At 40.7% G+C, this 125414-nt stretch overlaps 3 protein-coding genes, 2 long non-coding RNA genes and 1 pseudogene across 6 annotated transcripts; 4 read left to right on the top strand and 2 right to left on the bottom strand.

Moving 5' to 3' along the window:
• Window positions 1–15495: 15495 nt before the first annotated feature.
• Window positions 15496–24509, top strand: LOC122650061 (BTB/POZ domain-containing protein FBL11-like). 2 transcript variants are annotated; one of them, XR_006331370.1, is made up of 7 exons: window positions 15496–15764; window positions 15874–15924; window positions 16503–16623; window positions 17586–17727; window positions 17858–17911; window positions 23696–23784; window positions 23858–23994. XR_006331370.1 is itself a non-coding variant. In XM_043843358.1 (7 exons), the coding sequence occupies exons 1-7, from the start codon at window positions 15502–15504 to the stop codon at window positions 24057–24059; spliced, it is 918 nt and encodes a 305-aa protein (XP_043699293.1). In that variant the 5' UTR covers window positions 15496–15501; the 3' UTR covers window positions 24060–24509. The 2 variants fall into 2 exon arrangements, 1 of the variants encoding a protein (XP_043699293.1); XM_043843358.1 differs by having other exon boundaries at window positions 17858–17907; window positions 23858–24509.
• Window positions 24510–50177: 25668 nt separating this feature from the next.
• On the top strand, window positions 50178–60767 carry LOC122652722 (protein NCA1). The gene is made up of 7 exons (XM_043846546.1): window positions 50178–50482; window positions 50596–50827; window positions 51495–51640; window positions 57504–57591; window positions 57712–57858; window positions 60211–60360; window positions 60446–60767. The coding sequence occupies exons 1-7, from the start codon at window positions 50190–50192 to the stop codon at window positions 60509–60511; spliced, it is 1122 nt and encodes a 373-aa protein (XP_043702481.1). The 5' UTR covers window positions 50178–50189; the 3' UTR covers window positions 60512–60767.
• A 10757-nt stretch (window positions 60768–71524) lies between these two features.
• On the top strand, window positions 71525–86999 carry LOC122650567 (annotated as a pseudogene).
• A 2362-nt stretch (window positions 87000–89361) lies between these two features.
• On the bottom strand, window positions 89362–92939 carry LOC122649905. The gene is made up of 2 exons (XR_006331341.1): window positions 92884–92939; window positions 89362–89701 (listed from the first exon to the last, which is right to left on the bottom strand). It is a non-coding gene; the product is annotated as an uncharacterized LOC122649905 (long non-coding RNA).
• A 2341-nt stretch (window positions 92940–95280) lies between these two features.
• LOC122650568 (serine carboxypeptidase-like 35) lies at window positions 95281–97804 on the bottom strand. The gene is made up of 4 exons (XM_043843971.1): window positions 97790–97804; window positions 97334–97714; window positions 96959–97234; window positions 95281–95526 (listed from the first exon to the last, which is right to left on the bottom strand). The coding sequence occupies exons 1-4, from the start codon at window positions 97802–97804 to the stop codon at window positions 95281–95283; spliced, it is 918 nt and encodes a 305-aa protein (XP_043699906.1).
• A 967-nt stretch (window positions 97805–98771) lies between these two features.
• On the top strand, window positions 98772–121244 carry LOC122649906. The gene is made up of 5 exons (XR_006331342.1): window positions 98772–98865; window positions 102689–102691; window positions 111175–111180; window positions 111376–111379; window positions 121233–121244. It is a non-coding gene; the product is annotated as an uncharacterized LOC122649906 (long non-coding RNA).
• The last annotated feature ends 4170 nt before the right edge of the window (window positions 121245–125414 follow it).

The following is a 125414-nucleotide window of genomic DNA, read 5'->3' on the forward strand; positions in this document are numbered from 1 at the left end:
CAAACCAAACCTTATAAACATTACCCCACGTTAATATCTCAATTCTTCATGATAAACCATAGCTCTTAGATCAAAATCATGACCATAAAAATAAAATAAAATAACATAGTCTAAAAAATACAATGTCATCTCATGATAAGTCCTCTATCAAGAAAATATTATTACATTAGTAACATGGTCGAAAATGGCTATTAACAGCCCCAGTACTTAATTAAATCACCTCATAACCACATGTAAATAACAAAATGCAACAATACTCACATAAGTACTTTACAATCGAACTGACACATCTTGCCATAACTTGATTTTCCGACCAGAGACAATAATAAAATAACATTAAAACAAGACTCTTGGTGCAGCGTATTATAGATTTAAGCGGAGTTAATTCAATGAACACTACACATACAAGATATTTCATAATTTTATGTTTGTGAAAAAGTGATCTAAGATTTACTTTCAATAGGTTTTGACTCCATCCTCATATCTTCTTGATACTATGCCCTTATGGGCTATATTAAAACACTTTGGTCTTGGACTTAAGTTTTTATTTGGGCTTGGGATTTGGCATTTAAAACAAATCTTCTATTAAGTTGTAAGCCCATTTAACTTTGGGTTTTGAATCCTTAAAGGATGCAATCATACTAGCACTAATGCATCGGATCCCATCAAAATACAACAGTTACGCGTGCATGGACTTATAGTGTTGTGGGTTTTATAATTTCCATCATTGTTCTAATGAAACCTAATCTTGAAGCCCAATAAATGGATAGACCATAAACTAATTATGTAATTGAAATAAGAAATCATTTTGTTTTGGTTTAATTTTTTAAAATGTTTTTGAAATCTATTTATTACCTATTTGACACCCTCGTGATGATTAAAAACATCATGAAAACATCAATTTAATTGATATTTTCTTTGAATTTATATGTTATATATATTATTTATGATAAAGTGTAAATTTTTTTGGAAATATATTGAAATAAAATGGGATTTTTTTTATATAGCAATCCAAGTCTAAAGATTTTCATAATTTAAGTGATTATGCTTCCACTTAATTAGTGAACTAGTTGCTAAAATTGTGAAATAGTCACTGACTCTTTTGGATTGATTGCAATTTTAATGAAATATGCCCTATGGTGAGAAATGTACTCTTATCACCACAGGGGAGTCTTCATCTTGGTTTGTCTCGATTGATGGTGTAAGAAAGATGTTTTAGGCTTTGCAGCTTTGGAAATTTTATCTTGCCACTATAAGTGATGGAATTTTCAAAGTGTTGTATTGTTTATATATTTAACCTTACTTGAGAAGAAACCTATAGCATATTGACATCACTTGCCACCACATGTGTGATCTAAATGAAGCGGGATCTTTCCACAATGTTGTTGTTTTCTATTGTTATAAAAATTCGATTGGGATAAATTTGATTAATAGCCCAGTTAATCAGGGTTAATTAAGTGTAAATATTTGGAATATGATATGCCTTTTGTTCATGTATATCGAATATCTTGGTGAACATTTGTGATTATGTTTACCGGTTATGAGTCATGACTTCCCAATTGTTTTCCATCAAAACCTTGAATGGTTCCAATTTTTTGAGGAATGGAATGAATCTCATATGAGATTAGACTTTGTTCTTAGAGTTGATGAGTCTCCCAACCTAATGGTTGGTAGCTCTGCTAAAGTTAAGACTCGTTATAAAAAATTGGGAAAAGTCTAATCACTTATGTTTAATGATCATGCAACTCACTATATATACAAACATTAAAGAAAAATCATCATTTCAACTACCAATGCTAAGACATTTCTTACGATAGTGAGCATGAAGTTCACTGTTCATTATAAGGCTAAGAAAGACATTTACATGGAGAAGTTTACATCTACTCGTTATGATGGTATGAATGGAGTTCGTGATCATATTATGAATATGGTTAAGAGATCGTTGCCAAGTCGCGTAGCCCCTTCACTAGTGCAGGGGCCAATAATAAGGTGCACAAGGGCATCAACATAAATGGAATTTTTTATTTCACGGGGTGGAATGATAAATTCGTACACTCCTGTGTCTGGGCGCAAGATCCACGCGACCATGCAACGTTTTCCCCCCATGAATAATCAACTATGCTAACAAGCTTAATGAAATTGAGGTGAAAATACAAAATACTTTTCCTGTATGGCAAATCATGCAGTCACTTTTGTCTCGGTTTGGTTCCCTTAAGACCTCCTATAATGCACAAAAGTTAGAATAAGAATTGGAAGAGATGACCTCTATAGTTGAGCAAGAAGAGAAGATGATATGAAAGAGAAAAAAAAAAAGGGTTATTTCCAAATGCCCCCCAGAAAATGGCCAAACTTACAGTTGTCCCCTTGAACTTTCACTAATTTCACGTGCACCCCTGCTTTCCAAACTAAGTACCACTATAGTCCCTCCTGTTAGACAAAGATGTTATAACATAACGGATCCCAGTATTTTAACTTTGATGGACAATTCTGCCCTTGGATAGGGTAAAATGACCAAAATGACCTTACTTAAAAAAAAAAAAAAAAAAACCTGCAACTCATCTTCCCCAAATCGTTAGGGTTTGGGTAAGATGAGTTCTTGAATCAGAAATCAAGAATGGAAGTCCCTTCCCTATATAAATTCAATCTAAAGTGCGCATCAATGAATAGAGTTGTTTTTGCCAAATCAACCCTTCTATTGATCCAAATGCTCGTCTCCTTCTCCACATTCGATAACCTCTGAATCTGAGAGCAGAAGCCCTCTCTTGCCTTCTGCTAATCAAACCCAGCAAATCATCAATCAAACAATTCTCTCACAGAGAAAGAGAGAATGAGAGAATAGGAAAAAAATAGAAGCTCACCCTGGCATGTTTGGTATCGATTCCGAAATCGTCGAGGGCATCATGGAGGAAAAATTTGAGGTCATTGTTGAGGTTTTTGCATCGACAGATGAGACGAGTGGGAGAATATGATGAAGGATTCGAATGGAAGGTACCGAACCTTCTTCGATTTTCCTTTATTGTCTTTATTTTTATGCTGTTAGAAACGTTTGAAGAATTTTGTAATTAGGCGCTTTTGGTCCTTTCAATGCATGGATTACTGGAACTGGGTGTTCAACTTTGACTTGTGTTGTGTGTGAAAACCTCCGTCGTCCGGTTCACCCACGGATGAGCCTGCAAAAAGATGAGTGAGCGCAAGAGAGCCGGTGTGGCTCTGGCCTAGGAATCTCCGACGCTCAAGTCATGTCTCCAGTGCAACAGCGTAACAGCTTAGTAAAAGTGAGATTTGGAATTGTGCTCCATACCTGGGTATTTATAGAGTGTGGATGAGGTGAGGCAGTTGCGAGAGTCCTAGTATGGTAGGAGTTCTTCTTTTAGAAGGTTCTTTCGCGTAGAGCGGAGTGGAGAGTCATTTTCGGGGTCGGACTCTCGTTAAGGTAAGAGTCCATACTTGGCGTGACTTCGTATCGCGTTGGGATTGTGGCTTGATCCTTATCCCATGATTCTTGGGATGTGGTGACGTGGCTCCGCGATTCTCGACGGGCAGTTATGAGGACTTTGGTGGAGGGCTCGGCCTAGGAGGTAAAGGCCAGTGAGGTCGGCATGGGAGGTCGACCTCAGCAGTCACCTCGGCCTAGGCCGTCCTGTGTATGCTCAGCCGAAGTTTTAAGGTTGACTTGGATGATGTGTCGTGGGCTTGGCCAAGTGCTCAGCCCAACCATACGACCTGACGGAGATCAGGTCGGCCCATTTTCCAATTCAGCTCTGTTCGATTCTTGGGGTGACCTCGGCTCGACCACGTGGCAGCTTCTGACTGGTGAGGTGATTTTGTACTTTATCACAGGCCCCCCACTCATTAGGGTCGGCTCGGCACTGGTGAGTGAAGTTTCTTGGTCTGTTCGTCTAAAACCTCCTTGCGACCGAATCGAGCTCCCTTTGTCGGTGATTTGATATTATACGGTTTGACAATTGGGGCATCAGTGCCACGTCAGTAGGAGTCATTATGGCAGGCTCGAAATTCGAATCGTCCCTTGATCTGGACCGTTGATTCTCGCTGGAATCTCCTCGACCGTTGGATCAGTTCAGCCCAAGAGTTATAATTAGGCGACTCCTCCCTGTTCATTCTTCACTGCTTCAAGTTATTGACCGCTCAGCTAGCTCCGCTTTCTCAGCTCTCCAGTGCTCGACGCTTTCTAGTTCATGCTTAGCTCGTCTCGAGCTCTTCTTCAACCAGTAAGTCTTCTCTGCCCAGTATGTTAGTTAGTAATAGTCATGTGGGTGAGGTGTTCGACGGGGCGACAGAGGGCGTGAGTCCGAGCCGAGAGCTCCCCGCTCGTTCTCCCATGATACACCTGTTGGGCTCGACCTCGGACGAGCCCGCTGTAGCGGAGCCACGTCAAGCCAACATCGTCGAGCTTCCCTTACCCATGGAGTCCGGCCTTGAGGCCCAACCGATCCCTAAAGATCGAGCTGAGGGCTCGGGTTCGTCTTTGACAGATGACAAGGAGTCAGACGAGGGAGGTTCTTCCCGAGGTGGGGTTGGTTCAGTCAGCTCATCTGCTGACGCTCCTGAGCCTGAAGAGGGGAGTGTTGGCACCGTCCCGAGCACAATTATTGACGCCGACCTCCATCGCCTCAGGGCGACCTATGCCATCTCCGAGGACATCAAACTCTGAGCTCCTTATCCTGGAGAGATGGCCTGCTTCATTCGGCCCGACGAGGTGGCCTTATACGAGATCTCGTTCAAATACGCCTTTAGACTTCCCGTGCTGGGCCTGGTGGATCAGATCTTGGACCACTTCCACCTCTCTCCAGGTCAGCTGGTGCCAAACTCATGGCTGGTCTTGTACGGCTTCCACGTCCTCTTCTACGAAATGGGCCGAGCTGCTAGCGTGGCCCTCTTCTCTTAGCTCTACTTTCTGAAGAGGTCGTCGGAGAAGGGGTGGTACTATTTCACCCGTCGAACTGGGAAGAGTGCGGCCCGGAGCGGCCACAAGTTTCTGGTCGGGACGTCAAGCTTTAACAAACACTGGAAGCCTCGGTTTTTCTTCGCTTCCATCCCAAACTGCCCTTTTCGAACCAAGTGGAAGGACATCCATTTGAACTACATCAATAGGACTCTGCCTCTGAATGAGAACGAGCTGACATCGCTCGATCTGATTCGTCAGCACCCGGCTTTCGATGTCCTCCAGCTTCAGGAAGAAGGGTTTCTCCAGAGGTGGAACCTAACTCCAGGTAGGGTATCTGAGCTGAGCCGGTTTTTGTCCCCCGAGCTGACCCATTTACTTGGTCTTTTCTTTTTTTTTCTTTTTGGTATGTTTCTGACGTTCTGTCTTTCTTGCAGTGGTTGGCCACATTCCCCCCTATGGATTCAACTCGGCTTAGGGTCAAGACCATTGCGGACAGAAGGAGGAAGAACGTCGAGAAAAAATCTCGGGGCGAGTCTTCCAAGGCACCGAAGGGTAAGGCGATGCTGCCGAGCCCAGCCGACACCGTGGTCGGCCTCGAGGCAGAGAAGGATAGGGTCCCGCTGAGCCCCTCCCGAAGAGGGAAAGGTCGAAAGGGCAAACTGAGCCCGCCGAGGGACATCAAACACCAGAAGCTCTCGATCAACCTGACGGGTGGTGGTCCTCCACCTGTGGCCTCACCGACCAACATCTCCCGATACGTCTTGGGGAGGGCCTCGGCTAGTAATGTTCTAGTTTGGCCGAGCTGGCGGCTCTTCCCCGGGGATTCGGCTCTGACGCGGCCGCTCATGCCAAGGAGTGGCTTGATACAAGTCGGCTCCCCAAGGACAAGGAAATGCTCGAGAAGTTGTCTGATCCTGAGCTCCTCTCCTCCCTGTTCTAGGACTTCAACATGGTAAGCTTTCTGCTCGGTTCTTGTGAATGGATCCGACCTATGGAGTCCGATCTGACATTTGGTCGAATGTTTTCTGGCAGCAAGGAGGTTGCAGCCAAGGACCCTGCTGCCGAGGACCTTACCGCCAAGGATTCCCTCCATACCGCCGAGCTCTAGGCTCCCCTTTTTTCCTCTTTGATGTATATGTCCCCCTGCGCGGGGTTTTGAACAAATTTTTTTCTTTTTCTCTCCATTTTTTTTTTTTTTGTTAATGTACAGGGCCGAGCTGCCCAATTTTTGTAACCTTGCCGAGATGTCAGCCTTTAATGAATAGAACGTTCTTTTCCAAATTTGCCTAAGTGTTTGAGCTCGGCAGTTGTTTGCTTTCCTTTCTTTGTGAATTTGTTTTGAATGTTGAGATTGAACTGCCGGGTTGGATACCCTTTGAGTGGCTACTCTATCGAGCCAACGCTATGGTTGAGCCCAATGCCTTAAAAATTTTGCTTTACCTTTGGTATTCATTAAGCTCGGCCAAGTCTATGTGGACCGGTCTTATGATTTTGTTGCCAGCCTATGAGGGTCAGTCTTTGAGGTCGGCCAGGTCTATGAGGACCGGTCTTATGACTTGGTTGCCGAGCTATGAGGGTCGATCTTGGAGGTCGACCAGGTCTAGTAGGACTTATCTTACGACTTGATTGCCGAGCTATGAGGGTCGATCTTTGAGGTCGGCCAGGTCTATGAGGACCGATCTTATGACTTGAATGCCAAGCTATGAGGGTCAGTCTTGGAGGTCAGCCAGGTCTATGAGGATCGGTTTTATGACTTGGTTGCCGAGCTATGAGGGTCGATCTTCGTGGTCGGCTAGGTCTATGAGGACCGATCTTATGACTTGATTGTTGAGCTATGAGGGTCGATCTTCGAGGTCGGCCAGCTCTATGAGTACCGGTCATATGACTTGGTTGCCGACCTATGAGGGTCAGTCTTGGAGGTCAGCCAGGTCTATGAGGACCGATCTTATGACTTGCTTATCGAGCTATGAGGGTCGATCTTCGAGGTCAGCCAGGTCTATGAGGACCGATCTTATAACTTGGTTGCCGAGCTATGAGGGTCGGTCTTGGAGGTTGGCCAGGTCTATGAGGACCGATCTTACGACTTGGTTATCGAGCTATGAGGGTCGGTCTTCGAGGTTGGCCAGGTCTATGAGGACCGGCCTTACGACTTGATTGGCGAGCTATGAGGGTCGGTCTTCGAGGTCGGTCAGGTCTATGAGGATCGATCTTATGACTTGGTTGCCGACCTATGAGGGTCGGTCTTGGAGGTCTGCCAGGTCTATGAGGACTGGTCTTACAACTTGGTTGCTGAGCTATGAGGGTCTGTCTTTGAGGTCGGCCAAGTCTATGAGGACCGATCTGACGACTTGATTGCTGAGCTATAAGGGTCGGTCTTCGAGGTTGGCTAGGTCTATGAGGACCAGTCTTATGACTTGGTTGCCGAGCTATGAGGGTCGATCTTGGAGGTCGGCCAGGTCTATGAGGACCGGTCTTACGACTTAATTTTAGAGCTTGAAAATAAGCCAAGTGAAGGAGAAAGACTTTGTTTTATTGAATCAAACATCGGGGCCAAAGCTAAATACAAATATGCTCGTCATAGACCATGCTGAGCAGAATACTTAAGGAAATTACTGAAAAAATTTCTTTAAATTTTCTGAGTTCCAAGGTCTTGGTACCTTCCTGCCCCCCGGAGTTTGCAAGCGATATGTCCCTAGGTGAATCTGCTCGGAGACTATGTACAGGCCTTCCCAATTTGGTGCTAACTTTCCTTGCTGTCTTGGCTGGGAAGCACTGAGCTTTCTGAGGACGAGGTCTCCTTGGTTGAAGTGTCGCTCCTTCACCCTTGAGTCATAGTACTTTGCCATCCTCTGTTGGTATGTTGTGTTCCGGAGTAGGGCATTTTCTCGAACTTCGTCGAGGAAGTTAAGGTTGGCTCTCAGCCCATCTTCATAGGTCTTCTCATCAAAATTAAGCACTCGGTATGACGATGCCATGACCTCGACCGGGGTGGGGGCCTCGGTCCGGTATGCTAGCCGAAAAGGGCTCTCCCTGGTTGGTGTTCTTACAGTCATCCTATATGCCCATAGGACACTTGGGAGCTCTTCCACCCATCTTCCTTTGGCTTCATCCAACCTTCTCTTGATGCCGGTGAGTAGTGTTCGGTTGGAAACTTCTACTTGTCCATTTTCTTGTGGATGAGTTATTGAGACTGGTCGGAAGTCAATATAGAAGTGCTTGCAGAACTCTTGGAAGGCAGGGTTGTTGAATTGTGCGCCATTATCTGTGATGAGTACTTTTGGTAGTCCGAACTGGTAGATGACCTTATCTCGGAAGAATTTCTCCATGCTCTTCTCGGTGATGGTGGCCAAGGGCTCGGCCTCAACCTATTTAGTAAAGTAGTCGATTGCGACGTCCATGTATTTTTAATTTTCGGAAGCCGGGGTGAAGTCTCCAAGTATATCCATCCCCCACAATGTAAAAGGAATTGGACTCAGCATAGAGGTCAGCTTGGTTGCAAGTCAGCTCGGTACTGGTGCGAAGAGCTGACACTTCTCGCACGTCTTCATGTACTTTATGGCCTCTTCTTGCATTTTTGGCCAGTAGAAACCTTGTCGTAATATCTTGTATGCTAGGGCTCGGCCACCCATGTGGCTCCTGCATATTCCTTCGTGTACCTCGGCCAGGGCGTACTCAGCGCCCTTCGGCCCGAGGCATCGGAGAAGGGGCGCTGAGATGGCTTTCTTATAAAGCACTCCGTCGATCAAAGTGTACTTGGCAGCTCGGATTTTGACTTTTCTTGCTTCTTCCCGACTCTCCAGGAGTTGGTCATTCTCCAAGTAGTTTACAATGGGATCCATCCAGGTCAGCCTCGGCCAACCTAGACAGGGTGTCAGCCACGACATTCTCTTTCCTCGGTACTCGTGTCATTTCAAAGTGCTCGAGCTTGGAAATCATCTGCCGTGCGTGACTTAGGCTATCATTCTTTCATCTTTTGCCTTATAGTCTTCGTTGACTTGGTTGACCACAAGTTGCGAGTCTCCTCATACCCTCAATTGTTTGATTCCTACAACCTTGCTCACTCGGAGCTCGGCTAGGAGGGCTTCGTACTCAGCCTCATTGTTTGAGGCTCGGAACTTGAATCTTAGGGCGTATTGTATGCAAAAGCCCTCGAGGCTGACCAAGATCAGCCTGGCCCTACTCCCACCTGGGTTGCTCAAGCCGTCAACGTTCATGGTCCAGGTCGGGTCGATTTCAGCTTCTGTATTGGCTTCTTCTGCTGTCTTCTCTTCCTCGACCCGAAGGTCGGGCATCCGGTGATGAAGTCGGCAAGTGCTTGCCCTTTTATCGCGATCCTCGGACGATAGCTTATATCATACTCACTCAGCACGACCGCCCAGGTGATCAGTCGACCTGACACGTCGGGCTTGTGCAATATTTTCTTGAGAGGCTAGTCGGTCAGCACAACGATCGGATGAGCTTGAAAGTATGGCCTTAGCTTTCTCGCGATCGTAACAAGAGCGAATGCTACCTTCTCGAACCTGGAGTATCTCGTCTCAGCGTTGATAAGAACATGGCTGATGTAGTATATAGGCTTTTGGGCTCGGCCCTCTTCCCTAACCAACACCGCGCTGACCGCCACCGGAGTAGCGGCTAAGTAAACTTAAAGCTCTTCTTTTGGCTCGGGTCAGCCGAGAAGAGGCGGGTTCTCCAAGTATTTCTTCAGTTCTTCAAAAGCTTATTGACATTTGTCCTACCATATGAAGTCGTTCGGGTTCCAGATGTTCTTGAGGGCCTTGATGAACGGCAGGCACTTATCGCCCGACCTCGACATGAATCGTGCCAACGCCGCCACTCGCCCATTTAACCTTTGTACTTCTCGGATCGTCTTTGGAGGGCTCATCTCTTGGATGACCTTGATTTTTGCCGGATTGGCTTCGATGCCTCTGACGGAGACCATGAAGTCGAGGAACTTTCCTGAGGTCACACCGAATGCACACTTGGCTGGGTTCAGTTTCATTTGGTTCTTCCTTAGCATGTCGAAGGCCTCTTCCAGGTTGGCCAGGTGGTGCTCAGCCTTTAAGCTCTTCACTAACATGTCATCCACGTAGACTTCCATGTTTCTTTTGATCTGCTCGTGGAATATATAGTTCACCAGCCGTTGATATGTTGCTCTGGCGTTCTTCAATCCGAACGGCATAACCTTGTAGCAAAAATTTTCTTGGTCAGTTCAAAATGTCGTGTACGACTCGTCCTCCTCATGCATCATGATTTGGTTGTAGCCGGAGTACGTGTCCATGAAGCTCAGCATTTCGTGCCCCGTCGTGGCGTCAATCAAGAGATCAATCCGAGGTAGCGGGTACTCGTCCTTTGGGCAGGCCTTATTGAGGTCGGTGTAGTCGACGCACATCCTCCATTTCCCATTTGGCTTGGGAACCATAACGACGTTCGCTAGCCAAGTTAGAAAATTTTCTTCTCGGATGAATCCTGATCGGCATAGCTTCTCTACTTCTTCCATGATGTTGGCTTGGCGATCAAGGGCATAGTTCCTTCTCTTCTATTGAACCGACTTTCGGCTCGGATCTATGTGTAGTTGATGCTCGACTATATGCCGAGGTATACCAGGCATGTCAGCGACCGACCAGGCAAAGACGTCAGCATTTGCCTTCAAGAAGTTTTCAAACAGATTCCTTTATTCCTCGTTCAACAATGACCTGAGTTGTACTGTCTTCGTCGGATCTTCATCGCTGAGGGAGAATGAGGTGAGGTCTTCTACAGGTCTTCCGCACCTTTCTGTGAGCTCATCCCGCTGGTCTTCTGGGAGGTGTTCGACGCACATCGCCATTCCTCGGACATTGCCTTTATTTTGCTTGACGAATGTGGCGTAACACTCCCGAGCTTTCTTTTGATCACCTCGGATTGCTCCAATGCCATTCTCTGTAGGGAACTTCATCTTCAAGTGTGTCGGCGAGATGATGGCTTGGAGAGCGGTCAATGATGGGCGACCGAGTATGGCGTTGAAGGCCACCACCGACCGCGCTATCATGAATTTGACTTGGATCGTCCCTTGACATGGAGCTTGTCCGAACGTGACCAGTAGGTCGATTGAGCCCTTGATGGTGGTGGCGGCTCCCGAGAACCCATGAAGTGAGGTGCCCTTCGGCTTGAGCGCTTCATCACCGAAGCCAAATTATCGGTACGCGTCTATAGACATAAGGTCCACGGATGCGCCTGTGTCGACCAATACGCGATGAACGGGTCTCTTTGCAATTTTCACCTGCACCACCAAAGCATCATCGTGAGGTAAATATATACCTTCCAGGTCGGCCTCGATGAAGGAGATCATCGCCTCAGACTTTGGCCTTTTGCCTGGCATCTCGGTGACTCCGACGAACCGCGCATTTGCCTTGGCCTTCCGAGTGGATTCTTGTCCGAGCCCTCGCAGGATATTATATATGGGGGTTCCCTTGTCACTGCTCGGCCCGGATCCGTCATCTTTCTTCTTATCTAGGGCTTTATCTTTGTCATGCTCGGCCCACCTATTTTCGGGCCTTGGCTCGGCTCTCCTTTGATCTCGATCTTCAGGTCGCCGACCCCCACTTCTTCTCGACCTACTTTGACATATCGCTTCAGGTGCCCCACTTTTATCAGCTCTTCAATTTCTCTTTTCAGTTGATAACAATTTTCGGTGTCGTGACCGGTGTCCTTGTGGAAATGACAATACTTATTGGGATTCCGAGATGACCCGACTTGCATCGGTCAGGGTCGGCGGATGTACCCGCCGTCCTATATTTGCATCAAAATCTCCTTGCGTGAGGTATTCAGTGGGGTGTAATCGGGGCTCCGAGCTCGGTCTGATCTCTCGGCTAGACGATCCGTCTTGGGCCGCTTTTCCTCTTTGCGGTCATCAGTCGTCGGCCTTTTCTTCTCGGCTCGGCCTTAGTTTCCCTTCCAGGCTTGGAGCACCTCGGCCATATTTACAAACTCATTGCACCTCTCCAAGAGCTCGGTTTCTGGCCAGCTTTTGGGCCAAGTCCTTGATGAGGTCCATGTCAGCGAGCCCGTTGCTCATCGCAGTATGGGCCGTGGCCTCATCCAAATCCTTGATGTTTAAGGATTCTTTGTTGAAACGTGAGACGAACGCTTGGATCGACTCATCAGATTGTTGCTTCACACTGAGGAGGTTGACCGTCATCTTCTTGTGTTTCATACTACTCTGGAAGCACGTAACGAAGGCTCGACAGAGCTGAACGAAGCCTGTTATGGAGTTCAGTGACAACCAGGAGAACCATGAGGTCACCGCGCCCTTGAGGGATGCAGGGAAAGCCCGACAAGAGATAATCTCGGTTCCCCCGTACATGGTCATCATCGCATTGAAGTAGTTGATATGATCCGTCGGGTCAGTCGTCCCATCATACCAGTCAAAGGGAGGTGGCTTGAACCAGGCCGGTAGTGGCGTGGTCATGATCTTGGGAGGATAAGGGTGTCGTCCGACCAGGGAATAGGCATCCGGGATCATTTTTTCTTTAATCCCTCCACCTGCTCGGCCAAGTCTCGTAACCGCTTTTCCAGCTTAGTTTCAAGTGCTCGGCCATTCGGCTCGTCCACCTGATGCAAATTATCCCGTTCATTTGGCCGAGGTCGGCCATTTTGCCCTTCAGCTCGGGATCGGTTCACTTGGTCGTCCCGTTGAGGTCGGCCATTCTGGTCGGCCTGGTCAGCATCACCCCTCCTTATTCTTCTTTCCATCTGGAAATTGGACCCACGGGGGATTCTCGGCTGTTCTTCTCGAAGAGGCGGTAGGCTTTGGGGCCGGGGGGCTACCTCCTGCTGTTCTCTGTGTGCCCTCGGCTGTCCGTCCTCTCCAAGCCTGCCCAAAAATACCGATCTCCTCGCTACCGATGCCGCTGGTTCGATCTCTTACCCGGTCTTTGGGCTCCGACGATGCTCCTGCTCACTCTGCAGAGGGCTCCTATTGGGATGCGGAGGAGGAGTTTTCTGACGAGGCGGATGTGATGATGCGGCTCGGCTCGACTCGGGCTGATGCCGGCCACCATTCTGCGGCAAGTTTCCCTCTACGTGGACCGGGGCTGGAGGGGGCGCGATCAGTGGTTGACCCATCAGCCCACCTCGGGCCATCTGGGTCATGAAAGTATGCAGCATCTCATTGGTGTGGAGCATCTGCAGTTGCAAATCCATAACTCGTCGATTATTCGTCGGGGCTTTCAGATCCAAATTATTCGGTAAGGGTGGCGACAGTGGTAGGCTCAGCCCATTCAAGTTTGGCTCGACCTATGTTCGATCAGCCTCTGCTGTGTCTAGCACACTTCCACCATTCCCATCCTCCGACAGGGGAGCTGGATTGGCCGTGGTGCTCGTGTTGGGCTGCATACCCCCTGCCCGAGGGGGTCTTTCGGTTGCGCCTTGCCGTGATGCCTCAGTGGGCGACGAACGTCTCGCTAGTCTATCAGGTTGCGGCTCATCCCCACTGGAGGCGGAGCCATGCTGTCCTGATCTTGTTTGCACCATTGTTGCTGCTCTCGAAGTTGGTAGAACGACGATGACCTGCTGATGTCGTTCCCACAGACGGTGCCAAATCTGTTGCTTGTGAAAACCTCCGTCGTCCGGTTGGCCCATGGATGAGCTTGCAAAGGCGAGTGAGCGTAAGAGAGCCGGTGTGGCTCCAGCCTAGGAATCTATGACGCTCAAGTCAGGTCTCCAGTGCAACAGCGTAACAGCTTAGTAAAAGTGAGATCTGGAATTGTGCTCCCTACCTAGGTATTTATAGAGTGCAAATGAGGTGAGGCGGTTGGGAGAGTCCTAGTATCGTAGGAGTTCTTCTTTTGGAAGGCTCTCTCGCGTAGAGTGGAGTAAAGAGTCATTTTTGGGGTCGGACTCTCGTTAAGGTAAGAGTCCATACTTGGCGTGACTTCGTATCGCGTTGGGATTGTGGCTCGATCCTTATCCCGTGATTCTTGGGATGTGCTGACGTAGCTCCGCGATTCTTGGCGGGCAGTTATGAGGACTTTGGTGGAGGGCTCGGCCTAGGAGGTAAAGGCCAGTGAGGTCGGCATGGGAGGTCGACCTTGGCCGGAGTTTTAAGGTTGACTTGGATGATGTGTCGTGGGCTTGGCCGAGTGCTCGGCCCAACCATGCGACCTGACGGAGATCGGGTCGGCCCATTTTCCAATTCAGCTCGGTTCGGTTCTTGGGGTGACCTCGGCTCGGCCACGTGGCAGCTTTTGACTGGTGAGGTGATTTTGTGCTTTATCAACTTGCATTGTCTTTTGATTGTTGTTGGAGTCATTTAACTGATTTCGTTTCTAGAGATGGGAGTAAAACCGAGTTGCTTCAACTACTGTTAGGCTAATATCGATTTCTTTCTTGGACTTTTGTTTCATAATTTCATCTATGTTGGTATATTCCCTTATGAATTTATAAATTCCCATAGTGGTGTCATTTAGTCTCTGTGATCAATCCATGTTTGGAACCTGTGGATCTTTGGCCCCCTGAAACACTGAATACTGAATTGCACTGAGTGCTCAACCCAAAGATGGGTTTTATTTATAATTGCTTCAGTTTCGGTCGAGATAAATTGGACATGGTCAAGAACTTGGTCACATCATTCCCCGTGATTTCGTTACCCTGCTGCAACATCTTGAGGAGACCAACTACCACCACTCTCTTGCCACTCCCATGATTTCTAATTCAAGAACTCATCTTCCCCAAACCCTAAACGATTTGGGGAAGATGAGTTGCAGGGTTTTTTTTTTTTTCCAGGTAAGGTCATTTTACCTTATCTAGGGGCAGAATGGTCCATCAAAGTTCAAAAACTAGGATCCATTATGTTATAACGTCTCTGTCTAACGGCAAGGACTATAGTGGTACTTAGTTTGGAAAGTAAGGGTGCATGTGGAATTAGTGAAAGTTCAGGGGGGCAACTGTGTTTGGCCATTTTTAGGGGAGCATTTGGAAATAACCCAAAAAAAAAAAGAACTTTGCTCATTTTGTTGCCCATCATGGAAATAAAGGAAACTAGAGAGGTGAGAATTTGGTAACAAGCATGGAAAATTTGGGTGGCCAATCCACAACCCAAACCTACTCAACATCTAAACATGAGGAGTAGAGGTTTTAAGGGAAGGTGTAACCTCTATAGGAAGGTGGGACATTAGCTCTACTATGTCTTGAATCAAATCTAATAGATGTTTTCTTTTATTCTTGGTGGTATAATACTATGCAACAATTCGTATTATGCATTCTTTGTGGATTTTCCCTGATTCTTGGTGGTATAGTGCTGGTGCGATCATTCATAATATGAATTATTTGATGGATTTTATAAAGTTGATTTAGACACTACTCCTTCCAAAATTGCTTGTACATTTTCTGTTGTAAACGTGGTTTTTTTGGGGGGGGGGGTAATTGTGAATATAGTTACCAGTTTTAAACATATTTTGGATGGAAATTCTTCTATGTTGTGGTGTAACCATTTAAAAAATGAGGAGATATTATTATTTTTTCTTTTTTTAAAAAATAAAAAAACACTACTTGGTCGCGTGACCCTTGCATCAGCAGGGCCAACGAGAGAGGAAATGACGAGATGTCCTTAACAGTACCTCATGTTACATTCAAACTTGATTCTTGTTCTCTCATTACGCAATAGTTCGAAGAGGTGGTGTGAAGCTTGGGCGTCACAATTGAGATCTTCCATGGCTTCTACTTCAATCGACGATTTGGTGGTTATCGAATTGAGGGATCCTCTGTCGACCCAACCGGAGGTTCGGCAGAAGGAGATTTTCATTTCAACCACAGAGGTCCATTTTTGGAATCTCCCGTTGATCCTCAGCAGCCAAATCGTCAAAGTTCAAGCAAATCGTAACAGGTAGATTCTTCGTCGGTTTGTTTGTTTGTTTGTTTTTTTTTTTTGTGGGTATAATTCGTATCGATTTGTTGCATTAATCTGTATTCATTTCTTCACATGACGAATGCAGGCTTATTCAGGAATCGTCCTACTTCCGAGGCTTACTCGGTGGAAGCTTTAGGTAAGTTACTGAGCTTTCTGACTATCAATTGTCTTCTTCTCCTGTACAATTGTGATTGCCCGTGAAATTTATGTTCTTCATGAAATTTCAGTTTTCATTGACATAAGCTAGTTTCTCCTTCCTTCGATAATTAAGTCAGTAAGCTGAACACTATCTTGGTCGAAGCAGTTGCAACTTCAATGGTTCATAGAATTAGGATTGTGTCTACTGATTTATTGACGCAGTTCCACCCTCCCCCTCCTCTTGCGGGAAGAGATATCTTCATGGCACTAAATTGAAATTAAGCTACAAAAACTGTTGCGCTGGAAACATAATTACCTTGTCTGAGGACCAAAAATGTCAATCACATGCCAATAGCTAGTTGGAATTAGACCTTGTGCTACTGGTTAAGATGCTCACCACTCGGGCATGATGCTTAGTGTGACTAGAGCTTCATTATGTTACAACGGCGACTAAGTTTAATATTTCAGTTTGTTCATTTTCACTTAATGCTGTGAGTTTTTACTTATTCTATATACTTGTGCTGTCTGTACTGACACTGAATATCATACTTTATGTTAATGTTTTTGTTCCTGTAGGGAATCATGTCTAGACCGTATTTCAGTTAATTGGAACCCGGAAACCGTAATCAATGTTCTGAAGTTTATGTATGGCTGTCAGCTGGACCTTACATCCAAGAATTTTGTTCGACTATTGGAGGTAAGGTGTAGATCTTTCTCATGCTCCAGTCATTACCCCATCAGTAGTTGTCACGGTGTCTAGGAGACCCAAGGCGGTAGAGGGGGCCTGGATGTCAAGGCAAGACCAACAAGGTGCCTAGGTGGCACCTTAACAACTATGATGTCCCCATCTTGCTTCAAACCTTGTTATTCCTTCAAATCTTGTACATCAAATCTTGACATCTTTTTTTATTGTAAAATGGGCACCATTTATTTGAAGGAAATGGCATTTTAGTCATTTAATATTTTAGATTCCAGCACTGGCGTTGACATTAGCAATATCTTTTCCTTACGTTTTCATTAAGGAAATACGTGATGAATCCAAGGCATGATCATCTCCACTAAATTTTATTTAGATCACCACTGACGTATCACATGGAAAACTCTATTCTTGGACTACCTCTTAGATGTGCGTAACCCAAAAATTTGGCTTATTTGTACTTAATTATATGTTGCATGACAAAAGCTTAAATGACCATGAAAGAATAAGTATATTTGCCAAAGTGGATATATGTGGTGGTTAGCAATTGGTCTAGTATTTAGGGCTGAGTGGCTGACCCAACGCTTAAGCCAGGAATCTACTTAATGGCCAACAGTATTAAGTCAGTTGACTCTGGATTTGCTATTGAAGTAGGGTTAATGGTTCATTGACAATTACGGATGAATCTCCTCTCATCATACTCCTTCATTTTCCCCTCTCCTCTAAGTTTTCTCCTTCCAATTTGGGTAGATGAGACCCTGCTCATTACATATACAAATGATACTTATTTGTGGTTTTTCATGACGCAACCAAGACTTCCTCTGCTTTGCCTTTCTTTGTAATATGAAAATTTAAATTCTCATCCATGAATACTAACAAAAAACTTACATTTTATATTCTTAAGAGTGCTTGGGAAATTGTGCATGCACTATGCGCCTAAAATATTTTTTGAATTTTTCCAGGGTGCATTATTTTTCGGGGTGGAGTCACTTTTACTGGAATGCAAGACATGGTTCTCCAAGACAACCTCTACCAGGGGTCCTCAATCACTGCAAATAACATTGGATGCCATTGTTGAAATTTGGAACTTTGGATTAGAGAATGGTGAGGTCTTCTGTGAATCCAGAGAATGGTAGAAATGATACTGTTAGAAAAATTTTGCTACTTCTAGTTTATGGTATAACATCAACACCAAGGCATTCAATCTGATAGCAGGTATTGAAATATGATGCAGCCGTTGGTTTTACTGCAGAAATATGCACGGACTATTTGGCAAAAAACTTTGTGGGTACCTTACTTTTATTTAAGCAGCCATCAAACTTCAATTTTATATATGTGGATTCTGAGTTCGTTAGTGTTTTTTGTAAGAAAACATATAATGAAAAGACCAAATAGATGTATACTTCACTTGCAATATTTCTGGTTTGGTTGCTCTAGCATTCTAAAACCATTGGAAAATGTGTGTTGTGATATAACTAGAATGTGAAATGTTATTTGTTTTTTTGGCATTATGTTTGATTCTTACTCTTGTCCTTTCTAATTCTTTAGTATTGGTTGTTTAGTTATGGTGTCCTGGTTTAAGAGAAATGTAAAATACAATTCAATAATGCATTTGTTGACATGGAAGCAAAATCCACGAGTAGAAAACATTGCACTTCTGAGAGATAGGAAAGGTTGAAGAGCTTTTATTACTCGTCTCTCTCCCCACCCCCCACCCCCCACCCCCGCGAAAAAAAGAGAAACAAAGAAATAACTGCCATACCTTGTGGTGCAAGTCTTGGATTATTATTTATAGTCCATAACCTATTATCATAATTGATTATTCATAAATAGGTCATAAATATGAATATAAACTATACCAAAGAGAGCATGTTAACTCTGTGAACATAAATTAGTTTCTAAGATAAAATGCACTTCCCATTCTTTACACCCTATCAATGGCTCTTCCCTTGAGGGCTGGTTCATTGTAATATTTGTGATGTAAGAATTAAGTTCTTTAAGAAAACAGCCAAGGTCAGTCTGAACTAGTGTAGAAGTGTAAAGCGAGATAATAACTAATTGTGGGTATTGTCTTAAAAGCAATTGAAGAGATTTGATAATTGATATTCAAAGAGAGACTTATGTAGAAAACACCCTGGTCAGTGAATTAGGTTAAGAATAAAGTGTGAATTATATAAACCACATTGACGGTTGGACTCGAGTATACAGTCTACTTATCAAATGGGGATAGACTATATGGTGGCTCGGTTCTGTTGAGTGGTGGTTGAGGTTTCAGTGACAAAGATCTTCCAATCATGAAGAAGGAGAAATCCATGTATTTTATTGACCTTGGTTTATGGTAAGATATGGTGGGCTGGGGTTTCAAGATTGGTGATGTTTGATGGATTGAACTGAAATTGGATAATGGAAAGGCAAAAGAACAACAAGGTCATGTATATGGTGGGGGTGGGGGGAATGATGACGGAAATCTGAATAATAACATAAAAAAAGAGGAGCCAAGGAAAATCACACTTAGGGTTTAAAGAATACACATATGATGTAGAAGCATGTCCAGTTGCAAACTATGATAATTCATTTTGGAAAGTTCATATTCAAGTCAAGGATAGTTGTATATGCAGGAGAGGGTGTGAAACTTATGCATAGTTATCAAGGCGGGAAGGCGACCATGGCATTGGAGAGGGTCTAAAATCAAGGCGACACCAACAAGGCGGCAAGGCACCCAAGGAGCCCGGACGCCTAGGCATCACCTTGGCGATGCCTTGATAACTATGATATTCTATATTGTATTATTCATAATATTATAATATATAATATATAAAAGCCTTCCGTTTATTCTATATTGTATAATATTATAATATATATATATATATATATATATATATATTATATAATAAGATACTGTATGTATATATATATATATATATATATTATATAATATATTTATATATAAATTATATAATAAAATATATGCTAAGAGAAAGAGTGGGAGTTAGGGTGGCGCTAGAGAAAGAGAGAGAGAGACTTTGTTCTAATTTTACCATTTTACCATTTTACCCTTACTTAAGTAGCAATTCTGCCCATGTTCATTAATGGTACCCACATAAAAAAAATTAACAGTTTATGGTGATAAATCATAAACAACTCTTGAGCTGTTTATGAATATATGCTTATATTGATTTATTTAATGAGAAATAGGGGTCGTAAATTATACCAAACACATCTATTTATATTTATGTGTCATATAAATATAAATTTAAACTATACCAAAAGGTATCTTTCCAGCAAAATCAAGATCTTTTTATTGTTTTTTATTCAAAGGGTAAAACTTTTGTCAACGACCTGCTTTGATAGGCCTATCAAGGTGGCCCAAATATCTGACATATGACAGATCTATGGGGCCCAAATTTTGTAGACAAGTAGACCCCAAGGTCCCCTGCTCACATGTAAAATTTCACCCCAAGCAGAATTCTCGAAGTGGAATATTTGGTGGTTGAAAATTCAGGACTATGGGATTGTGCATTGTAGTGTCCGGAATAATGTACATGTTCCATAGGCTTGCATGATATACATGGTGCATGCAAATACATGTGAGGATATTTGATTGAATTAGGCTTTGAAACTTGAGTTGTGGCTAATCCAGACCATTTACCATTTGTCCAATGGTCAGAATTGCTCCATAATCATTCCTTGTGGCACAATGAAGATGGGTCGCTTTGGTAAGCTTACCAAAGCTGGGCTGTTCAAATAGCTTTTCTGTTATTCAAAAAAAAAAAGAAGTATTGTTCAGATGATATAAGAGAACACAAAACTGTCGACCTGCCAGATCCATCCATATAATTTTCCTTCGTCCATTCCTGGCCATACCAATTTGGGCAAATCCTCGTAACTGTTTTCGGTCCCCACCTTTGAGTTAGATATACAAGTCTATGGTGTAAGGTCTCAATCCTCCCAGGAAAAGACCAAAATTTTCTCATTCTCTATAGTCGATAGGCTGAACAAGTACCTATCCCCGCGGTACAATGTGAGCTACATTCTATTATCCAATACCATCTTGTTGTCTAGATCAGTACTTTTATCATGAACTGAAGATTTAGACTACTCTACCAAGACAAGTGTCAGTTGAGAATTTACAGGTTGAAATTCAACTAGTGCTACCTCAGTACAGGTTTGCTTGCTGTACCTATCAAGATTTGGAGTTAATACCTATTTGCCATACTACATGATTGGAGATCTGGGAAGTCCTTGCCCCACACCATTTAACATTTGGATCAACATAGTCATCTTTCATGTTGCCTAGATATACACATACAGATTTAGAGCTTTATTGGGAAAGCTATGTGCAATTTGCTAACAGGGTGCCCATTTCTGGTGGGATTTCTATTTAGGAAGCTTAATATGATTAGGAATTTATGCATTAAAAAAAAAAGGATTAGTTATTTTATTTGGACTCTCTCTGTAATGTAGGACATGGTTGAAGGTTCGAACAGTCCCAAAACAGGATCTGGAATCAAAGGAATTGGTTCAGTTCAATGGGTTAAGGCTGGGATGGTTTAATAGGTTAGGATCTAGGACAGGGTTAGGTACTTAGGTTTAGTATTAGGGAAGGGGTCAGGAATATCAAGAAGGTCAAGGGATTGAATCAAATCAGATCTGCAGCAGGTGTACTCTCTGATGAGTTCAATAGATAGGCCAAAAACTGGGTTTTGAAGGAATTTTGGGAGAAATTCTGTAGCAGACAATCTGCTGGGCAGAATGGGTTGAAACAAAGATCAAGTGGGGGCCTTTGAGGGGGGAAGGTGTGCTCAGAAGATTGAAGAAAAGTAATGTCTGGATTTGACAGGGGGTTGAGGGAAAAAAATTAGAAGGTTAAGCTCAAAAATAGAAAGTAACCTTAGAAAAGTAGGTTGGGCAGCAGCAGAGCAGCTCAGTTGAAGTGATGAGGCTTATAATGGCTTGAGAGCTTGAAGGGGATGAAGAACAGCTGAAATCAACCTCCTGGGCTTCCGACCGCAAGGAGTCAACTGGATCATGCACCAGTTCCTTTCTCTATGTATCAAACACCAAGGAAAACCTCAACAGAAGCAAACATGCGTAAAATCAGTAGTTAAGAATCAAAATCATGGCCTAGTATAGCCTCGTGGGTTGCTTTTATAGATTGCAATGAAAGAGAATGGCAAGGAGTCAAAATTAGAAAGTCTCAAATTAGAAACTTCCAACCTTGACTCCTTACTTGGGTTACAAGACACTACCAGCCCAAATAAATTGTGGCTGATCACTGATGTGAGACTGACTATTCTAATGACAACTTAAGTAAATAAAAGACTCAACTAAACTATGGGACACCGCTTTAATTATACCAGCTGAACCAACCGGTTCACTGGTTCATTAAAAAACTCAACAAAGACAACATAGGCAACCCAATAGAACCGTGGGCTGCTACTGGGCAGCAGCCCTCTCAAAATCTTGGCTGCTGCTGGGCAGCTTGTTCTTCTTCCTCTTCTTCCTTGAATACACCCTTGGTTCTGCATCACTCTCTCAGTATTTTCCTTTGTTTGGGAAAGGGGTTGGATTTGTAATTGGAGTTGTATTAAGAGTCATGATTTATTTTGGAATTAAGTTTAGAGTTTTGAATTGTTTTTCATTGTCAGGAGTAATTTGACAGTAAGTTATATGGGAAAGGGCCTATAGTCAACACAGTTTTTTGTTATTTGAATGGAGGTTTCCTGGTTCCTGTGTGTTACCTGTTTTTCTTGGCTGCAATAAAACTTTTATGTGATGTATTACTTTCTTTGTTGTCCCCCCTCCCTTTTCCTTGGGAAGTTCTTTCTCATTCTTGAAATACTTGTCCCCCTCCTTTTCTTAGGAATTTCTTTCTCATTCTTGAAATAATTGTGGCATTGTTGATCCTTCCTGAAATATTTTCCATCGGCCTTGTCAACACCAAATTTGGATTTACTTTTAACCCTAATGATTATTGCACAAAATAGTAAGCTCCTACTAGATTTGATAGGGTAGTGAACTTGTGATTATTTTCTTGGCTCCAGTACCCACAAAAAAGAGTTGTTAAATCATTCCATGTTTGACATTTCAAGAAGTCTTTACACCTGTTAAGTCTAACACAATAGCTGGCTAAAGTTTCTCTGAGTTTATTCCCACTCTCTTTTTCCTTCTTATTATTGTTGTTGTTGTTATTAATATTTTTATAATTATTGTTGGATGGGAGTATTGGTCATATCTAGGTCTCAAAGGTTGCATGCCGGGGACTATTGATTTTCTATCCCATCTTCATGAGCATGGTACTAAATCTCGTTTCGTTTCGGTGTTTCGGTCTGACCGAAATTTCCGAGATACCGATGTCGAAATTTCGTCGAAATATGGTATTTTTCTGTGGGTGTAAAATGCCAAAATGACCGAGATTTCCGAAATTTTCGAAACGAGATTACCGAAATTACCGAGATTTCCGAAACGAGATGACCGAAATTTCCGAAATATTCGAAATATTGCACGTGACTTTTTCAATATCTCGCGATATATCGTGAGTCCACGATATTTCGTGAGATATATTTCGTCGATATCTCACGAGATATCGTCGAAATATGGTATTTTTCCATTTCGGATTGGTATCGTATCTCGGACAGCTCGAGATATACGAAATTTGGCGAAATATCGCCGAAATTTCGCGAGATTTTGAACTATGTGCATGAGTCCATGTGAAGTGTGATGTTGTTTTGTAAATGAGAAATTACCTTGTACAGTTCAACACATTCTGGTGGTGAAAAAAACTGCTATGCGGATAAGAAATATACGTTTTAAGCCATCATTACCCATGTCAAGCTAGAATTTTAGCTTTATGCCTTTATGTATGGATTTAGTAGCTTCTGGATGTATAATTATCATGCCACTTTTATATTACTAGTCATGTCACTTTTTATTTATTATTTATATCTCTGTTTTTAGAAATCTATGCATAATCATGTGTGGTTAAACCGTTAAATATATCCAATTGCTTTCAGTCTCTCTTTTCTACCCTGACCATAGTGGAAGCTCATACGGGTTGTTTTTACTCCTCCAGATGTGGGCAATGTCATGTAGCTCCTTTTCTGATGTTCCGTATGACTTATTAAGTTCTTGTGTGGAACATCCTCATCTGACCGTGGACAGGTTGTTTCTTATCACTGACAGTACACTGATTCATTTATGTATGTGGAATTATAATTTACTTACAATCTTGCAGTGAGAGGCATTTGTGTGAAGCACTTCTGGTTTGGCTAGCTAGTAATGAAGAATCATGCAAACATCCTGACAACACCGAAAGGGACTATATTAGCATCCTGAGAAAGGTAATAAGGATTAAGTTTTATGTTGAACAGACTATAGAAGAGTTTCTCTTGATTTACAATGTGGAAGTTTGCTTAACCATTCCATTCGTCTCTTAGGAGTAAATCATGAGATCATATCAAGAAAAGAAACAGATATGGAAGGAGAATACAGGATCTTTGAACTTCTCTTCCATGTTAAGTATTCCTCAGAGAACATGGTCATTGAGAGGGTGAGACTGAGGGTTCCATATTCAGCTATGGCCAACACGCTATTTAGAGGGTTACCTCACACTTTTCTATTTATATTCAGATTGGGAAAATGTGATCAGATCCAGCATTCCTAGGGAGCAGGTTCAGGTGTCTTGGTCCCTTGGAGCTAATGTTTAAGCTCAATTATGTCAATTGATTGGAACTGAAACCCTTGTTGCTAAAACCAAAAATAAGAGACAGGTTTGGAGGGTGATCTCTTTTATCGGTTCACCCAATCGAGCCTTTATTAATATGCACACTGTTGCATATTTGTGTACAAAAATACCCTTATAATGGTGGGTATAAAATACAGCAGCAAATATATAAAATATACAACAGAAAAGACTAAATTACCCCTCTTCGTTATACTCCCCCTCAAACTGATGCTGGTTAGGCAGCATTAGTTTGTCTACAAGATAATGATGCCAAGCAGAGACAGCTTTTGTGAAAATATCAGCAATCTGATGAACAGAAGCTATGTAGGGAAGAGAAATGAGGCCACTAAGATATTTTTTACAGATGAAGCGACAATCAACCTCATATATTTGATGCACTTATCAAACACAGGATTGGAAGCAATACAAACAGTGCTAGTATTATCTGCACAGAGGGGTATCGGCTCTGAAAAATAAACATGTCATTAAATAAACCACGAAGCCAAACAATTTCATTACAAACCAAGGACATTGAGTGATATTCAGGCTCAGCAAAATACTTAGAATGTCTAGGTTGCTTCTTACACTTCCAAGAGATGAGTGAATCACCAAGACGTACACTCCATCCTGAAGTAGGACATTGAGTGTTTGGACAACCAGTCCAATCAGCGTCTGCTTAAGCACATAGTTGAAGTGATGAGGAATTAGAGAAGAATAAACCCTGCTTTGGTGTACCTTGAAAATAGTGAATAATCTGATGAACAATAGTAAAGTGCAACTGGCAAGGAGAAGATACAAACTGGTTCACAATGTGGACATCACAAGTAATGCCAGGGCGAGTCATAGTACGATAAATTACACTGCCCAAAAGTTGTTGATATATAGTAGGATCAGAAAGTTGGTCTCTAGCTTATTTTAAACACTTTACATTGACTTCAATAGGAGTATGCACCTTCTTATCATCAGTCAAATTAGCCAATTTATTAGGTCTTGAGTGTATTTGTGTTGGTTAATAAAATAGCCACAATTGGAGTAGTGAATCTACAGGCTGAGAAAATATGTGAGGGGACCCAAATCCTTCATTTTGAAGGACGTACTCAGAAAAACCTTTAGTGTAGTAATTGCTTCAGGATCATCTCTGGTGATAAGAATATCATCCACATATAATAATTAAAGTGCCACACCCTTGGGAGAAGATTGAATAAGTAAATGAATAATCATGATAACTTCAAACCAAGCTCTAGGAGCCTGTTTCAAGCTGTACTGAAATTTCTTCAATTTACACAGCATGGAGTGATCATTTGAAAAATCAAGAGGAGACCACATGTAAATAGTCTCTTTCAGATGACCATGTAATGTAGTCCTAGATAGGTAGGAGACCTACTAGGAGCTAGACAACCAGGACCTGTTGAGCTGTTGGTTCGATGGGGGCAGAATTGAGGTTTTAGGTCTTTTAGGGTTCGGGTTAGGGTAATGGGGATGTATCTTATATGGTAAAGCTAGGCAGGTGTAGGGGAGTCTAATGAACTAGGTTTTATAAGTTTTGGTTGGTTAGAAGTAGGTTACATGGATCTGGGTAGCAACTAGGGTTAGGGTTTTGAAAGGTGGAAGATATGGAATCTAGGGTTTATAATAACAGGAAATCAGGTGGTTGAATGGGATTAATAGTTAGGTCAAGTGTGGGTAGGATGGAGGGGAATATATGCTGAAAGTTACAACTAAATTAGATGGTTAAATCTGGAGTTATGGAGGTTTCCTAGTAAAGATAGGAGAGAGGGGTAAAAGTGTAGTTTCAGACAATCAGATGGGTGGATGGTACTAATATTTGGATTGAGTCTCTCTTAGGGTTTGAAGAAAATTCGATCAAAATTTTAGCAGGTTCTCAGGGTTAGATTTGGCTGGGCAGAATTCTCCCGAAACTCACCTTGCATGTGACCTTCTAGAAGGGAAGAAGAATAGTTGCAGGTTTTAGGATTAGGAGAAGAAGGATAATGGCTAACAATATCAACTACTTACTTGGAGTTGTAGGTCTTCAATGGCAGTAGCTTGAAGACAAGTAACAGGTCCTCCCGATATACAAGATGCAAGGAGTCAACTGGAGATCCACCAGTCCCTTCACCTTGATATGACTCACAAGGCAACAATCAATAGAACAGAGCAGCAGCTATGGCAGCAAGCAAAAGTTTTTCATTAATCAAATTCGTGTTCAATACTTTGCCCCCTTACAACCTTATATAAAAGACTCAAAATTAGACTCCTACACTAAAAAGGAAAGGCCTAACCCAATCCTTAACCTATTAGGTAACTTAAACTGACTAGGAAACTGAAATAGACTCAAAATAGAGTCCTAATCCAAGCCAACTAAACAATTAAAAGACAAACTACTAAACTCACTTAAATTGGACAACTGGTTCAAACCAGCTTTGGACCGGTTCAATTTAAAACATGAAAATAAAACTAAGTATAAGACTAAAACATCTAATCCCGTATGCAACCTAATTACCCATAGTTTAGGCCCATAAAAGTGGCCTATTACATAGAAAACCCATGGGATCAAAGGCCACATATATATATACAAGCAATGAAGTGATGAGCTCCTTCTATATTTCATTAGCAAAAGTGAAACCATCTTTATACTTATAGACCACATCAATATTACGATCATAGTTAACAAACACTGATAGAAATGGCCTTGGGACAGCTGCAGTAGTCATCATAGGTTTCATGCACGCTTCATTTATATATTTCCATGCGTCCACCACTCTTCTATTATATTCATCATATACCTCTTGTTCTGACACATCGTATTGCTTCATGTAGCACTCCACAGCTGAACAAACATGCCCTCTCTCTTGCTCAAACTTCAAAATAATATTCAAATTTATGCTAGCTTGTGTTACATTAATTACATTTTTGGTCAAGTATATATCTATATATGCAGCTTAATAGATACATCTTCTATCCAATATATATATATAGATATACTAGTAAACTCACCCGTGCAAATGCACGTGTGAGTATGCGCACTTACATGTGAAAATTGCAATTAAAAATGAACAAATACTTGATTCCACAATGATCTAATATATATATTGAACAAACAATGGAGGAAAGGGAGTTGATAAGATATTAGTCTCAATAGGAGAGGTATGAGTCTCGACAGGGAGAGGTAAACTATAAGTTAGTTTTCCTAATAGTATTACAATCCTTAATTTTGCATCATTATCTTTATTGCTGCAATGGCCCAGCAAGGCTCACCCAAAATGTGGAAACCAACAAACCTTGCCTATGGCCCCATGCACACTGTATAACTTTGGTCTCCATTTTATCTGATTCTCTATGATAAGTGGACTAATACACACCATGGTTTCTTGGTATTTAAAGTTCATCATCTCTTTGCTTCTTCTTCCTATTTCTCACATTACTTTGCCAGAACAATCCCACATTCCAACAGATATTTGATAGTTTATAGGAGTTCGATGAACAATCCAATTGTTGGGTTGAAGTGGAAATGCCTTTTGATAAACACATGCAAATGCACGTGTAGGCATTTATTAGGTGGCAGAGAATAAATTGGCAAGAATCTCAGTGGGTGTATGGAAGTGAAGGTTGGTGGTAAGGGGCGACGGAGAGTTTGAAAATGTAGTTGTCAACATCTACACACTAATGAGAGGACCTACACTTTGTCATGAACTTTGGTTAAACACGTTTCTTGTGATTAATTTTTTAAAAATTTAAATAAATTATTTATAAATTCTACCCATATGTTCGAAAAGGTTGACTTAACTGTTTGGTAACCTTTGTTATAAGCATAGAAAAGGTAGAGTAATTCTTGAGAAATGAGAATAAAGGTGACACCAGATGTGGCCCTATACAATAAACAAAATATTGCAAGAATAACATCAATAATTATTTGAGCTTTTTGCAGGTGATGCTCACCTGCTTTGATGTTGAGTTGGGCCTATTTAAGCCAAAACCCACCATTTTCCTCTCTCCCAAGCTTTTGTAAATAAAAGATAACTCACTGTCTATAATGTGTTTTTTTTTTGGTAAAGTGCTCACTGTCTATAATGGTTCATAGAAAGAAGTATGAAAGGAAAAGAGGGGGTGGGAAGAGATGTATGAGAGGGAGAGAGGAATGGGGGAGGGATGAGGGAAAAACCATGAGAGAGAGGGATAGAAGAGGGACGAAAGGGGAGATTTGTGTAAATTCTCCATCCATCCTTGGGGCAATCTTGGAATGTTCTCATTAGTCTAGGTATATGTCACGATCTTTGTTTCATCTCATGTAACAATAGTAGTAATTGGAGGGCTTCAACTCGGCTTAGAACCTTAGAACCTATCTCTGGTATTACCATCAAGGCCTGTCTAAAACTTCTTGAGCTTATTCTTCAAATGAGTATTCTAGCAATTCTTGATGTCATTGTCTATTATTTGAAGAAGGTAAGAAAGCTTGGTCAACCCATCTGCGCACCTAAATCATCTGCGCACCTAAATCAGATCTCTAGTAATATAATATGGTAAAAATACAATCAATCCTTGAGAATACACAATATCAATAGTTCATCCACTCAAAGAATATAAAAAGCTAAAAACAAACATTTTATGATTATAGTATTATTATATTATAAAGACAAAACAGGAAAAGAATATTATCAATGAGATTTAGGAATCTAGAGAAATATGCATTTGTGGCTTTAAAATTTACTTCAAGACATTTGAACCACTAATATTATCCCAAATTCCAAGCTAGAGAATGAAATTTTACTAAAACTCCAAGCTAGACAAAGAGCTTTTATTATCCCAAACTCCAAACTCTTTCTCTATTGAAATCTAATATAAGAGAGAAGGGGGTGCCAAAATACAGACAATTTTTATCAATCTCAAATGACTACAGAATATTGAAATAAAGCACGTAAGTATCTCTGATAATTCTTTTGACATTTATTTACCAAAACATTATTTGAATTAAAAAACTTCTTTAATAAAAATTCAAAATTACTCTTGCACCTCATTTATTTAGAATTATGAGAGAGAATGGAGGGGTCATGGGAGATAGAGTTGGGGAGGGGAGAAATGTGAGAGGGCGAGGGGGAAAAGTGGAGATTTTTAGATGAGAAGGAAGACTTTGAGATGAGAAAGGTGAGATTTTGTGTCCTAATAAATAAGAAAAGAAAGACAAAAATCATAGGATCTAATCATTCAATATAATTATGAGAGAGAATGGAGGGGACATGAGAGAGGAGTTGGGGAGGGGACAAACTTAAGAGGGAGAAGAGCGGTGATTTTGAGACGGGAAGGAAGATTTTGTTTCCTAACAAATAGGATAAGGAGGAAAAGCGTAGATGGGAAAGGAGGGAGAGAAAGATGGGGAGATTATGTTTCCTACTAAATAGGATAAGAGGGAGGTAAAACGTGGATAGAAACTTTACCAAACAAAAAAGCGTGGATAGAAGGGGGGGAGAGAGAAATTTAATGGGAGATTTTGTTTCCTAATAAATATGATAAGGAGATAAATAGTAGGATTTACTCATCCAATATAATTATGAGAGAGAGAGATTAGTGGAATTAAAAAGGCCAAGAAAAACGTGGTTATGGGATTGAATGAAGGCATACCCAATTGGATGACGATTATAGGGAGAAGATCTTGTAATTCTGGAGCAGAAGAAATTCATATATTAGCCAGTCAAAAAAGAAAAATACAATGAAAACAAAAATAAAAGCAAATTAATGAAAGAAAAATAATTGAGACTACAACCAGCAAAGGCATCAGCAAAACGATGAAAATCCTTCTGTTACAATAATTTCACTTGGAAAGGGAACAAAATGAACAACATCCAATAACGGTTTCTTGTAAATCAGTACATATCTCCAATGAAATGCAGCGATTAGGTGGTTATGATGGGCCAGGTCTCCAAGTTCACAAAGGAGAAGTAGAGAAAGATGAATAAGATAGAAGAGTAAGAGAGGAGTATTTCTAGGAGAGAGGGGAGGGAGGGAATTGTCATTTAGCAAAAGGGGACTATCATGGGTGAGCCAGAGAGGAAAGAGATAAGGTTGAAGTGAGAGGGAGATTAAGTTTGAAGAGCAATGGGATTTTTATCCAAGAGAGGAGGAGTATTTCTAGGAGAGAAGGGAGGGAGGTGTCGTTTGGCTAAGAGCCATAAGCTTTTGAGCAAGAGGAGATGGGAAAGAGAGAGGAGGGGGGCCGATGGTTAAAAGAGATAAGGTGGAGAGAAATATTTGCATTTTTTTCATAAAACATTCCTAATTTCTCTGAAGAGATGTTGCGTATGAGAGGGATATTGTGAAGATACGGAGTGCAAGAATGCCTTTTTAATTTTTTTAAATCATTCCTATTTTCTCTCAAGAGAGGTTGCGTATGAGAGAAATAGTGGGAAGAGACGGAGTGTGTAAGAATGCATCTGTTCGTGGGAAAGAGGGATGGAAAGGGGACTAAGGGGTATTTTGGGCATTGGAAAGGGGACTCAGGGGTATTTTGGGCTTTGTAAAAATTGGACAAAAAAATTAGAGTACGTACTTTTATAGGATATATATATATATATATATATATATCCCAACTCTAGACTTATTTCTAAAGAAATAAGCCCATTTCGGTGATAAACCTGCATCACCATGAAAAAAGACATTTTTGACATCCATCTGTAAAATATCACTGACTTATGACAGAAAGAGCTAAGACTACTTGAGCAATTGTCATCTTATCAACCGGAAAAAAGGTCTCTGACTCTCAGAATAGTCAATACCATATTCTTGTTTATCTCCTTAAGTGACCAGGTGAGATTTTATAGCGATCAATAGAATCGTCGGAAATAAGTTTCACAGTTTACACCCAATGATAATCGATGACAGGAGTGTTTAGAGGAGTAGGCAGAAGGTCCCAAGTAATTCAAGAAGGCCTGCAGTTTTGCCAACAAGGAATACCACAGGCCTGCTAGTAACCGTCGTAAGATTTAGGAATTGAAACAGGATCGAGAGAGGCAAGAAGAGAAGTAACATGATCTAATGGAGCAAACAAAGCAAATGATGCAGAAGAACAAGAGATGCAAGCAAATCAGTAGAAATGGTAATAGAAAATCCATACCAATTAGGAGCAAGAATCGAGATCTTGGTTTCATACCTGGTTTCAGTCAGGCCTGAAACCGAAACGTGCATGATCTTGTTTCGAGGTTTCGACATTGGGTTTCAACTTTCGACCTTGGGCCTTCTTGGGTTGAAACCCAGGATCGAAACTTGGGTTTCGACCCTGGGTTTCATTTCAGCCAGGCCCAAAACCGAGACAACTTGGAGATTTCGGTCAGTTTCAAACGTGATTTAGTTCCATGGTTAGGAGGTTTTTAGAAACCCCATTCTGGAGTAGAATTAGAAACAAGAGGATCAGCAGATAAGTCAGCAGATGAGGAAACATTATGATTAACAGAAGTAGCAAGATGAAGTAAAGAGAGAGAAGCGAAGGAGGAAGAAATAACCTCAGGAGAAGGGGTTAATGATAATGTAGAAGCTGAATCAGGAAACGGAGGCAAGGGTTGGGAAGTTTCAGTTGGAGTCATTGTCTTTCTCCGACGTTGATACACAAGAACTAGTGCAGAAGAAGAAGAGATGTTAAAATAAGGACGAAGTGAGAATGCAGAAATAGGAGATTTCATAATATGATTGTAATGGAAATATGCTTCCGGAAAACAACATGACATGAAATGCGATGCAACGAAGTGATGGAGCAAAACAAAGAAAGCCTTTGTGTGTAGAATATCTCTCAAAAACACATGTAGCAGATTGAGTGGAAAGTTTAGTGCATTCATGAGGAGGTAAGTGAACAAAACACAAACAACCTGATACCTGAAGCAAAGAGAAATCAGGAGAGGAAACAAACAGACAATGATAGGAGCATGGAACTAATTCGCGGTTTCACAGGTTTCCGAGACGAGTTGACCAGGTACTTAAAAAAATGCATGGTTTTGACTGGTTTCGACCGAGATGTTGGTAATTTCGCAATTTTCGACACTTATGCCCATCGAAATTTGGGGAAACCTGGCTCGAAACTAGTCTAGATACTGATGTATGCCAGAAACCAGGACAAACACTTATTTATGCCTAATATCATTTAAGTAAATGTTTGAGATATTATTCATAAATAAGTAAATACCCCCCATTTGAATCCAATAAAAATAGTTAAAAAATCAAATTCCTAAAGGATAAAAAGTCAACCTCCCAGTTCGAGAACAAAAACTGGATTTTCAGCTGTAGGTGAAAATTTCAACTTTCTAATGCTAGGTTGTTTCTCAAATCTATAAATTCCATAAATCTTAATATGGTAAAACATTGCTAAAAACAAAAAATGTGGTAAAATATTCATTTGTTTTGATGTTAAAAAAATTATTTCCATTTAGAGCGATTTTGACAGCATTCGCGCACACCAAATTAACTTTGACCAGAACATAACTCCTTCAATATAAATCAGATTTAAGTAATCTTGGATTTGAAGTGCGCGAATGCTGTCAAAATGGCTCTGAATGAAAATGATTTTTTATATATGAAAACAAATGAATATTTTACTGCAATTTTGGTTTTTAGCAATGTTTTACCATATTAAGATTTATGGAATTTATAGATTTGAGAAAAACCCCTGCATTATAAAGTTGAAAATTTCACCTACCACAGAAAATCTAGTTTTTGTTCTTGAACTGGGGGGTTGATTTTTTATCCTTTTGGAATTTTATTTTTTAACCATTTTTATTGGATTCAAATAGAGGGGGTATTTGCTTATTTGTGAATAATATCTTAAGTAAATGGTTTTATACCAAATATAAAACCATTTACTTAAATGATATTTGTCATAAATAACTATCTGTCTTGGTTTCCAGCCAATGTCCAAGAACAATATACACTATCGATATTAGGCATAAATAAGTGTCTGCCCTGGTTTCTAGCCAATGTCCAAGAACAATATACACTATCAAACTTGGGTAAAAAACCACAAGTACCATTTAGAGTGTTTTCTGTGTGAAAATAGTTCATGCATTGTGTTTAGAATGTAAAAAATAGGTTGTATACAAAAAATCAAATAAAAAAAGCATTTCTAGGCCTCGAAACCACCAACTCGAGTTGGCTGGGAAAAAATCACTGGTTTTGACCAGGTTTCGACCGTATCTAGGTTTCTGGCTGGTTGAAACCCGAGTTTTAGAACCTTGGATAGGAGAATGTTGCATATCATGGAGGATGGAGGGGGATTAATCACAAAGACTGCGGCAGTGACTTCCTTAACCCAAAAAGTTGCAAGAACGTTAGAGTCTTGAAGTCATGTCCGAGCAACGGCAAGAATATGAGAATTTTTTCCATTCGGAAAACCCATTTTGCTGAGGGTTAGAAGGGCAAGATTTTTTATGTAAGGTTGGTTCCCTGTTGTTCTAGGTAGTAACGAAAAGTTCCATCAGTGTATTCACCCCCAGAGTCTGAGCAAAGCACCTTTATTTTGGAATTAAACTGTGTTTGAAATATAGTAGAACACATTTTATAATGATCAAGAACTTAATACTGCTTGTGCAAGAAATAAACCCAAGTATACTGCGTAGTAACAATATCCCAACTGAGACAAAATGGGTGAGGGTCTCCACACATCATTACATCATTATGAACAATATCAAATGGGACTTGAAGAAGAGTTAAAAGGAAAAGGTAAAAATGTACTTTTGGATAAAGAACATCTTATTCAAGATATTTCTACAGAATGCAAAGAAGAAATTTTATTACGTAAATCGTCATTCCAAAGTAAAGACTCCATTCTTTCAGAATATGGATGGCCTAACCAGCGATGCCAACGGTCCACAAATTATTGAAAAAAGAAAAATATGAAGAAGATGAAACAAGAAAAGAATTACTATCTGAACAAGAGGAGGAACCAGCAGAGAAGCTCTTTTGTGTCTCAAACTCCAGCGCAAAGAAACGTCACTTCTTACACTCCCCTTTTCTTTCTCCATCCCAATACGCGGATCAATCATCAGAAGAAAAAATAACAACCTAGCCATCATCAACCAATTGATCAATAGATAAGATTACTTGTAAGCTTAGAAACAAGATGTAAGAACAATAACCGTGGGAGTATTTTGAGCAAGGGTAGAATTATAATTAGGGCTGTGACACTGTTCACGTGAACAATGTTCGTGAACAGTGTTGGGGGCATATATGCAATTTTTCCTATTGAGTTTTTATTATAAATAAAGAGCTTGGGTGATCACATTGATCAATCCAAGCATTGAGCTCTAATTCTCTCTTGTTAACATAGCATCAGAGCAGGTTTGAGTGTGAGTTCAAATCCCTCTCTTTTTTCTCCCACATCTTCTTACTTCTTCCGTCTTTCTCTTTCTCTTTCTCTTCTCTTTTTCTGGTTTTTTTTATTGTTGCAGGGAAGCACTAATGAGGTGATCCATGGATCTAGTTGCTGCCCCTCACTGCCTCATTCATTGATGACCTAATTCAAGATCGATAGCAGATGTGCCATTTCCTACCTGTGATTTTTGAAGCTTCAACTTGGGGACTGCTTCCTTCTCTATCAGTGAGGATCAATTCTCCTTTTTTTCTTAGAAGATCAAGACCAGCAGGGTTTTCTTGGACAAGCTACTATCTTCTAGCTTCTTCCCTCCATCGATATCAACAAAATTTTGGGTTTTTTCAAAACCCTGACAATATCGATCTAGGATTTCTGGACATCTGTTGTTGCTGATTTTTGGAGGAGTGTCTCACCAACATCTCTGGAGAACTCGATCTGATTATTGGCCCCTACTGCATCTTTTTTGGTTGTTCTTTTACATCAACAACATCTTGCGATTTGGGTTTTTTGTCACAACCCTAATAGGCATCAATTCTATTTTGAGGACCTTCTGCTGGCTGGAATGTGAGAACTGCTCCCATATCCACCTGAATCAATTTCCCTTGACATCATGTCTGGATCTGACATCTCTTCTGCCAACTCTGGTTCTAATGGACAAGGTCGTAATGACTACATTTCCTTTGCTGTTAATTCAATAAAATTGGATGGATCCAATTATTTAATGTGGTCCAGGTCTTCCTTATCTTGCTATTGCTGGTCGAGGGCTTACTGTACACATTACTGGTACTACTGAGAAACCGATTGCACTTATTTTTGCCCAAGATCGCTGGATCTCCAATGATTCACTGGTTTTGTCATATTTACTTGGTTCTATGCAATCTGATCTTTCCAGTGGTTATCTATTATTGGAGACTGCTTCTCAAATATGGTCTGCTGCAAAGGAAACCTATGGACAGCTAGGGAATGATGCATAGGTGTATGAACTCAGAAAAAAAATTCATGACACCACCCAGAAGTATCTTTCTATTTCCAAATACTATGTTGTCATGCGTAGTTTATGGCAACAATTAGACCATTACTCTGATTATCAGCCCACCAATGCAACCGATATTGCTGCCTATAGGAAGCATGTGGATAAAATCAGGGTTTATGATTTCTTGGCCAGGTTAAATGTTGAATATAACCAGATTCGAGTTCAAGTTTTGGGTAGAGTTCCTTTTACCCACCTTGGAGCAGTCCTATGCCTTAGTTCCTTATAAAGAAAATCGTAGGGCAGCAATGTTACATACTCCTACTACTGACCGATCAACTCTACATACTGCTGCCACTGCTGCTCCCATATCTGATTCTTCTAAAGGGATTGTGAAGTGTGAACATTGTAATAAGCCCTATCACACCAAAGCCACTTGCTGGAAGCTTCATGGTAAACCGGCTGATTTTGAGGCTAAGCGAGCTGCTCGTGGGAAGTCAAAAAACAAAGCCATTCATACTGAGACTGTTACCACGACTCCGACTACTGACACTGGTCTCTCCCAGGATGAACTTCAGGCATTCCTTCATATGTTACAGGCTTTCGCTGCATCTACTACATCGACTCCTGCCAATCCTTATACCACTTTAGGTTCCAATTTTGCCCATTTAGGTATTTCGTTTGCTGGTCATTGTGCATTGGTAGTCTCTACTCCTTGAATCATAGACTCCGGTGCCACTGATCATATGACTGGATCCTCCAGCCTCTTTCATCACTATTTACCCACTTCTGGGAAAGACAAAGTTCGGGTAGCTGATGGGTCTCTCTCCTCTCTCTGGGAAAGGCTTCATCAGTTGCTCCCCTTCTATCACTTTATCCTCTGTTTTACATATACTTAATTTTACTACTAATCTTCTGTCCATTAGTAGTCTTACTCATGACCAAGGAATTAAGTGTCGGTCCGTCTCGTATCATATCGGCCGATACGTCTCGGTATCGGTCGATGTAGAGACGAGACAAGCCGATACGTCTCTATTTTTTAAAAAAATTAAATGTCTCGACTGTATCGGTATGTATCAACCGATACATATCGATACGTATCGTATCGATACAGCCGAGCTGTCCTTTTGACTCAATTTTTTAATATTTTTAGCGTATCGGTATGTATCGATACATATCGATATGTATCGGTACGTATCGAGACTTCTCGACCCACTTAAAAAAAACACATGTGACTCATTCTTAGTAGCAGAAACACGACATAGGAGCTGCCAGGCTGCAAAAAGGTAGGTCCAGCCCATAGTTGTCATGTCGTCGCCATGGCGTCCTGGCACTAGAGAAGCATGCATGGCAACCTATGCCATGGCGTCCCTCTTCGATTTCTTCTTCCTGTTTCTCTTTCCCTCTTCGATTTCTTCTTCCTGTCTTCAATTTCTTCTTCCCTCTTTGATTTCTTCTTTCCCTCTTCGATTTCTTCTTCCTGTCTTCTTTCCCTCTTCGATTTCTTTCGATTTCTTCTTCGGTTTCTAAATTTTCTTCTTAAAACTTGAGAAACAATAGAGAAAAAATAAAACATGGCTTGAGTATACATCTATTAAAACATTAAAAATAGAGAAAATAAAAAATAAAACATAGTCGACATGCCATGGCAGGCGACATGTCGATATATCGACGTGACACCCCTCCACCGACTTGGATCGCCGTGACGCCGTGACAACTATGGTCCAGCCTTGAGAAAACCCTCCAAATCCATGTTCAAACCCAGTTTTTCGAGCAGATTTTTTTAGGGCTTTGATTCCTTAGTAAAAAATGATCCTAAAGGAGCTGAAATCTGAGCATTTGCTGCATCCAACAACCCACATTGGAGAGATCGATGATCTCCGGTTTGCCCCCTTCTTCTCCGACAACCCCTCTACCTGCCTCCACCACCCCACCACCCTCTCTCAGATGAGTTAGCTTAAATACTGCATCTGTGATCATGGCGGTATTATGGGAGCGTATTTGTACGCTCTGGTCACAAATTCTGATGGTTCAGAATTCGGGGTGTGACAACTTGGTATCAGAGCGTGATGCTCTACCTTAAGCTAACTCGTGATCCGATCGATCCGATTTACTCCATAATAGGGTTAAATAAAAGCTTATAAGAACACATCTGGTAATTAGAAAGCAATTACAGAAATAAGGAGTTTCGAAACCATAAATAACAAACAGTGTCTGGTCTGGGAGGATACCCAGATTCACAACTAAGTAAAAAAAAACACAAAGGCAAGGGACATTATAATTGTGTCAAATGAAGTTAAAACAATTAATTAAAAAGTCTAAGTCCGAGACAAAAAGAAAGAAACATGATCAACTATCATCACTGTGGTGGTGGCGTATCGGGTGAACCGACACGCCTCGTGCAACGCTCCATACAGACCACTCTATCGTGCATGTCATGAAACATCCTGTGCATGCCGCGGAACATATCACCAAACTCCGCTAGCTGAGATTTGCAGAGAAATATTGCACCAACTCCGGATATGCACCATGGTCGTACTGGAGCATGGAAGTCCACCCTTGAGCGGTGAATCTCTCTTGAACCTTGTAGGAAGAAAGGTGCTTGGTATAGATGTCCCTTTCGCTCAACACTGTCTTGGTTGCACAACTAACCATCCTATGTGTGTGCTCCCAAGACCGAAATAATGCATGGTCATAGGGCTGCGGAATTCTGCCTCTACCTCTTCCACCTTCTTGGCCCCGACCTCTTCCTTCCCCTTGGGCACGACCTCGGCCTCTACCGACAGCTCTTGGTGGCATGCTGCTACCTACACATCAAAACAAAGAGAGAAACAATGACAAGGGTATGGTGTCAACTAGCCTATGTGATTGACAGCCTAAACAAATGGTTTCACACGCCAACGAAATTTAAAAGTACAAATGTGAGTGAAAGTGATTGCATTAAGATAGGGACATATGCATAAACATACATGGGCATAGAAACATCCAATATTGATACTATGAGATAAATACCACCGATATGGTTGCAAATAGTTTGGTTATGCATAGAGAGAATCCACTTAGGCAAATCATCAAACACCTCACATGCACAATGTTGGGATTGATAAATTTCTAAACCAAGGTGAAGGAATTATAGCATAGAGACCTTCATGACATCACAATGGTAAACTAGATCATGTGAAGTTAGGAAATAATGGAAACAAATCACTAATCAATTTTGCAATCGAAGCACAACATAGAACCTCAACAAAAATAAAATAAAATAAAGTAAAATTTTGAGCACTAGTTCTAGAAATCGAATTGGGAATAGAGGAGTTTGATTTTGTATGGGTGATTGAGTAATATCATGGACATCTTAGGAGTGGAATCAATAATTAACTAGGGTGTTGATCCATGACAGCATGAGATAGCAAATTCAAACCCTAGAATCGAAAACTGGGAAGTAAACAAGAATGAGGGGCATAAATCATGCCAATAGTTGCTAAGGTATCCATAGATAATGTAGGAATAGGAACTCATACAAGGTTTACAGAGCAAGTATAAGAGAAAGAAAAAGAAGAAACCATTTAAAGTCAACAATAATAATAACTGTAAGGTCTATCTGTTCCATGGCATGAAACCCCAAAAATTTTAACCCAAAATTTGTGGAAAACCGATTGAGCAATGGATGAAATAGAGTCCTTTGAGTGTGTGCTTCTATGATGCCGTGAACACTTATGGGTGAAACCACCTAAGAACCATTAGAGGTGAGATCATCCATGATCCCATGCCCTAAGAATGTAGGGAGAGGAACCCTTGATACCCAAAACCTAGATAAATAAAAGAAACCTAAACTTGAGGGAAGAAAGAGACAAAAAGAGATAAAATTTACCTTGATCTGAGACTTGATCGAGTAAAGATGTGAATTGGGGGCTATAAATCCTCTTGGAGTTGCCCTGGTGTCCCCTCTTCAAGTGGTGGAGCCTTCCTTCGGGTTTAGCTGATGTTTGGAATAAGAAAGAAATGAAGCCTTCTTCTAAAAAATAACTATCGCGAAAAAGGTAGCTGCAAAACCCAGAAAAAGGTAGTTGCATCTACCGTTTTACAGAAAACTGCATCTACTGTTTCTCCTCGGTTTAAAAAGGTAGGTAGAAACGGTACCTGCAGGAAAAATAAATAAAATTTACATCTACCATTTTTTTTATATGAAGCCCATGTACCGTTACTTCTCGGTGAAAAACGGTAGGAATAAAATGATACATGCAGGAAAATTCTGCATCTGTCGTTTTACCCAGAATGCTCCTACTGTTTTGTGTTTTAAATAGTTTTCTTCTGGGCTTTGTTGGCACGTGTTGTGGGGCCCACTCCCCCTTGTTTGGGTAACCTTATGCCCCTAAAATGACCTATGTACCCTCTTCTTTCATGTGTTATCCTCACTATATGGTGTACGTTATTAACGATGCATGGATTGGGAAGAACTTTAATATGGTCGACCTAGGGTCATTTTGGGAATTATGATTCCTTCTTGTGAAATTAACCTGCGTAATTGATGCCTATACTGTGATAATTCTAACCATTCTCAATTGTTGCCTCTCGGGCCTAGCGATGGTTTTAACTCGGAGTAACTCCGAGGCTGCTGCAATCTAGGGCAAGATTCGGCCGAGAGCACGGATCCTGCTAACTTATCGCCTCCGATAGCTCTTCCACCTCGGTCTGACCCACATGCCGCCGGGGGTTTCGGCAGGTCTATTCCTCCTCCCTTAGAGCCGGGGCTGTCAGTTCGAGAGGTCGCCAACCTAGTGAGTGACATTCTCAAATAATTCTGAACGGAACAACGGCAGTACATGGATACCATGATTACACAATCGGAATTGCGTCAAGAGCGACTCTTGACCCAACTAGGGGCCTGAGGAACAGTGTTGGGGCCATAGTGGTGACTCACAACCTTCAGAGGTATGTTGATGTGGTCAAGATGGCCAAGAAGATCGGGGACCGACAGAGAGATACCTCCCACATGCAGTCTAGTACAGGGAAGCGACCCATGTCATGTCAGGGAAGCCAAGGTCCCAGTAAAATTCATAAGCCCTACTATGTCAACCCAGCACTGTTCCGGTTCAGGAGATTTGAGGCGCCACAGCCAACGTGCACGACCCAGTCCTCTACTTCTGCACAGACTACAATCCCCATTCGATGCTTAGCCTGTCAGCAGTACGGGCACATTTCTAGAAACTGCCCCCAAAGGAGAGTTGATGTGCCTCAGCCTACATCTTCACGGCCACCTCCACCCCGCCCAATTGGTCATGCCTTTCAGCCTTATCAAGGCAATAGGATACTAGGGCATGTATTCACTGTCACCAACGTTGACGCAGAGAGCACACCAGGAGTGGTGACAGGTGCTTTAACTATTGCTAATTCCACTGCACATGTGTTATTTGATTCTGGAGCATCCCATTCATTTGTATTCCCCGCTTTTGCAAAGAAGATGCACATTACTACAAAAGACCTGACTCAAGGGTTAGCTGTTAGTACACCTACAGGCAGTGTAGTGCAGTTGGATATAGTTTATGAACCTTGTATGGTGGAAGTATGTGGTAGGAAGACGACAGCATGCCTCATCGAACTCGACATGACCGACTTTGACGTCATCCTTGGGATGGATTGGTTAGTAGAATACCAAGCAAATGTGGTGTGTGCCAAGAAACAAATTGTCTCCAAGTTGAGGGTAGGGAAGAAATTTATATTTGTAGGAGACCAAAAAAAGAGGTTAATTATCTCCGTCCTTCAAGCACAAAGATTGATGGATTCGGGTTGTCATGGCTATCTTGCCTTGGTTATGGATACAGAAGCCAAGGTCAAGCCTTTGACTGAGATTGATGTAGTAAGAGAGTATCCGGATGTATTTCCAGAAGACCTGACAGAGTTACCCTAAGATCGAAAAACAGAGTTCATGATTGACTTGATTCTGGGTGCGGCACCAATGTCCAAGGCACCCTATAGGATGGCCCCTACGGAGTTAAAGGAGTCGCAGACCCAGTTGCAAGATCTATTAAAGGATGGTTTTATCCAGCCCAGCATGTCTCCATAGGGAGCACCGGTCCTTTTTGTTAAGAAAAAGGATGGTAGTATGTGGATGTGCATCGATTACCGGGAGCTTAACAAGCTAACCATCAAGAACCGGTATCCACTACCAAGGATAGATGACCTTTTGATTAGCTGCAAGGAGCAAAAGTCTTTCTAAGATTGATTTAAGATCTGGTTACCACCAACTCAAGATCAGTGATAGTGACATCAGCAAGACTGGCTTTCGGTCTAGGTATGGGCATTATGAATTCCTAGTTGTGTCGTTTGGATTAACAAATGCCCCGGCTGCCTTAATGGAGTTAATGAATAGAGTCTTCCAAGATGTACTTGACAAGTTTATCATTGTGTTCATCGATGACATCTTGATTTACTCCTAGAGTAGGGAAGAGCATGCCATTCACCTCAGGCTAGTTTTACAGAGGCTTAGAGAGAAGCAATTATACGCCAAGTTTAGCAAGTGCGAATTCTGGCTACACCAGGTGGCATTCCTAGGCCACATCGTCTCCGAGAATGGGTATAGAAGTGGACCCAGGGAAGGTACAGGCGGTACTGGATTGGGAATCACCAAAGAATGTGGGAGAAATTCAAAGCTTCCTTGGATTGGCCGATTATTACAGGAGATTCATTGAGAATTTCTCCCGCATATCAGCACCGATGACTAGGTTGACTCGAAAGGGGGTGAAGTATGAATGGTCTAAGGCTTGTGAGAAGAGCTTCCAAGAATTGAAAAAGAGGTTGATCAGTGCCCCAGTTCTGACACTTCCCTTAGGTATCGGTGGCATGACTGTCTATACTAATGCGTCTAAATTGGGGCTTGGATGTGTCTTGATGCAACATGGTAAGGTGGTTGCCTATGCATCTAGGCAACTGAAGGACTACGAGAAAAACTACCCCAGTCATGACTTAGAGTTGGCGGCGGTAGTATTTGCTTTGAAAATATGGTGCCACTACTTGTTGTAGACACCCCAATTTTACTCACAAAATGTCCTTAAAAGCCCTCAGATAAGTTTAATAGCCCAAGCCCAAATCAATCCGAATAAAACCCAAATCCAATCAGAAAGGGGTAGTTCGGTTATAAAAAAAAGAAGACTAAAAAAAAAAGAGCCAAAGGAGGGGCAAAAAGGAGAAATCAGGTACCTAAGGGGGTATGTTTGGAAAAAAAGCAAAGAAACAAATAAAATGAATAAAAAAGACAAAATAAAAAGGGTGAGTGGTGGCAGAACGTACGCTTTCCGAACCTAATCTCACGTCTTTCATTTATAACCATAGATGTTACTAGAAGTTAGTCTGAACAATTGATTTATTTTAACTTTAATAACCAGTTCCCAGCTTTTACGGTAACACTCTCTCTTTCTCCACCATAGATGTCACGGCGGTTAGGCGATCCAAGGCGTTGGAGAGGGTAAAAAATCAAGGCGACACCAAGTAGGCGGCCAAGGCATCCAAGGCGCCCGCCTAGGCGACCAAGGCACCCAAGTCGACCAAAGCGCCTGGACGCCTAGGCCCCGCCTTGACAACTATGCTCTCCACCACCTCCTCCTCCACCATGAACCCCGAGCAACATCTCTGCTACTCTGTCTTCCCCACTCTCCACAACACTCCATCCCCCTACACCTACTGCGCTGCCCCAACCCTGTATGTCGTTTCATGCGCATCTTACTCATCTCTGATTCTTTGGCGGTTAATTTCTGTCATTTTTTCTCTCCCCTCTTAGATCTGTAAATCACAAGTTTGAGTGTGTATGTGTGAGAGAGAGATATGAAGTTCTCTCTTTACTTTTCATGGGTTTTGGTTTTTTTCGTACGATTCAAACAAAGTGAAGGATATCTTAGAAAGAACTAAGAAGGCTTTTGCAAGGAGTTTTAATTTTTTGATTACAGCTTGGGTATTGGGGTTTTTTCTTGTCTTTTTTTGCAAAATCGGAGAATCCAAGCATCGGATTTTTCATCTTCTGCATGTTATTGTGCTCCTTTTTTAATAGTAATAAAGTTATTGTTTTGGCTTTATACAATCCAAGTTGGCTTTTGAAGAAGACTCCTCTTGGTTCATCTTGTCCGATCGCAACTAAAGATTGTAAAGAAAGACACCATACCAGTTCGTTGTTAGGAATTAAATTTCTTCGAATTCATAATTTGAGATGCAGATGATGTCCAAAGATGAGCTTCCAATTCCCACTTTCGTCAGAGGTTTTGCTCATTAGAAAACCAAATCCAACCTTAACCCTGCCCCAAATCCCCAAAACCTCCCTCTAATATCTCCAAACCCACCACTTTTGTTTGTGTTTGGAATTCGTGTTCTCAAAACCAAATGCCAAGACCCTCATCTTCAAGGCTCTTCAAGGTGATCAACCATGGCTTCCCCAATGGAGTTCATCTCCGAAATAGAATCTGAAGGGTTATTCTCCATACCACCGCTTGAGAAAGAGAAAGCTGGCCCTATTGAAGCAGGGAGGTTGCACCGGTGGAAGGGGGAGTTGCAAAAGAAAAAAAAACTGGTCAAACGGAGCTTTTGGTTGCACTGTAGTAGGGAGGAATCCGGTGAAAGGTGGAATTCCAGTTGGGAGGTTGCGCCGATAGATAAAAAGGGCGACAGACAGTCTCGGTTAATTGAGATAAAAATATTCAACGACTGAGATTTAATTGAATAAATCAATGGTTGAATTTAATCAACGTAGTGCAAAACTAATTTTATCCACGTACTGCGACCTTTTACCCAAATATAAAAGAAATAAAAAAAGGCAAAAACTTCTCTCACTATCTTAAAAAAGAGAAAAACGAAGAGAGAGAGAGGGAGAGAGAAGACAAAAAAGTAAATATCTAAAAGGGTGGGAGGACAGAAAGGATGAAAAAAAGGGATTTATAAGGACACTAAAAGGAAAAACGACGGCACTTAATTTTTTTTAGAGTTTTCTAAAAGGATTTTGGGGTTCTGGCTTGTCGGAGGGAGGAAAGACAGAGAAAAGAGAGAAAGAGGGAAGAATCAAGACTTTAGGGTTTCTCGCAAGAGAAGAAAGCGGGTGAGAGATTAGATCTTAGTTTTAAACTTCTCCAATGATGGATCACTGAAGAGATTTCAGGCGATTTCTACTCCATCAACGATTTTTTCTTCGCCAGACATCAAAGTTATTGAAGGAAATCGATTCGTTGCAGGCACATCAGTCTCGGATCACGATCTATCCCATTTTTCTTTAAATTCTTTCTTGTAATTTTTGTGTTACTGGATCTGTAATAAATCTCCATTTTCATTACTGTAAACTCGATCCGATTGTGCCACGATCGCCAAATCGATCCTGCTGCTCGGTTGATCCACCTGTGACTTTCCATCAAAAGATCTCGCGATTCAGGTAATTCTCTGATTCTCTCAAACTTTGTTTCTCCAAGTTCTTGATGATTGAGTTTTATTCTCTTTTGTTTAGTCTTTTAAAATCCCTTAGATCTAATGTAGATTCATGCTCCAATTTCTATGGTTTTGTCTCTTTTATAATCGGTTTTGGATAGATATGTAGTATGCAACCTGTAATTTTCATTGAGATTCATCCTCTGCATCTCTATTTGTCTTATCTTTTCCCATGATCGATCTTGAATATATAGTATATAACCTGTGGTTTTCATTATAATTCATTCTCTGCATCTCTATTTCTTCATTTTTTCCATGATCGATCTTGGAATATCTAGCATATAATCTATGGTTGTCATTATGATCTCTTCTCTGTATCTCTGTGATTCCTGCAATTTTATTTTTCTTTTGTAATTGAGCTTGAATCTATAGTTGAATGTAGGTCTGAAATCATATGCATCTTCTTGAATCTGTTTCTTTGTGTGTTGTCCATAATAATGACATTATAAGGCTGTCCATATGATATTTTCATAATTTCCATTGTTATTGGATGATGTCATTCTTGAACTTAAATGGTTCATTCTCATGGATTATATTTCTACTCTTCTTTTGATTGTTCCTTTAACGCCATATATCTCCAATCTATCCGTCCCCATAGCTGTCCCTATAATCTTCATATTCTGATTGATGTAGCAAATATGATCCCCAATCTCTTTGGCTGTGTATTCCCTTATGAGCTATATCTACTGTTTAGGCTGGAATCATTTTTGATGCATTCGTATATATGTTGATTCATTTCCGTGATTGTATATGCAAGATTTTCTTCCATTTCTGTGTCATTTCTTGAAACACCTCAAGATCAAAGAATTTACACCCATGATTTTTATCTTTATAGATATCATTAGATTCTGATCTATTTGTATGGATTATCTCCTATATGATTTTGGGTTATCTCCTGTGCGATTTTGAAATTCAATTCGGATTCGGGACAATATGGGCCATAGACCGGGTATGGATATCTTTAATCTAAGTTCAGGTTTTAAGAGATGATAGAATCAATATGGGTTACATGTACGATCCAAGCCCATTCCATTATTTTGATCAACCCTCAAATGAGGCTTAATGGATTCAATTTCAAGTAATCCAGAATCTGGAATTAACCTTTTGAATCAACTCAAGCCCATTTAAAATCCATCATTCGGTAGAAATTAATTTTGAATCCATGACTCAGACTTATCATGGATTTTGGACCGTAAGCCCGTCTCTAGATCCATCATAAGCCCACTTCTAAATCCATGATACTTATGCAATCCATATAGTTCATTATTTGGACTTCAAGCCCACCAGATCTGTATGAATAACATGAGAATAATTAAGATCCAGCCAATTCTTTTATGGGATCCGTCATATTTAGTCCTATTAAGAGGTCCATATAGGGGACCAACCCTTAAAACCTTTTTTTGTACTTTTGGTTGGTGCCTTAAGCCCACTTTATTCTGATCAATGTGGATCAATTTCAAATTAGGATCTGATTAGGCCCATCCGAAATTCTATGATCCATAAAGAAGAATAATTCCTAAACCCTATCATAGTTGAGGCCCAGTCGGGCCCATCATTTGGGGATCACCCTTCATCAGTGCGGTCCATTTTAAATAAAACTTTTGCTTTGATATCTTTTTTCTCTTTTATTTTCTTCTTATTTTCTAAAATCCTTTTATCTTTGATTTCAAAAATATTTTCTTTTGCCATAGACAAGTGGTTTAGATCTAATCGTAGTCTTTAACCCAAGTCACTTGGCATACAATAACCGGCCCTAGGAAACCGTTTCTAATCGATTGCATCTTGAGTTAGTTCGTCGGACCTTGGGATCCCATATCCCTAAGACATGCATTTGGGTTTTCAATCAAAACCCACAGTCAGTATATCATCCGAGTCCCTACCCAATCATTTGGCTTTTGTATAAAGCCTATCAATTTGGGTTCGAATCTGAACTCAATTAGGTCTTTATTTCTTCACAAGCCTCCCCCTAAGCTTCCTCCCTAAAGCATATCATTCGGTGTCGGTCCGTGTGACGAACTATACATGAGTCGTTTTCTTGCATATTGAAACACTCTATATCGGCTAGTCCGGTATATGGGTATCCCTAGGGCCGTACATTCCCAACTTGTCAATACAAGTTGGGATTCCTATCTTCAGATATTTTATCTAAATTTTTTAGTTTCATTGACTCTTTTTGAGTCTGCATCCAAAATAAATTAATAGGTCAAAATGGTAATATCTCACGGAACCCTGGGGAATATAGGAGAAAGAAGGGGTAATTATGGAAATTGGAAGAATAAAATAAACTCACAATTTGAGGTTGTCTTCAACCTCATGATGGGAGAAGAACACAGTCCAGCAGTAACCCATGTCCACCCTGATTGAAAGAACTCCTTCAAAACAAATCTATTTGGTGTGAAATTTCAGGGATGACCGGATGAGTTTGTAGTTCAGGAACCTCACACCCACACCCAATAGAAGGGAATCACCAACTAAACAGGGAGTATTCAGTTCTGAATCAGACCTGGCGGTAGAAGCAGGACCAGATTTGATCTCAGTCAAGTGGGTCTCATAAGGAAGGTACTAAACAGCTTTTAACAAGAAGGGGGCCCCCACGGGGACGGGAAAAAGAAAACAATAGTACATACAAGAGAGAACGCTTATGGGGGGGGGGGGGAAGGGAAGAGGGGAGGCCCCATGATACAACAATATGCTTGTTCCTTGGGTAGGAAATGCAACTAGGAGAGGTCCTAGGAATTTTTCTGATGACATCAAAAAAGATCAAGTGGGTCTCATAAGGAAGGTCCTATTAACAAGGTCCCCCCCCCCCCCCCACGGGGACAGGGAAAAGAAAACAATACTACATACAAGAAAAAACCCTTATAGGGGGGGGGGAAGGGAAGAGGGGAGGCCCCATGATACAACAATATGCTTGTTCTTTGGGTAGGGAATGCAACTAGGAGAAGTCTTAGGAATTTTTTTGATGACATCAAAACAGATGGAATCCCAAAGCTGATGAAGAGGTCTTGAGTTGGAGGTCCATCTTCTTATATTGTGCTCCATTCAAATAGAAGAGATGGACGCACCAAAAGCAAGTTTCCCAACTAAATCACAGATAGTATTTCATGCAAAAGACATATCCACCCATATCCACTCTCTGTTGAAGGGGAGAATTCTTCGTCTTCTAGGCCAGCAACGGTCTAAAACTCCTGCCCAAACTGAAGAGGAGAATGGGCATTCGAAGAAGAGTTGGTTGACGTCTTCTGGGGTGTTCTGGCAAAGGCAGCAGGGAGGATCAACTGGAATGTGCCAGTGTAGAAGGAAAGATTGTGTAGGAAGACAGTTGGAGAGAGCTCGCCACACACAAATGCTGTGACAAGGGGTGTAACCTTTAAACCAAATGATCTTTCTCCAAGGAGAAGTTGTCCCCCATGATCTGATGAGGTCCCAAGCAGCTTAGCACTAAATAATCCTGAAGAAGATGGAGTCCGGCTGACTATATCTCCTGCTCCTGTCGGTTTCTAGAGATGGAGGGGAGAGCATTCCAAATATTGGATAGGAGAGCGGAGGGGAGGGGGATCCAACTATTCTGGTCAATGATGTCCGAAACTAAAGAGTGGTTGTGGAGACCCAATCTGTGTATCTCTCTGTAGCCAATAATAGGAAGGAGGATTCCCAACGGATTCCAGTGGTCTATCCAAACTTTAGTGGAAGCCCCATCATCTATCTGGCGTTAAATAGCCTCCATGGCTAAAGACCTGAGATATAGGATTTTTCTCCAAACCCAAGAGGCATTGGAGGTTGTGGGGACCAACCATATGGAGTCGTTTTTAAGCAGCCCTGCATATATCCAATCGACCGACCCATATACTATTTTTATGCCCACTGCTGGGCTTATTAATTAGGCTTGTTACAATGAAACCCAAGAATACAAAAGGTGCACCTATAATATAATTACCCAAAGCTTGTGTTCAACCCATTGGACTGCCACCAACACGTTGTGGTGTGCCTCTCAAGCTTGGGCCTAGGCCTCCATATGGGACGATATTTATCCAATCAGTCCAATGAAACTGCATCAAAACTATTTCAGACCACCATCTAACTTTTTCCCAAAACATCAAACACTTAAAATTCCCCAAAGTTATTATCTTCTATGCCTTGAACCTTGGCTAATTATTTTTTTGTGGTATTCTTATCTTCTATTTATTATTATTAGGGAAAATTTCCTCTTCATGGTCCCATGTTGATAAACTTATCTTAGTGGTCCACCTAACACAATGGCAAAATGATGTGCCAATCCGGACCATTGGATAGACTGGACAGTTTGGATAGGCCACTTGTCATATGTCAGATTGATATTGAACCATATACCCCATGTGTATTGGCATGTATCTCCATGTATGTCCATGCAAAATGGTACTTCAACCGCTACTTTGCATTCTCCTATGGTCATGTAGTTTCAAAGCTCTAGTATGCCACTTGGCAAACTCTGTTTGGGCTGAAACTTGACATTGATCAGGTTTACCTGTCCACAAAATTGGGGCCCTTGCATATTGTTGGGTCCCGATCAGATAAGCTTATCTCATTGGGTTGATCAGATGTACTTTGCCTTTATAATTATTATTATTTATTTCTCCACTATCACTTACTGTACCATGTGTGAGGTGAGAGAAATTACTCTATTTTAGATGTAGGAATTGATATACTGTCTTTGATTTTTTTTCCTTTCCAAATTTGGAAAATTTCTAATAGCCAAATGCTTGTTTTATCCTTTAAAAAAGCTTTTTACTGTAATTCCTTGATTGAAATCCTATTCAAGATTCCAATCATTCTTTACCATATTGGGTTAACCTCAATATATTAAGAGTTGAATAAAATTGGATGAAGGACAAAACATCCCCTTATGCAATTTGGGGGGAGGTGATTAACCCTAGCCCTGTATGCATTTGCTACAGTGTTTGAGCTGAATTTGCCCCCCTTTTTTGTATCTAACATTATTTTAAGTTTGAAATCCCCCCTCTTTTGTATGCCTTGTCACTTACTACAAAGGTTTTTGAATATTTCTTTAAAAACCTCAAAGTAACTTTTCTGAAATGTTCTTCAACAGGAATTTCTTGGTCAAGATGACTTCTGTTTGCCCATTCACTAAAGCCGCACGCCCAGATGATACCTGTCCAAGGAATTCTGGGGAAAGCCATAACAGACACCAGACAGAGCATGGAAGCAAGGTTAACAAGGAGTCTGATGATTCCACTATTGTGCCTCCCAAGTGCCCATTTGGATATGATTCTCAGACATTTAAGTTGGGCCCTCTCAGCTGCATTATTTGCCAAGCCCTTCTCTTTGAAAGTAGCAAATGTGTTCCTTGTTCTCATAAGTATTGCAAGTAAGCAGTACAATGATGAGTCTACTATTTTGGTCTATTTTTTTCACGTACTTTTTCAGAACATTTCTGCTATTTAATTTTTACGCCCTCCTATTTTTTTTTCTTTCATGCAGAGCATGTATATCATGCTTTAAGGACTGTCCAATCTGTGGTGCTGACATAGAGAAGATTGAACCTGACATGGATCTTCAAGATGTAGTTGATCGCTTCATTGATGGTCATGCTAGAATCAAGAAGCCACAGTTGAAGACAGATGTAAAAGATGAAGGAAATCAAAATAGAACTGTGTTATATGAGGATGTATCTTTGGAGAGGGGTGCTTTCTTGGTTCAACAAGCTATGAGGGTGAGTTTAGTTTTTACCTTGATGGTATAACAAATATGGATTTCTCATTCTTCTCATAGAAATATAAGTGAAACAGCTTGCTTCCATTTGAACTAATTACAGAAGTGATGTAGTCAGAACTAGACACAGCCTATGATGAGTTTAAACGGGTTATGATAATGGTTATATTCCTTCTAACACAGCAGTGGTGTTCAAATACTTTTATGTTAAATATAATAATGTTTAGTAATTGATGTTACATGTGCTGACTATAGAAGTAAAGAATACGGATGACATTTGTACACTAGTTGGTTGACAAGTCCATCTTGTAACTTGACTCAAGTTGTAGCTTTCCTGATTCATGACATAATGACTTGGTGACTACTTCAAAACACATAGTTGGTTTGCTAGAGGGTACTTGCTTGTCACTTTGGCAACCATAGTCTAATATGCTAATGGGCTGATATGATAGGCTTAGAGCTGAACTTGTCACAGCTAATAGCAGGCCAATATATAGTCCATTGGAAGCATAATGGCTCAAATCAATTGCGCTTTCATGGCAGCATGACCCCTGCATTACGAAAGCATGTAACTGGCTAAATTAATTTCATTAATCTTTTCAAGAAAAATTCTCTTTTAGATCTTTCTGCTGGGCTATGCAAATTAAATCATGGCTGTTCATGTCTAGGCATTTAGGGCGCAGAATATAGAAAGTGCCAAATCAAGACTAAACATGTGTGCAGAGGACATCAGAGAGCAGTTAGAAAGATTGGGTAACACCTCAGAGCTGTGTTCACAATTAGGTGCAGTTCTTGGGATGCTTGGCGACTGCTGGTATTACTTTTCTGTTCTTTTGGTTTATTTCTTCATTGTAATTCTTTCTTCCTTTATTAGGTTTAAATAGTTTAATTACATCCTTAACTTCTACATGGAAATGTGATTAAGTTATGTATGCTAGAAATACTAACATGTATCTTTTTTGCATAATTAATATTTGTGAAATAAATTGAGCTGCATGCTGCAGACTTCCTACTTTTAGGTCGTTTTTGTATTACTGACGAAATCATTGTATATCTTAATGATTTTCCTTCTAAGCTAGCTAAAAGTTTTTTGGTTGAATAAAAAATTCATTTCCAAAGAAGAGAAATACCAGGAATCTCCCAGAAAAGAGGGGGAAGAAGAGAACAATGCAACTGACAAAGAACTGCCTTTACATTGGGGGGTGGCTTTGGCTTCTAAAATAGAAGGGGAAAGACCCCAAGAATCTACAATAAGCTTATTTCTAGGGGTATCAGCACATCGGGCAGGGGACCCAAAAAGCTTTGATTTGACATCGAAGAGCATGGAATTCCAAATCTGTTGAACAAATCTAGACTTAGAGGTACAGCTTCTGAGGTTACGCTCAAGCCAGATATGGAAGATGCAAGCACCAAAAGCTAATTTCCCCACTGTGTCACAGCAGGATTTCCCAGCGAAAGACATGTTCACCCAGATCCATTCTTTGTCAAAGGGCAGAATTCTTCTTCTCCTATGTCAACATTAGGCCGGTAGACCAGTCCAAACTATAGAAGGGAAGAGGCAGTTGAAGAAGTGATCCATATCTTCAGAGGCAGTCCATTATAGTAGCATTGGGGAGGGATTGGAATCTGCTGACAGATAAGGAAGTACCGCATGGGGAGGCAGCGGGAGAAAACCCTCCAGGCAGTGAAGCTGTGACTCTTGAGCCAAACCAAATTGCTTCAGCCTTTAATGCAACCATGAGCCCTGATGAGGTCCCAACCCGACTTCGCGCTGAAGAGACCCGATGGGGTAGCAGACCAAGGGACAATATCACCATTCACCACTACCAAGGATGCTAGGCTGAGTACTCCAGATGGCAGTCAAATGGGAGAAGGGGGGAGGCCAACTATCCTACCATAAAATACCTGAAATTGTCCAATCTGCTATAATCGGAACCATAAATACATCTATCTCCGACTGAGTGAAGAAGAACCCCATGCGGGTGCCAGAGGAGGAGCCAAAATCTAGTGGAAGATCTGTCAATCCGTCATCAATATGAGATTTAATAATCCCATAAGCAAGAGGTCTGAGTTTATGGGTATGGTTCTAACAAGCCTATTTTGAAGACAAGGGTTGAGATATAGTGCTTCACGTGCAAGTGGTACCAGTATTTTTCTCTTCAGTGCCCTAACTATTTGGTAGCTTTTGCCGACAAGGATACTCTCATAGCCACTCCTTTGGAAGAGCAATTAAGAACAAAACAGTTTATTTGGAGGCAGAGCGTGAGCCTAGTGAAGGCGGCGGTAGTGACAGTGATAGAGAACAACCTTGCTATGCTCTTCATTCTCTTTCGTCACTAGCGACTTTTTTCAGACTGGGGATGAAGTGCACCGACCCTTTGTGTACCATGGTGATTGACGGAGGAAGTTGTACCCATGTCGTTTTTAAAGACGCGGTTCGCAAGCTTGGGCTGATGACAGAGCCACATCCCAACCTCTACAAGGTTGTTTGGGTGAACACCACCAATTTCAAAATCCGTGATAGGTGTTTGGTCACATATTCCATTGGTGGGTTAATAGATATCTTTGCAGTGACATTTTACCTTTGAAGGTTTGTTACATTTTCCTTGGGTGATGACCGTGGCTATTTGACAAAAAGGTGCAGTATTGTGCGTATAAGAATACCTATTCTTTCAAGCACGGCGGCTAGAGATGGATCTTCCTGCTGCAGACCTCCTAGCACTTAAGTTCAGGGGACAATGGGGTTGTTTATTCTCCATTTAATTGAATTGGATGGCATCCTTTGTCTTCATCTGAACTCGACAGGTTTCAGAGGGGAAGAATTGATGCAGTAATATTATTGTGGCTGGACTTAAATGACCCGATCTGGAAACTCAAACCGAGTAGAAGCATATCCAAACTTGGATTTTGGTCCAGCAGGAGTATATAGGAATTTAATTTTTGTTTGGGTCATTCTTTTGATCTTATATTTTATGGGAGATAGAGATGAACAAAATTGAATGATGCATTGAGTTTGTTTTCGTTATTCAGTGTTTCCTGCTTGGCCTGGTTACCAGAGCCGCTCGAGTGCTCCTAGTTCCTTTTCTCCCTCCTTGACCTCTTCTTTCTCAGATCGGATATTCTTCATTCTTCCTTTATTTCTTTTGTTATTCTTACATCCCCAACCTCTTCTGTTTTCTTATTATTTGTTTTATTACTTTTTCATGTGAAAGGATATTTTTATCACATTCCCTGCTGCTCAATCTGTTGGATCTGAGGTTGAGGTTGTGGACGAAGGTTTCCCTCCTATAGGCAACCCAACCCCTGGAATTTTATCACCAACGAATGTTCCTACCATGAGATTTAAATTTGTGACCAGTTCGGGCTCTACTGTTTCCCCTAGAATCAGTTTCAGCGATTAAAATTTATTCCCTTACTGGTTAGTTTGAGTGCTGGTCAAGTAGATTCAGTAGCCCATCAGGTTAATGACCATCACCAAAAATTTCAGACCCATAGGCGCCCTTTCAGGTTAGGTTTTCCATCTGAAATTGAGTTGGCTTACTGCTCGCTTTGTTTCAATCGGGAGGTTGAAGATAGTCTATTTTCCTATTTACACTTGAGTACAGCTTCTTATAAAATCACTCAAAGCCCTCTATTTATGAATGGGTTTTATTTCATACCCATTCTTACTTAAATTTCCAGAAAAGCCCTCTTAAAAAATTCTTAACAATTTGGTCCAGTTCCTGTTTTCCTCTTCCAAAAGGGTCCTAAACTGTTCGAAATATTTACAGAATTGCCATTGCTTCCTTAAGTTTATCACTTGGGTGCGTCCATAGTGACCCAAAAGCAGGGTTTTTGTTACTCGGGATTGCATTACGTAGGTATTTATCCCTGAACTTTTGTTTCATCTTCCCATGTGGTAGGGTTAGTACACTGAGTATGAAGACGTTACTTGTGTGTTCACTATTCTTTGGCACAACCAGTAAGTTTGGCCTGAGCAAATTTCAGCTTCCTTCCTTCCGTCAGATCGTACCAATTATAAGTCATTGAGAAAGACCAGCCAATCACTGAGCACCTGGGGGTCTAGCTTCCTAATGTAATCTTTGACTTCCAACTTGACCTTTGAATCATTTATCCTCCCAGTATAATTCTTAGCTTCAACAGTTGTTCAAAGCATCTTCTAGAAAAATCTTCTGTGGGGGTGGTCTAAAGCAGCTCTTCCTAACGCTTTAGAGTTATTATTAGCCGCTCGATGTGAAGGTTGTCCTTCTCTAGGAAATAGGAATGTCAAGTTTATCAGATTTCAGAGCCATAGTTAAAAATCTAACCGAAATTTCAGATATTTTGGTGGGTCCGAGATGAGACTGGAGGTCGAAATGAAAAAATAGTTTAAAAAATGCACTGTTTCGTCGAAATTTTGGTCATTTCGGCATTTTGCAACCCAAAATGCCCAATCAGAACTCATACAAAAAATACAATGTTTCGCCGAAATTTCGGTATCTCGGAAATTTCGGTCTGGCTGAAATGGCCTTCTGAGACAAGATTAGTACTATGCTTGGAGCATTAAAAGGAGCATTAAAAACAGCCTCACTTCTTTGCTGTTTCAGAACAAGATATGAAGGAAACTTGTAACTCAAAGCAGGATAATCAGAATAGTCCAAATTCCAGTTGAATGGTCTATTCTGCTGGTAGAACAGACCTGCAGAATCTAAACTGTTTTTCATAACAGAATAGGTAGTTTTAGCAGTCCTAGTGCTATTAGGATTCAGGTAGCAGAACTAGAACTGAAGTAATTGACCAGAAAGTTCAGAAACTCAGTGTGTTTAATATCACAATTTACTGTCTGCAATCTGAGCACAAAGTAAGTAGAATATCTCAGGAACTTCCAACCAGCAATTGAACAGAATAAACTAGGAATAGAGAAGCCAAAAGGTATAGGAATTGAGAGCATCTGACTTATGTTCTTGTTGGGAAGAAAGGTAGATTAAAGAGATGTAGGTTAGGAATCTACCTAAGCCCCATTTGGAATCCACCAAGCATTCTATTGAATCCAAACCACCAACCATTGAATCCACACAACAGAAAATTTCAGAAAAAAATGAATTGATATATTTCATAAATTTGTGTAAGGTCATAGGCCACTACATCTATGTATAGTATTATAAATTGACTCTTTAATACTCCTAAACTGATTTGGAATTCAAACTACGATTTGGAATAGTAAAAAAAGGCTAGTATTGACACTCGTACTCAAACTAGGATTAAAAACAGAACATAGACTTAGAATGTAATATTGGACTCAACTGACTAATGATTCTAGGACTTGACTTAGTGAACTTCTAACATAAAAAAGAGACAACTAATCCTACTTGACAAATCTCGTAGTCCTGGCTCCTACCCTTATTTTAGGCCTATCAAAGTGGCCTATTACGACAAAAACCCTTGGACCAAGGGTCCAACACACATGTAATCCAACTACAACCATACTTATATCACTGTTGGTGTTGTCACCGTCGTGATTGTTGTTGGTGGAGGCTGTTGCCATTGTGGCCATCCGAGCTGCACAATTGCTGACTTGCTGCAATACTTGTAGCCAAAGTTCTAGCAGAGAGGGATTGAGAATAGAAGAGGAAAGATGGGTTAAGGAGAAAAAGAATGTGGTTAAATGACAGTTTTACCCCCATGATTTGTTGTTTGATTATGCTATAGGGTTATGTGCATATTGGTATGATAATTACTCTTAATTATACTAATATTATGCCATCAATATAAACTATTTTAAAGCTTTACATATTTGTCAAGGGGTTGCGTAGCTGCCTAGGCATCCAGGCTCTTTCTTGGGTCTAAGACAACAACACGCCTTGTTGATATTTCACGGGTTTATGTTGATTTATATTGATTGCTTTGTTTTTTGACGAATATGCGTATATCATATGCTTTATTTATTATATGTTGGGTTTTCTAATATTAGGCTATTGCTAACATAATAGCATATTGCATTAATATGGCTTCTATGTTGCATATAAACATAATTATATTAACTTATCATTGCTATATTACTTATTAATGCACGCCTACGGCGCTTAGGCAGGTGCCTTGTCGCCTAAGCATCCCTCCAATGCCTTTGGTCGCCTAGTCTCCTTGACAACTGTGAGTTTTACACATGTTTATATGCATGCCATTAACCTTTGACATAATAGAGTAAAAATAAAAAAAATGAAATGAAAATGACTTTGTGTCCTGTTGGGGCTCATCCAGTTAAAAAAAGCTTCAACTTCTAAAATATCATGGTAGATTTAGCTTTTCAGTGGTAGAATATTCTAAATCTGGCTGTCTTCTGCTTATCCACTTATAGGTGCTGGATTGGGTGTCTACTAGATCAAATAGTCTGTAGTATATGGCTGATGCTGACTGATATTGTGCAATTTCTATGAATCTTTCTTGAATTTATCTCACTGATCAAGCATTGGAAATTATTTTTCCTTGACCACATGTTACACATCCATTGTCAAGCATGCAAAAGTACATATACAACGGCAAACATAGGTTTTCTGGCCCCCTATAAACACAGTATAAGGAAGAACCCACATTATCGAGGAGAAATTTCATTACTATATGTTTTCTTTATGTTTCGTTAATGGTTCATTGATATTCATTGAGTTTAAACTTTGAAAGCTGAATTCATAGTTTCATTGCAGTCGAGCGATGGGAGATGCTGCGTCTGCAATTAATTATTTTGAAGAGAGTGTTGATTTCCTTTCAAAGATTTCAATGGATGACTTGGAGGTTATTGCATGTTTACTTTACTCGGAGTTTTTTAATTTTAAATCAGTTTTGAATCATTTGCTAAAGTTGTTCAACCATGATGATGTAAATACTGGCTCTTTTTGACATGTTTCTTTTCAGGTGACACACACAGTCTCTGTTTCCCTTAATAAAATTGGTGACCTTAAATACTATGATGGAGATCTGCAAGGTGCAAGATCTTATTACTATCGATCTTTGGATGTTCGGCGTACTGCTATCAAGGATCGTTCGGATGCCTCTTCCCAGGTTAGCAACCTTTTTGGCATAGCACTTCTCAGTTCATCCTTTTCTCATTGAACTATAGTATTTTATTGGTGACACTGTCGAATGATATTTATGCACGTTGAGGATAACATGGGTTAGATCATTGGTTGGGGTCCTTGATTTTTTCTTGTTCGTTGCACTTCATTTACATGCTGCCCAAAGTTTCCAATTCCTAAATTTAGAGTTTTTTCACCAAATGAAGTCTGGAAAATTTTATGTAAATGCTTGGAATCATGTTTTTTCCTTGGAGTTTTTATGGTAAACTTAAGGGATTTTGTTTGGTGTAAATTAACATATATGAATTATTGAAATTATAACGATACCATCCAACATGATTTTATGATTTGGAAATCTAGTTTCCTGAGCACTATGGTGCAGGTTCAAATGGATTTTCAATGGGCTTCTCTGAAAAACATTAGGTAATAATAGAATGATTTGATTAAAATATTTGATGAATTCATGGATAAAAGTGAATTGCGAAAGTGCTGAGAAAAGTTTGTATGGATTTGGGTTGACAAGTAATGTGGCTTTGGATAGAGTTGAATAGCGAAAACATGATCCATATAGCAGACCCCCTTTGGTTGGGAAAAGGTGTAGTTGCATTTTTTGATGGATTCTTCGATAATGTTGTCATAAACAGTGGGGTAACTCAGAATTTATAGCTCCATTCCAAAGAAAGCTGGTTCCTCCTTGCCTAATGACTTCAAGCCAACCCCCCTTTTTGTGTGATTGTGTGTATATTCTTTTTGACCAGCAGTGGGAGGATTTTATTGTTTAGGAAAAGAGATCAGTGAGTAAGCTCCTACTACAAGAACTGGTAGTTATGGTAAGGAGCACAGCTGGTGGTTGCAACCATTACACGTTGGCTATAGAAATAGATAAGGGCACCATCTACCAGATTGAGCTTCCTTAACTGCTTGTTGTGACTTCATAAATTAATGGTTCAGAAATGAATTAAGAGCTTGAATATCACGAGGATACTAGAAATATCCCATTCTGAAGTAGAAGAAGATGTTTCAGAACCTGGATACAGAAGCACAATCTGAAATTTTACAAACTTTATATAGTTCTAGAAAGAATCTAGAAGCAAAAATCTACAATTATAACAGGATCAATAGAAAATGAGTAGGAATAATATGTGAACAGATTAGATGTATAATAGGACAATATAAATATTGCAGAACTTAGAACTCTGGTCAATTAAACAGTTTAATCATCCCTATAAATTGAACTAAAAATCTTGAAAATCAGATTAGCTCTAATAGATGATTTCCAGACTGCTAATATTTCAAGCTGACTTCAGATTGAGAAATCAAGGTAGATTTGATGATCAGATCTCAGAAATTGGTTAAGTATGATGTAAACAGAATTCAAAGGCAGATTTGAAGACTGGAAACAATGTTTCAGCAGATTAATGAGATAGGCATTCAGTATAGAAGAGAAGTAGAAGATATTATAGAATTAAGATGAGGAGGAGAACAAGAAGAAGAATTAAGGAGAAATAGCACCTGAACACAATGAAGATCAGAACTGTAAGAAGTATAGAAGAAGAAAGTAGATGGCCAGAAGAAGAGCCATGACCCACATTTGCACAACGCGATGGTGCCAAAACTCTTTAAAACCTCAATTTCTATTACTCGGAAAGTAATCGATGGGAGGTATGTATAAATATATATATATAGTCTCAAAATTCATAAGCAGGCTCATAAAGGACATCTATTCACTCACACCGAATTAACGTAATAAACTCAGAAGGCAAAACAGAATTCTATACTAGCTAATAAGTATCGTAATCTAACTCAAAGTCAAGGCCTGTAGAACTCATCCATGGCCCAAAATAAAGTCTTCTTAGGCTCAATTGAGCAGTTGTGACTGCATCATGGACTCAAACTCATGGCTACCAATAACACTCGTCAGCATTCCTCAGCTTCTGCCATTAATGAAAATGATCAGTCATGAAATTAGAGGCCTTTTCCATGAAGGACTGAGTTAACTCAGTTACAATACTGAATGATATATGTTCAGCAAAGAGCATATCTCTGGCTTATTTTATCCAATCCTGGTTATTGCCATTGATTCTTGTAAAATTCCAGTAGCATATTTCCCCTTGTAATTATTTTTTTTTCAAAAAAGAGGTCGGGAAGCCATAGGTGTCCATGTTGGCGAGACTTTGAAACTTCTGTATGTGTCCCTGATTAAACTCCCTTTCATTTATGAATGTCCCTTTTCTTTTTGATCTTAGATTTATTACACTTTGTATCTCCCTCCTGTCCCCTGCACCCACACCAACACATGAATTCTAGATTTTAATGCTATCTGTTCTTTTGAGTTTAGATTTTGGATGTGGCTATTTCTCTCGCCAAAGTTGCTGATGTAGACAGGAATCTTGGAAATGAGGACTTGGCTATAAATGGATTTGACGAAGCCATAAAATGTTTGAAGTCTTTGACACTGGATTCTAATCAGACTGCACTTGACAAACGGGTAGAAATGCCCCCATCAACTCTGCAGGTTGTGTTTATCTACACTTTGATCTTTTATTCAAACATTTTCTTGTTTGCTTGTGCAGAGGCTTTCAGTGCTCGAGTTTGTTCAAAACCAGTTAGCAGAGAATACTTCCACTACTTCAGTTTGAGGTCTCCCTGTTTCCCCTTTTGGAACTTAAAAAGTTGTCATATTTCGTCTACAATTGTCTCATTCGGAAGCTCGTGTCAAGTAATCATGCTACTGGTTCAACTGCATTCTACTCACAGTTTGTTGTTCCAAATACACAGTTGATTAAACATGGCCTACTTCATAACTCTCTAAGACCAAAAAATGTATATGCTTTGTATAGTGAATAAATTACTAGATTAGTTCAACTAATATTGGCATATTTGCTATAGTAGAATGAGATTTTATCTTCCAATAGGAACATAATAATAGATTTTTTAAGCTGATGCTTAAAAAGTTATCTAAAACTATTCCTACATCTTACCTTTTTTTTCCCGTGGTTAAGAAAATGTTTATAAACAGTTTTCACTACCCAATTTTGCAATGAGCCCAAGTAACTAGTAAGATGCATACTATCATTTTCAGGTGTTATAACTGTCTTGTTTGAATTGAGATGAGGTGGGTTGAGGCCTACCTTGGTACACACTAATGGATTGGAGTTTGGCATAGCTTGGAATGGATTAGACATGTGCTTAATAAGGAGGAGAACTAGGGTTATTGTAGTAGTAAAATAATGCACTAGTTGAATGTGACCTTGCAAAATTAATAGAAATTTGTAGTTCTGTAGGGATGACACCTTAAACTCGAAAATCCCCTTTCCTTGGTTGGCTGATCAAAACCTATCCCAAGGGCAGGATTTGCCTATGTTATAATACAGAACATCATAAGACTGAAAGAAAAAGTAAATTTTGATCATTCTTTGGAATCCATCTCCAAGGTAATCCATGTTGCCTTGGAAATGAAGGCTTTGCCCCATGGGGTTTTTCGCCTTTTCATGGGGGCAAAGTGGTTAAGCGGTTACTATGTCTAGGCGTGGCTTGCGTGACTGGTTAGCGTTCCTAAACCCTAAAATTAAATACATAAACCACAACATTTGCAGCCCAACAATAGACAAACATAATACACAACTTTATCAAGTGATTTAAGTGCAAGTGAAGGCTCTACAAGAGGGGAAGTACACTTGCAAGTGAAAGGCCCATCAGAAAAACACCATTAGACCTGAATAGACCTGAATCTCAAAGACCAATGCCTTTCATCTGGCCCTCCAGAATCCATGCAGGAATCTGGGTGTATATAACATATTGATTCAACCTTCATTGTGATAAATTATAATCCATCCCCGCCCATCTCAAACTCTCCACTATAGCTAGCGATGTAAATGGATAGTCAAAAATCTTTATTCGTTTAGAGGAATCAATATTCAAAAAATTGAATTGTGAAAAGCTAATCAGATGTGCACACATGAAGGTGTTTATTGATGTCCAATTCAGGGGAAATGGTATTACATTATTGTCGGCTAGTTAATAGAGAAAGAGAGAGATCAACAATGGTATTCGCATATGCAGAACGGGAAGCTTCCCGGGGGTGTTTTGCAAGAATTCTTGGCAAGAGGACCTCGTGCCATCTTACATTTGGAGGCACAATCACTGCGACAATCACGCCAAATTTGGATACATGTACCTACTGCATTCACCTTCATCACCTCCGCTGCTGCTTTCAATTCAGAACCCAAAAAAAGAAAAAAAACAGAAAATTTGAGCCACCACGCATAAATCAAAATAACAGAGAAGGGGGGGGGGGGGGGGGAGGGTGGTGGTGGTGTAGGGGTTATCTAATGAAACTAAGGCATACTTGTGATGTTAGGGATAGTAGAAAACCTGAGATGAAGAGGACGAAAAGAAAGATATGGAATATCAGAGAAGGCGGCTTCTTGGCCATCTCTTTAGTCTTTACTTCCTCTTGGTTTAATTTTTTCTTTTTTTGGTGATCTTCTTTCTCTTGGGCTGATCCTTGATGCTAGCTGGGGTTTATTTATAAACACATCAACGAATGCAATTAATTGTCTGGCTACCATTAATAATACCATGTTTTTAGGAAAGATACTTGGTGTCTTCTTCATGGAAATTTCTAGGGTGTTTTCTTCGTCTGTTTAAACTTTCCTTTAAGTGCAGAAAAATATTTTCTTTTGAGGTCCTATATATCTTCCCTTATTTATTTATTTTTTGGTAAATAATATCTTCCCTTATTTGCAACAAATGAAAGGAACATTCAACTTTAAATTCTACAATCTTAAATCATAAAGTAAAAAACGAGAGGGTTAGAATATGCAAACCACACCAATTAATGTTCTGAAAAAGATATAATTCATGTGGAGACCACCTTTTTAAAATAGATCACTCTAAAAGAAATACGTGTGTGGGATCCTCACCTTTTGTGAGAAGCGGATCTTTTGCCCATGCAGAAAGTGGTATTCATTTTAGTAAAAATGTTCCTGCTGCAACACGGGTGATGTTATCCTCAGTTATTGGGATTAAGGAAATGACCAAGGAGTCTGTGTATCTTGGGACTAAACTCTTCCATAGGAAGTCAAAATCTAGAGAGCTGCAGTGTGTAATCTTGCGATTACAAGCTAAATTGTCCTCTTGGAAAACCATCTCCCTTTCCTTTGCTGGACGGGGTGTTCTTATTAAATCGGTATTGGCTTCTATCCCTGCATATCTAATGCAATGTTTTCGTTTCCCGGCCTAGGTTTGTCACAAAATTGACTCTTTATTTCTTCAATTCTGGCTGGGAAATTATAAGGATAGGAAGAAACCTTCCTTAATTTCTTGGGCCAAGATGTGCAAACCTAAAGCTTATGGGGGGGAGGGGGGGGGGGTTGCCTTACATTTAAAGTTGGGATGGCGTTTACTGACTGAACAGGATTCCCTTTGGGCCAGGGTCTTGAAGGCCAAGTACTTCCCTCAAACTTCATTTTTTGATCCTCGAACTAGGAAGAACAAGGGGTCTTGGACCTGGAACAGCATTACACATGTTACCCCTATCCTAGAATGGTTAGTTGGTAAGCGTATTGGTACTGGGTGCTCTACTTCCTTATGGTACGACAATTGGATTCCATCATCCGCATCTAATCTTGCTAATCGAGTTACCTTACCCCCTTTTAAAGATTCTAAATCATTGACTGTGAGCCGCTTCACTAGCGGTACTGAGTGGATTACTAATCTTCTTAAAGAATACTTACCATCTGATATTGTTTCTCAAATTCACTCGATTAAATTGTCGAATGGTAATGATCACTGGTATTGTCTGAAGTCGAAATCTGGTTTGTTCTCAACTAAAATTGCTGTAAGGCACTTGGTTTCATCTTTTGCTACAAATTCAGCTAATTTAGTTGGTTAGTGGAATTTTTTTTGGAAGCTTCCTATTCATCCTAAGTTTAAAATTTTCTTTTGGCATGTGCTGAATGTAGGACTTCCAACCAAGGATATTCTATCAAAATGGCGACCAATTGACTCGACCTGTGATCTCTGTTGAACTAGTGTTGAGTCTCTTTGGCACCTTTTTCTTTCTTGTGATTGGGTTAAACGGATCTGGGCTGCAGGACCACTGGGGCTGAGGCCTGAGTATTTGGGCTTTGAAAACATCACTCTTTTTTGTCGGTTCTTCTATCTTTCTTTTCGTGCCAAAAAAACCCTGTTAGTTTGGTTTTTCAGTATTGTTATTGTTACCTGTTATTTTATCTGGACATGTAGAAACAAATATTAGTTGAATCCTGTCAACCTAATCCCACAAGGATTATTCAGGTCATAGCTCAATGGATTCGGGATCTACACTTATATGATATTGGATGTCATTCTCAGCCTATTCTGGTGCATGATATTGTGTTCCTATTGCAGCCTTCTTTTTTGGTTTTACCACGTTATAACTTTCCTATCTTAATATGTGCAGGATTTAGTTCCCCTGGACTGACTGAGACTGGCTGGGCCTATCTCTTTTTGGTTGATGGCAAGTTTAAATTTTTTGATGCAAAGAAGCTGGGTACAACAGATGGCTTTTTTTTTTTGGGTGAATAGTACAATAGATGACTTAGTCCCTTATATTTTGGCGATCCGCAAGGGTTTGGACCATGCTGTCAGCAATGGGTTGTAGATTAAGGAAATTTGGTGTGACAACTACAGAATCACTGAATCTCTTCCATCTCCAACCAAATGCCTATGGCCATGGCATCTATTTACTAAGTTCCTTCAAATTTCAGACTTGACTCAGAATGTATATTTTAGGCTATGTACTAATACTTTTAGTATAGGCTTAGCGCAGAACTTGGCCAAGAATGCGTGTATAGACTAACGTTTTAAATCTTTTTGTTCTCATCAAAAAAAAAAAGAAAAAAGGAAGTGTCTCGTCAACCCAAATCTGGCATTTACTAATCATACCCTCAATACCTGGAATCATTATCCTCTCAGGTTCCCTACCCGGTTGGCTGGTTCCTCTCTTAGGGGGCGGAAATGACGACCTAACTCCCTGCCCGAACACACTGCCTGAGTGTAGTTAAGTTGTCATTTCCGCTCCCCCTAGAGAGGAACCGTACAATCGGATGAGGCAGGAAACCTGACAGGAAAAAAATTCCAATACCTGCCACTTGAAGGCTCGAGTGAGGCTAAGAGCTTGTTGATCGAGTAATTGGTTTGGTTTCAATTTTGGCCTAGGGAGTGTTGTTGTGATCCGGAATCAGACTGAGTTTCGCCTTGGTTCTGAAAATTGGTACTTGTATTGAATCTATTCGGATCAACTTAGGTACCTATTTGGTTCCTAGACAATTCGATTTCGATTCTTGTACTCGGTTTATAATGTATATATAGTATAATCTATTACTGGTCAAAAATTTAATATTAATATTAATATTATATTATAATAATAATCTACTATAATATATTGGTACTCAAATTCAGTTCAGTTTCGGTTTTAACTGTTGGTTTCTAGGCTGGAATCTGAATGTAACCACGTCTCACCTCGGTTTTTTTCCTAGTTTTTTTTTTTTTTATTGTAATCAAATTCTATTCATTCGGTTCCATTATTCGGTCCAGATTTGGTTTCGATTTTCAATTCTAGTTCCAATTTGACACCCTAATTTGTACATATGTCAAGTTCCATCCCACTCTAAGTTAACCTGGTGGCAAAAGAAAAAATGGGGTTTGGAACTACCATGAGCTTGGGCGCATAAGAGGGATAGGACTGCAAAGGAGCTGCATATACATACAATGTATGGAGTATATACCGGTACCTATATGGGAGGGGTGAAATTTTACATGTGGCCATATAAGAGGAAATCTTGCAATATAAATTCCTTGCATGCCAATATAAATTATTTTCTATACATCGAATGGTCGGAATTGCAACATCACTCTTCCACATGGTAAAATATAAGGTGTACTTTGATAAGGAAATTAAGTCAATACAACTTATCATGATTGTTGTCTTGGAGAGCGCATCATCATTCAAGTTGTTTTCCAATCGTATAATGCAAAGTTTATTTTCCTTCTTATTCTATATATGGCTAGAAATTAATAAGATTTATCTATAGAATGATAATGAAAGTTAAACTGTTAAGCAAGAAGCTTTGTGAAAAGGCGTTTTAAAAGAGTTCACCTTGGCATTCCATATTTATAGTTTTGTAAGTATGGGCCTTGGTACAACGGTAAAGGTTGCTCCATTGTGACTAAGTGGTCATGGGTTTGAGTTTGGAAACAGCCTCTTAATGGTGGGAGCCTCGTGCATTGAGTACGCCTTTTATAGATAAGTATCTAAAATTTAGAGAAACTATACTTGAGATGCCTCATGTTTTTGGGTACCTTTTTCTCCAGAAATTTCTCCTACCACCACCACCTCCTCTGTCGACGGAGCTTGGGCTTCTACGTTGCTCTCTCTCTCTCTCTCTCTCCCTCTCTCCCTCTCCCTCCCTTCCCCGTTCTAAGCTCCGTCCCACAACCTCACCCTCTACTCTCTCTCCTAGAAAAGCAAAGTTCCACTTCTCCTTCTCCCCTGATATTTTAAATTTCCATATTATCCCTGGTACCCACCCTCTGCTCCCCCACCAGCAGCCTATCGCCGCCCTGCCACCACCCCTACCTTGCCCTTTATCCTCTGCATCTTCCCCCACCTCACCCGCCTCTCCCTGCTCCTCCTCCCATCCCTTTCTCAACCCCCCCACCCGTCTCCCACAAATTCATAGGCTTTAATTAAGCATTTATTAGTAGTCCAGCTAAGCCATTAGATTCTCATTAAAACAAATGATTCCAACATTAAGTCAGTAAAAATCGAATAACACAAATTTAGTTGAAGATCTCAATTGAATTCTTGTTAGATATGGAAAAAAAAAATACTAAGTTGGAGGACGGAAAATGTATTTCTTACGAAAATCTCCAAAATAATTTGAAAATGACTTATCATCATGTCATTTTTAAGAAGGGATGGTTTTCCTTCAACAACGATCGTCCTATGAGTTAAGTGATCAGATGGCTTGCACAGGATATCATCATGTCATTTTTAAGAAGGGATGGTTTTCCTTCAACAACGATCATCCTATGAGTTAAGTGATCAGATGGCTTGCACAGGATATCGGGACCAATACATGGGTATTATCTATCTTATATTATAAGGGTTGTCATTGTCTTGCATGTTTTCGATGTATATATATATATATAGAATGATAAGCTTTTACTTCACTAACATGGGAGAATTTTTTCTGTGCCACAGCGCAGGCTGTGTTCAAGCACATGGGTCTGCCACTCAGGGGGGCAGGGTGTTCATTGCACCCACTCCCATGTGCCTGGGCACAGTCTGCGCTGCGGCACAGAGAACAATGCCCCAAAAAATATATTATTCCAAGAAAACGGAAAAAAAAAATAGAAGTACCAATAAAGAAATCCCTTTATTAATATCTTAATCCAAAGTTGGAATAAGTTGGAATTACATATTCAGGTACTTAAGGGGATGGACAAGGGTACCCACAAATACAGATGGGTTTTTGTGAAGGGGGTGACAAACATTTACTCGGTGCCTCAGGTCCGAAGGCTGCCTTACATCTTGCATCACACTTACTGTCACAATCTCCCAAAACCTGGTAACACAGAGCACCATCAACCTTGTGCATCATCACCTGTGCTGCTGTTCCATTTTCACAATAAAAACAAGGGGATTTTAATTAGCTATGCTTAAATTGAAAAATAAAAATAAAAAAAGACAACAAATAGAATTTTAGGGGTAGGTATACGCTACTAATCCTTTAAATCTCCCTTGCTACAAGTTAAAGTGATAAAATAAAACTTTAGAAAGTCTAGAAACAATGGTTTGAGGAATTGGTATTGGATTAGTAGAATCGCCCGGATCAGATCGATATTGATTTTGGGGCAATCCCATATTGACGCGGATGAAGGGTACAAAAAAAAGTTAAAAACTGAATTTTGAAATGAAAATCGGTGGTAAATTTATTCAATCCGGGCTGATCCAGGGCGATCCAGATCGGTATCGGCGGGATTCCTAAAACCCTAGCTACAAGAGAGTGCTGACATACATGAGCAACTGAAATAAAAGGATGCATTAACATACATGCATGCCATGATAGACCATCTAAACAAACTTTTGGCTTCTAATAAAACTAGGGGAAAAAGGGCCCTACCTGGTGGTGTTTCCTATGCCCTCTCACATGGCATTGTGAAATGATGCTTTTGACCCCCCTTAGGTATATACCTAGGCATACTCCCCCATTGGCCCAGACGCTTGTGTAGAGATCATGTGACCAAGTAGAGATCTCTTGTCCAAAAACTAGATATATCAATGAGAGGAAAAAAATGGGAGAATACCTGAAATGAAAAGCAGAGCTATGAAGAGGATACGAAAGGTTGGAGTGAAAAGCTTGGCCATCTCTTCTTACTAAACAACTAGATCTCTTGAAGCTAACTTGCAACTTGTTTTTTTTTTCTTTCTTTCTTCTTTTTCTGCATCTTCAAATTGAGTATGGGGTTAATTTATATATCAGTGAATCTAAATTAGTTAAGCACTAAATAGAGTGACCTGGCTTTCACTTACCATAAAATTGTTTTCAGAAACAGCGTTGCTATCTTTTTTGAGTATAAAGATATTTGTTGAGCTGTTTGGTAAGCATTATTTTGGAAAATTTTCTCCTTCAAAGGTTAAAACAGTTCAGTTCAAATTTCATTCCGTATGTGTTGCAAAAGGAAATAAATCTAATATAAAATCCTATATATAACCCAAAAGTAAACAGGAAATAAATCTATTATAAAATCCTATATATAACCCATTTCAAATTTCACTCCTTATAGTTTCCACATATAGAAAGTAACATAAATGGTTGTATATTATATAGAAAAGTTCCAAATTTTGCGCCCCTTATTTTGGAAAATTTTCTCCTTCAAAGGTTAAAACAGTTCAGTTCAAATTTCATTCCTTATGTGTTGCAAAAGGAAATAAATCTAATATAAAATCATATATATAACCCAAAAGTAAACAGGAAATAAATCTATTATAAAATCCTATATATAACCCATTTCAAATTTCACTCCTTATAGTTTCCACATATAGAAAGTATCATAAATGGTTGTATATTATATAGAAGAGTTCCAAATTTAGCACCCCTAAATCCGGGTAAAAGATATGGGTGTTGGTTCTTACAGGCTGCCATGTGATAACAGCTGATCTTTCATTTATGTTACTTTCTATATGTAGAAATTATAAATATATTAGAGTCATCAGAATATCACATTGGTAAAATCGTATACATTTCCATTAAACTGGCATCAACCATAGAAACCTCTAACTATTATTACATTTCTAAAACCATTTTTCTTACTTGCATCAAAATAATATCTTCCTAATGTATATCTCTAAATATCTATTACAAAACATCAAAATGTCTCCAATTTCTCTCTAACAATCTACTCAGAGGAACTTACGTCCTTCTCCCTGACTCTCTTGGTGCAATCAATACTCTGGCACTCAACATATGCATGCTCTGTAAACAACCTTAAATACTGGGGTGAGATCATGTGAAAAAGGATGCAGTTCATATCACACTCAATGGATAAAACAAATCATGTTAATTATAAACATGCTACTATCATAATCTATCAATCTGGAATATCATATCTAATCATACATTAGCTGACATGCATGATACTTAAAGCAATGAAAACATCATTTATCTAGACACATGATGTTCTTTGACGAGTCGTGCCATGTCCTCATAGTGGTGACTCTACTAGGGAGAGTGTAGTTATGTCAAATTTTTTATGTGCTTAGCATATATGTCGTATTGTTATATAATACATGATTTTTAATTGTAAGTTTTTGTATGCTAACTTTAGCGGGCTAACATGCATTTGCATACACTTATTACAATTGGGATATGCGAAAGTCATTAGATATTGGGGTTGTATTGGGATACCTTCCCAACTGGAATGTCCAAAAAATCATTCTTCTTTACATGACAAAGTTAGCAATTTGTCAATTAAATATCAGATTGTCGATCCAGGGCTTTCCCTGGTGGTTCGCTACTCCCTTGCGAGACCTACGTCAGGAGCTTGATTGGTGGTTCAAGTCTCCTTAGCAACATCTAGTCCACATTTATTTGCTTTCCAAGAAATGGAGCCTATGGGTAGGGCTGTAAACGGATCGGATTCGGCTCGGATAGTGCTATATCCGTATCCGCATCCGATTAGCTATCGGACGGATTCGGATAATGCTAAACGAATACGGACACGGATACTGATTGGATATTTTATCCATTTACATGTAAATATAGCTTTTCGGATAGCTATAGCCTATCCGTATCCGCATCCGTTTAGCTTTCGGACGGATTCGGATAGTGCTAAACGGATATGGATATAGATACGAAAATGGATTTCGGCTATTCATTTACACCCCTACCTATGGGTACCATATTTGACCCCTTGTGGGTCCTCTCCTTGCCTCCTTGTGGGGCCCTGATGGAGTTGATGGCCGATCGGTCCTTAAATTGCACCCAAAAAAAAAAAAAAATTAAATATCAGACCAAAGTCGATCGAATACCATGTATTGGCATTTTTTCCTTGTATTTTTTACAAATTATATTATTTTTAGTACTTTTTCAAGGGCTACATGTAGTGGATTCTTCATTTTAGTTTGCTAAATGACCAACTACCATGGATCCCAACATGTCCTTCACTTTAAAATTAGGCATCATTTCACCTAGCTACTATATGGCAGATATATTAATTAAGATTCTATAAGGATACCCTCCAAAAAAAAGATGCCGGCCACCCATGTTACATCCCTTTGCAATATGAAATATGAACGTGATTTTGATAAGGTGTTTAGGGTCCAAGTTTCAAGGTGGGTGACTAGTTCCATCCTCTTCTCATATGTAGCTCCTACATCATCGTAGGGGTCAATGGGAGTAGGGACATCAATAAAGTGAATTATTATTGTCACAAAGGTCTGTTATTTTTTCAAATATCACAAGACATCTATTTAATTACGTAGACAAATGAGATGTCCATTCCGACTGTTGAATAGAAAGAAAATGGACTAGATTAGCAATATGTCAAATTTCAATGTAATTCAATGAGATAACCCCCTTTTATATTGACACACATAGTTGTGTATCCATAGACTCGGACCCGACTCCTCTACTTCCAAAGCGGGCTGTACTTCCATGAGCCCCACATACAAGGCGGCGGAAAGTACCGCCTTGCCCCTGCCCGAGATCCCTGCCCGAGCGGGGGCAAGGCGGTACTTTTTGCATGCCTTGTATGTGGGGCAATGTGGGGCGCACGGAAGTACAGCCCGCCTTGGAAGTAGAGAAGTCTCTTCCCCATAGACTCTCCTAACTTTGATATGCAAGATTTTCTATTCAATCTCTTCCTACTTTAGACTTCTGTTATGATTCCTTAGTTGGTATGGAATCAAAGATTTTTTTTATTTCCATGGACAAAAGTGGGTGTGATGGGAAATTGGTACGAGAGGTTGATAGGCCAACAACTTCAAAAGCCTATCTGATTTAGACATTTACACATACAGATGAAGGGTGTTCTTTTTCTTGATTGAAGTGGCTCACTCCCTACCACACTTTCCATTTTCGTTCCCTCTTCCTTCCCTTCCCTCCCTTGACTTCCAACCCATACGCAGTAGCCATGGATTCCAGCGACGAAGAAGTAGCACGAGAGCTTCTCCCTCTCCTTCGTGTCTACAAAAATGGCCGTGTCGAGCGACTCAAGGGTTCAAACTTTGTCCCCCCATCGCTCAATGATATGGGAAAACCCCTGGTCTTCGAGGGAGCAACCTCCAGAATACGAAAGAAGAGACAAAAGAAGAGAAAAAGTGAAAGAGAGAAAGAAGTTGTAATCTCAAGTCTGTTCATTCTTTCTGTATTCCATTCCTTATATCACTCCTTACACGTGATCTCTAAACCAAACCGTTACTTAGAAGCCTATTAGGTTATTACACGTAATCCACTAATCTAACAGCCTTGGTGCGAGTCCTAGAGTTTCGACAAAGTGCTGTGTTTGTTGCTAATCCTTGTGTCATGTCAGCAGCCACGTGTTCCGTTGCTAAAGTGGTGACTCCAGTATGCGCCACATCAACTGTTGCTTCTAGTGAAATCATATCATTGCCGCCCACTTCGTGTGGAACCTTGCCCTCAAGGTTCAGCTGGGGAAATGCTTGGCGGAGCACAGTAACATCCTCCCAAGAGGTGTCTTCCAAGGGTAAGCCACGTCACTGAACCAGAGCCTAGTACACCGAACGACCTCATTGATGAAGGTGGCGAACATCTAAGATGGCCATTGGTTCTGGAATTGACGTTGTGTCCGCAAAGGCTGGGGGAAGGTGGCATGGAGGACCGGTGGTGTCACCCACAAATTTCTTGAGGCGAGAGACGTGGAACACCAGGTGAACTCGAGCAGATGCAGGTAATTCTAGACGATAAGCCATCTTTTCGATGCGCTCCAGGACTGGAAATGGCCCAAAGAAACGACGGCCTAATTTTTGATGGGCTCGTAGGGCCACTGTTTGCTGCTGATAAGGCTGTAGCTTCACCAGAACCAGATCACCAATTTCAAAATTCTTCTTAGTCCTGCATTTATCCGCCTGAGACTTCATACAAGCTTGGGCTCAAGAAAGATTCAGCTTGAGAGTCCTCAAGACTTCGTCGCGAGACTGAAGTTCTTGATCGACGGTCTGGTTAGAGGAAGAGTCCAAAATATAATGAGAGATAACCGGTGGTGGCCGTCCATATAACGCCTGAAATGGAGTCATCCCTGCTGTTGTGTGGAATGCAGTATTGTACCAGAATTCAGCCCAGTGAAGAAATTTAACCCATTGAGTCGGGGCATCAGCGACAAAATTGCGCAAATGCATTTCCAAACAACGGTTCAACACCTCCGTCTGGCCATCCATTTGGGGATGGTAGGCACTGCTCATGGCGAGTGTAGTCCCTTGCAGGCGAAAGAGCTCACGCCAAAAATTGCTTAAGAAGAGGGGATCACGATTGCTGATGATGAAGCGAGGGAACCCATGTAATTTGGCTATATCCGTAGCGAAGACCTCGGCAACACATTGGCCGGTGAAATTGCAAGCCATCGCACAGAAGTGGGTGTATTTGGTTAAGCAATCCACAACCACAAGAATAACACTCTTACCCCCAGATAGTGGCAGGCCCGTTATGAGATCCATTGTAACATCTTCCCAAACCTGATCGGGAATCGGTAGTGGTTGGAGAAGGCCAGCAGGGGTCATATTGATGGGCTTCGTCTGTTGGCATATCTCACATGAAGCGACAAACTGTTTGACAAAAGCCCTCATGCCTTTCCAGAAGAGGTTGGTGGATACCCTGTTGAAGGTGTGGAAGAACCCCGCATGGCCACTGACACGGGAGGTGTGAAATTCCTTCAAAAACACCTCTCTGAGTGGGGAATCAGAGGCTAGGACCAGGCGTTGGTGGTGGTAGAGTAAACCATTGTGCAACGAGTACCCTGCATAGGAGCTGGAATCACGTTGAAGACCCTCATAGATTTCTTTGAGGTCAGAGCTATTGGTGACCTCCTCCTTGAGCTGTTCCAGAAAGTCCAACGTGGGGCATGAGAAGGTGAATAGGGTTGCAGCTGGATAAGACACCCGTGACAAGGCGTCAGCGACGTTATTGTCCTTCCCAGGCTTGTATACTATGTCGAAGGCAAAGCCCAAGAGCTTAGCTAGCCAGTGTTGCTGCTCTGGCGTTTGAATGGTTTGCTCTGTCAGCTGCTTAAGGCTTCTTTGATCTGTCACAATGGTGAAACGACGCCCCAGCAAATAGTGGCGCCAGTGCATAACGGACTATGTGATGGCATATAGCTCACGAACATAGGCTGAAGCCAGTTGCAAATTGGGGGATAATTTCTTACTAAAATAGGCAATGGGATGGCCTTGCTGGAGTAAGACTGCCCCTATCCCTTCTCCCGAAGCATCTGTTTCCACTGTGAAGGGTAGAGAAAATTTGAGTAAGGATAGAATAGGGCCAGTGGTGAGCACCCTTTGCAGATCTTCAAATGCTGCCTGATCTTGTGGAGACCATGTGAAGGCTCCCTTTTTTAACAAGTCAGTGAGAGGTGCAGCCACTTGCGTATAGCCACGAATGAAGCGGCGATAGTAACCCATGAGCCCCAAGAAACCACGTAGTTCCCTGATGGAAGTCGGTACTGGCTAGGCTAACACAACCTTAACCTTAGAGGGGTCCATGCTCACCCCTTGAGCTGAAATAATGTGGCCTAAATATTCCACAGTGGTTTGACCGAAGGTACACTTAGAGAATTTAGCATGAAGTTGATGGTGTTGCAGGGCCTGTAATACCTGTTCAAGGTGAACCAAATGAGCTGACTAGGAGGGACTATAAACTAACACATCGTCAAAGAACACCAGCACAAACCGCCACAGAAAGGGCCTGAAAATAGATTTCATTGTGGCCTGGAAGGCCTGGAAGTTTGAGGGTGCGTTGGTGAGTCCAAACGGCATGACGAGGAACACATAGTGCCCCTCGTGAGTTCGAAAAGCCGTCTTGTGGATGTCATCTAGCTGAACCAAAATCTGATGGTAGCCGGAGTGTAAGTCGAGCTTAGAAAAATATTGCGCTCCATTCAATTCATCGAAGAGCTCATCTATGGTAGGAATTGGAAATCGATCTTTGATTGTAATGGCGTTCAAAGCTTGATAATCAACGCAGAACCGCCATGTCCCATCCTTCTTCTTGACCAGGAGCACTGGCGATGAGAAGGGACTGATGCTTGGGCGAATAATTCCTGCCGATAGCATTTCAACCACCAATCTTTCTATTTCTGACTTCTGGAAGTAGGGATAATGATATGGTTTCACAGTGACTGGTTGCGCACCAGGTTGAAGATGAATCGCATGGTTCTGGTCATGTGAAGGTGGCAGCCCCACTGGTGTCTCAAACACCTTAGCATGAGTCTTCAAAAGAGCTTGCAGTGCCTGATCATGGCAGGCGTTGTTTTGGTCATTGGGTGGTTGAATTTCCAACTGGGACAGAGCCACTAGGGCATCGGTACCCACCCAACGCTTGACACAGTGGTATTGAAGCTGGCACAGAACATGGGCCAGATCGCCGGTGAGAGTAATCCGTTGATCCCCTTGCACAAATTCAAGTGTTAGTTTCTTATAATCAAAGAATACCGGCCCTAATTGGGCTAACCATTGCACACCCAGAACAAGATCTGCGCCAAATAACGGTAAAATCAAAGCATCAATAGTAATGGGATCGTGAAGGATCTTAACTTCTAATTGCCGGACATGCCCTTCAAAAACAACCTGGTTGCCGTTACCCACCATCACCGTGATATTAGAAACAACTTCCATGGCTAGACCAAGGTGCTGTGCTACTCGCCCCTGTAGGAAGTTGTGTGTGCTTCCTCCGTCAACCAAGACTTGGATTGGAGTACCAGCGATGTACCCTATAAATCGCAGCGTGGTTGGAGATGCTTCGCCGGTCATTGAGTAATAAGAGAGTTCTGTCGCTGAGATTGGCACTGGATCTGGCGACGCTAGTTCCTTCGAATTGGGTGACAGTGCCTCCTCAGGGTTCTCCAACGGCATATCACCGTCATCATATTCTAACAGAAAGAGTTGCTTGGTTTTGCAACGATGACCGGGACTGAATTTTTCTTCACAATTATAACAGAGGCCCTTCTCGCGTCTCTGTTGCATCTCTGTGGGGGTGAGATGCTTAATAGGGATGCGTGGGGCTGTGGTTGGTGCTGGCAACAGGGGCACCATCAACGGCGTCGGCAGTAATCCACGCGAACTATGGGATCGAAAAGTGCTCTGTCGTGCTTCGTTAAACTTTGCCTCTTGCAGTCGTGCCAATCCCACCGCCTGGGACATCATTGTAGGACGGAATGCCGTCACCTCATTTCTGATATTCGATCGAAGACCAGATATGAAGCAACTCATGAGAAATGATGCTGGGACTGCAACCGTGTAATTCGCTAGAGCTTCAAAGTAAGTTTGGTATTCAACGAGTATAGAAGTTTGTGCAAGTTTCGCCAGCGACACCTGTGGATCTTCAAATTCTGATGGTCCAAATTGGATCTCCAACTAACGAACGAAGGCCAACCATGTTGTGAACTGCGCTGCCTTGTGCATCCACTGAAACCGTTGTAATGCCGGTCCATCCATGTGGAACGAGGCTATGAGAAGACGCTGTTCATTGGACATTCCATGGTACTCGAAGAAGCGCTCTGCCTTGAATATCCACCCAATCGGATCCGTATCGTCGAATCGGGGAAAATCAAGTCATATGGTGCGTGTTTGAATGGGGTTAACAGCGGTTTGAGATGAGGCACCATGGGAAGACAATGATCCATACTGTGGTTGATGTTGTTCACGGGTTGGGGTTCCCAGCTGAAGCGCCTGCTCTAATCATCAGTCCATGGCCGTGAAACGGAGTACTAGTTCTGAGATAGACTTTTGTTGTTCAATGACCGTAGTGAAGAGAGATTTGAGTCAATCTCCTTGCTCAGTCAAAATAGTGCTCAGAAGCTTGATACTCTCATCGAGTTGCCGTAGACGAGTGCCTTCGGCCATTGCAGGGTCGCCGGAAAAATACTCTCAGTGAAAGCACCAATTGATATGGGAAAACCCCTCCTCTTAGAGGGAGCAACCTCCAGAATACGAAAGAAGAGACAAAAGAAGAGAAAAAGTGAAAGAGAGAAAGAAGTTATAATCTCAAGTCTGTGCATTCATTCTGTATTCCATTCCTTATATCACTCCTTACACGTGATCTCTAAATCAAACCGTTACTTAGAAGCCTATTAGGTTATTACACGTAATCCACTAATCTAACAGCCTTGGTGCAAGTCCTAGAACTTCGACGAAGTGCTGTGTTTGTTGCTAATCCTTGTGTCATGTCAGCAGCCACGTGTTCCGTTGCTGAAATGGTGACTCCAGTATGCGCCACATCAACTGTTGCTTCTGGTGAAATCATATCACTCAACGATCTAGAAACCGATGTCTCATCAAAAGACATCGTCATCTCATCGAAATCCGGCGTTTCTTCCCGTCTCTACCTCCCAAAACTAAACAATCAAGGTAACAACAAGAAGCTACCTCTCTTTGTCTACTTCCATGGTGGGGCTTCAGCATTGAATCCGCCTTTTCCTTTCTTAACCACCGATACCTTAATCTCATCGTCTCCCAAGCTGACGTTGTCGCCGTCTCCGTCGAATATCGTCTAGCCCTAGAACACCCTCTACCAGTCGCCTATGATGATTGTTGGACCTCACTCCAATGGGTTGCAACCCATGCTAAAGGCGGCACCACCACCACAACTGCCGTTGCCGCTAAACCCTGGCTGACCACTTACGTAGATTTTGATCCAATCTTCATGGTCGACGACAGTTCTGGAGGCAACATCGTCCACAACGTGGCCATGCGTGCAGGCAAGCATGGGTTGCCTGATGGAGTTAAAATCTATGGTGCACTCCTAGTTCAACCATATTTTTGGGGATCTGAGCCAATTGGGTCAGAATTAAATGCGGATCCAAATCAGAGAGCATTTATGGAGAGAGTCTGGAGGTTTGTTGCGCCGTATTCTTCTGGAATTGATGATCCAATGATTAATCCGGTGGTGGCAGGGGCTCTGAGCTTAGCAGAGCTAGGGTGCTCGAGGGTACTTGTTAGTGTTGCCGGTAAGGATTTGTTGAGAGATAGAGGTGTTGGACAAGTGTGTGTCCAACAAACCCGATTCGGTTCGATTCAACTCGGTTCACCTTTGTATTGAACATTTATACATTTTAGTTTGATATTGTTACATGCGATATAAACTTTTTGAGCATTATGTGTCCCTAAGTTTTACTTAAAATGGTAGTCACGATAAGGGTTTGGGCTGGGCACCCTTATCATATGGTCTTCGCATTGGGTATGCCTAGATATGTGATGTCAGGGTACAAATATGAGGGCTCACATGTTTGATGTGTGTATTGGCGAAGAATCTACTTTGTCGATTCCCTCATGTATTACTGCCAGATGTAGGAAGGGATAGACATGTGTCACCGACACCCTGTATCTGAGGGAACCCTGTGGCTGCAAAGTATGATCGCATTCTTTGGTTCACCAATGACTGAGACTCAAGCGAGTCAAAGCCAGTGTTCTGGGAATGCATGAACACTTTGTGAGTAACAGAGCTATCCAACACGCTCACCACTGCCCGATTAGGGAACACCAAGATAGAGACTGTCTGTGCATGGTCGGATTAGAATCTGGATCCAGTGCCGTTTTGGAAATGGTTTTGCAAAAATCTATTTTACATAAAATGATACATTATTTATAAATATTTGAACAAAGTGTTTTATCGAGTTTTATGGGACCCGATCAGATGCAAAAACGCTCTTATATGGACATGTACTATGGATTGGGGTTTGGCAGTACATGTTTACATGCCCTAGATTTCATAATGATGGTGTTGATTAATGGGGGTGTTGTATATGATAAATTGTTATCATATAGAGAGTTATTTGGAATTTACTAATTTAATTGGCTCTTTATATAATTAATGGAATTGGTGCTAATTATAATTATCCATTAATAATTAAATAAAGTAGCTAATTAATACTTTTCCTATTAGATTCTGCTTCTTTCCCTTTTAAAAGTACTTTGAGTTTAAACAGAACTGCCAGAGTGAGAGAGAGAGAGACTGACTCTCACTGAGATTAAAGTAATCCATCCAAGGTTTAATTAAAACCCTAGATCTATAAAAGGACCAGAAAACGCAGGAGGGGGGTAGTGCTTCACATTTCAGCCTGGCCCCCTCTCTCCTGAGTTCTGGTCACTCTCTCCCTCTTGTGATCTCTCTTCTTCTTCTTCTATTTTTCTCTCTACTGCAATTGAGAGTTAGGGTTTGTGAAACCCCAGACCTATGCTGGAGAATTTGAGAGCATCTGCGTTTGGCTTGAAGAACCTTGGTAGCACCATTGGAGGTTCAGATCTGTTTGCTTGGAGCGCTCACTGGAGGAAGAACCACTATCTATTGGAGGTGCAACACTTGAGGCTCACCAGGTTAGCAGTTCTTTATTAATTCCTTCAGTTTATTGATTATTAATATTTATGAGATGCGAAAGAACCTTGAATCGATTTATTTCCGCTGCGCATTCGAGTATAGGATGGATCCCTCTTACCATGTGATGGACTAGAGATGATTTTCTCCGTCCCTATTGTGATAATTAATTTTATGGGACGCAATAGGGAAGGAGAAACCCTAACAAGGATGCACCAGGGTTCCCATGTGCGACCATGGAAAGCCCTAAAAATTAAATGGGGCACCCATGGGACACCATGGGATATCCTAGGGCTTGCAATACCCTAATTGATTTATAAATGGTTTCCCTTGGGAGCCATGGTTTGATCCTCGGACCAATGTTTGACCAAGAGTGTGGTATCAAAGCCACCTTTCCCACCCAGGAATATTGAATAATTAATAGTTTAATATGATTTTCATGAGTGGGATGCAAGTTGCACATGAGAGGTTAATATGATTGTTGTAACAACCTTTCCATGTACACATGGGTAGTTACAAGGTTGTTAGTGTAACAACCTACCAATGTGATGATGGATTTGGTTGCAATTTGTTATTTCCAATTATTGAAACATATATCCATGTGTGTTATGATCATAAATTTTTATTCAAATAAGTTTGATCATGATTTTATGTGGGGGGGGGGGGGGGCGCACGCTGCCAAGCCTCTGCGCATGCCTCTCCCCTCAGGTGTTATTATTTTTTTTATGCCCATATGTTCCCTGCCCATTTGCAGCCCTCGAGCTCGGCCTATGCGTTGGGTGTTGCCTATGGGCTGCAGGCTTGCGGGTGGTGGCCTATAGCTGCTGCCTGTGAGTGTGTGTAGCCTACGGGCTGCGCACATGGGTGAACATGGTCTGCCCAAGTAGGTCGCATGCACCCTGCCTTGTTTACCCTCCAGTTTAACAAAAAAAAAAAAAAAAAAAAACAGATTTTTCAAAACAGAATTTTTTATTCACTTGTTTTGTTTTTGGAGGAAGAAGATGGGTGAAGGGATTCTTCCCTCCACCCACTTGTAATTAAAATTGTGATTTTAATTTTATGGGCTTAGATACATGTTATCACATGTGATGTGGTGGTTCAATAATTGATGGAATCCATGTTATAATTTTTGTTTACTTGCTTTTATGCCCATGCATGAAATTATATTATGATGTGATTATGGGAATGACATTCTAATAAATGGATGGATTGTTTATGTATGTGATACATGGGGTTATGGGTGGATGTGATGCTTCTCTCTCTTTCTCTCTCTCCCCCTATCTTTTTTATAAACAAATGTACTCCACCCCATGGGCAGCCCAAATGGTGGGTTGGTTTCTCTATGCGGGGTTTCTTTATTATTATGGAAAGGAAAGTGTATAGAATTTTTCTTAAGTTTCCATTATAATTTTAGAGGAGTTAGGACTCCCAGGGCATGTTGATGGTGATCCACATGTGGCGCTCAAAGCTTATGGAGATGTAAGTCACCTACTTTGAAGACGTGATCGGGCGGAGGAGATGATCGAGGCGTGGCATCCATGATATGATAAATGCACCCAAAGTTATTAGTTTTATTTTTATTGGGAGGGTTCTTTAATTGCTTCGATAAAAATGCCGCCATCCCATAATCACTTTTAATTAATGTTGATTAATTATGATTGTTTAAATCTGTCCATGATATGTGAGAGTTGATTAATCCCTCTTAATTGGTAATACATGTAAGATATGGGCTAGTCTTAATCGTAGACATGTCCATGACCTCCTATTAAGATAAATGTAGAAAGTGTGTGACATGACCCCGCATAAGAGGGACCTCTATCACACATTTATCTATATTTACTTCTATCTAGATACGTTAGGGTATGGATAGTGAGAGGGCACTACGACAGTGGGCCATCTTTCATGATTCCATGATTCTAACTAATGCAATAGGTAAGTACATGACTTGGGTGTATGTCAACCGACAGGATCTGGACATGACACCCAGGTGGCCGAAAATATGGGAAGCCCATGAGGCGGACAGCTTAGTCCACACTACCATCGTATGTATAATGACTCCCGACAGGGTAAGTTATGCATGCAAGGGTTGTAGGTATCCAATTCATCTATTGGGGTTATGAGGGAAACCCAAATCATGAAAGACCATTGATGTGTGTGTGCTCAATTTATTATTTTCAATGGTTAATTAATTAGCATGTGGTTATTTACTTGTGTATGTGTAGATAATTATACAATGGCTGCCATTAATTTCAACCTGTTAGCGCTCATTAGTGAATACAAACTTAATGGTACAAATTATGTCGATTGGTACCGGAGCATTAAGTTGCTCCTGACTGCTGAAGGACTGTACACAGTTCTAGATGAATAAGTTCCTCCTCAACCCAACCCGAACGATTTTGAGGCGAATGAAGAGATGCAGGAGTTCCTCATGAGGGATTCCAAGGCATCACTCTATATCCTAGGATCGTTGGAAAAGTCAGTTGTAGACTCGGTCAAGGATATACACACTGCTGGGGGTAAAATGGATAAGCTTGCTGAATTGTTCAACAGGCAGTTGACACACGCACATTCTGATGTGGTGAGTCAAATCCATAACTCCAAGATGTCCCAGGGGACTCCAGTGATGGATCATGGAATGAAAATGATCAATCTGTTTGAAAAATTGGAATCCATGGGGACTGATTTCAGCCTGTGACACAAGACCGATGTGATCTTAGCGTCACTCACTTCTGCCTACGCACCTTTTAGGATGTCCTACAAGATGTCCGAGAAGGAGATGGAGCTCACCGAGCTTGCCAATGCACTGGTAGAGGCTGAAGCGTCTTTGAAAAAGGACAAGGCTGTGGTTAATACAACTGAGGCAAAGCCTTCTTCAAATGGGAAGAAGAAGAAAAAGGGATGTAAGGGTAAGACCCTGAAAGCCAAGGGTGGGAAGTCTGGCAATAAAGGCAAAGACAAGTGCTTCAATTACAAGAAGGAGGGTCATTGGAAAAGAAACTGTCGTGCTTACCTGGCAACTTTGAAAGACAAGAAGCCGGATGAAATAGAGGCTGCTAAATAAGGTACATGTGATGTTCACGTTTTTTATGAGTCTAATTTGTCTTTTGAACTGACCAATTCTTAGTTGGTGGATAGTGGATCCACTGTTCACATTTGCAATGATTTGCAAGGGTTCAAGGAGACAAGGAACCTGAAAAAAAATGAAGTGCGTCTTCGGATGGGCATTGGAGCTGAGACCATGGCGATGGCTGTGGAAACTTTTATTTTAAATTTTAGTTCTGCTAGTTTAGTTTTAAAGGATTACTATTATATACCCTCTTTCAAGAGGAAGATAATTTCAGTTTCAAAACTTATTTTGGCCGGATATAGTTTTTCCTTTCATTCTAAGTTAATTATTTGTTTTAATAATTCCTTTGTGGCATCCGGATATATGCAAAGTGGTTTGTATTTTCTAGATTGCCCCGTTAGAACGAATGTAGTTTCAAATGTTGATTTGAAACGAAAAGCAGCTCTAGTGAACTCAACATATTTGCGGCATCTAAGATTAGGCCACATTAATTTGGACTGAACCAGTAGATTGGTGAGGGATTGGCCCTTAGAGAGTCTGAGGGTGGGATCATTCCCCACCTGTGAGTCATGCCTTCAGGGTAAAATGACCAAGAAACCCTTTAGCAATAAAGGTGCTAGAGTCACAGATCTGTTAGAGTTGATACATACTGACGTGTGTGGACCCATAAACATACAAGTAAGATATGGGTATGAGTACTTTATCACATTTACCGATGATTACTCTAGATATGGTTACATATACTTGATGCGTAAAAAATCAGAAGCCTTTGATAAATTCAAAGAATTCTAAGCCGAGGTCAAAAGACGGTTCTATAAACGTGTCAAGTCCTTACGATCGAAGTATCTATTGGATGAGTTTAAAGATCATCTCATATCCCAAGGGATAGTTAGTCAGCTAACTAATCCAGGCACACCACAACAAAATGGTGTATCCAAACGACGCAATCGGACCCTATTGGATATGGTCCGAACGATGCTCACTTATAGTGAGCTGCCTCTTTCTTTCTAGGGGTACGCTTTAGAGACGGCGATATATATCTTGAATAGGGTTCCATCTAAGTCTGTGGCCAAGACACCCTTTGAGTTGTGGAAAGGGCGAAAGCCCAGTATTCAACACCTTAGGGTATAGGGTTGCATAGCACATGTGCGAAAGCAACAGACAGACAAGTTGGAATCCAGGACTTCGAGATGCTATTTCTTAGGCTACCCCAAAGGCATGATAGGCTATTATTTCTATGACCCGGTTGACCAAAAGGTCATTGTAAGTAAACATGTCACATTTTTGGAGGAAGAAATGATGACCCAGAAGTCCGAACCAGTAGTCATTAAAGAGCTATCAGATAGCTCAGAAACGTCACTTCCTGAAGTGAGACCAATTGACATACCCACTGAAATACCAACACCTGAAGAACCTCGACGTAGTGGGAGGACTATTAGACCACCCACCAGGCTTACTCTTCTAACCGAAGAGGAAACAGTGGAAGAGTTCCACATGGTATCGGTTGAATCGGATGATGATCGATGACATACTCTGAGGCTCTAAAGGATGTTGATGCCACTAGGTGCCTGGAGGCAATGCGCTCTGAGATCGATTCGATGCATTCTAACATGGTCTGGACTCTAGTCGATCCACCACTTGGCGTCAAGCCGATTGGATGTAAATGGATGTTCAAGAGGAAGAAGGGCGCAGATGGGAAAGTCGAGAGATTCAAAGCAAGACTGGTGGCAAAGGGCTATACCCAGAAAGAGGGTATAGACTATGAGGAAACCTTTTCACCAGTGGCGATGATGAAATCCATCAAGATTTTATTGGCTATTTTTGCACACTTGGATTATGAAATCTGGCAGATAGATGTGCAGACTGCATTCCTGAATGGGTTTCTACAAGAGGAAATCTACATGGAACAGCCAGAGGGGTTCTCTTCCTTGGAGGAAGAAAGACAGATGTCCAAATTGCAGAGGTCCATTTATGGGCTGAAGCAGGCTTCCAGAAGCTGGAACATCAGGTTTGATCAATCAATCAAATCGTTTGGATTTGACCAAAACATGGATGAACCATGCGTTTACAAGAAGATCAGTGGGAGGGCAGTATGTTTTCTTATTTTATACGTAGATGACATATTATTGATTGGCTACGATATAGGTTTTCTTTCATCAGTAAAACTGTGGTTATCCACAACGTTTTTGATGAAAGACCTTGGTGAAGCTGGCTATATCCTTGGGATTAAACTCACAAGAGATCGCCAGAAAAGGATGCTAGGCTTGTCACAGGCTACCTATATAGACAAAGACCTAGCCAGATTTAGTATGAAAAACTCCAAGAGGGGAAGTGTTCCCTTCAGACATGGAGTCAGTCTTTCCAGATCTCAATGTCCTCAGTCTCCGACAGACATTGAAGAGATGAAGAGGATTCCCTATGCCTCAGTAGTAGGGAGTCTTATGTATGCTATGTTGTGTACGAGGCCGGACATTTGCTATGCAGTAGGTATGGTAAGTCATTATCAATCTAACCCTGGACACGAGCATTGGAGTGCTGTTAAGAATATCCTTGAGTACCTGAGAAGGACTAAGGAATATTTCTTTGTTTTTGAATTTGATCAGTTGTTAGTATTGGGATACACAGATTCGGATTTCCAAACTGATAAGGATGACAGAAAATCCATGTCCGGGATGGTATATCTAATGGGTGGGGGTGTCATTATGTGGCGGAGTGCGAAACAAAAGTCTACAGCCGATTCTACTACTGAAGCAGAATACCTTGCAGCTTGTGATGCAGTAAAAGAAGGTGTTTGGCTGAGAAACTTCCTATCAGATTTGGAGGTAGTCCCTGATCTTGTCAAGGGCCCTATTGCCCTGTTATGTGACAACAGAGGGGCCATTGCACAAGCTAAGGAGCCTAGGGCTCATTAGAGGAACAAACACGTACAACAGAAGTATCACCTCATCAGAGAGATTATCTAGCAGGGCGACGTAAGTATCTCCAAAGTGGTCACAACTGAAAATGTGTCTGATGCCATGACAAAGGGTTTGTCACTAGGTGTGTTTGAGAAACACATGGAGGGCATGGGTTTAAAATGTATGGGGAATTGGCTTTGATGTACAAGTGGGAGATTATTGGACAAGTGTGTGTCCATCAAACCCGGTTCACCTATGTATTGAACATTTATACATTTCAGTTTGATAGTGTCACATGCGATATCAACTTTTTGAGCATTATGTGTCCCTAAGTTTTACTTAAAATGGTAGTCACGACTAGGGTTTGGGCTGGGCACCCTTATCATATGGTCTTCGCATTGGGTATGCCTAGACATGTGATGTCAGGGTATGAATGCGAGTGCTCACATGTTTGATGTGTGCATTGACGAAGAATCTACTTTGTCGATTCCCTCATGTATTACTACCAGATGTAGGAAGGGATAGACATGTGTCACCAACACCCTGCATCTGAGGGAACCTTGTCACTGTAAAGTGTGATCGCATTCTTTGGTTCACCAATGATTGAGACTCAAGCGAGTCTAAGCCGATGTTCTGGGAATGCGTGAACACTTTATGAGTAAAGGAGTTATCCAACACGGTCACCATTGCCCGATTGGGGAACACCAAGATAGAGACTGTTTGTGCATGGTCGGATCAGACTCTGGATCCAGTGCCGTTTTGGAAATGGTTTTGCAAAAATCTATTTTACATAAAATGATACATTATTTATAAATATTTGAACAAAGTGTTTTATCGAGTTTTGTGGGACCCGATCAGATGCACAGACGCTCTTATATGGACATGTACTATGGATTGGGGTTTGGCAATACATGTGTACATGCCCTAGATTCCATAATGATAGTGTTGATTAGTGGGGGGGGGGTTGTATTTGATAAATTGTTATCATATAGGAGGTTATTTGGAATTTGCTAATTTAATTAATGTAATTGGTGCTAATTGTAATTATCCATTAATAATTAAATAAAGTAGCTAATTAATACTTTCCCTATTAGATTCTGCTTCTTTCCCTTTTAGAAGCACTTTGAGTTTAAACAGAACTGTCAGACTGAGAGAGAGAGAGACTGACTCTCACTGGGATTAAAGCAATCCATCCAGCGTTTAATTAAAACCCTAGACCTATAAAAGGACCAGAAAATGCAGGAGGGGGGCAGTGCTTCACATTTCAGCCTGGCCCCCTCTCTCCTGAGTTCTGGTCACTCTCTCCCTCTTGTGATCTCTCTTCTTCTTCTTCTATTTTTCTCTCTACTGCAATTGAGAGTTAGGGTTTGTGAAACCCTAGATCTGTGCTAGAGAATTTGAGAGCATCTGCGTTTGGCTTGAAGAACCTTGGTAGCACCATTTGAGGTTCAGATCTGTTTGCTTGGAGCGCTCACTGGAGGAAGAACCACTATCTATTGGAGGAGCAACACGTGAGGCTCACCAGGCTAGCAGTTTTTTATTAATTCCTTCACTTTATTGATTATTAATATTTTTGGGATGCGAAAGAAACTTGAATCGATTTATTTTCGCTGCGTATTCGAGTATGGGATGGATCCCTCTTGCCATGTGATGGACTAGAGATGATTTTCTCCGTCCCTATTGTGATAATTAATTTTATGGGACGCAATAGGGAAGGAGAAACCCTAATAGGGATGCACCAGGGTTCCCATGGGTGACCATGGGAAGCCCTAAAAATTAAATGGGGCACCCATGGGACACCATGGGATATCCCAAGGCGTGCAATACCCTGATTGATTTATAATTGGTTTCCCTAGGGAGCCATGGTTTGATCCCTGGACCGATGTTTGACCAAGAAGAGGAATACTTTATTGGGAAGAGTTGAGGAAGAGTGAATGGAAAGGAGAGGCGGAGTTGTTTGAGGTTGAAGGAGAGGATCATGCTTTCCATGTCTTCAATACTGCAACTGAGAATGCGGTGGTTTTGATCAAACGTTTCGCTTCTTTTCTAAGTTCCGAATGAGTAGAAATCTCTCTTTATCAATAATTATCGTTTTCTGCAACGATGATAGTTCGTTTTTTTTTTTTAAAATTAAAAATCTGTCTTTTTCCTATTTTATAGTGCCTTTTGATTTGAGCTCTTCTATATGAATCAATGAATAGTACCCAGTGTGTGTGCACCTGCAAAAAAATAGATAATGGAGAGGTTTTGTGCACGACACGACCATGCACACAGCCATCGGATGGGGTTAAGTGGGTGCACCATAGAGTCTAGGGGTGTCAATTCCAGGCTCAATCCGGCATATCCAACCGAGCTCCACCGGCTAAAGCTCGGTCCGGCCTGACATGTTTAGTAATTGGGCGATCTTGGTGTAGGATCCTAGCCCATCGGGCACCCAATTCCAAGCGTGGCCCTTTAACTTGTAAACTTCCCTTCCCCTTGTCTCCTCTGTGTGGTTGTGTTAATATTTATTTATGTATGAAAATTAAAAGAAAATTACATGGAATTTACCAAATTGGAGATACTTCTCAATATGACATTTCTTAGGCAGTTAAGAAGTATCATATTGAGAAGCTTTGTATAGCAAATATGAGGATGTTAAGATGGATGTGTAGAAAAACTATGAAGGATAAAATAATGAATGAATGTATTAGAGCTGACTTGCTCAATGACAAACTCCGAGAGAGTCGTTTAAGGTGGTATGATCATGTTCACCGGAGGCCTAGGGATGCCCCAGTAAAGAGGAGTGATATGATCCCGATTGAAGGAACTAAAAGAGCTAGGGGCAGATCTAAAATGACCATATGAGAAGTTGTGAGGAAGGACATGCATAGTCTAGGTCTTGTATCAAGGATGACCTCAGATAAAGCGTATTAGAAGGCAAGGATCTATGTACCAGACCCCATTTAACTAAGAATCTTGTGACTTGCTCGGTTGTGCCTTATTCGTCTTATGTCATCTTACAAATTCCTTTTATTCTCTTTCTTTCATATGTTATTTTCTATTTTTCATTTCTTAGCTCACTTTTCCCATCTTTTCATCCCCCCCCCCTTTTTTTGTTTAGATGTCAGTTTTCCCTATCTTGTTTTGTTTGGATCCATGTAATCGGCCCCATTAAGTTGGGATAACGTTGAGTTTGTTATTGTTGTTGTAGTATTTTGGTTTTGTTCTTTTATTATCGTTCTTTATTAATTTATGGGAAGACGAATGTTGCCCGATCGCATGGCCCCTGCACTAGCAAGGGCCAAAGAGGGGACGTGCATGGGCATTGACAAGGGTGGACTTTTCATTGTGTAGGGGCAGGGTTCATCTCAAGGGGGTTGTCTAGACGCAGGTTGCATGTGACCAAGGACTGTTCTTTTCCTCTTTATTTATTTAGCAAAAAGATCGTTGTCTGATCGTATGACCGCTACGTGATTGCACCCAAACATAAGAACACATGAAATTACTACGCTATCCCTCTAAAATAAAAAATTCCATTATATTGATACTTATGCACACTCACAGTGGCCCCCCTACTGGGGCAAGAGCCATACGATCAGGCAATGATCTTTTGCCCATTTATTTATTTTATTATTATCACCATATGTACGTCATCCTTTAAAAATGAAAGAAAACTGCTTGCCATTCACATGGTAAATGCTCAACACTAGTAAGAAATGCTAAAAGCTTCTTAAAGATTACTTCTACCTAGGGGTGTAAGTTTGGCCCAGTGAGCCCACCCTGAGCTCAAACAGCGCTTAGGCTGGATTTTCAATCCTGAGGGCATGTTAGGATTGAAATTTTCAGGCCAGGTTGGCCTAGGCCAGCTTGGCTCGACCCAATGTTAGGTTATGCTTTACAATTTATTGAATACATTTTGTAATTTTTGTTTAATATCTAATTATCTATTGGTTTATCAAAAAAAAAAAAAAAAAGGGAAATTATTTATTGAACAAAAGTATTTAAAATTTTAAGATTGAGTTAAGTTATTCAACCCAAAGAAAAATCTAATAGTCAATTGAATATGAAACAAACCAGGCCCTAACAAAAATCAGGGACAATCAGGGCCAATCCGGCCCAATCAAGGTCAATCAAGGCCGTTCTGGGCTGGACCTGGGTGAGATTTCTCAGCCCGACCTAGGGCCTGGTTGGGCTTGGGTTGAGCTAAGAGGACTTAGGATTGGGCTAGGGTTTTAAAAAACCCGGCCCAACCTGGCCCTGTTTCACCCCTACCTCTAGCATCATATCGTCCCCTTTCACCCTTTATTTTTAAACTAGCATCTCATTCCTATGCCCCATATGCTGAATACTTTTAAGCTTTAAAACAATTCTTGTACATTACTAAAGAGGGGGAAAACACACACACAGAGATCAATTATCTTAAATATGGACCCAAATTGTCATTTCCTTTTTTAAATCGTTACTCTATTTATTGCAGCTATATAATGTAACAATAACAAGAGAGATCGAGAGATTTATATAATTATATATGATCACTAGAAGCGAGAAGGGGGCAAGGTTTTGGCCGAAAGGAAATTGGAAAAGAGGAAAAGGGCCTGATCGGGTTGGAGAACCGGAACCTGGTGACCCGCTCCCCTCACTGTTGCAAAGGTTAGGCCACCCTCTTACGTAACCACCCACCCGGCTACTTGACGCCGGTGAAACCACGCCCTCAATGCTTCCTTTATCGGTATTCGCAACTCATTTAAGCTGTTTTTCGTTGATGTTACCGGTACTCGCCCGTCCGTGTCCCCACTATTCACCAAAAACCACCGGATCAAAATTAAGAATCAACAGCCCAAATGAAACTCTTCTATTCATGTTTTTTTTGTCCAGTTGACCCAGAAAAGGAACCGGTTCATCCTGGCTGAGCTGGTTCTACCTGAATATTGCCAATTAGATAGTACATGACAATTAACATGGAGTCCCAGATCCTATTCTATGCCCCTTATCTTGTTTGTGTTTTAAATATATGTATAGGGCCGAGTCCGGCTCAACCCGAAGCCTCAGACCTGGCCCGACCCATTGACTGAAAAGCCCAGGCTAGCTGTACCGGGCTTAGAACAGGCTTCAGATAGGCTTGGGCTTGTTGGGCCAAACTTGCACTTCAAATTGACATGCTCAATCTGGAAAGATCTAGTTGCAGAAGAAAACTTATTTTATGGGCTCGATTGGTGTTCGGCCCAACTCAATAAGACCCAATTTGAGAACAATGGTTATTTTGGCTAGGCGAAACCGGCCCTGGATTAGCTATGGGTGGTGAACCTCAACCCAAAGTTGTTTTAGGGGGAATTTAAGGTGGTGTGGAGCTTCAATGTTTTGGCTGGGCTAAGGTTGGATTAAAATCCTCTGCAGTGGAGGCATCTGGCGATGCACTTGAGTGTGGTCCTAAGAGCTCGACACATGGAAGAAGCTTCATCCAATGGTGTGAGCTTGAAGCAAGGTAATTTTTTTTTTCTTTTCTTTTCTTTCTTCTCGAGCTCGGCACCGTTGGATGTCGCATCTTCCACGTGTAGAGCTCTCAAGCCCGCACTGCAATGCACCTTCAGATTAGAAGGCACTACAGATGAGTTTTTTTCTGCTAGGGTTGACAACACAAGCTGACTCCACCAGATCAAGTTGTACTCTTAAACTAAAAACTGAACCGAGCCAACTTCAACAATTGCATGACCAAACCTTATAATTTTTTTTAGGGAAAAGGAACGCTAATCGATTGTTGGGTGCCACTTGTACCTGTGCCCAGACACAATCCAACGCGAAAAGACCGGTACATCCCTGGTCCTTTTCGCTTTTCCAGGGGATGCATCAGTCTTTTCGAGTTGGGTTGTGTGTGGGCACAGGTACACGCCGAGGCACAATACCGGTTAGCATTCTTTCTCCCATTTTTTTTTAGGGTCTATCTAAGCGTCACTATGCTTAGTGAAGTATAACACTTCATTATTGCCACTTGGTAATACATGGGTTACTCCATGTGATACAGGACCCTACATACATCTCAATGGCCAAATTTTAGTCTAAAGTAAGCATAGAAAGTTACACAAACTCTGATTTAAAGTTTTAGTAAAATAACCAAAATGCCATCAAATGGAGATGAATACAAAACAAAGAATGGCATTTTTGTAATTTTAATTAATTTTTCTACTCATTTTAAGCTAAAATTGTACCAATGAGATGTTTGCCTGATCCTCCATCACATGAACTAGCCTATGTACAGCCATGTGGCAAATTAATAGTAAAGCATTATACTACACTACACATAATGGTGGGGAAGAAAACCTTTTTCTTTTATTATTTTTTTTTGGGAAATAGTTCTCTGTCTGGGAGTGTGGCCTACGCCAGCACTCCCATGTGTCTATCTCTCTCCTCCTCAAAACAAGGGGGCAAATGTGTCTTTTCATATGGAGAGAGATAGACTCATGGGAGTGCTGGCATAGGCCACACTCCCGGACAGAGAACTTTCTCCTTTTTTTTTTTTTTTTTAAATAGATGATATCACTTCATTCACAAAAGAAAAAGCCAACATGCACATAAGAGTGGTGTCAATGGGCGGCAGCTCATCAGTAAAAACTACGGGTGGGTACGTGCCTAGATTTGCCACATGACAAATCAATTGCGGAGATCACATGTCATGTCTTAGCACAATTAGAGTTGATCACATGGCAAAACAAATCATCAAGACTATGAAGGGATCCGGGGACATACACAAAATGTAATGCCATTAGATGGGAGTTCAAATTATTGAATTTGAAGCTAAAATTTGATATGTGATCAATTAAGCTATTTCCTATATGGGAAAAGAACGATGCTTGGTCACGTTGCTCCTATGCCTAGATATAGGAGAGCTAAAAAATAATCCCCAGTGCCTCCTGAAATAAAAATCCGTGTTGATGCCCCTGCACGCGCATTCATTGGCCTCCACGCTAATGCATGGGCTACATGACCAAGAAGTGATCTCTTTCCCTTCCTATATATTTAACAATCAGAATTGTCACAACACTCTTTCATGTGGCAAAACAAATTCGTTCACCCACCGATTTTGTCCTAGGACTGCCAACCACAAACTTTCATCTTAATGTATTTGTAATATTTTTTATATTTCCCCAAACTACTGAATGATACAATAGATTTAGATGAATTTGATCATTTGATCATAATTTTTTGTGGTATCCTCAAATTTTATCTTATCAATGAAATTTATTAGGAGGCAGTTTCCCTTCACCCACGACGAAGGAGGAATTCCTTCACCGATAGGTCTAAGTGTCTTACGGGTAGGCAGTGAGAATAGTAAGGGTCTTATCGACTTCGTACACTAAGGGAGAGTAATAATGACCCTAGATGGGTGTATTTTTCCTTCACTCATGGTGAAAGATAACTTTCTCCAATTTATTATTGCTAAATTTTTTTCTTCACATACAGTGAAAGAAAACCTTCACCAATTTATTATTGGGGAAAGTTGTCCTTCACCTATAGAGTAGAGTTCAACCACCTATCTAGATCCATTATTACTCCCCCTATTGTACAAAGTTGATAATACCTCCACTATTCCCGATACCCTCTCCACACCATCCGAACCCTTTGATCAAGGGATTGACCATGGTTGAAGGAAAAAACTCGGTCCCTTATTATTTTATGACAGAAAGAGTGCCACCCGGTCGTGCAACACACGCCGCCCTTGTGCCCAGACACAGGGATGCACGTAATGATCAATGCACCACCTTGGAAAGATGGAAATGACCAAGGGTATGGCATTATTGCGGTCATTTCGCGCGCCCTTGTGTCTGGGCATGAGAGCGGCATACGCTACATGACCAGGTGGCGTTCTCTTTCCCTAATTTTATACTTTGCACATATATGGGACATCATCAGATTAACTCTAGAGGACTCAAAAATAGTGTATAGTTTTGTTTTTTTTTTCCCTCTTAAATTAGTTTCCATACCTGTAGATCCAGATACGCAATCCCGCCACTAAAAGCTTTTTGATTATAGGCAGTACCTTAGTTAGTAAATACACGTATAATACGCATATTATACGTGTACCCAAATTTTTGAACGTATAATACTCCCGTCTCCGTATTATCTCATATTTTTATAAAAAAAACGTGTTTTTTAATCGATCGAGTATTATACTCATATTATACGCGTATTATACATTTTTTTTAAAAAAAAAAAAATACCCAAAAGATTAGATTTAGGGAAACGATTTCACTTTCCCTTTCGTCCCTTTCGATTTGCGTTGAACATCCAACCGTAGCAGGCAACAGTAGCCGCCCTCCACTTCCAATCATCCTCCCCATCTCCGTTCAACAAAGCGGTACTTAAGTCTTGTACTCTCCTCTTGTTTCTCTGGTCTTTGAACTTTGATGGTGGTAGTGAAGCAAATGAATCTTATGTGATATTGGCGAGAACGGCTCAGTCTCTATTCTATTTTATTCTTGTTTTTCTGTCTCTTGTAGCTAATGTGTACAGTGGAGAACCATATCTGGAACTCTCCCTCTTGTCTTGTGTTGGTTAATTAGTGGGAACTCATCCCCCTTCACAAGAACACATCTGGTTAAAAATATATGGTTATCTCATTATAGATAGAAAGAAATGTAATGTTGGAAGAATGATTTAATGATAAGGTAATCAACTTGCTCATCTCATTTTCAGACAATCTACATTCATTTCTTGTAGATTATTGATATTTTGGTATGTTACATGATAATCTTAGAGATGCTATATAGTATATTATATTGTTGTGTTTATTTTAGTTCATAAAATCATGATATTATTTTGTTTATTAGGTGGTGAATGCATGTTATATAATGAATTTATGTCCGTTTTTTTAAAAGTATTATTGTCGTCTATGCCATATTATACCCGTATTAAACGCGTACCGTATTATTACCGTATGCGTTTTATGAAGCCGGATTTTTGAAAAGTATTATTATCGTCTAGTCCGTTTAATTGCCGTACGTATCCGTTCCCGTTCAATTGCCGTTCCCGAACTTACTAACTAAGGGCAGTACAGTGTCAGCTGAATCATTCCATTTCCCTATAACATTGCTGCACATAAACACGAAGAAATAAGTTAAAATGAAGTTGGACAATAATTAATTTTCTAAAATTGATCAGTTTGTTTCCAAATAGAACCACGTGAAAAGAAAATTTTCGAAGAAATTTTTTTTGTACTTCGAATTTATCAGAAGCATTTCTGTTTATATGATCTGGGCTGGGTTGGGTCAGGGAGAAAATTATCAATTTTACATAAATAATACTATAATAAAATATATTATCACTTATTATCTTTATATATAGTATATTATATAACAAAATATGTGTGACATTTAAAGTTTATAATATATATAGAATATCAATATATATTTTATACTATAACTTAAAATAGTGTCAAATTAGGCCGGATCGGACTCAGCCCGAGGCCTCAAACCATGGCTCGATCTACTCGACCCTGACTCAGGGTCAGAAATTTCCAATCCTGACCCGCCCTCAGGGCCAGGTATCTCACCCCAGGCCCTATTCGGACTCAAGGCGGGCTATGGCCAGTTGGTATTCCATATACAACCCTAAATAGAAGCTCAATACAATCCAATCATATGGGACTATCTGAATGACACCTCTATAGGTGTATGAATAACATGTAACCTTCTTAATTTTGATTGTCGTCCCATTGTCTTATTTCCAAAAGATATATAAATCAAAGATAAAAGGATTTTCAAAATAATTCAAAGGGAAAAAAAGAAATACACGCTATTAGTGTGTACTTCCTTCTCACAGTCTCTCTCTTATCTCTCCCTCTTTCTCTCACTAAATAAACAGTTTTGTTGTCCACTATTAGTATAGAATGTAAAATGTCAATACAAACAGGCGGCGTGTAGATCTCTCTCCCTAATTTGAAAGTGTATTTTACATAATATAATTTTCAAGAATTGTCAATGTCTCACATGTGTATTATATTATGAAGGAAAAAGTAAAATTGTAAACTATTTGACACCTTAAGGGGTGCCAATATGAAAATTCCTGATTTAGTTGGAGGTAGATTTTTTTTTTTTTTCAATTTAAAGTAAATTCCTGGTTTCATTTTACCTTTCGTTTACCAAATTGAGGAGATTGTTAAGGAAAGCCTGTAAAGGAATGTTGGAAGAGCAGAAAGACTAGAAGTTACAGATGAATTATTGAGAGATAAAATGATGAAAACAAGAAAGAGAGATTGTCAGCTGTTTCATTGGCAGAGAAAGAGATTGATAGCTCCAGTTCAAAGATTTGGCTTTTGTAGATTAAATGCAAAGACTCTCTCTCTCTCTCTCTCTCATTCATGTGTGTGTGTGAGTTTTGTTTTATTTATATGGTTTCACATCAACTTTCATGCAAAGGCGACCCAACAGACAGAATGAGTAATCAAAGTGGGTAATGAGAGCAATAAAATGTGGGTATTCAGACACAAACCTGCAAGTTGTGTACGGGTAAGACAGCTTGGTTACATTGGCATGTAGAGCCCACCGAACATCTAATCTGTTGAAATATGTCTCTGTGTAGACTTCTGTACAAGGATCATAACCTAATGGTATCTTATACCATAGCTCCTGAAATCAGGAAGAACCCACCAAAGAAAACATTCAACTACTCAAACATTTATTATTAACTTGTAAGAAAAGGTTCTTTCCCCATTCTACTAACTTAAAAACAAACATCATATATAGGTACATTCATTGAATTAGGAAACTTTTGAAATGTTGCCCTCAAATTAATTAGATAGTACAGAAAAATATTTTTGTCCAATTTAAGTGTTTCGTAGCATGGTTCAAGGAATGGGTATTGGATAGGCTGATTCGTATCAGTAGAAACTAATATCGATTCCTGACTGGTACGATATTGATCTACACGGGTAGGATTTGTTAGGGTTTAGGGTTTAAGCACAAGGTTGCTTAAAGCAATGCACCTTGCATATCAAGTTTGGAATAAACAGGTTGCTGTCTCTAACTAGTAATTATAGAAAAGACTAGGGTTTTAGGTTAGATGGGTTCTATCCAGTGGGGCCCATCACAGCCTGATTCCTTATTCAAGAAGACTTATAGTAGAACATATAAAAGAATTATTGAATATACCCAACAGGATTAAGGGTAAATAAAACTGATTTTCATTGAAATTTAGGTGTAAAACCATCCGATTCAGACCAATATAGGCTGATAAGTTAACAGCATTGGGGGAACAAGGAGAGGAGAGACTTGAAAGAAGTCCATAACAAAGAAAACAAGTCTACTTAAAAAAGCCGAATATGAAGACCCCAGGACAATACAATGTGCAAATTCTTTTCATAATCCCCTAGATATGATCTCAAAGTCAGTAGAAGTCCAAATTTGGTTGAACGAGCTGAAAGGAACCAGATTTATCAAACAAGTTGAAATTGGTCTAATGGGTTATCTAAACCTAACTAGAAGCAAATCTTTAACAATAACAAACTCAGTCTTATCTCAACTTAATGGGGTAAAGTACATGGATCCAAACAACACAACTAAGGGAAATTGAGTTCTACCGAAGAAAAAAGAAAGAAAAGATGGGAAAAGAGGGATGGGGAAAGAGAAGAGAAATATATAAATAAAAAAAAAAAAGAAAAAACAAAACAATGCCAAATGAAAGATGGAAATAGAATAGAAAAAGAAAGATAAAAGATAGTAAGAGGAAAGATGTATAACCCAACACAACAGACAAGCACATCTTAAACATAGGGTTTAAGTTAACACTCATCAAGCCAGACAATACATTGGAGGGCTATGGGTTGGGCTGAAATTGTGTTTTTTTTAGTTGCTTCCCTTCATGATCAACCCTTTACCACCCCTTGGGTTGAGCTTTGCCACACTAGAATTCTAACATATGCAAAAGAGAGTTATAGCTTCATTTAGTCATCTTAGTTAAACAATCTAAAAAGAATTATTATGGAACTCATTTTTTTTTTCAAATTGCTCTTTGAACACCACCCCCCCAAAAAAAAAAGAGTTTCCAAGTAAATAAACTCACATTTTTACTGAATAATCGAGCACCAGCCACCAACTTTCGGGTGATTTCGCCGGACCGGAGGCAAACTGGTGTGTAGATGCTGTAAATGTCAATATCTGAGTAAGCTTGAAAGAAGCTCCCGATGTATGTATTGCAAAGGCTACTTCCTTTATTACTCTTGAAGTCACATTCCTTGAGTATGTTATGATATAGCTGATCTGAAATAATTGCATGACTCCAAGCAAATTCGATGAAGCCTATTTGATCTGTTTCATCATTAATCACAGCATTCCCTATCTGAAATTTCCATGAAACAATTAAGTGATATTATCCATCTGATTATAAAGAAATTAATGTCACTAATTAGGGTTTTTTTAGTTTTTTTTTTTAACTTACCATGAAACCCTTTAGGTTAATAACTGAGTCTTTGCTTGCATTCTTGTTACTTTCATAAATGAGTTCTGCAAGTTGGGGAACATAATGGCCAGCATAGCTTTCTCCAGCTATGTAAAATTCATGGGATTTGAAACTTGGGAATCTCTTGAACCATCCCAGTAGGAAGGCATATGAATCCTTAGCTGTAACTCCATCCCCTAGAGCCTCTAAATCTTCAGTTTTGTTTGTGTATGAGAAACCAACACCTACTGGAGCTTCCACAAACAGAAGATTTGCAATCGACAAATTACACCAAGAGTAATATGTATTAGTTATAAACAAAAAAAAATGGAAATTCCCTTTCAGATTGCTTTGGATTTTTGAAATCAAAATTGCTGTGAACTGAATCAAATGGTAGTTGAATCAGTTCACATGGATAATTAGGACACCTACTCTTTCACATCAAGTTCTTTCAACCATTAAGATCTCCATTAAATACATGATATTAGTAGCCAATTATCAATTGGAATGCAATAAAAAAAACACAAAAAGGGCGTACCCAGTGTGCGAGGATCCCACCACTGCGAGGAGGGTCATAATGTTCACAACATTAATTAGCATACAAAAAAAAAGGGTGCATCAGTGCATGAGGCTTCCGCCACTGCCGGGAGGGTCATAATGTACGCAATCTTATTTGGCATACAAAAAAAAAAAAGGCATGCCAGTGCACGAGGCTTCTGCCACTACGGTGAAGGTCATAATGTACACAGACTTACCCCCACTTCGCAGAGAGGCTGTTGCCCAACTCCAACCCCCGATGACCCCTAGGTCGCAGTGGAGCAACCTTACTGTTGCGACGAAGTCATTCGGTATATAAAATACCACCTTAAACAAAACCTAATCCTAATCTATTAATACTCATGTATTGCTTATAGTATCTCTAAGAGGGTTTTGAGATGGGTAAGGAGGCCTTTGGGGTTGGGGATTTTGATCAATAATATCAATTTTATTGCAAAGAAAATGAGAAGAAAGGGTTTTCCACAAAGCTTTGGCTTGATCCTTGGCATCCTGTTGGAATCTTGATTCTTTAATTTGGGTCTGACAGGTTTGCTCATGGGTAGAGTATTACATGTGATGGTAGTTGGCACTCTAGTCATGAGCTCCAAGTATGTACTTTTCTATGTTATATAGTCTTTAGTATTGTTTAATAAATTTCAGACTTACCAAGAGAAATAAATTATTAAATTAGAGTAAAATTTACAATTTACTGTTTGGAGCAAAAATGGTGCTACTAGAACCCCTATTCTTTGCTCATAATATTGCACTCCACCTTTGACACATGGAAACCAAGCAAAAAAGAAAAAAAAAGAGCTCTACCCAAAGAAATTATTAATATGATATCTAAAAAGAATAGTTAAAGGCAATAAAGGAAAAGAAAATGTTGAAAGCTAGGTTTTACCTTTGTTCCAGGAAAACTTATTGAGTACAAGGTCAGATTGATTATTTCGTATCAAGAATGGTCCCAACTCCTGAGCAGCACCATAAGCAACCGGGTCTTGCATTCCCATCTCATGTCATTTTCAAAAGCCCACTTCTTTTTATTAATTTCAACTATGAAAGAGAAATAACTGATAATTTTCTACACCCAAAAAAAAAAAAATTGAATTAATTGATAATTTGTCTACCCCTATACCTCAGTTAGAAGCCTTTTTATCTACCTTTGCCTCATTTGTTATGTGGGTTAATAATTTGATTATTTGATGACTATATGAAAGGTGCAATTTTTTTTGTATTGGGTTTTCTCTTTGGATTTTTAATAATCATGTCTTTTAAACATAGTTGAAGATTCCAACAATTTTTCAAAACATCATTTTGATATACGGTTATGTCAGATTGGATTGATAGTCTATGTGAATGATGATATGGATAACATGTTCACAAAATTCAAATACGAACAAATTAATATTATGATATGTTAGAAAAACCAAAACAAAAATAAAAAAGGTTCATCCCTACCATTAAGTATTTTATTTTAATTTCCAAAAAGTATTTTTAGATTATGAAGATTTAAATTAATTTTTATCATTATCTAATTTTAAACATATTATTAAATAATAAAAAATCTAAGGGTTAATGTACTCATACCATTCTTCAAAAGGCCCCTATAACTTCCTTTATTTTAAGTGTTTGAAAGGATCAACACTCACTATTTGGTGGATCCCATCTAAGAAATTAAATAAAAAACAAGAAGCCTTAACGTGTTTTTTCTTTTTTTGTCGTTTTTAAGGGGGGGGGGGTTGTTAAGGGTTCTATTTACCTCCAAGTAAAAACTGCATAAAAGGTAAATTATTAGGTAAAATCAGCATAAAGCTATAAACTATTACTTTTCCAACTATTTTGCACCACTTACTTTAAATGGCAACTATGAAAACACTTCATTCCAATCTCTGGACCTTCCATGTAAACGCAGAGATTTGGGTCCTCTGTAGCGCGATACAGCGTGTAGCATAAGGGCACGTAGCCCAACACATAAGTGGGTTGGTGGACTGCATGCTTGTGTGCTGCAGACCGTTGGATGATGTGCTACACACTGTGCCGCGCTACAAAGAAACCCCACCCGTAAACGCTGGACCCTAAAAACTTTACTCATCCATAAATATAAAGTTGAGACACTTTCAAATCAAACAAGAAGGTAACCCACGACTGGCCAACTGAAAAATCAATCTTCTATTCATGAAACTCACTTTTCTTGTGTTTTGCATAAAAATAAATCTATCAACTTCAGAACCACCCAACATAGCCTCCTCAGCAATAAATAGAACAGAAAATTAGGAGGAGAAGTTTGGATTGGAAGAAAGCTCTGCCCTTGTTTAAGATATGAACCTTATTTTCTTAGGTTTTTGATGATAAAGCCAAACAAGCTAAGCTGGAAAGCGAAACAAAAAGTAACATGCATGGATTTCAGACATGTGAAATGGTGGATCCCATACTCCCATGCATCTTTTGAGTGGTAAGGCCACCCTTGTGATTGCCATTTCTTTGGTTGGTTGTCTACCCAAACAGACAAATTGGAGAAAAAGTCTTCAACAACCGACAGAGGTGGATAAGCTTTTCCCACCTCATTTTCTTTTCGGAAAGTGATCCTTTCCCTCTCTTTTTTTTCCAATTTTTTCCTTTTGTCTTATCGAAAATTTAAATTTTCAAATGGACCCAATTGATATTTCATGGAAAGATGATACTTTTAAGGCTATCTTCTTGAAATAAACATATACATCTTTGAAAACAAAAAAGATTAGATATTGAAGATAATTAGTAAATTTAGATTTGGTAAGAATTTTTTTTATCCTAAAAAAAGAGTTGGTAAGAATTTTGGATATCAAGGGGTTTTGTTCTTGCAAGTTTTAGAAACGTACAAAGTAAATAGAAGAAAAATATAATTTAATTTAAAAAAGGGAGAAAAGACATACATAAAAAACTTTTCTAGCTAGAAATTAAAGAAATAAAATAATAATAACAATAATAAAAGTGCGGACCTCGGCACAATGGTAAGGTTGCTCTTGATAAAATTATGTACATTATGACCCTCCCTAAACCCAAAAATAGCAAATAATAATGATCATAAGAGGGCAAATCAATATAAAACATTATTATTATTAAGGAAAGAGAACGCCATCAGATCATGCAACGCGTACCACCCCTACACCTTGACACAAGGGCACGCAAAATGACTACTACATCCTTTGGAACCCCAGAAATGACCAGTGGTGTGGCGGTCATTTTGCACACCCTTGTGTCAGGGAGTAGAGACGACGTGTCGGGTGCAACTAAGTGGCGTTCATTCTCCCTTATTATTATTATCATTAGAATTTATTACTCAGACCTTTCTTGTACTATGCCTTAATTATAGTCTGCACCTCTTGATTCACAACAATTACACTTATCCCTATTCTGTGTGATTAAATTACTCAAACCACCCCCAAGATTTTACCCTATTTTCAATCTCATCTCCTGTATTTTCAACAATTACAGGAAAGTGATTGATAGTTAAGGGAAGGGAATGTAATTGTTATAAATTTAGGGGTATTGATTGTAATCAAAGCATAATATAAGGGAGATCTAAATAATTTATCATAAAAAAAAAGGGTAAAGTACACGTACCCCCTAGAATGCACCCAATATTCCTCGTACCCCCCTAAGCGGCTCAATATTCCATGTACCACCCTTCAATATTTCACGTACCAACCCTGCTTTACACCCCAAATGCCATTTAAGTCCACAACAAGTGTTAAATGCTAAAAAATGATCAAACTACTCTTTCTTCTATCTTTTCTAAAATTTGAAAAGACCTAATTGCCCTGACCTATTTGCTAAAATTTGAAAAGACCAAAATGCCCTCATCTTCTCCAAACATCATCTTAATACCACCACCACCACCACCACCACTACCACCACCACCACCACCACCGCCATCACCAACCACCATTAACACCATCACCACCGTGAAGCAATGGAATCCAGTGTTTTCTTTCGATTTGTTCGTCTTCACGAACTTTGAAACTTTTCTTTTCCTGATCGATGTGATTGTGATTGTGGTGGGGCTTCACCACCGAGAAGCCCACCTCCCTGAGTTTGCTTTCCACTCTTGGTGTTCACCCACTCGTCATCGAATTAGAAGAAGCCGAATTGGGAGCACTCGCTACTCACGATAGTCAGGGTGATGGTGAAGGAAGATCAGGGGTTATGCCTCTGTCTACACCTTCTTCATCTACACCGGCTGTGTTCATAGGAGGGAAGAGGTTGGGAGGATTAGAGAGTATGCCGGCGCTTCATCTCAGTGGACAACTGGTGCCTTTGCTTCGAGACGTTGGTGCTCTCTGGATGTGATATATGCTCTGTGTGTATGTGTGTATCTTCTTCTCCATCAACAAATGCTCGCATCAAATCCCTAATCTGTATTTAAATGTCGAATTCTAGTTTATATTGAACATATCTGTGCCTGTTTTTTTCTTCTTCTTCTTCTTCTTAATTTTGGGATAAATGTCAAATAGCATCCGAAGTTGAAACAGATCATAGGAAAATTGATCATCTTTGTAGCTTGTTCGTGGGGGTTGGGATTGAATCGATGCACAGATGTAAATAGAAGATCGATGAAGAAAGAAGGTAAATTTACCACAAATTTTTTTTTTTTTCAGTTTCAGAAATTCTGTATTTCACACCAATGTCGACAATTCGTTTGGGAACTGGTTGGTAGTGGAGGTTAAATAATACCAAATCCAGAACTCAAGAAAGGAATTTCGAAAGGAATAACAGGAGTATTAAGTGGAGGAGAAGTAATTAAGAGTGGGGATTAACAACAACAATGAAAGGGAGCCACAGTGAGTAGATATGAGAGTGCGCAGAGGGCAGAGAGTGAGTCAGTGCGAGGGTTTAAAGATAGAGAAATATGAGATTGGAGACAGATACGGAGGTGACACTTCACGGTGGTGATGGTATTAATGGTGGGTGGCGGCGGTGGTGGTGGTGATGGTGGTATTAAGATGTTGTTTGGAGAAGATGAGAGTATTTTGGTCTTTTCAAAATTTAACAAATAGGTTAGGGCAATTAGGTCTTTTCAAAATTTAGAAAAAATAGAAGAAAGGATAATTTGGTAATTTTTTAGCATTTAATACCTGGTGTAGACTTAAATGGCATTTGGGGTGTAAGGCAGGGGTGGTACGTGGAATATTGAGGAGTAGTACGTGGAATATTGAGCCGCTTAAGGGGATACGAGAAATATTGGGTGCATTCTAAGAGGGTACGTGTACTTTACCCCAAAAAAGAAGAACAATACTAGAAGGAATGCAGTTTCACCTTATCTAACCCACCCCCTTGTTGTGAGTCTTGTGACTTCTTCACTTTCTTTGTTTGGATATGGGGTTAACCATTTTGCCAGCAAATACTTTATAAGGAGAAAAAAAAATACAAAAAAAAAGAACTAAAGCGGGTGGCCAATTACCTAGATAGAGCCTAGAGGACCATAGAGGGTCCTCCAGATGTTTTTCATATAATAAATGAAGTGAGGCTTTTTTTGGTAATGAATAAATGAAGTGAGGCGCAAATGGCCATTGCCCCCCCCCCCCCCCCAACTACTTTACAGAAAAAAGAGGAAAGGAAAGGGAGAGGGAGAGATACCTTGATCTGTCGCTTCTTCCAACACTACATTTTCATAAAAGACACTTCTACCCCTAGAAGTGCTAACGTAGACCACATTCTTTGATAGAAAAATTAGGGGGATATTTTCTAGGTGGAACACAGAGGTCACGCCGCGCATGCCAGCCAATGAGAGCACACGTGATGACACAAAAGGAGGCGGAATTTCCGCCATATCTATGAGAGGCATGGCGAACATTCCGGCCCCTGTTGTGCGTGGGCGTGACCTGTGCTTCTCACCCAGAAAACATTCTCCTGAAAAACTATTTCCTATTTTCTATTTTTCTATTTCTAAAATCTTTTTTTTTCCTTACACACATATGGTACTTGAACATTTAGTGTATTTTTTTTTTTTTTATAAAAAATATATTGATCGATGAATAAAACATGATCAATACATCAAGACTTAAATTTACTAGGAGAACCGACTAGCCCAGTTGGTTTAAGGAATTGGAATCGGATCGGCCGGTTAGATGGTCGATTTGTATTGGCATCAATAGAGGTCGATCTCATATCAATGGATCAATACGGACCAAGGGATAAGATTAATGTAAAAAAAAAAAAAAAATCCAATTTTAAGAAATACAAAGATAAATTCGTCCAATTTTAGCAAAAAATATTTCACACATTAATACCACTTCTCATCACTTATTTAGATTTGTTAATATACTAATACAAATTTACATAAAAATATACTGTAACATGAAGCCTTGAAAATACACTAAAATTCAAGCTTGTGAAAAATAATTAAAGAGAATGGAATAATAAATAATTAATAATTCAACAAAAAATATCATTACATTAAATATGAGAGAAAGAATTCCACTTGGTTGCCCCCGGCACGCCGTCCCTGCGCCTAACAAAGGGGTGTGTGAAATGACCGCCACACTCCTGGTCATATCTGGGGTTAAGGGGAAGTGACGATCATTTCACACGCCTTGGTGTCAATATGCAGCTAATAATGCAAACCATGCTTTACCAGAAAAAAAAAAAATGCAAACCATGCCATATCTAACCAATGTGACTCAAATAAATGGAATCTCCACGTTCACTTTCCCCATGTAGCCATGAAAGGAACACTTTTTCTGATAAGAATAAAAGATTAACCCCTTATAACTAGGTAAAATAAATTTTCCGTGAGAAAAGAAAAGAAAAGAAAAAGAGTGATAATATTTAATGGCTTCTGTTCTTGTTGATCAAACGGTTAGAATTATCTAATCTTTTTACTGATCAAACGGCTAAGATTTACCGCTTGTGGCCAATCGGATACCATATTGAACAAACTCATCGAATTACGTTTTTTGTTTTTGAAATTCGAAGGTTCAAAATTTCGGGAAAAAAAATTTAATCGTCAAAGTTAACGGAGATCACGTAAACTACATCTATCATTGTTTTGTAACATTAGTGACGGCGAAGTTTGGTTCTGCCGTCAAAGATAACGGAGAGAAACCAGCAACTCTTCCGAAGCAGTAACCGTTATCAAGACGGAGAAAAAAGCACTTCAATTCACTTCTCTTCTCCATTTTTAGTGGAAGAGAACAATTCTGATTCTGCTTCAAACAATGAAATTCCATTTTCTCGGAAAGAATAAGATATTTAAAAGAAAAGGAAAAACATTTCAAGATGAAATAAGATTCAACAACAGAGAGAGAGAGAGAGAGAGAGAGAGAGAGAGAGAGAGAGAGAGAGAGAGAGAGAGAGAGAGAGAGGCTGACCTCCATTGAGCCAGAGCACTAGAGGCTTTTCTGCAACTCCTTCTTCAGCTTCGAAGAACCAATAGAACAGAGCTTTCTCATCTTGTGGTCGGACATTGACATATCCGGCGAAATGACTGAAATTCACCGGCGATTGTCTGGGTAAACCCTTCACTCTATCTGCTTCTTGTTGCTGCAAATCTTAGCCGGCATTCTCTCCCTCACCTTGAATTACTACTACTCCAACCGTCGATAAAACCAACAAACCACAAACCAGATACCGGAATTTCCAAATCCCACATCCCTTCATCATTACCAACACACACACTCTCTTTCTCTCTCTCACGGCGATAGACAAGTCTGGTTAGAGTCATTATATACGACAAACCGAAAAACAGAAAAGTGTGAAACTGGGGGAAAAGTGAATTTGTAAAAAGAAATTGTTTTATATTTTTTTTAGTAGTTTGGGATATGATATGATGCTACATTGCTGCCACTACTATAATGCGTTAACTAATATCCGTTGTATAGTCTTGTTGCCCCCCCAACCCCCCAAAAAAAAGGGTTTTTTATAATTACCACCCCAAAATCTTTATTATCTACTATTATCCCTCAAAAAACTTTCAAACAACTATTACCCCCCACTGATGCATACTAACCACTAACTGATCCCCACCGTTACATTTCCGTAACGGTGGGGGTTAGTTGTGACAGTGTGCCCTTGTCACAAATTTTTTAAGACCAAAATGCCCTTTTGGGGTGGTAATTGTAAAAAAAACCCCATCCCATCAATTCACCCAAAAAAAAAAAAAAAAAGGACCACCAACCCCACCACCGCCGCCATCACCACCACCACCACCTCCTCCTCTTTCTTCTTTGTCAGAACACCATTGCCACAACCCCATCCTCTGTTTTTTCTCACCAACCCCCTTTGCTTTTTTATTTTGCCCTTCATTTCTTGATCCTTCAAGAAGCCCAGAAATGCAAGAAAGCCAAAATGAAAAATCTTCCCTTCCACTCGCCTCCACTGCCACTTCCACCACCACCACCATCGTCATCCCGAGGTGGAAAGAAACCCAAAAATCCCTTACTTTGTTTCTGAAACTTATTTCTCTTCAGTTTTTCACTCGGAAAGAAACACAAAAATCCCTTTCCCCATTTGCCCTCAATTTCTGATGGAAGCTTTCTTGTTTGTTTTCACCTTCTATTTGCAGCTCCTTGCACTTCTTAATCTTACTGGGGTTTTTGCTTTTCTGTCGTCATCTATTTTGAATGGTTTTGTGTCCTACACCTTTAAATTGTCATCAAGCTCTGGCGATTTTTCCTTGCCTTGAATGGAAGCATTGGTGATTTTTCCTTGCCTTGAAAAGCTAGGGCACAAGAGAAAGCTTCCAGATGAAGCTGGGAATAAAAAAATAGGGAGCAAGGCTGAACTGGTTGAAGAAAGATGTGCGCCTGTTAATCTCTCCTTTAATAATTTTTTCTTCCATTCATCTTAATTGCTCTTCATTTTTCTATTTTCCTTGTTTGTTACTGCCGACATTCTGTTCTGGGTGGTACCTGCAACTAACCAGATCTAAACCAAACTCTAACAGTCCTTTTCTGTTCTTCCTGAAATTTGGAGCGAAGATTGTACGCTTTTGGGTGATTCATGCCTTGGTATTTTTATTCTCAGATTTCTCCTCTACGGAGTTACTGACCTTCAATTGAAGCCTTACCTGTAACTTCCGCCAGGTTCAGTTATAGAATTTTTCTTTTTCTATTTTTCTGATCTGTTGGCCTGTTGTTGATTGTTCCTAAAAGATTTTTTAGTGCATAATCTTCCCCTACAATTTTGGGTGGTCATTGCGCCACCCCTCCTCCTCCTTCTTCTCCTTCTTCTTCTTCTTCTTCTTCTTCCTCTGCAACCCCAAACCTTACTTGAGCAATGACATTAGAAGAGTTTCCAATATAGATCATACAAGATCTCTTCAACCAGCTCCCTTTGATCTTGAAATCACAAACTTCCTCTTTCGTATTAGTCGCCAAGAACACATCCAGTTCTATCATAAATTGAAACAAAGAAGATTTCTTTACACTAAATAACAGATCTTTCGATTTCCAGCTATCTCCCCTGAACACTTCCCATCTCCAATGTGCACTCAATATCTGAAAAAAAAACAAAAAGGGTTGAAACTTTAGAAATCCAATTCCAGATCATTACATTGTTACAGTTTAAAGAAACTTTCATTGCTGAACCTTTTTTCGTATAGAGAGCAGGGGATTGCCATTGGAGTCAACAAGAACACGACAGCCACGAAAACTCAAGTGCTTAACCTTGACTTCGAAGAGAATATTGCCATTAACCTCGTCAGCGACAAAAAAATTGTCTTTCCCAGGGGACAAAACTTTCCTCAAATGGTTTGGGGTTGCAGTGGAGGAAGAAGAAGAAGGAGAAGGAGGAGGAGGTACGGTGATGGGGTGGGTTTTTTTGTTTTTACAATTACCACCCCAAAAGGGCATTTTGGTCCTAAAAAATCCATGACAAGGGCACACTGTCACGACTAACCCCCACCGTTACAGAAATGTAACGGTGGGGGTTAGTTAGTGATTAGTATGCATCAGTGGGGGGGGGGGGGGTAACAGTTGTTTGAAAGATTTTGGGGGGGGGGATAATAGTAGATAGTAAAGATTTTGGGGTGGTAATTGTAAAAAACCCAAAAAAAAAAAACAAAAGAGGGGTGGTAGTTCTTTTTGTCATGGTGAAGTGAGAACTTTTAGAGTTTTAGTCTACTTTTGATTCTCTTTTTAAGGTAACGGAAAAATTGGATTTTGATAAGAATTTGAAAGTGACTTTATCATTATGCTATGCGGAGAGAAATAAGTGCACTGTATGTCTATGTGCGGTAAACTAGGGGGTTACATCAATAGAGGCACAGGATGGGGTATCATACAAGAGGGGCAAGGATCATTTTCAAAGTGGGGAAGAGATAGACAACGGTAGGTATAGTAGCTTACAATACACTACCATCGTGCCAACTTTTCCCTTATGTTATTATCAAAATATGTTATTGTCTTATACATTTTTTTAAATATACATGTCAAATGACAAGACTTACCCTCATTGGAAAAATATGTTATTGTTACAAGAAGATTTTTCCCAAAAAAGAGAATCCGATTAGGTACACACTGAACATATTTATTCGTTTTGCTGCTAGGAATGCCCCCTCTGCACTCTAAATGGCATAGTGAAACAAGTGTCGAGTACTATCCAAATTGTAGCATGGACATACATGCAACAAAGCTAATCTCACATAAAGATGGATGAGTCTATTTTATATGGGAAAAACTTCCCCACAACGTCATAGTGTAGTTTCCTTTTCACATGAATTTTTTCTGAATGTTTTCTCTCGCAAATTCTGAATATATTGGCCTCATGTGGATAATACCTTTTGAAGACAATCATTGGCATGTCGTGCAAATTCCTCCCCACGCTAGTGGCTTGGAGAACCCTCTCTCATTTTATATTTAGGGGATTGGAGCGTCTTTCGATCATGAACCCCTACTGTCACTCCATTAAAAAATCATCACATAGGTTGTGTAGAAACCAAACTTGGGGAATATGTTGTTCACATTATCATTTATACCAAGTAAAAAAATCTGATCATTCTAATAACCCTTTGTAGTTAGAGATGTTGAAACAGAAGTTTAAAAAGTTTATCAAGCAATTAATTTCGAGAAGAACATTTGAAAACTCAACAGGGAAACCCATCCAATATCCATGTGACTTAGATTTGGTCTATTGATCAGTACAAAGCCTTACAACTAAGTAACAAAGTTGTTACCATCTGTGATGGCTATGTTGATGCAGATTTTGTCATATCTAGCTGGATTACAATCATGTTTTCCAATTCCAAATTTCATTTGGTCTCTTTGAGTTGTGGTGTTTTAGGGGATTTTTTGCATCAAAGGCCCGAGGTGTCTTGCGGGGTTTGCTCCATTTCTTGGAAGAAGGAATCCATCATATAAAAGTCTGGACAGATAGCACAAACCTTTTTGCATAGCTCTTAATGTCACTTGAAGGGATGGTTGTTTCATTTATTTGATCTTCTCTTGTATATTCAAGATTGTTGTAGTTACCTTGACAAATCATCAATCCACGTTCCTAAAAAATACAGATATGATGCAAAGGCTTATGAGTCAAGACATGATGGAAGCATTTTTCTTTGTACTAAAATTAGGGAAAATGACTATGTCCGGGAGTGTAGCTCTTGTGCCAGCAGAGTTAGTCCCCCATGAAATGACCACCTAACTTCCATGAAAAGCAGAAATCTCACCCCTTTTGATGCTTCTATGTGCGCTCTCATTAGCCTCCATGCTAGCGCAAGAGCCACATTCACAGTAAAAAAAAAAAAACTCTCTCCCGCAAAATTAATAGCATTTGTGAACGCTTCGTAGATGGTTGTCATGAGAAGTTGCTCATCTTAGTTGACCAAATATTTGCAACATAGAAATTCTATTGACCAAATATTTGCAGCATAGAAATTCTATTGGTAGTTGATTAAATTTTGTGGACAAGTTTCCCACATCAAATATAGCAATATGATAACTTTTGACCTTCATAATGGAGAGATGTAAATGTTGTTGAAACTAAACTTTGAGAGTTTGTTAACTAACAATTAAAATTCAAGACCAAAGCTGAATATAGGACTCGATTTTCATAAGAGAATTTTTCTTATGTTTTTTGGATCATTGATTAACATATGATCAATACGCCAAAAGCTGTAGAGATGATGAAACATGTAAAGTTAGGCCCTTTAACCTATCCTATACCAGGTTGACCCAATATAGTGTCAATCACCAAATTAGGCACCACCGTGCTTCCACAACCACCATCCTAAGTGGCTCCACCATGTATTAAGGTTTAGTAGCCTTTTCCTATTAAGGTTTAGTAGCCTTTTCCTAGCAGATCCAATCTGCTCTAGTTAGTCTTTGTTGATAGTTCTCACTCTACTCCATGTAACCCTCTCTCCTAAATAGTTATTTTTATGACACAAACCTTTGACATGGTGGTCAAATCTGATACTAAGCATTAGATATGTTACCAATGTCACACCCCAAACCACCCCCCTAGGAGGATTGGGTAGGTGACCCGAATTGCGTAACGGCAATCCGTCAAATCCCACGGATCTAGAAGCAGTGCTTACGATCATGGAACCATATCTACATCTTAACCATAAGTAAGATCAGAGTAATGCAGGACGTCTACAATTCAAAAGTAAATGGAAGCATAGCAATACTAGAAATGATGATAATATATACATATAAAGTCTTGTTTGATACATCTCCCGGGCACACATAACCCACAACAAAGAAACAAAAGCTGATAAGTACATACGAAAATATATACAGGGCGAGCATTCTCAGCCCCAAAAAGAAAAACAAAAGTAAAAGCTACACGACCAAGTCAGAACGGGGATAACTTCAGAAAACCCAAAAGGAGTCCCCAGTCAAAACATCACATGCATGCTTCAATGGTTTTCATCCGCAATGACCACCAAGAACGTACACAGAATTGGTATGACCACCGTCGGGGTCCACACCAACATCATCATAACAACCAAAACTCTACTCCTCGAGATAGCCCGCCATGCCACAACGGCATCCACCTACAGGATCATCTAAGAAGAACATTGCATAACAGAGTGTGAGCCCCACTGAGCTCGTGAGCAAATAGCATCAATCATGCATGCACTTGCAATCACAATTCATAAGTTATATGATTCTACATGATATGCAAGTCCAGATTTTATTGTTAGCCACCTATCATTACAACTAAGTTAGATCTGTGCCACTACAATCCCCAATACATGTATCCCTGGTGCGGGCTTCTAACCCCTTCCCGCGATACACCCATTGAGTTGTTGGAGAAGACTGGTCAGCCCCCGCATTCGTTCACCAGGGTCAACCCGACCAGGCCTCTGTGATTAACCTGAGGAGACAACCGTTCTTCTCTCATTTTCTTTTCTGGCTTATAGCCCATATGCACCATTCCGGTGTTCTTTTATTTCTTTTTTTTTTTTTTTCACTCCCTGATAATTTCCCCACAGGTATCCAACACCTTAACCTCTGTTGGCAAGGGTTCGTGGCAAGGGTGATGAAACTCTAGCCCCATGTCTACATGGCATCGTATGAGTCAAGCGGTGTCAACCGTACCCCATAATACGGGCTACCACTGGCCCCATTTCCAAGCCGAGTACGACATCTAATCTAACAATCACAATCATCATATAGAATTCACAGTGTTGATCAACAACAGTTACTATGCAGTGATTTGAGTAACTTGAATTATAAGTATATAACACAACAACCATGATTCAATTATTAATGGCTGGCATCAGATCATGATTACATTTGCACATACGATAGTATCATTCACTCACCAGTACTTGGCTCTAGGTACTCAATCACAAATTCAGTTCCAGTAGTTGTCTGGTTGTTGTCCCCTAGCACAGGATCAAGCCCTAGATGTAAATCAAAAGTTGCCATGTTAAGTTATCAGTCTGTCATTAGAAGTCCTAGGGTTACCCTAATCTTACTGGGTTGACCCGGGGTTCAATTGGCTCACTCTTGGAATCACTAAGCCTTACACCGGGCCCTAGGTGCATGGTCCAGCGCATGGGCCAGTGTTTGTGGTACAGGGGCAAAATGGTCATTGTCAATGTCAGCATCTGCCTTTAGGTCAGAACATAATCATAGTGCTGTCCACAGCATGTCTGTGCTATAGGACCAAGCACAGCAGTGATTCAATCACCAGCGGGGCCCACTAGGGTTCTAAATCATTTCCAAATAAGGATAGATGTGAGGAAGGGCTTTTTGGTAATTTCTAGCCTTCCCACAGTGTCCAGGGGGTATGTGGGTGAAATCCCCCAGGTCTGTCCATCATTCCAGCCAAATTCCCTTCACTCGGCGTTGGCTCTGGGCAATGTCTGCATCGCCCAGTGCCTATAGAATCGATATAGGCTGAGTTTCCAAGGCTGGGCTTGCATGGTTGGGCTCACACCTGATCCTCTGCATGTTTAGGGATTTAGGTAGCCCCAGTGATGGTCTACATCATGGTCTAGAGGATTTTTCCATCAGGCTCACTATCAGGTTGACTGTGGTTGCCCAAGCAACCTAGATGAATAGTGCTCAGGGTTTTGGTTGGGCTTGGATTTCAGTTCCAGCCTTGTACAGAGCTGAAATCACCTGAAACAAGAGGTCTCAAGGCTGCATCCAACAAGGGTTAGGGCTGTGCAGCCTTGGCCAACATCCAGGGTTCCAAAACACTGACTAATGGGGCCATCTGGCAGTGCAGGTGGGCACAGCCAGGTTTCGACCATGGCAACAACATAAGTAAATCCTGATTTTTGATGAAATGCTCAGATCCACCATGCACAAGGTCTGCATGGCTGATCTGGACCAAGACTGGGCAAACCCTAGCTAGTCTGGGCTGCCCAGGGAGCAAAACACAGTGAAAACAAGAGAGGGATAAGGAGTAGCAGCATATGGGAGTATTTTATACCTGCACAAGGCTGGGAGAACTCGGATCCAAGCTGGTTGCAGGGCTGCAGCAGGTCCTCCTCCCTTCTTCTTCCTTCTTCCCTCTTCTTCTCCTTCTCTTTCTCTCCTTTTTTTCCTCTCTTCCTCTCCTTCGGATTCAGCAGAGAACAAGAGCTCTAAATGAGCTTAGGTCATGCCTATTTATAGGCCCAAGACCACAAAGGTTTGTTTGGCCAAAAGTCCCTCTTTTAAAAATCAATTTTTAAACTGATTATGACTAGTTCTGGGTTCTCTGGTGGGGTCCACACTGAACCAGGGGTATGAGGTGGTCCCTCAGACTCCCCTCTATCAGTGGAGGGTGCCCATAGTCATGTTGGGTGGTCCCCCCATTTATAATAATTAAAAATGTGCAAAAACAGCCACTGGGCGATGTCTCTGGGCCTTGCTGCATCACCCAGTGCCATCACAGAGAATTCTAATAACTGAATTCAAAGGGGATCAGCACAGGGGTTTGACCCTAGGTCAGGGTATTGTCCCCACATGCCCATTAGGGGTTTTTACATGATTTTTTAGAGGTGGGTCCCACCATTATAGGGAGGAGAGAGATTACCTGGGATTCAAACCATACATCAGGCTATGAGTTGTGCAAGAGCAGGGGTCCACTATCCATCTTCTCACAGGTATAAAAGAGGACATGCACAGAGTTTCTTCATTGATCCATGTCACTGGAGTGACGCTCCACAGTGATCCTGGTTGCCTGACCAGGGGTTCTTGTCCTTGAACCAAAATTCCAACTTGTCAGGGGGAGGGTTTGACATTTCTCCCCACCTTACAAAAATTTCGTCCTCAAAATTTGCTTACCTAGCAATCCAAAGAGTTGAGGATACTTCTCCTTCATTTCTTCTTCACGTTCCCAATAAGCTTCTTCCACTGGGTTGTCTCCCCATCGAACTTTCACAAAAGCGAAGGTGCGGTTTCAGAGGTTATGCTCCTTTCTGTCCAATATCTCCGTGGGGTGCTCTTCATAAGTCATATCCATGTCCAACTGTTCAGGTTCAGCTAATAATACATGCGTCGGATTGTTTAAGTACTTTCGTAGCATTGACACATGAAAAACATCGTGGATGCCTGACAAAGATGGTGGTAGAGCCAGTTGGTATGCTACGGGTCCAACTTTATTTAGAATTTCATATGGACTAATGAACCTTGGGCTCAACTTGCCTTTCTTGATGAAGCGCAGCAGTCCTTTGGTTGGAGATACTCGAAGGAATACTTTTTCTTCGATCTCAAATTCAATATCCTTCCTTCGATTATCCGCATAACTCTTTTGTCTAGATTGGGCTGCCTTGATCTTCTCTCTTATGACACCCACCTTGTCGCATGTCGCTTGAATCATTTCGGGTCCTAGATATTTCCTCTCTCCAACTTCATCCCAATAGAGCAAAGTTTGGCACTTCCTGCCATAGAGTGCTTCGAACGGTGCCATGCCAATGGTGGAGTGGTAGCTATTATTGTATGCAAATTCCACCAAAGGTATGCGGGCATCCCAACTGTCATTCATTTCCAAAACACAGGCTCGGAGCATATCTTCTAAGGTTTGAATAGTTCTTTCTGATTGTCCATCCGTCTGCGGATGGAAAGCTGTACTAGGATTCAATTGAGATCCCAATGCCTTTTGTAAACTTCTCCAAAACCTTGAAGTAAATCAAGGATCTCTATCAGACACAATACTGACGGGCACGCCATGTAAACGAACTATGTTCTCAATGTATATCTGGGCAAGCTTCTCCATCGGATAACTTATCTTAATCGGTATGAAGTGAGCTGCCTTTGTCAGTCCATCTACGATCACCCAAATTACATTCATGCCCTTCCTGGTGTTGGGCAGATTTGTCATGAAATCCATAGTGATTCTTTCCCATTTCCACTCAGGTATGGGAAGTGGTTGCAAGAGTCCATACGGTTGGTGTCTTTCCGCCTTTATTTGTTGACAGGTAAGGCAATTGGACACGTAGATTGCTATGGTTTGCTTCATCCCAATCCACCAGTAATATTTCTTTAAGTCCTTGTACATCTTTGTAGTTTCGGGGTGGATAGTATAGGGTGAGCTGTGCGCCTCTTTGAGAATTCGGTCTTGGACATCATAGTCATCTGGCACTCATAATCTCTCCCGAAACTTCAATGCACCATCTTGGGCAAGGAAAAATCTGGGTCCTTATGGACACCTTGTTGAATCTCCCAAATTATTTTGGCCAGCTCGGGATCCAATGGTTGTTTCCCAATTATTTCTTCTTGTATCGACGGCTGCAGATCCATTGCTACTAATTGCATAGCTGCTTCTTCGATCACGAGCTCCAAATCAAATTTTTGAGCTTCTTCTATTAATTGCTCACTTATGACCAAAGATGTGAGGGACGCAGTCTGAGATTTTTTGCTTAATGCATCCGCCACAACATTGGCTTTACCAGAGTGGTACTGGATTTCATAGTCATAATCCTTTACCAATTCCAGCCACCGCCTCTGTCTCATGTTCAATTCCTTTTGGGTGAAGAAATACTTCAGGCTTTTGTGATCACTGAAGATTTCACTCTTTTCACCGTATAGGTAATGTCGCCAAATTTTCAACGCAAAGACTACCGCCGTCAACTCCAAATCATGAGTGGGGTAATTCTTCTCCTGTTCCTTCAGCTGCCTGGAGGCATATGCGACTACTTTAACTCTCTGCATCAGGACGCCACCTAAGCCTGTTCTAGATGCATCCATATATACCACCATTCCTCTGGTTCCATCCGGAATGGTCAAAACTGGAGCTGTTACTAATCGGTTCTTCAATTCTTGAAAACTCTCCTCGCATGTCTCATTCTATTCAAACTTAGCACCCTTCCTCGTGAGTTTTATCATAGGCGCCAAGACACGCGAGAAATTCTCAATGAATCGGCGGTAATAACTAGCCAATCCTAAGAAACTTCGGATTTCGATGGCATTTTTTGGAGTCTCCCACTCGAGAACCGCTTTCACCTTACCAGGGTCTACTTTGATGCCATCTTTGGTGATGATATACCCCGGGAATCCAATTTGGTGAAGCCAAAATTCACATTTACTGAACTTCACAAAGAGTTGGTGTTCCCGCAACCGCTGCAACATGAAAGTAAGGTGCCGCGCGTGCTCTTCTTCATTCTTAGAGTACACCAAGATGTCATCAATAAATACTATGATGAATTTATCCAGTACGTCATGAAAAAATCTATTCATCATATCCATGAATGCTGTCGGGGCGTTGGTTAATCCGAACGACAACACTAAAAATTCATAATGTCCGTATCGAGTTCGGAACGTCGTTTTATGAATGTCACCACTTTTGATCTTCAGTTGATGGTATCCTGACCTAAGATCAATCTTAGAGAAAACTCTTGCTCCCTGTAGCTGATCAAATAGGTCATCGATACGCGGTAACGGATATCGATTCTCGATTGTCAACTTATTCAACTCGCGGTAGTCGATACACAACCGCATGCTTCCATCCTTCTTCTTTACGAACAACACAGGTGCTCCCCAGGGTGATACACTGGGTTATATAAATCCCTTCTTCAACAGATCTTGGAGTTGAACCTGTAACTCTTTCAGCTCTATTGGCGCCATCCGGTATGGTGCCTTGGATACCGGTGCTGCACCAGGAATCAGATCAATTGCGAACTCTACATCGCGGTCCGGCGGCAACTGAGTCAGATCTTCTAGAAATACATTAGGAAGTTCTCTGACCATGTGGAGTTCCTTCAAGGGTTTTATCTTCGCCTCCATGTCTATCACAATGGCAAAAAAGCCTTGGCATCCTTCTTCTAATAACTTCCGCACCTGGAGTGCGGATAATGTTATCCTTCTAGATTTTCCCCTTGACTCACTTTGATAGGTGAAGTCCGACCCATCTTCCAATTTAAATTTTATCTTTTTCTCCGCACATAAGACGTTTGCACTATAGGCGGATAGCCAGTCCATGCCTAGTATTACGTCAAAATCATTTATATCCATCTTTATTAACCGTGCGGCTAGTTTCTTCCCACAGATTTCAATCTGATAGGGGTCGTAGACCTCCTTCAAACTCACGACACTCCCTGTCGGCGTGCTGACTACTAACTCATGCCCAATATCTTTGGTTGTTCCTTCATCTTACTCGCAAAGGTTGAGGAGATGAAAGAGTGGGTTGCGCCTGAGTCGAATAATACCCGTGCGGGTATGGTTGAGACATTCAGGGTACCTAGGGTGCTTAGGTAATTTAGGTTATATGAAGTAAGCCAATCATTCCCTATAGTCAAGTAGTGTTCAGCAACATACCTGTCAATATGTTAGGATTCGCCTCAACTTCTTCATTTGTCAAAGCATGCACCTTTCCTTGCATCCGATTGTCCCGTGATTGAAAAGGCCTAGTGTAGGGCTGGTTCTGCAGATTGTTGCCATATCCACGCGATCTACAATCTCTGGCCATATGTCCTTCCTTGTTGCATAGATAACACTTATAGGGTGGAGCAGCAGGTGTTGAGGCTTTGCTTGCTTGACTCATTGTTGGTTGAGCTGGCGAAGCTACTGTCGTCGCTTGACTCGTAGTAGGTTGAGCAGGTCAACTGAATGTGGGGCGAAAAGGGGTCTGTCCGGCAATGGGCCTACGGTATAGAGTCGAAGTAGGGCTTGAACTTGTTCCTCGATAAACTTTATTCGGCCATCCAAAAGTTTGAAAATTATTTGGCCTTTTGTTCAAACCAGGCGACATCACAGTCTTTTCCTTAAACCTATCCTTCATTGTCTTCGCCTTATCAACCATTTGGGCATAATCCCGAATGTCCATAATTGACAAAACGGACCCGATCTCGGTTTTGAGTCCCTTCTTAAATTTCTTGGCCTTACTAACTTCCCCTTTTAGGTGCTCCTGAGCAAAATGGAACAGATCTTCAAATCGTTGTTGATAGTCTAGTACCGACTTAGTTCCTTGCACCAGTGCAATAAATTCTACTTCTTTTCTGTCCTTAAAGCTCTCAAGGAAGTAGTTCTTGAAGAAAATCTCTTTGAATTGTGCCCACGTGGGATTTGGGTGAGCAGCTTCCAAATTAGGCCTGGTCGCCTTCCACCAAGCTTCAGCTTCATTCTGCAACTGATAACCCGCACAAATAATCTTTTGTGCATCCGTGCACTCAAGTACTTCAAATGCCTTTTCTAGGGCACTGATCCACCATTCTGGCTGCATGGCCTCAGAGGTTATTTTTAAAAAATGTAGGCGATTGGAGTTTTTTGAATCGCTCCATCACCTTGGCAGTGGAATTTTCCGCTAAGTGCTGAGGTACCGGTGGTGGAAATAGCACTGGTCGATTGGGTGGTGGTGGTGGTGCAGCGCGTTCATGCATCATAGTTGCAAACTGTGTAGACATCTGACCAAGCAACTCTTGTTGTTGTTGCATGGTTTGCATCATCGTGGTCATGAACGCAGTCACGTCGCCGGCTGCCACACTTGGCTCAGGTGCTGCTGCAGTAGCTTGTGCAGCCGCTGGTGCCTCTGATGAAGCAGCCGATGCCTTAGAGTTTTGAGCCTCAATCCCATTGGGCAGCTCCACCTCCAGTACAACTCTAGGTTGTTTACCTTTTCGACCTCCACGAGAACTTCTAGTGTTGACCATTGTTGCTTCTTTGAAAAGAGGAGCGAGTTCAATATTCCAATTCATCTATATAGATCAACAGTTGTTTCCTAGCTAGCAGATACTAACCCAGTCCACAGTTCCAACGAGTATCATGAGTCATGCCAGTAAGGTGGATTGTTAGATTTATTGTCTTGGTTTGTTAGATAATGTGTTTCATTGATTGCTTGTGTTTTTCTGTCTTATACATTTTATGTGTCAATATGCTATGCATGGCACTAATGAGAGATTTCAAATTTTTAATAACAACTTTTAATTAATTACCTGGTCTAGCAAGCAGACATCTCCAGCTTCTTCCTGGTCTCGAACTCTATTGCCAGTAGAAGTTCTATGTCAGCTATTACCTCTCCAGCTAGACTCAGAAAATGTTCTCGATCCTCGGGTCCACTAATGGTTGCGATAGCCAAGTAAAAGTCCAGTCGATTCTCAGTCCCGGGGTAACACTAACCATATCCGTCTCAGTCTCTCTCGTAAATGTCTAATATCAAGCATGATGCTGGGGTCACCAGCCTCAGTCAACTAACTGGTCTTGTCACATAAAATAGCTCTAGGCATCAGGGCATACTTAATTAAAAGAATTAAGTACACGACTACTAAAACTTAAATAATCAAAGATCAATGAAACAATTCTTGGGTTGGCTCGAGGTACCTTAGCGTCTAGGGGTTTCGATTGACTAGGAGCCCTATTAGGTCCTATTCTCAGCTATCCTAGGCCTAGGTTTGGATGAGATCTACGCTTCCCATATGTACTACATACGCATTACAGCATACCTATGCAACTATGTCTGGTTTGCACAGCAACAGTCCAGTCAGTTCATACATTACAATAGGCAAGCGTATAACAATTTAGTAGTACACACCATAAGCTGTACTTATACATACAAGTATACTCACAAATAGGAAGTACACTATTTATTTATTTTAACCTAACCATATAGATTTTTTCTAATCCCAATGTGTTGCATTTGTAAGATTTTCACTCTCTTGAACTCATGAAATCTAAGTTCTTAGGTCATTAATTATTTATTATTATATTTTATTAATATAATATTATTATTATTTAGTAATAATAATAAAAAAAATTTCCAGTCCTTGGTTTTATGTCCTATGGGGTTATTATGCCCAAAACTAGGGTCCTTATGTGCAAATACTGCAATTCTGCAAATTTACCATCACTGGGCGATGTATCTGGGCGTTGCCACATTGCCCAGTGCCATCGCCCAGAGAATCGGGCGCAGGGTTTTTAAATCCGAGAATGGCCCACTTTGACTCCAATCTCATCTAACCTCTTCTAAACACTTAGGGAATAGTCTTGGAGGGTAGTAGGGCCTATTTCGCACAAATTCTTCGCAAACCCCCATAATTTGCGCGAGCTTACACGTGTCTCGGTAAGTTTCTTCTTCACATTTACCTCTTTGATTACTTACTTTATTAAATCAGCTCCTAGATTAGGTTTTCTCTTTTCCTTGTCCTAACCTAACCACTTTTGTTATATTTTGTTTTCACTTCTTGTAGAAAATGTCTACAAGCCGCCGTACCACTCAAAAATCGGTAGCCCAAAAGAGGCTACGGGTCAAATCCGAGGAGTCTTCTTATTCTTCGATTCCACCATCATCTTCTAGGGAGGATTCATCTTCCGAGGAGCCAGATTTCGATCACCATCTTTTCTCCAGGTATGAGCACGCCAAGGAATGGAGAAATTTTGCTTCTGTAAAGATAGTAAATGGTCGGGTGGTACGCGTAGAAGACTTCCACCAATATGGCCTCTTCGCCAAGTTCAATGCCCTAGGCTGGGAATCGATGTTATCCCCTATCGAGCCTTGTTATCCCAACCTGGTTTGGTATTTCTATTGTAACTTGATGCCCTCCGGGGCACAAGATTTCACACTTCTGAGTAGGGTAAAGGGAGTGGATATCAGATTGACCACTAACCTATTGGCAGAGATTCTGGGTTTGCCTGACACCGGTGAGAGGGTTTACTATCAGCCCCGTATGGACATTTTTGATATGTTCTCTTTGGAAACTAGGAGGACTGTAATCAGGGCTTTGACAGGTTCAGGGGACACTCCCAAATCTGAGACTGTCTACAAGCCTAGTGCTAGGGTGATCAGTAGGTGTGTAACCTACAATATTTACCCTAAGGGTGGAAACAAGGGCAACATTTCTATGATGCTGGCGTATATCACTTACTGCCTCTTGGGGGCTGGTCAGGGGGGTCCAATCATCAACCTCCCTTATTTATTGCTTCAGGTGATGCTTTATCACACCCGAAACCCAGCCGATGGGAACCTTCCTTATGGGAAGTTCCTTACCTTGGTCTTCAGATATTTTGGGATTCCATTGGAGGACGAGTTCATTGACAGGGTCCGATCCAGACCTATAGTTAAGACTTCTATCTTGAAGATGAAGGTACCTGGGGAAAATCCAGTAGTGGATGAGGAGTAGGTGATGGCTGAGGATATGCAGCAGGGTGAGGGGCAGGGTGGTGATGCACAGGGTGAGGGTCAGATTGGAGAGGAGCAGGGAGACATTGGAGTAGACACTCAGGGCATGTACATAGAGGAGCAGGGGTTAGGTCCAGGTGATCTCGAGGGATTTGACACTCAGTTTATAGATTTACCCTCTTACGAGACGACCGGTGCCACTAGCTCACAGATTCCCGGTCCTTCAGAGTGGTCTCACATGATGGCACATTTCCATAGCCTCGACACTCAGCTCTCCAGCTTAGCGACTAGGGTGGATCAGGGCTTCACTTCCTTAGAGACGAGGGTGGGGTCTGTAGAATAGTGTCTAGATTTCTGGGACAGATTCTACAGAGTTGACTCTCGCCAGACTCAGCCTCCACTGAGCGACTTGCCTCCTATAGAGTAGTTCCTATAGTACCGGACTTTCGTGCTACATGGTTTTGACTACTGTTATTTTCTTTATGCTTATGTACTTTTTCTTTATTTGTCCTCAGTTTATGTACTTGTTGAATTGCAGTTATGCAATCAAACTTTTGTAACTATTACTGAGTTAATGAAATTTTTGCATTTTTACTTAATTGCATCTATCTCCCCTGTGGTTTTTAATTCTTGCATGTTTTATTGTTTAAAGCTTATTAGTCCTAGTCTGCAACCCATAATCATAAGAAGAGCCTCACGCTCTGATAACAAGCTCTGGCACACCCCAAACCACCCCCTAGGAGGATTGGGTAGGTGACCCGAATTGCGTAATGACAATCTGCCAAATCCCACTGATCTAGAAGCAGTGCTTATGATCATGGAACCATATCCACATCTTAACCATAAGTAAGATCAGAGTAATGCAAGACGTCTACAATTCAAAAGTAAATGGAAGCATAGCGATACGGGAAATGATGATAATATATACATATAAAATCTTGTTTGATACATCTCCCGGGCACACACAACCTACAACAAAGAAACAAAAGCTGATAAGTACATACGAAAATATACACAGGGCGAGCATTCTTTGCCCCAAAAAGAAAAACAAACGTAAAAGCTACACGACCAAGTCAGAATGGGGATAACTCCAGAAAACCCAAAAGGAGTCCCCAGTCAAAACATCACATGCATGCTTCAATGGTCTTCATCAGCAATGACCACCGAGAACGTATGTAGAATCGGTATGACCACTATCGGGGCCCACACCAACATCATCATAACAACCAAAACTCTCCTCCTCGAGATAGCCCGCCATGCCACAGCGGCATCCACCTGCAGGATCATCTAAGAAGAACATTGCATAACAGAGTGTGAGGCCCACTGAGCTCGTGAGCAAATAACATCAATCATGTATGCACTTGCAATCACAATTCACAAGTTATATGATTCTACATGATATGCAAGTCCAGATTTTATTGTTAGCCACCTGTCATTACAACTAAGTCGGGTCTGTGCCACTACAATCCTCAATACATGTATCCCTGGTGCGGGCTTCTAACCCCTTCCCGCGATACACCCATTGAGTTATCGAAGAAGACTGGTCAGCCCCCGCATTCGTTCACCAAGGTCGACCCGACCAGCCCTCTGTGATTAACCTGAGGAGACAACCGTTCTTCCCTCAGTTTCTTTTCTGGCTTATAGCCCATATGTACCATTCTGGTGTTCTTTTATTCTTTTTTTTTTTTTCACTCCCTGATAATTGCCCCACAGGTATCCAACACCTTAACCCCTATTGGCAAGGGTTCGTGGCACGGGTGATGAAACTCTAGCCCCATGTCTACATGGCATCATATGAGTCAAGCGGTGTCAATCGTACCCCATAATATGGGCTACCACAGGCCCCATTTCTAAGCTGAGTACAACATCTAATCTAACAATCACAATCATCATATAGAATTCATAGTGTTGATCAACAACAGTTACTATGCAGTGATTTGAGTAACTTGAATTATAAGTAAATAACACAACAACCATGATTCAATTATTAATGGCCGGCATCAGATCATGATTACATTTGCACATACGATAGTATCATTCACTCACTAGTACTTTTACCCTGCTAGAGCTGCATAGCCCTCATGCATCAATCTACCAGCTGCTACAGGGAACAACTATGAACTCAAGACCTACTTCATTAGTATTCTACCCCACTTCCATAGAATGGCTAATGAGGATGCCTATCTTTTCCTTAGGGAATTTGAGGAGGTCTGTGTTCTAATTAAGGTTCAAAATTTAACTGATGATATAATTAGGCTGAGGTTTATAAACTTTGCCCTGAAGGACCAGGCCAAGAAGTGGCTCTATGGACTGCCAACTAATTCCATTAATACATGAGATGAGTTCACCATTATCTTCTTGAGAAAAATTTTCCCTCTTCACAAGACCAATAAGCTCAAGAGTGACATCCTCCAGTTCAGGTAGAAACTGCATGAGTCCTTTTCTAAGTTCATGGAGAGATTCAAAGACCTCCTTTTAGAATGCCCTCACCATAATATTAATTTGTGTCAGCTTTGTCAAATTATTTATGAGGGCATAGACTTTCCGACCTAGCAGCTTTTAGAATCTATGTGTCCTGCAGGCTTTACCTCTTTTTCTGATGAGAATGAGGCCTGGATATTCTTGACCAACTTGGCTGAAAAGACTAGGGAGTGGGAATCTTTCTAAGAGGCTGAAAGGACCACTAAGGGGTATCTCATTGAGGGTGTTCCAGCTAAAGAGGCCAAACTTGACAGCCTCATCAAAAGGTTGGAGTCCCTAATGCCTAAAGAGCCTATGCCAGTTAACTAGGTCAACCATGGGTCAATATGCAGTTGGTGCCATACACCTGGACATCTTATGGAGGAATGCCCCAACACCTTTGTGGGTAATTCCAACACTGAGAATGTGAGTGCTCTCTACCAAAATAATCCATACAACACCACTTACAACCCTGGATGTTGAAATCACCCAAATTTCTCCTGGAATCAAGGAAACCAAGTAGGCCCATCCAACTTTCATAATCAAGGCCAGCTTGGTCTCTAAAGGCCTAATTATGCACCACAAAATACAGTTGTATCTCCTCACCCCCTTCTCCCTCGTTCTCATCTAGGGCCTCCATTGAATGCTTCTAGGCCTCCTCTCCTTGCACCTTATCAGCCACCCCCAGGGTTTATCAATACAGGAGAAGCAATAAGAATGAGTAAGATGGAAAACAAGATAGCTCTTCTCATGACAAGCCACAATAATAAAGAGAAACAACTCACTCAGCTTGTCACAATCCTACATGAGAGGGAAATAGATAAGTTGCCTAGCCAACCTGAGCCAAATCCTCGGCATCAGGTTCATATTCCGCAAGGTACCCAAGCTCCTCCACTCAATGTTGCACAAGGCCAACAGCATCAAGGGCCCTTTAGCTAGGTAAATGCTGTATATGCTTTAAGGAGTGGCTGTGAGTATCAACAGATTAGTATACCTCAGTCTTTACCATCTCATACTCCTGTTATCTCTCCCCCTTCTGAAGAGGCCATTGTAATGCTTTCTGTTCCTGGTTCGTCCGATGAACCTGAAGATATTCCATATGATTTGCTTAAGAAAATCAAAGATGATTCTGTTGAGGAAGTGAAAAGGACCATCCCTGAGAGAGTTTATACCAAACTGCCCCATTCCCAAATAGGTTGGTTAGCAAGAAGTCTCCTTTTGTGGAGAAAATATTGGATGTTTTTAAGCATGTTCAAGTGAATATTCCTCTATTGGATGTTATAGCCTAGGTCCCCACTTATGCTAAAGTCCTCAAAGACTAATGCACCCAAAGCAGACCACCAATGTTCTCAAGAATGCATTCTTAGCTGCTAATATCACTTCTCTCATCGCACAGCCAGTAGCAGCCAAGCATAAGGACCCAGGTAGCCCCACCATCTCTTGCACTATATGCAACACCACTATTGATCATGCCTTATTGGACCTTGGTGCAAGTGTGAACCTGTTACCTTTTCATGTCTACCACCAATTAGGATTGGCAGAGCTGAAATCGACTAGAATTACTCTTCAACTAGTAGATAGGTCGGTTAAAGTTTCTAAGGGGATGGTTGAGGACGTTTTATTAAAGGTTGGGGAATTTATCTTTCTTGTGGATTTTATTATCTTGGATACCCAACCTACTACCAATTTCAAGGACCAAATCCCAATTATTTTGGGTAGACCTTTCCTTGCTACCAGTAATGCTTTGATCAATTGCAGGAATGGTCTCATGAAGCTATCTTTTGGTAATACTTCTGTGGACTTTAATGTGTTTAGGTTGGGCAAGCAGTCTGATATGGATGAAGAGGTATATATGCTTTAAGGATTTCCTGATGATGTTGACATTTTCTTTGAGATTGATTTTGATTTGGGATTTCAAGAATGTATGCAGGATTTGGAAGGTGTTGAGGATACCACCTTATCTGAGGTCTGGAGAATCCAACCGCCATTGGAGCCCTTTGGACCCCTATCCACCCCCATTCCTAAACCCTCTATTGCTGAGTCCCCCACATTAGAGTTGAAAGCATTGCCCTCCAACCTTAAGTATGTATTCCTAGGGCAAGATGAAACTCTCCCT

This window comes from Telopea speciosissima, chromosome 2 (genome assembly GCF_018873765.1).
Source record: "Telopea speciosissima isolate NSW1024214 ecotype Mountain lineage chromosome 2, Tspe_v1, whole genome shotgun sequence".
Classification (NCBI taxonomy): domain Eukaryota; kingdom Viridiplantae; phylum Streptophyta; class Magnoliopsida; order Proteales; family Proteaceae; genus Telopea; species Telopea speciosissima.

Coding starts and splice junctions, on each gene's coding strand:
- LOC122652722 (XM_043846546.1), top strand. CDS start 50,190: ATGTTCTTCAACAGGAATTTCTTGGTCAAGATGACTTCTGTTTGCCCA. Junction 50,483..50,595: donor TGTTCTCATAAGTATTGCAA/GTAAGCAGTACA, acceptor TCTTTCATGCAG/AGCATGTATATCATGCTTTA. Junction 51,641..57,503: donor GGGATGCTTGGCGACTGCTG/GTATTACTTTTC, acceptor GTTTCATTGCAG/TCGAGCGATGGGAGATGCTG.
- LOC122650568 (XM_043843971.1), bottom strand. Junction 97,235..97,333: donor TTAACCTAAAGGGTTTCATG/GTAAGTTAAAAA, acceptor TGGAAATTTCAG/ATAGGGAATGCTGTGATTAA. Junction 95,527..96,958: donor CTCGATTATTCAGTAAAAAT/GTGAGTTTATTT, acceptor TCCTGATTTCAG/GAGCTATGGTATAAGATACC.
- LOC122650061 (XM_043843358.1), top strand. CDS start 15,502: ATGTTACATTCAAACTTGATTCTTGTTCTCTCATTACGCAATAGTTCG. Junction 15,925..16,502: donor TTACTCGGTGGAAGCTTTAG/GTAAGTTACTGA, acceptor TTGTTCCTGTAG/GGAATCATGTCTAGACCGTA. Junction 17,728..17,857: donor GAACTTTGGATTAGAGAATG/GTGAGGTCTTCT, acceptor AATATGATGCAG/CCGTTGGTTTTACTGCAGAA.